The following is a 144179-nucleotide window of genomic DNA, read 5'->3' on the forward strand; positions in this document are numbered from 1 at the left end:
TGAACTATCAAAGTTGAAACGAGTCCAAATTTCACTGTTTTCTATCCATTTTATCACTCTGTCGTCTGCCTGTCTCTTTAATGTTTAACCCCCCCCCCCTCCGTCCCTCATTGCTGTGTTCTTGACCAATCACGTGGCTTTAACCGACGACTGGGGCCGGGGAATAGAGGACAAAAAAAAAAAGGCGGCTGCCATTTCCTTGTGAGGAGAACGGGCTCGTTCGCAAACGACATCACTCGTTGTGGCGCTCCGTGTGTCTCCCGAAAAATAGTTTGTATGCCGAGGTAAAATTTTCAGAAATGTAACTTTTGCAAACCGAAAAGTTCGTAAGCCAAGGGGTTCGTAAACCGAGGTATCACTGTAGCTAATCCCCCCCGACGGAGCTCGGTAGCAACGTTAACATTTTCCCTGTTTGTTTTTCACTTTCCTCCTGGTTGAGCGGCTTGTGCTACATCCAGTACCATGAATTCATTTGGGTAGTTCAGAGGGGGGGGGGGTTGGAAGGGCAGCATTAAACGATTTGAGCTGCCTGAGAGGATCAGATAAATCCCCGTGTTCAATAAAGCAAAGCGCCTTTCCTGAACGCAATCATTCTTAACGGTCGCGCAAGCGCGCCTCCTAAGCCACGCCGAAAGCTCCGAACTGGAAAGCAAACCGGGCGGGGTCCGTTTGACAAAAGACTTATTTATAATAATAATACATTCAATTTACAAGTGCCTTTCGAAACTCTCAAGGACACTTTACAGTCCCAGGATAGGAACAAACATGTTTTCAGCGGGTGAGCAGCGGCAGCCAAACGCGTCAGCGTTCACTCAACCTGGAATTAACGCACACACTTTTAACTCAGAATTCCGACTTAACTCAGATTTCCGACTTTACTCAAAATTCCGACGTAACTTGAAATTATGACATTCAACTCGAAATTCCGACCTTTAACCCAAAATTACGACTTTTAATTCAGATTTCTGACTTCAGACTCAGAACTCCGACTTTTAACTCAGAACTCCGACCTTTAACTCAGAATTCTGACTTTTAACTCAGAATTCTGACTTAACTCTGAATTCTGACTTAACTCGGAATTCTGACTTAACTCGAAATTCCGACATTTAACTCGAAATTCCGACCTTTAACTCAAAATTCCGACCTTTAACCCAAAATTCAGACTTTTAACTCAGAACTCCGACCTTTAACTCAGAACTCTGACCTTTAACTCAGAATTCCAATTTTTTACTCAGAATTCCGACTTTTAACTCGTAATTCTGACTTAACTCAAAATTCCGACTTAACTCGAAATTCCAACATTTAACTCGAAATTCCAACATTTAACTCGAAATTCCGACCTTTAACCCGAAATTCTGACTTTTAACTCAGAATTCCGACCTTTAACTCAGAATTCCGACTTTTAACTCAGAATTCTGACTTTTAACTCGGAATTCTGACTTAACTCGAAATTCCGACATTTAACTCGAAATTCCAACCTTTAACCCAAAATTCTGACTTTAACTCAGAACTCCGACCTCTAACCCAGAATTCCGACCTCTAACCCAGAATTCCGACTTAACTCTGAATTCCGAATTTTAACTCTTTGGGTTATTGTAAAAAGCCACATTTGTTCAGTCCATTGGAGAGGCCAATTCTGATTGCAAACCAAAATCCAATTGATGAACAATGTTGGCTATAGGTTGGCTAGCTAGATCGCTTTCTTTCTTTTTGAGTTACTTCCGGGTTGAGTGAACGCTGGCGCGTGTGGCTGCCGCTGCTCACCCGCAGAAAAACCTATCCTGTGACTGTAAAGTGACCTTGAAAGTTTTGAAAGGCGCTTATAAATCAAATGTATTATTATTATACTGTCAAACCTGTGTTTTTGACCATAATATGTTCCACAAAGCTGTTTGAAAGCCGAAATCATACTTGTCATTATAATCAATGTAAAAATTGTTCATCCGTTCCGTCTGCTTTTTTCTTTTTTAATCGATATTGATCAATACAAACATGTCGACTCACAACGAGACAATACACCAGGAAGTGACGTATAAGGAAGTGGAGGGGAGTCGAGTGGTGCATTCAGGTGTAGTCAGTTTGGTCCAGAACCTATTTTTCGTGAATAAACCCAGACATAAAAAAACATTTTTGGTTGAAAACCGAATTGGTCGAGAACTGAGAAGTTCAAAAACCAAAACAACATTTCTCATTACAATCAATGCAACAATTGGTAATCTGTTCTGACTTCTTTGTTTTTTTTAATCGATCGAGGCATAAAAAAAACAACATTTTTGGTCGAAAGCCGAATTCGACAAGAACTGAGAAGTTCAAAAACCGAAACAACATTTCTCATTATAATCAATTTAAAAATTGGTAATCTGTCCCGACTGCTTTTTTAAAAAATCGATCGAGGATAAAAAAAATTAAATTTTTGGTCGATAAACCGAATTGGTTGAGAACTGAGATGTTCAAAAGCCAAAACAACATCTCTTATTATAATCAATGCAAAAATTGTTAATCCGTTCCATCTGCATTTTTTTTCCTTCTTTTAATCGATATTGAACAATCCAAACAACTTGACTCACAATGGAATGCGACACGGGGCTGACGTATAAGGAAGCGGAAGGGAGTCCAGTGGTGCATTCAGGTGCGCTCAGTTTCATCCAAAATCCATTTTCACTTGCAAACATCGCCACCGCCCCGCCCGCCCGGTCCATTTGATCGAGGGACAATAAGTGCGCCTGCTAAATGTCCAAAAGAGCATCGTTTCATCACTCCTCCCTCCCCCGCAGGCCCTTTGAAGGCCCTTTGCCATGATGAAAGGCGAGTACATCAATTTGATGCACCGCCATTGGGACGTAATCAGATTTGCGCTTTGCCGCTGTGTCGCTTTGCTATCGCCGCGCCGCCTGTCCTTCGCTTGGCTTTTCTTTTAATAATAATACATTTCATTTGTAAGCGATTTTCAAAACTCTTAAGGTCACTTTACAGTCACAGGATAAGTTTTTCTGTGGGTGAGCAGCGGCAGCCACACGCGCCGGCGCACACTCAACCCGGAATAATTCAAATAGACAGCTAGCCAGTAAGCTAATAGATAACCAGCTCGTTAGCTAGCTAATAGATCGCAAGCTAGATAGCAAGCTAGTGAGCAGCGGCAGCCACACGCGCCGGCGTACACTCAACCCGGAATAATTCAAATAGACAGCTAGCCAGTAAGCTAATAGATAACCAGCTCGTTAGCTAGCTAATAGATCGCAAGCTAGATAGCAAGCTAGTGAGCAGCGGCAGCCACACGCGCCGGCGTACACTCAACCCGGAATAACTCAAATAGATAGTAAGCTAGCCAGCTAGCTAATAGATAACCAGCTGGCTAGCTAATAGATAGCGAGCTATATAGCAAGCTAGCCAGCCAGATAGCAAATAGATAGGTAGCCAGCCAGATAGCTAGATAGCTAATAGACAGCAAATAGATAGCAAATAAATAGCTAGCTAGGTAGCCAGCCAGGTAACCAGCTAGACATCCAGCTGGATAGCCAGCAAGATAGCTAGATAGCTAAGAGACAGCAAATAGATAGCTAGCTAGGTATCCAGCTCGATAGCTAATAGATAGTGAGGTAGATAGCAAGCTAGCTAGCCAGCTAGCTAATAGATAACCAGCTAGCTAGCTCGCTAATAGATAGCGAGCTAGATAGCAAGCAAGCCAGCCAGATAGCAAATAGATTTGTAGCCAGCCAGAGAGCTAGATAGCTAATAGATAGCAAATAAATAGCTAGCTAGGTAACCAGCCAGGTAACCAGCTAGACAGCCGGCTGGATAGCCAGCAAGATAGCTAGATAGCTAAGAGACAGCAAATGGATAGCTATCTAGGTATCCAGATAGATAGCTAATAGATAGTGAGGTATATAGCAAGATAGATAGCCAGATAGCTAATAGATAGCTAGCTAGATAGCCAGCCAGCTACCTAATAGATAGCAAATCGATAGCTGGCTAGGTAGCCAGCTAGGTAACCAGCTATACAGCTAATAAGTAGCTAACTAGCTAGCCAGCCAAATAGCTAATAGATAGCTAATAGCTAGCAATTAGATGACACCGTTTGGCTCTTTTGCTTCAAATCGACAGGAGCCCCCCATGACAAGAAAGGAGCGTCCATGCATATGTAAACCTGCCGCGGCTTGGAATTGAAGCGGATTGACGTAGGATAGGAGATGTGATACAATCTCTTTTGGTCAATGGATGCTAACAGTTTGGTGTTTGTTTTAAACATTTAACTTGGAGCAGACGTGCATATTTCACCATGACGTCTCTGATCCACTGGTGAAAAGGACGTTTTGATCCTCTCCTCTTTCATCTAAAACTGCTTCATGCAGCAACGCAGGTTGCAGAAAGTACTTAAGATTGAGATTCACATTATTTGTTAATTTGTTTTTGTGGCTTTCCAGCAGCTCCTGTATTTTGTTTTTCTACTTCTTCCTTTCCTTTCCGATTCCTTTCCGTGAAATGTCAATTTCTCCACTGCGAGACAAATAAAGGCACATCCAATCCAATGTGCGACTATCGTGAGAAAGACTGGCTTCATTAATTATGTTTTTCTACTTCTTCCATCTTCAGATGTCTCCAATTATTTGATGTAGTGTGTATCCCAAACATTCATTTACCATAGGAAACCATTAAAATGAGAATAATCCGTTCCCAGGTCGCCATAAAACATCATTTTCTACTTTCTATTTTTATAAGCCTTAAAACTACACAAAATATACCTTATTTTATGTATAATAAATGTGCTATGGTATTATAATGAAAGAAATAAACTGTACTGTATAATAAAGTCGTTTTATTGACCTTTTATTGCATTAAATTTTATTGCATTTGACCATTTATTGCATTAAAAAAATGGCCATCCCACTTGGTTGCTGAGCTTCATCATCTTGACAGCAACTGACATCAAGCCGCCATCTTGACAGAACCCTCCCTGGGTGCGCAATTATATCAGAAGAACCGACCGGCGTTGTGTCATTCTGTTCGCTTCCTTGTCTGACCCCCCACCCCTTTTTTTCCAATTTGGTGGTGGGGGGGGGGGGGGGCAATGGCACCCTGAGTGTGTTATTTTAATTGGCTGAGTCTTCCAAGAAAAGGAGTTCTTGGTTTTTTTTGTTCCCTTCGTTGCTTTCTGTTTCCTTTTAGCGGATTCGCTGGCATTTGTCACGCCTTGAATTGAGGCGCTTAATGTATTTCAAAAAATACATTAGGCATATAATACATTATTATACGCCGGTTGGCGCGCCTTATATAATAATAATAATAATAATTATAATAATAATATTTAATTTCTAAGCACCTTTCAAAACTCTCAAGGTCACTTTACAGTCACAGGATCAGTATTTCTGCGGGTGAGCTAGGTAGCAGCTAGCTAGTTAGATAGCGAATGGATAGCAAATAGATAGCTAGCTAGGTAGCCAGCTAGCTAGTTAGATAGCAAATAGATAGAAAATAGATAGCTAGCTAGGTAGATCGGGAATAGATAGCTTGCTAGTTAGATAGGGAATAGATAGCTATCTAGGTATAATAATAGCTTGGTAGCCAGCCAGCGAGTTAGAGAGCGAATAGATATTTTAACAGCTTCTTCCCCCTTCGCCATGAACTCTCGAAACAGTAACCCAAATAGAACTGTATAGTGCCTCCATTTTTTTTGATGATACTAGTGCAGCATGTTCTAGCGGAGACAAATTCCTTGTGTTGTCTACATACTTGGCAATAAAGATGATTGTGATTCTGATTGGACGACTCCTAAAATTGAGCCAGAAGAGGTGGCTCGGGCATCTGTTTAGGATGCCTCCCTGGTCCCTCACTTTGATTGTCTCATAAAAAGCCGACGGCGCCGTTGTTGCCGGGATCTTTCTCAACGCCAGTTGCCTAGTAAAGGAGTCCATAAAACGCTCACGCACGTTTCCTCAAGGATCATTCCCCGTTCCCGCCGCCTTTTAACCCTGACGGGAAAAAAAAATGTCGGAAAGGAAATGATGCTGACGAAGCGGGAAGAGAAAAAAGAAAAAAAGCCGACTCCTCTCTTATTGCGTAGGCGACGATGCGCGCAATCAACGAGTGCTTTCCTTCCTCGAAGCGGCTGGGGTAGGGGGTAAAGGGGGGGGGGGGGGGCTTTCAGCTCCACTTCAACAATGTGGAAATCATTCAATGGAAAAGGTGAAATGCTTCACAAATCTGGACTGAAACGTATGAAGTGCTTCATTGGTTCGCCAAAGCACTTTTAATGGCCGTCGGAGAAAACGACACTTTTTTTCTTAAAATCCGAGTACAGAGACACCTCAGTTTACGCTTTAGCTCCCGAACTGTTCACCTTATGAACATTAAATTCGCGAGAATATAATCTTGGCTGACGAACTAGTTTTTGGCGGACGAACCAAAGCGCACGACGCCACGGTGACTGGCGGACTAGTTTTTCTTTGAGTGCAGATGTGGTTTATTCTCAAGTGGAGTACTTTTGCTATTATGGGACTGAAAAAGACCCCACCACAGGCTATTATTTAACCAAAGAAGACACAAAAGAAAATGACGGTCGAGCAGAAGAAGGAGATCATCGAAAAATACAAAAGAGGTGTGCGTTTGTGTGACTTACCGTCCCAGTACCACTATGCTAAGTCGACCATTGCTACGTGTGGCTAAGGGTGTTTCTGTGTTGTCTCAGCAACGGTCTCAGGCAAGAGGTTGAAAAACTTCAGTTGATTTGGATTAATGAAAAGCAGCTCGCAGGGGACAGTGTGTGTGAGGGTATTATCGCCGAGAAAGCACGGCAACTTCACTCGGATATCATCAAGAGGCAACTACTACATCAAGGACCATCACAAAGGTCAATAAAACAACTTAATCATCCAGCACAGTTTATTTCCTTCTTACAATACAATAACACATTTATTATACATGAAATATGGTATATTTTGTGTAGTTTTAAGGCTTATTTGGGAGAAAATTATGTTTTATGGGGAACTGGGAATGGATTATTCTCATTTTAATGGTTTCCTATGGGAAATTAATGTTTGGAATACACACTTTTCGCCTTACACACGCTTTCTGGGAACCAATTAAGTTTGTAAACTGAGGTATCACTGTACAACTGAACTCCTTCATTGCCAGACAATATGAAAAAAATGTGTCCACTCCAGTTTCAGGGGTTTTTATTATATAGTACAGTTTATTTCATTTATTACAATAGTATAGCACATTTATTACACATAAAATAAGATCTATTTTGTGTAGTTTTAGGGCTTATGTAGGATAAAATTATGTTTTATGGGGACCTGGGAACGGATTATCCTCCTTTGAATGGTTTGTTATGGGAAATAAATGTTTGGCAGACGATCCATTGTTTATTTCTTTCATTACAATCCAATAGCACATTTATTATACATAAAATAAGGTCTATTTTGTGTAGTTTTAAGGCTCATTTAGTAGAAAATGATGTTTTATGGGGACCTGGGAACTGATTATTCTCCTGTTAATGGTTTCTTATGGGAAATAAATGTTTGGAATATACACTTTTCGCCCGTACGCACACTTTCTGGCAACTAATTAAGATTCACTCTGGACGGAGGCCGCAAATAACGGGGTGAGGGGGGGAGGGGGTTACAGGCGTCTTGAATGATCTTGCGCAATGGCGAGCTTCTCCGCATGTGCCCAAAGCGGCCATCAAAATGATTCAAAGGCCACACCGAAATCCAGCCAATAGGATGGCAAGGCGAGAGCGGCCATTTTATCGTCAGCGTTCATCGCCCGTCGTTTCTTTTAGCGTCCCGTCGAGAAAGAGCACTTAAGCCGAAATGGCGGAAGTCGGCCCGTCGGGGCTCAGCTGATGGATGGAGCAGATGCTTTCGTTCTGCCGCTCCGCCTCGCCATCCTCCGCCGTCGCTAATGCTAATGCGCCGCACATTTTCCACTTCTGTGGCTGCAAATGGAGCTCGCAGCATCTGCTTCAAAATGGATGCGCCTTTTTTTGCCCCGGATGGGCGGCGGTCTTCAACCCTTCTCGGGACAATCCGTCGTCTCTTGGCTTCCAACGGCCTAAATCATTTGCTAGCTATTTGCTATCTCTTCGCTATCTGGCTGGCTAGCTAGCTATCTATTCACTATCTAGCTGGCTGGCTATCGAGCTGACTGGCTATCTAGCTAGGTATCTGTTGGCTAACGATTGGCTAGCTAGCTAGCTTTCTATCTATTTGAGTTACTTCCGGGTTGAGTGAACGCTGGCGCGTGTGGCTGCCGCTGCTCACCCACAGTAAAAAACTTATCCTGTGACTGTAAAGTGACCTTGAGATTTTTGAAAGGTGCTTATAAATGAAAGGTGTCTTCCTTTTCTCCGACCTGCTGACATCTGTGAACCATTTTAAAGTGATTGATTAGTCACTATATTTGTATCAGGACGGGAGAGATGATTGGATGGGATTGACCTTGATACGTCTGGCAGTTGAGGAATGGACATTTCACAGTAGCAAAGTGATGAAAGGGTGAGGAAAGGAAAGAAAGAAGTAGAAAAACAACATACAGGAGCTGCTGGAACGGCAACCACTCTTGTGGCGCCATCTTGAAGTAAAAAGAACAAACCAATATGTATGTATTGCATTGTATTTGGTACAGCCGCCCCCATTTCAAGCTCATATAACTCCAGACGCATATCATTTAGGAATGAAGCATTACCCTCTTTTCCATGTTAGCGCTTTGTTGCAGCTTTAGTTGTTGTTAAAGAGCTATATAAATCATATATGTATTGTATTTTGTACTTTGGACAGCCGGCCCCATTTCAAGCTCAGATAACTCCAGACGCATATCATTTAGGAATGAAGCATTTCCCTGTTTTCCATGTTAGCGCTTTGTTACTTAGCTATATATTCGCTCTCTATTTAGCTAGCTTTCTATCTGATTTACTTCCGGGTAGAGTGAAGGCCTAGCTAGCTCTCTGTTAGCTATCTATCAGGTAGCTAGCTTTCTATCCAACCCTTGGTCGAAACAAAGTGATGACAAAAAAAGGTAGCAAGCGGCAAATGGCCGCCATGCCACCATCTTGTCACTTTGGTTGAAATGTTTTGAAAGGAAGAAAGACGGAAGGTGGATGTCTTGTTTTACTCTACCGAGGTGGGGAAGGGGCCTAGCTTGCGAACGAGCAAAAACGGCACACGCGTGACGTCAGCGATTCGTTGCCATAACGACGGAAGGAGCACAGGCGGCACTGCTGCTGATCTCCGGATGCGTTAGCGGCCAGATGCAAACACAGGACGAGCGCTAGCTACTTTTATGGCCCCGCTGCCATTTTGTTTGCCCGTTGTGCTTTCCGTTGCTTGCATGACGACGGTCACTTTTGCGCCGGCGAAGGCTTCCGCCGCTTTTGTTGCGTCCTCTGTTAACTCGTTGACTGCCAGATGTTGTGCAAAAAATGTGTCCATTCCAGTGCCAGGGTTTTTGTCATTGTCACTCCAATTCCAGGACCCACAGAATATTGACTTTTAGTATGACATCAACATTCAATTTTGCATTAGAAACCTTGGGCACTCCTCTTAACATCAGAAAAAAATAGTTAATTCCCAAGTTATGTGGGTCTGGAGTTATCTGAGCTTGAAATGGGCGCAACTGTACAAAGTACAAAGCAATACAAAACGAGACCCTCGGCACCCTGCCCACCACCTTTCATATACAGTAAAGTCTCGTTATATCGATATTCAAGGGAGTCCGAAAAAATATCGATATAACCGGGACTATCGATATATCCGATATCGATATAACGAGACTTTACTGTATGAATAATAATAATAATAATAAAACAATAACCAAAAACAAAAACAATCGCAAAAACAAAAAAACACAAACAAAAAAAAAAAAAAGACAAAAAAAACAAACAAAAAACACAAAAAAACGAACAATAATTCATTTTATTTATAAGCGCCTTTCAAAACTCTCAAGGTCACTTTACAGTCACAGGATACGTATTTCTGTGGGTGAGCAGTGGCAGCCACACGCGCCAGTATTCACTCAACCCGGAAGTAACTCAAATAGATAGAGAGCTAGCCAGCTAGCTAATAGACAGCTACCCAGACAACTAGCGAACAACCAGCTAACTAGATAGTTAGCCAGCCAGATAGCTACTAAATAGCTACCTAGATAGCCAGCTAATAGATAGCTGATCATCTGTGAGTAATTTGCCTAGCTTCTTTGATGACCTCTCTCACAACCAACATGCCAATTGTTAGGTTAAAACGTTGTGCAATAAGGTCAATATTTAATTCCGTTCATAGTTACAATTTAAAAATTAACTGTTAATACTAATATAGCTTGTAATACAGTGATACCTTGGCTTACCAATTTAATTGCTTCCCAGACAGTGTGTCAGGCGAAAAGTGTGTATCCCAAAAATTAATTTCCCATAGGAAACCATTAAAATGAGAATAAACCGTTCCCAGGTCCCCATCAAACATTATTTTCTACTTTCTAATTTTCTAAACATTAAAACTACATGAAATATACCAGTTTGATTTGCCCTTGCTGGCCGAATAGAAGTGTGTGGCGGGCCTGATTTGGCCCCCGGGCCTTGACTTTGACACCTATGTTGTATGGGAAAATACGTTTGCGCCTGTCACGTCCGCTCGAGGAGTGGTGACAGTACTCGAGGGACGAGGGCAAGTAGTAAGCGTCGGATCCGAAATACACGGTGGAGACAGGGATTCAATAAGAGTCTTTACTGAGACACAAAAGGCAAAACAGAAATGATGCAATGGAGGCGAGCAAATGAGACAGACCTGCGTGCGGCTGGGTGACGGGGGACATCAGGAAATACACTGGCACAAACCAAAAGGTATGGGTGGCTTTTATAGCTAGAAGGCACAATTAGCGGAATGAGAAACAGGTGAGTGAGTCTGCAGAGTAGGGAGGGGAGGGGCCCACTCCAGGCACAGAGGAGGATGAGACAGGAGGGTAGTGGCACGCTCCTGGAGCAGACGAGGATGTGACAGTGCCCCCCCCCCCCTCAATGGACGCCTCCTGGCGGCCCACCCGGTTTGGATGGGTGAGCCAAATGGAATGAGAGATGAGAGATAGGTCGAGGATCCAGGAACGGGGAACCCACTGGCGTTCTTCGGGACCGTAGCCTTCCCAATCGACCAGCTACTGCACTCTCCCTGCCCATGCATCCACTTTCTCCCGCACGGTGTCGCCGGGACCGCCATCCACCATCCGGGGGGGGGGGGGTCGGGGGGCACGTGTCGGAGCCAGGGGGCTGGTCTCCACAGGCTTGAGGAGGGAGACGTGGAAGACCGGGTGGATACTCATCGAGGGTGGCAGCCGCAGCCTCACCGAGACCGGGCTCAGGATGGCCTCGATGGGAAAGGGACTAGCGAACCGTGGACCCAGTTTGGCCAAAGTCCCAGCCATCCGGAGGTCCCTCGTGGACAGCCATACCTCGTGTCCGACCTAGTAAGTGGGAGTCTGGCGGCAATATGTTGGCTCCGGGATGCTGTGCGCGACAGGGCGGCTCTGGTCTCCTTCCACACTCTATTGGCCCGTCTCAGGTGGTGTTCGATGGACGGGACCTCCACCTGGCCCTCCTGGGTGGGGAACAGAGGCGGCTGATAACCACAGGCGGACATGAAAGGAGACCGACCAGTGGCTGTGGAGACCAGGATGTTGTGGGCGTACTCCACCCATGGCAAGTGGAGGGACCACGACGCGGGACTGTGATACACCGGAGAGCCGCCTCCAGGTCCTGGTTCTTTCTCTCCGTCTGGCCGTTGGTCTGGGGATGGTAGCCAGACGACAGGCTCGCCGACGCCCCTAGGGACCGACAGAAACGTTTCCATACCTTGGACACGTACTGCGGCCCCCGGCCCGACACGATGCCCGCCGGAATCCCGTGAAGACGGACGACGTGGTTGACCAGGAGTTGAGCCGTCTCGATGGCGGACGGCAACCTGGTTAACGGGATGAAGTGGGCCGACTTGGAGAAGCGGTCTACGACGGTGAGGACGACCGTCTTGCCACGGGAAGGGGGGAGGCCTGTAATAAAGTTGACGGAGATATGGGACCAAGGTCGGGAGGGAATAGGTAGCGGCTGGGGAAGTCCCGCCGGCGGTTGGTGGGAGACCTTCCCACGAGCACAGGCGGGGCATGCCTTCACGAATTCCGTGACGTCTTTTCTGTACTTTGGCCACCAGAACCGTTGGCCGATGAGCTGGATCGTCCTGTTGACCCCCGGGTGAGAGGCTACCCTGGAAGTGTGTCCCCAGAGTAGCACTTCAGTGCGTAGAGTGGTGGTGACGAACAGACGATCCACTGGGCAATCCTTGGGGATGGGGTTACCCCCCTGGGCCTCCTGAACTCTCCTCTCAACTTCCCACTGCAGGGCGCCCACGATGTGTTGGCCGGCAGGATGTTGGCGACGACTTCCTCCCTTTCTGCCGGCTCGTGGATGCGAGATAGCGTGTCAGGCTTTGTGTTCTGCAACCCTGGGCATTAGGTGAGAGTGAAGTTAAACCGTGTGAGGAACAGTGACCAACTGGCCTGCCGCGAGTTGAGTCTCTTGGCGGACCGAATGGCGGCCAGGTTCTTGTGGTCCGTGTATACAGTGAAGGGGTGTTTGGCCCCCTCAAGCCAGTGTCTCCATTCCTGCAGCGCCAGAATGACCGCCAGCAGTTCCCGGTTCCCCACGTCATAGTTGACTTCCGCGGGGCTGAGCCGGCGGGAGAAGAAGGCGCATGGGTGGAGCTTCTGGTCGACCGGGGTGCGCTGGGATAGGACCGCCCCCACCCCGGACTCCGATGCGTCAACCTCGACCGCAAACGCGAGGTCCGGGTCGGGGTGACGTAAGACCGGAGGGTTGGAGAAGGCGTGGCGGAGACGGTTAAACGCCCCCTCTGCTTCGGGTGTCCACCTGAAGGGGACCTTGGTGGATGTGAGATTAGTAAGGGGGAGTGCCTTCTCACTATAACCGCGGATAAAGCGGCGGTAAAAATTGGCAAACCCCAAAAATCGCTGGAGTTGTTTGCGCGTCTTCGGGGTTGACCATTCTACCACCGCTTTGGTTTTGGCGGGATCGGCCCGGAGCTGCCCCTGCTCCACGACGAATCCCAGAAAAGACAGAGAGCGGACATGGAACTCACACTTCTCTGCCTTCACGTAGAGCCGGTTTTGCAGGAGCCGCGCCAGGACCCGTCGGACATGCTGCCGGTGTTCTTCTGTGGATTTAGGAAAAATTAGGATGTCGTCTAAATACACGAATACAAAAACGTTGAGAAAGTCCCTGAGCACATCGTTGATGAGGTTTTGGAATACGGCGGGAGCGTTGGTGAGTCTGAACGGCATCACCAGGTATTCAAAATGCCCCAAGGGCGTTTTGAACACGGTCTTCCACCCTTCCCCCTCTCTGATGCGAACCAGGTGGTATGCGCTACGCAAATCCAGTTTTGTGAAGATGGTAGCCGATTGGAGAGGCGCGAGGGCCGAGTCCATGAGGGGGAGAGGGTTATTGCGGTTGGTGATGTCGTTCAGACCCCTATAGTCGACACACGGGCGCAGGGATCTATCTTTCTTTTCGATAAAGAAGAACCCTGGGCCGAGCGGGGAACGTGAGGGTCGGATAAGTCCCGCCGCGAGGGAAGAGTCAATGTAAGTGCTCAGGGCTTCTTGTTCCGGGTGTGAGATGTGGTAAAGTCTGGAGTCCAGTAGTGGAGCCCCCGGCTGCAGTTCGATGGCGCAGTCATACGGTCGGTGGGGCGGCAGGGACTGCACGTTGTCCTTGCTGAACGCCTCCTGCAGATCATGATAACAACGCGGCACGCCCTCGAGACTGATGTCTTTGGGCGCGCCGCCGCGGGAGGGTTCCCGCCCTGCCGTGGCCGACCGCAGGCAGTTGGCATAGCAGTAGGGGCTCCAACCCTGTATGGTGGGACCCTCCCAAGAGATGGAAGGGTCATGGGTGCTGAGCCAAGGGAGGCCCAGCACAAGTGGCACCTTGCGGGAGGGCATAATGAGGGATTGGCGATGTTCAACATGGTTACCCGATAACCTGAGTTTAAGCGGTGCGGTGATGCGGGTCACCTTAGCCAGCAGTCGACCGTCGAGGTCAAGAATCTCTTTGGGAGTCTTGAGATTCTCTATGTCGCAGCCCAATGCTTCTACCAGTTGGTGATCGATGAAGCACCCGTCTGCCCCCGAATCCACTAGGGCCCGTATAGTCTGGGAGTTGGACGGGCCTTGTGGATATCTTCAATAGCAGCCATAACTTATAATAAGGTCAGGGTGTGGTTCCGTCGGTGATTTTCAAAATACAGCGATGCCTTGGCTTACGAACTTAATTAGTTCCCAGACAGAGTGTGTAAGGTGAAAAGTGTGTATCCCAAAAATTAATTTACCATAGGAAACCATTAAAATGAGAATAATCCGTTCCCAGGTCCCAGGTGTAATTTTCTACTAAATAAGCCTTAAAACTACACAAAATACACCTTATTTTTTGTATAATAAATGTGCTATGGTATTATAATTAAAGAAATAAACTGTACTATATAATGAAGTCGCTTTATTGACCTTTGTGATGGTCTTTGATGGCTTGATGGAATAGAGGGGCCGCTTTCATCAGCATTAAACACTTGGTGAGGAACATAGCCTTTTTCTTTCACCATTTTGAGGAATGATCCCTTGTAGGTGGTTTCTCTGCCATAATTTCACCTTGTTCCTCATCAACTGTATTTTATTTAGCTGGGTTGGTAGCTTTTTGCATCAAGTGTACAGATGGCTTGTGCGGGTTATTTGTAGAGCCTGATTGATGGGATATTTTAACCTTGCAGTCTACACTCTGCCTTTGAACTATCAAAGTTGAAACTCTCACTGTCGTCTGCCTGTCTCTTTAATGTTTAAACCACCCCTACTCACTGCTGCATTCTTGACCAATCACGCGTCTTAAACCGAAGACTGGGGGCGGGTAATAGAGGACAAAAACAGTCGGCTGCCATTTTGTTGTTAGAAGAACAGGCTCATTCGCAAACGATACATCATTGAGGCAGCTCCGTGTACGAAAAACGTTCGTATGCCAAGATAAAATGTTCATAAATGTAACGTTCGTAAACCGAAACGTTCGTAAGCTAAGGTGTTTGTAAACCGAGGTATCACTGTTAAGTCTTGATTTCAGAAATTTGACAAGATGAGGAAGTCGCCTTGGCGAGCGGATGTCACATGATATGAATGTCTCGGCGAGCTGCGTCCAAACTGGCAGCCGCCAACTAACAATCACTCGCCCCGACAGTCCTTTGGTGTGACAAATATCTTCTCGCTGGCTAGACGTGGCGATCTCACCCCCACTTCCAAAGTCTACTTGCCAAAGAGACACTCTAGTAAGCTAGCCAGATAGCTAATAGACAGCCAATAGCTAGCTGGCTAGATAGCTAAGTCTCCCTGTCGAAGAGACACACTAGTAAGCTAGCCAGGTAGCTAATAGACAGCCAATAGCTAGCTGGCTAGATAGCTAAGTCTACCTGTCAAAGAGACACACTCGGCATTAATTATTCAGTCCCGTACGCTACCGTGATACCTGCCACTTTTCTCTGCGCTGCTGCATTATAGACGGACGATGTCTATAATGACGGAATTATAGACGGAATTTTGCCAAACGAGACCCTCCGCACCCTGCCCACCACCTTTTATAAATAATAATAATAATAATAATAATAATAATGATACCACTACTACCACCACTACTACCACCACTACCACCACTCCCACCACTACTAATACATTCCATTTCTTAGCGCCTTTCAAAACTCTTAAGGTCACTTTACAGTCACAGAATACATTTTTTTCTGTGGAGGAGCAGCGGCAGCCACACGCGGCAGCGTTCACTCAACCCGGAAGTAACTCAAATAGATAGCAAGCTAGCTAATAGCGAGCAAATAGATAGATAGCTAATAGCTAGCGAATAGATAGCAAGCTAGCTAATGGATACCTAATAGCTAGCGAATAGATAGCTATTAGCTAGCGAATAGATAGCGAATTGATAGGTAATGCCTCGCGAATAGATAGCTAATACCTAATAATAATAATACATTTCACTTATAAGCGCCTTTCAAAACTCTCAAGGTCACTTTACAGTCACAGGTTAAGTTTTTCTGTGGGTGAGCAGCGGCAGCCACACGCGCCAGCATTGACTCAACCCGGAATTATCTCAAATAGACAGAAAGCTAGCTATCAAAGAGAATAATAATAATAATAGATACTAGTGCAGCGTGTTCTTCTTCTTTTCCTTTCGGCTTTTCCCCTCAGGGGTCGCCACAGCGAATCAATGTCCTCCATCTATCCCGGTTTTGTGCATCCTCTTCTCTCACACCAGCTACCTTCATGTCCTCTTTGACCACATCCATAAACCTCCTCTTCGGTCTTCCTCTCGGTCTCCTGCCTGGCAGTTCAAGGCTCAGCATCCTTTTCCCGATATAGTCGCTCTCTCTTCTCTGGACATGTCCAAACCATCTCCGTCTGACTTTCTCTCCAAAGCCTCTAATATGAGTTGTCCCTCTAATGTACTCATTCCTGATCCTATCCAACCTGGTCACTCCCAAAGAGAACCTCAACATCTTCAGCTCTGCTTCCTGTCTTTTCTTCAGTGGCACCGTCTCCAGTCTAAACATCATGGCTGGTCTCACCGCGGTTTTATACACTTTTCCTTTCATCCTAGCTGAAACCCTTCTATCGCACATCACACCTGACATTTTTCTCCAGCCGCTCCAGCCTGCCTGGACACGCTTCTTCACCTCTTTTCCACACTCTCCATTGCTCTGGACAGTTGACCCCAAGTACTTAAAATCCTCCACCTTCTTTATCTCTTCTCCCTGTAGCATCACTCTTGCACTTGGATCCCTCTCATTCACACACATATATTCCGTCTTGCTGCGACTGATCTTCATTCCTCTCCTTTCCAGGGCATATCTCTACATCTCTAGTTTCTCCGCCACCTGTTCCCAGTTCTCGCTACAGATCACAATACCATCTTCAAACATCATGGTCCAAGGAGATTCTTGTCTAACATCGTCTGTCAGCCTGTTCATCACCATAGCAAACAAGAAGGGGCTCAGAGCTGAGTCCCACCTCCACCTTGAATTCCTCAGTCATACCGACAGCGCACCTCACAACTGTCCTACAGTCGTGATACATGTCTTGCACCGCTCTGACATACTTTTCGTCACTCCAGACTTCCTCATGCAATGCCACAGCTCTTCTCTGGGCACCCTGTCGTACGCTTTCTCCAGATCTACAAAGACACAATGCAATTCCTTCTGACACTTCTCTATCAGCATTCTTAAAGCAAACACTGCATCTGTCGTGCACTTTTTTTGGCATGAAGCCATACTGCTGCTCACAAATGTTCACTTCTGCTCTTAGTCGAGCTTCAACTACTCTTTCCCAGAGTTTCATTGTATGGCTCATCAACTTTATTCCTCTGTAATTAGTACAACTCTGCACATCTCCTTTGTTCTTAAAAATGGCCACGAGTACACTTGGTCTCCATTCTTCAGGCATCTGTTCACCATCTAAGATCTTGTTGAATAACCCAGTCAGGAACACCACCGCCACCTCTCCAAGACACTTCCATACCTCGATTGGTAAATCATCAGGCCCGAGTGCCTTTCCCCCCTTCATCCTCTTCAGCGCCCTCCTCACTTCCTCCTTGCTAATGCTTGCTACGTCTTGGTCCACAACAGTCACGTCTTCTACTCTTTGTTCCTTCTCATTTTCCTCATTCATCAATTCTTCAAAGTACTCTTTCCATATTGCCATCACACTACTGGCACCTGTTAATACATTGCCATCTCTATCCTTAATCACCAGAACCTGCTGCAGGTCCTTACCGTCTTTGTCTCTCTGTATCGCCAGCCTGTAAAGATCAGTCTCACCTTCCTTGCTGTCCAGCCGAGCATACAATTCATCATATGCCTCTTGTTTGGCCTTTACCACCTTTACTTTAACCGTGCGCTGCATCTCCTTGTCTACTCTCGTCCGTCCTCTCAGTGTCCCACGTCTTCTATGCTAACCTCTTTCTCTGTATACACTCCTGCACCTCCCCATTCCACCACCAAGTCTCCTTACCTACCTTTCTTCCACTCGATACACCAAGTACTTTCCGACCCGTGTCTCTGATTATGTTCGCTGTAGTTTGCCAGTCATCTGGAAGGACCTCTTGCCCACCCAGTGCTTGTCTTTCATAGGTTTGATTCGCATATTTGTTTTGGCAAAAAATTTTACGTCGGATGCCCTTCCTGACACAACCCTCTGTATTTATCCGGGCTTGGGACCGGCACAATAAGACACTGGCTTGTGCCCCCTTGTGGCTACATTACTAGTGCAGCGTGTTCTACCGGAGACAAATGTCTTGTGTGTTCTATATACTTGGCAATAAAGATGATTCTGATTCTGAGAGCGCGTGGGCATTAGCTAAGTTAGCATTTAGCGCGCTCATCGCGAGCATTGTTTATTTGCTCCGCCTTTTAATTGTTCAGTATGGAACAAAGGCATTTGTCTGTTTATTTTAGCAAACAATTACTGGCCACCGTGTTTTCACAGAGTTAATTCCTCTTTTCTTTCAATACCATGACGGGGGAGTGAGGGGAAAAGAAACGAGCAGGAAGGCAGAAAGAGGAAGAAGAAATGACACATTTACTGGATGTGGAAAAAGAAGTTGTTGTGAATGCAAGTTGGGGCGCGAGGGGAATAAACTTTCAAAATTGTATTTCCACTGTCAATATGGAAATGCAGTGATACCTCAGCTTACGAACTTAATTAGTTCCCAGAAAGTGTGTGTAAGGTGAAAAGTTCGTATTTATTTCCCAAAAGAAACCATTAAAATGACAATAATCCGTTCCCAAGTCCCTATACAGCATCATTTTCTACTAAATAAGCCTCAAAACTACTCAAAATATGCCTTATTTTATGTACAGTGATGCTTGCAAACTTAATTGGTTCCCAGAAAGTATGTGTAAGGTGAAAAGTGTGTCTTCCAAACATTTATTTCTCATAAGAAACCATTAAAATGAGAATAATCAGTTCCCAGGTGCCCATAAAACAGTTTTTCTATGAAATAAGCCTTAAAACTACACAAAATATAACTTATTTTATGTATAATAAATGTTCTATTCGAATGTAATTAAAGTAATAAACTGTATTGTATATTAAAGTCGTTTTATTGACCTTTGTGATGGTTGTTGATGTCGTTGCCTCTTGATGATATCTGAGTGAAGTTGCCTTGCTTTCTGGGCGATAATACCCTCACTCACACTGTCCCCTGCTAGCTGCTTTTCGTTCATCCAAATCAACAGACCGTTGCTTAGACAACACAGAAACACCCTTAGCCACACGTAGCAATGGTCGACTATAGCATACTGGTACTAGGATACTAAGTCACACAAATGCACACCTCGTTGGTGTTTTTCGATGATCTCCTTCTTCTGCTTGAGCGTAATTTTCTTTTGTGTCCTCTTTGGCTTAACATTAGCCTGTAGTGGGGTCTTTTTCGCTCCATAATAGCAAAAGTACTACACTCGATAACAAACCACGTCTGCACTCAAAGAAAATAATAATAATCATAATGTGCTTCCATTCGAAACAGAGGACTCCGGTTCTTTGTACAGATGGTTAATTCTTTAATGTGATTTCACTTGCCTTCACCAGCATCACCACCACCATCGTAGAACTACAAACAAGTATAAAAATATAGCTGTTGTTTACACACAAACATTTGGACGCCACATCAATGAAATAAAACATATGCAACAAAAATCGGACAAACAAACAGTTGGTGACGAGTCCGTACATGACGTCACTAAAGGAACGCCCCTGACCGAAAAAAAAAGATGCATTGTAGCGTCCTTCCATCACGTCAATGCATTTTGCTGTACTTTGGTCTGAAAATGTCATGTAGGACCAAAAAGAAGCAGAAGAGGGCGACAAAGCTCCATGAAAGGAATTTATCAGCCTGTGGAAATGGAGGTGGCCACAAGAGGTCGCCATTTTGTGCCTCTTTTCTGGGACGCTACATTGCAGTCCAGATGCCTCAAAATGACATGGATAAATTCTTCAATCGATTGCAAACATGTATGCTTTCCTCTTCAGAACTATTTGAATCATATTCATAATTTTTTTCTCCTTCTCCGAATCTGAAGCCATAGTTTTGATTCTCCAGCAACGCAAGACGTCTTGGCGTGACATCATGAACTGGGGGCGGGACTTTCTGAAAATGCCCAATTCACAGGTCATTTTTTTGCTGATTTTGGACACTTTAAGTCATTTCTATTGGTGTTTTGCATTTGATTAAAAATATTAGCCTGCGTGTTTTGGGTATTTTAGATGCTACAAAAGTTTGCTTTCAGATCTTTCAACTTGTCGTCTACAAGTGCCTGTCCCTTTTCAGTTCGTGTGCGTTCACTTCTCCTAGGCTGTGTGGAATCTGCTTTAGGCAAATGTGGTGTTACATTTACTGTTGTTTCAACTTGCTCTTCTGTGACATATGGTTCCTCTATTTCACCTTCACGTGACAAGTTGACTGTGTAGCAAAATGTAGTTGAAATGTAAATACAGTAAAGTCTCGTTATATCGATATTCAAGGGAGTCCGAAAAAATATCGATATAACCGGGACTATCGATATATCCGACCCTGTTTGCATGTAATTTTCTCCGTGCGTGCATAGAAATAGTATCGATATAACCGGGACTATCGATATATCCGATATCGATATAACGAGACTTTACTGTAAATTCTCCCTTTTGTGTAAATATACCTTTAAAGGACAACCGACGTCACTTTTTTGTTTCTTAACTGACATCAGAAAAATGTTTTATAGCACCTAAAATACCCAAAACATGCACTATGATATTTTTAGTCAAATGCAAAACACCAATAAAAATGACTTAAAGTGTCCAAAATCTGCAACAAAATTGAGCTGCGAATTGGGCATTTTCAGAAAGTCCCGCCCCCAGTTCGTGACATCATGCCAAGACGTCTTGCATTGCTGGAGAATAAAAACAATGGCTTCAGATTCAGAGAATATGCTTTCTTGTTCCACATCCAGTTATGAATATGATTCAAATAGTTCTGAAGAGGAAAGCATACATGTTTGCAATCGATTAAAGAATTATATGTGCCATTTTGTGGCAACATTGGGGGAAAATCTCTCACCCAAAAAAAGAGGCACAAAATGGCGACCTCCAGTGGCCCCCTCCGCTTCCACAGGCTGATAAATTCCTTATACGGCGATTGGACGCCCTCTTCTGGCCTTCTGGCGGCTTTTGGGTGCAACACGAGGTCCCCAGACCAAACAAGTACAGCAAAATACATTGACGTGATGGAAGGACCGCTACAATGCGTCTTTTTTTTACGGTAGAGGGCGGTCCTTTAGTGACGTCACGTACGGACTCGTCACCAACTCAAAAACAAGACTTCCTGAATATTCAGCGCGAGTCTTAAAACGTAAAATATAGCTATATGCGGTGGAATCTTTGTAAAATGTGCTCAGTAGAAGTCATTTGAAGCCATTTTACAAATTATGGACACAACTTGTCCGGAGACGTCGTTTGTCCTTTAACCTTCGCCTTTTAGCTTTAAATGTACAGTAGTTACACATAATAATAATAATAATAATAATAATAATAATAATAATAATAATAATAATAATAATAATAATAATGCATTTCATTCATAAGCGCTTATCAAAACTCTCAAGTTCACTTTACAGTCACAGGATAAGTTCTTCTGTGGGTGAGCAGCGGCAGCCACACGCGCCGGGACATGAAATGTGAGACAATTTCTTTGTGTCAATTGATGCTACAGCTTTGTGTTTGTTTTCAACATTTAGCTTATAGCACATGTGCATCTTTCCCTACATTACATCACAAAAGGTTGAGTGAAGGCCTAGCTAGCTATCTGTTAGCTATCTATTTGCCAGCTAGATTTCTATCCGTGTTACTTAGCTATTAGCTGTCTATTAGCTAGTTAGCTTTCTATCTGAGTTACTTCCGGGTTGAGTGAAGGCCTAGCTAGCTATCTGTTAGCTATCTATTAGCCATCACCGTGGCGCTGTTCGACCGTGTGGTTTGGTTCGTCCGCTGAAAAATGAAAAGTTTGTGAACTAAAGCGTTTGTAAGCTGAGGTATCACTGTACGACTCAATAATAAGATTCATGGCCAAGTCACGTGGCCCCAACCACTCCCAGTCTCGGAAATGATCATACTGGCCAATTATGATTGACATCTGATTCAAAATATCGACCTTTATTCGTCAAGGACGTTAGCCACAAATTCTTCCGACATTTTTGTTGTCGTGTAATTCTGGAGGCGAGTGAACAAAACAGTTCCTGGTACTTCCCAATGTACTCGACATCTCTGGGACGCTTTTTATGAAAATGCTCTTACGGAATATACATTTGTAGTTGTTATTATTATTTATTAATATTTGTATGTGTCAGATGATTTTTGGAGTTGACGTTGTCAAATGTAACGGCTGTTTTTGACATTTTTACGTTGAACATTTTCCACGTTTGTGCTACTGTGTGAGTTGATGAGATTTTTTTTTATTGGTGTTTCAATGGTGTTAGCTATCTATTAGCTAGCTAATTAGCTGGTTATATATTGGCTATCTATTAGTTAAGTGGCTGGCTGGATATCTATTAGCTATCTATCCTGATAGCTAGTTATCTATTAGCTAGCTTGTTATCTATTATTATTATTTTATTTATTTATTTATTTATTTAATTTGTGACATTCAGTGTATTAGCTAACTAGATAGCTATCTATTACCTATGTAGCTATCTAAGTGGCTAGCTATCGAGCTAGCTATCTGTTGGCTATTTATTGGCTATCTACTAGCTGGCTAGCTAGCTTTCTACCTGTGTATTTAATAGTGACATTCAGTGTATTAGCTAACTAACTATCTCGCTAGCTAGCTATTTGTCACATCTCGTCGCCGTCCGGGGCGCGCCCCGCCCCTCCTGTCACCTCCTCCGCTGCTCCCTGGAGACGGCCCCTCCCATCATCACGCACCTGGGTTCCCACAGCTGTTTGTCATTCCCTTGATTATGCCTTCTGACTATATTTGCCGATCGCACTACACCGTCTCCGTCGGAGTATTCTGAAAGCCACCCTTGCTACTTCCGTGCCGTCAGGTCTATCGTCACCGTCTCTCTCACTCACCTCATCCTGCTGTCATTTTTTCATGCGTGTCTCAGTAAAGACTTTTGTTCACGAGTATCTGTCTCGCCGTGTGTTTTGGATCACACCTCCCCGCTTTCCTTTCGTCACTCGAGCCCTGCCCTCAAGCCTCAAGTAACGTGACATAATACTCCGACCACCCATGGATCCCGCCGGCGAAGACAGATTCCTCGCCGCCCTGACCGTGCAAGCGGAGCGTTCGAGCCGGCTGGCCCGAGCCATCGCGGAAGTCTGCCAAATTACCACCACGCTGGCTCAACCCATGATCATAGGGAGAGGGAACGACCGCACTATCCCCGGGGCTCGTCGCACCCAAGGCCCCCAGCCTAAGACCTCAGGTCCACGCAAGTCCCTGTCGAAACGACGACCACGGCGACCTCTGGAGGTCAAATCCACGACCCCCGTTACGCGGTTGGAGCTGGACAGCGAATTAATCAGCCCGTCCAGCTCCCAAACCGTGCGGGCCCTAGTGGACTCGGGGGCCCACGGGTGCATAATTGACCCCCAGCTGGCGGACTCGTTGGGCACCCAGCTGATCGATCTCCTTCCCCCTAAGGAGATCGTCGACCTGGACGGCAGACTGTTAGCCCGAGTCACCCACCTCACTGCCCCACTTAAACTCCGGGTAGCGGGAAACCACGTCGAGCACCGCCAATTCTTAGTTATGCCCTCCCGGAATGCGCCGTTGGTATTGGGTCTCCCCTGGCTCAATACCCACGACCCGTCCATCTCCTGGGAGGGTCCCACCATTCAGGGCTGGAGCCCCTACTGCTACGCCAACTGCCTGCGGTCGGCTACGGCAGGGCGAGACCCCTCCCGCGGTGGCCCGCCCGAGTCCATCTGCCTCAAGGGCGTGCCACAGTGCTACCACGACCTGCGGGAGGTGTTCAGCAAAGACAACGCCCAATCCTTGCCGCCCCACCGACCGTATGACTGTGCTATTGACTTGCAGCCAGGGGCTCCATTACCGGACTCCAGACTTTTCCACATCTCACAACCAGAACGAGAAGCCCTAAGCACTTACATAGACTCCTCCCTTGTGGCGGGACTCATCCGGCCGTCACGGTCTCCGCTGGGCACAGGGTTCTTCTTTATTGACAAGAAGGACGGAACCCTGCGTCCGTGTGTCGACTACCGGAGTCTGAACGACATCACCATCCGTAACAAATACCCCCTCCCCCTCATGGACTCAGCCTTCACGCCCCTTCAATCAGCAACCATTTTTTCCAAATTTGACCTCCGCAGTGCATACCATTTGGTCCGCATCCGGGAGGGGGATGAATGGAAAACCGCATTTAAAACACGTTAGGGCATTCTGAGTATCTGGTGATGCCGTTCGGACTCACGAACGCGCCCGCCGTCTTCCAGAATTTGATCAATGATGTGCTCAGGGACTTCCTCAATGTTTTTGTTTTCGGTTATCTGGATGACATTCTCATTTTTTCTTGTTCTGCAGAGGAGCACCGGCAACACGTCCGAGATACACACACCTCCAAGATAGCCTGTCAACCGGGGGTCAACAGGACGATCCAACTCATCGCCCAACGGTTCTGGTGGCCGGGGTTCAAGAGGGACATCACCCTCTTCGTGCAGGACTCCTCCAGCCTCTACCGGTGCCGTCCAGACCCTGGTCCCAAATCTCCGTCGACTTCGTGACAGGCCTCCCCCCCCTCCCGTGGCAAGACGGTCGTCCTCACCGTAGTGGACCGATTCTCCAAGTCGGCCCACTTCGTCCCGTTAACCAGGTTGCCGTCCGCCAGTGAGACGGCTCAACTCCTGGTTAACTACGTCGTCCGTCTCCACGGGATTCCGACGGACATCGTGTCGGACCGGGGACCGCAGTTCGTGTCCAAGGTATGGAAACGTTTCTGTCGGTCCCTTGGGGCGTCGGCGAGCCTGTCGTCGGGATACCATCCCCAGATCAACGGACAGACGGAGAGGAAGAACCAGGACCTGGAGGCGGCCCTCCGGTGCGTGTGCCTCCACAACCCGGCGTCGTGGGCCCTACACCTACCCTGGGTGGAGTACGCCCACAACTCCCTGGTCTCCGCAGCCACAGGTCGGTCCCCATTCATGTCCGCCTGTGGCTATCAGCCGCCCTTGTTTCCCACCCAGGAGGGCCAAGTGGAGGTCCCGTCTATTGAACATCACCTCAGACGGGCCCACCGAGTCTGGAAGGAGACCAGGAATGCCCTGACACGCACCGCATCCCGGAACCAGCGGATGGCGGACCGTCATCGGCGACAGGCACCCAGCTACCAGGTCGGGCAGGAAGTGTGGCTGTCCACGAGGGACCTTCGGCTGGCAGGGTTTGCAGCCAAGCTGGGCTCACGCTTCACGGGTCCCTTCCCCATCGAGGCCATCCTCAGCCCGGTCTCTGTGAGGCTCCGGCTGCCACCCACCATGAGGATCCACCCCGTATTCCACGTTTCCCTCCTCAAGCCAGTAGAAACCAGCTCCTTAGCCCCCACGCCAACCCCCCCCCCGGATGTTGGCCGACGGACCGGTCTACACCGTGCGGGAGATACTGGACTCCAGGCGCATGGGCAGAGGAGTGCAGTACCTGGTCGTCTGGGAGGGCTATGGACCGGAGGAACGTCAGTGGGTCCCACGTGCCTGGATCCTCGACCCGTCTCTCATCCGGGTGTTCCATGCGGCTCACCCTTCCAAACCTGGTGGGCCGCCAAGAGGCGTCCGTTGAGGGGGGGGGGGGTACTGTCACATCTCGTCGCCGAACCGGGGCACGCCCCGCCCCTCCTGTCACCTCCTCCGCTGCTCCCAGGAGACGGCCCCTCCCATCATCACTCACCTGGGTTCCCACAGCTGTTTGTCATTCCCTTGATTGTGCCTTCTGACTATATTTGCCGATCGCACTACACCGTCTCCGTCGGAGTATTCTGAAAGCCACCCTTGCTACTTCCGTGCCGTCAGGTCTGCCGTCATCGATCTCTCTCACTCACCTCATCCTGCTGTCATTTTTTCATGCGTGTCTCAGTAAAGACTTTTGTTGACGAGTATCTGTCTCGCCGTGTATTTTGGATCCAACCTCCCCGCTTTCCTTTCGTCACTCGAGCCCTGCCCTCAAGCCTCAAGTAACGTGACACTATTAGCTATATACGTCTGTGTAAGCTCTCAGTCATACAGGAGTGGTCCATCGATGAAAAGATTTCTTCAGCCGTCATCTGTACTACTAACAACTAAATCCTTCATTAAACCGGTTTGTGTGTGTCACATCTCGTCGCCGTTCTGGGCGCGCCCCGCCCCTCCTGTCACCTCCGCTGCTCCCTGGAGACGGCCCCTCCCATCATCACTCACCTGGATTCCCACAGCTGTTTGTCATTCCTTTGATTGTGCCTTCTGACTATATTTGCCAATCGCACACTACCGTCTCCGTTGGAATATTCTGGAAGTTACCCACGCCATTACCTTGCCGTCAGGTCTGTCATTATTTTGTCTTCACTCGCCATCCCGTTTGTTATTTTTTTATCACATGTCTCAGTAAAGACTCTTGCTCCTCAACACCTTTCTCGCCGTGTATTTCGGATCCTACCTTCTCACCTTCCCCCCCATCACTCGAGTCCTGCCTTTAGCCTCGAGCGACGTGATAGGTGGGGTGAGGTTCAATTTGGATCGGTCATTCAATAGCCTGCTTAGGCAACATAGGATTAGCAATACTGATGAGGTAATAACGGTCGAAGTGGGGCAAACAGGCCAGTCGTCAGAACGATAGGAACTATCGGTGGAGCAGCTGCAGGGGGTAGTCTTCTGCTCCCACCAACAGCAGGGACCTATCATAGCACAGTCCGGCACCGCCATGTCTGGACAGTAGGGATATATATAGGCCCTAAACTACCAGTAAGACTTTAGTTTGCTGACAAAGTTTCTTGGATAAGAAGAGAAACGTCCGACACCTTCAAAGAAGTACATATGACGGCTGAAGAAACCTTTTCATCGATTAGCTATATAGCTATCTAGGTGACTAGCTGTCTAGCTAGCTATCTATTAGCTATATATTAGCTGGCCAGTTAGCTTTCTATCTCTTAACTTCTGGGTTGAGTTGAACGCTGGTGCATGTGGCTGCCACTGCTCACCCACAGAAAAACTTATCATATGACTGTAAAGTGACCTTGAGAGTTTTGATAGGCGCTTATAAATGAAATGGATTGTTATTATTATTATTATTATATTTTTCTACTTGACCATCTTAAGCGACTTTAATTTGTCCCACTCTCCCTGAACACAGCACGAGCAGGACGGCGTGGTCACGTGGCTGTGAGATGCCGACCCTCAAAAACGCGGTGACGCGTTCGCGTTCCATCACCGCGACGTCCAGCTTCGTTGCGACCTACCGCGGTCGCTCGCCGTGAAAGGGACGCGGCGCTTGTTTGGCTTTTCCCGCATATACGCAACCGGGATGAGACTTGTTGGCTTCCATTGTTAGCGGGACCGTTGCTGCACACCCCCGCTCCCCCATTTCTTACGTCTCTCCCCCTGCGTGCGGCTGCCGGGCGGGGGGGCGGGGGGAACCTTCACGTCGCTCATTCCGCGAATTGCGTCTCCCTTCTTCGTTTCGGTGGGAGCAACTCGGACAAGAGCGGGAAACAAGGGGGCGAGCATCCCACAGGCTCGCTACGGGTGGCGACGGTTTTTTTGCCCGGAGACCACAAGAGGGGAGGCGTCCGGCAGGGGAGGATTTTTGGGTCCTGAGGAGGGGGGGGGGCTTGAAAACCTCCGCGGGGATGACCGCGAGCGACGAGCCGCCGCGACGTTGCGGCTAGCGGACGAAAGAACGCCTATTTCCACCCCCCTCCCTCGTCCCCACGCGATGTGGTCGAGTCCAAAATCGCTGCCAGGACGATTGCAACAGAAGCGGCGGCGACCCGACGAACGATAGGTACGTCGTCCGTCCGGGTCCCCTCCACCTCCCCGTCCTTTATTTTAATTAATAATTTATTAATCATAATAATTTAATAATAATAATCATAATGTTTATTTAAGGCGCTTAAAATGAAATGCATTATTATTATTATTTCATTCCCCCCCCTTCCCGCGGCCGTCCCCACCCACTTTCTCTTCCCTCTGGCTGTCACGCTCATTCATGGCTGCCTGCCTGTTGGCTTGCTTGCTTGCTCATCTGTTTAAAAATCATATTTGCACTTGAGATGAATCTGCTCTTCTATGATTTAGAATGTTAGCTTTAGCGCTTTATTGTTCTTGTGTTTATTGTTCCGTTGTTGTTTGTGACTGGAAAGTGTCCTTGAGAGTTTTCAAAAAGGCGCTTATTAATGAGAATCAGATTCAGAAAGTTTTTTAATAGTTCCACAATGGGGAAATTTGCAATCTACAGCAGCAACATTGAAAAGGGATGGTGTGTGTGTGTGTGTGTGGGGGGGGGGGGGGTCAAAAGATAAAACAAAGTACAGTGAGACCTCAACTTACGAACTTAATTGGTTCCCAGACAGAGTGTGTAAGGTGAAAAGTGTGTATCTCGAAAAAAAAAATGTCCATAGGAAACCATTAAAATGGGAATAATCCGTTCCCGGGTTTCCATAAAATATACTTTTCAACTAAATAAGCTTTAAAACTACACACAACTTATCCCACGCATAATAAATGTGCTATGGTATTGTAATTAAAGAAATACACTGCATTGTATCATAAAGTCACTTTATTTCCATTTGTGATGGTCATTGATGACTTGACGGAATGGCGTTGGAGGTCGAAGGTCAGAGGGACTTGCTGTTTGGAAAGAGAGGGGCATTACATGAGGACTGTAATTAAAGAAATAAACTGTGCTGTAAAATAAAGTTTTATTTACCTTTTTGATGGTCATTGATGGCTTATGGAAGGAGAGTCACCTTCGCCGGATAGCTGCTTTTCGTTAATCCAAATTAACATAAATTTTTCAACTTCTTCGATTGCCCGAGACCGTCGCTTTAAGAGCACGGTAACACCTTTTGCAACAGACGCACCTTTGATAGCTTCTTTGTTGCGAAGGATGGTAGCGATGGTGGACTTAGCATATTATTATTGGATTGGATTGGATTGGATATTGGATTGGATTGGATATGCCTTTATTAGTCTCACAGTGGAGAAATTTACATTTCACAGCAGCAAAGTGATGAAAGGAATGAAAGTAGAAAAACGAAATACATGAGCTGCTGGAAAGGCAGCCACTCTCGCGGCGCCGTCTTGAAGTCAAAAGAACAAAAAAAAACTAAATAACAATAAGGCAGCCACTCTCGAATTATTATTGTTGTTATTATTATTATTATTATTATTAGTAGTAGTAGTAGTAGTAGTAGTAGTATTGTTATTGTCATTGTTATTGTTATTGTTATTGTTATTATTATTATTATTGTTGTTGTTATTGTTATTATTGTTGTTATTATTATTATTATTATTAACTATTTTTTCATGAACAACCTTTTTATAATAATAGTATTATTATTATTATTATTATTATTATTATTATTATTATTATTATTATTATTATTGTTATTATTGCCCACGTAGGCGGTCCAGCTGTCAACTCGTTTGCCGTTTTTTTGTTGTGCGTCCTGACAGACAGAGAACGTTGACTGTTTGCAAATTGCGAAGCGGACAGGTGTTGAAAGCAGGTGAGCGCAGCGGCCATCTTTGTCTCGGTGCGTAACGCACCAGACAAAAACGCGCAATTGTTTGAATTCAAGCCGACTGGGAAGCGACTAGGAAGTGTATTCTCTTTTCATTTGCAAATGATCAAGTTAAAAACAAAAACAAATAAAAACAAGGCTTGCCCGTTGCCAAAAGGGAAGGAAGGCCAGGGAGTTTCTGATGCTCTCCAAGGCATTTGGCAACCAATTGGCGAATGGCTGCCAACAGCCCAGTTAGACGATAAAAATTCATTACAAACCGACTTGAATGGATTCGACACACCAAAAAAAACCCACACACAGCAGTCATTTTTTCACAATGCCAAAAAAAATCTGTGGGCTGATTACCGAGCCGTTTATAATCTTCTTCTTTCTTCTTTTCCTTTCGGCTTTTCCCCTCAGGGGTCGCCACAGCGAATCAATGTCCTCCATCTCTTTTGGTTGGACTTTGATGAAGTCATACACAACATCCCGAGAAGTGAGAGGGTTGTTGGTGGAATTGATGGAGACTTCAATGGACATGTTGGCGCAGGAAACAAAGATGATGAGGAGGTGATTGGCAGGTTTGGACTCCAAATGAGGAACGCTGAAGGACAGATGGTGGTTGACTTTGCTAAGAGAATGCAAATGGCTATTGTGAATACTTTCTTTCAGAAGAGACGGGAACATAGGGTGACCTATAAGAGTGGAGTTAGAAGTACACAGGGAGACTACATTTTGTGTCAACGGCGCCATCTAAAGGAAATCAGTGACTGCAAAGTAGTGGTTGGTGAGAGTGTAGCCAGACAGCATAGGTTGGTGGTGTGTAGGATGACGCTGGCAGTGAGGAAGATGAAGAAACGAAAGACTGAAGTGAGGACAAAATGGTGGAAGTTGAAAAAGGAAGAGTGTTGCATGACATTTAGGAAGGAGGTAAGACAAGCACTGGGTGGGCAAGAGGTCCTTCCAGATGACTGGCAAACTACAGCGAACATAATCAGAGACATGGGTCGGAAAGTACTTGGTGTATCGAGTGGAAGAAAGGCAGATAAGGATACTTGGTGGTGGAATGGGGAGGTGCAGGAGTGTATACAGAGAAAGAGGTTAGCAAAGAAGAAGTGGGACACTGAGAGGACGGACGAGAGTAGACAGCAGTACAAGGAGATGCAGCGCACGGTTAAAGTGAAGGTGGCAAAGGCCAAACAAGAGGCCTATGATGACTTGTATGCTCGGCTGGACAGCAAGGAAGATGAGACTGATCTTTACAGGCTGGCGAGACAGAGAGACAAAGATGGTAAGGACCTGCAGCAGGTTCGGGTGATTAAGGATAGAGATGGCAATGTATTAACAGGTGCCAGTAGTGTGATGGCAATATGGAGAGAGTACTTTGAAGAATTGCTGAATGAGGAAAATGAGAAGGAATAAAGAGTAGAAGACGTGACTGTTGTGGACCAAGACGTAGCAAGCATTAGCAAGGATGAAGTGAGGAGGGCACTGAAGACCATGGATGAAGGGGGAAAGGCACTCGGGCCTGATGATTTACCAATCGAGGTATGGAAGTGTCTTGGAGAGGTGGTGGTGGTGTTCCTGACCGGGTTATTCAACAAGATCTTAGATGGTGAACAGATGCCTGAAGAATGGAGACGAAGTGTACTCGTGCCCATTTTTAAGAACAAAGGAGATGTGCAGAGTTGTACTAATTACAGAGGAATAAAGTTGATGAGCCATACAATGAAACTCTGGGAAAGAGTAGTTGAAGCTCGACTAAGAGCAGAAGTGAACATTTGTGAGCAGCAGTATGGCTTCATGCCAAAAAAAAAAGAGTACGACAGATGCAGTGTTTGCTTTAAGAATGCTGATAGAGAAGTGTCAGAAGGAATTGCATTGTGTCTTTGTAGATCTGGAGAAAGCGTATGACAGGGTGCCCAGAGAAGAGCTGTGGCATTGCATGAGGAAGTCTGGAGTGACGGAAAAGTATGTCAGAGCGGTGCAAGACATGTATCATGACTGTAAGACAGTTGTGAGGTGTTCTGTCGGTATGACTGAGGAATTCAAGGTGGAGGTGGGACTCCACCAGGGGTCAGCTCTGAGCCCCTTCTTGTTTGCTATGGTGATGGACAGGCTGACAGACGATGTTAGACAAGAATCTCCTTGGACCATGATGTTTGCAGACGACATGGTGATCTGTAGCGAGAACAGGGAACAAAGAGGTGGCGGAGAAACTAGAGATGTGGAGATATGCCCTGGAAAGGAGAGGAATGAAGATCAGTTGCAGCAAGACGGAATATATGTGTGTGAATGAGAGGGATCCAAGTGCAAGAGTGATGCTACAAGGGGAAGAGCTAAAGAAGGTGGAGGATTTTAAGTACTTGGGGTCAACTGTCCGAGCAATGGAGAGTGTGGAAAAGAGGTGAAGAAGCGTGTTCAGGCAGGCTGGAGCGGCTGGAGAAAAATGTCAGGTGTGATGTGTGATAGAAGGGTTTCAGCTAGGATGAAAGGAAAAGTGTATAAAACCGTGGTCAGACCAGCCATGATGTTTGGACTGGAGACAGTGCCGCTGAAGAAAAGACAGGAAGCAGAGCTGGAGGGAGCAGAGCTGAAGATGTTGAGGTTTTAGGTTTTAAGTTCGTATTAGAGGCTTTGGAGAGAAAGTCAGAGAGGCCAGACTGAGATGGTTTGGTCATGTCCAGAGGAGAGAGAGCGACTATATCGGGAGAAGGATGCTGAGCCTTGAACTGCCAGGCAGGAGACCGAGAGGAAGACCGAAGAGGAGGTTTATGGATGTGGTCAAAGAGGACATGAAGGTAGCTGGTGTGAGAGAAGAGGATGCACAAAACCGGGATAGATGGAGGACATTGATTCGCTGTGGCGCCGAAAGGAAAAGGAGAGAAGATTATTTGTATCGTGATTTAACAACGTGAAGCTGGAACAAAGCGCTAACATGGGGAAAAAAGGAAATGCTTCCCCCTTGTGGAAGGGAAAAAAAACATGGCCAGAGGTCTGGTCAGCGCTTTATCGACACCCAAGCATGAAAAACAACAAAACCTGAATAAATTCATTGTCATTGCCATAAATTCTATGTCATTTTTTCAATTTCCGAATGAATTTGTGAACGGCAGTTAATGAGTAAAAAAAAATATTAATATATATATATATATAAAATCCGCGTCTCACCCACCATGGGTGGTGTCTGTCCCCCATTTTAGCTCGGGTCCTCTACCAGAGGCCAGGAAGCTTGAGGGTTCTGCGCAGTATCCTTGCTGTTCCCAGCACTGCGCTTTTCTGGACCGAGATATCCGATGTTGTTCCCGGGATCTGTTGCAACCACTCGTCGAGTTTGGGGGTCACAGCCCCGAGTGCTCCGACCACCACAGGCACGACTGTCACCTTTACCCTCCAGGCTCTCTCCAGCTCCTCTCTGAGCCCTTGGTATTTCTCGATTTTCTCATGTTCCTTCTTTCTGATGTTTCCATCACTCGGGACCGCTACATCCACGACAACGGCTTTCTTTTCCCCTTTATCTATGAGCACGATATCTGGTTGGTTGGCCATTACCATCTTGTCGGTCTGTATCTGGAAGTCCCACAGGATCTTTGCTCGGTCATTCTCCACCACCTTGGGAGGTGTTTCCCATTTTGACCTTGGGGTTTCCAGTCCATACTCCGCACAGATGTTTCGGTAGACTATGCCAGCCACCTGGTTATGGCGCTCCATGTAGGCTTTCCCTGCCAGCATCTTACACCCTGCAGTTTTGTGTTGGATTGTCTCAGGTGCCTCTTTGCACAACCTACACCGTGGGTCTTGTCTGGTGTGGTATATACCTGCCTCTATGGCTCTGGTGTTCAGGGCCTGCTCTTGGGCAGCCAGGATGAGTGCCTCTGTGCTGTCCTTTAGGCCAGCCCTCTCTAGCCACTGATAGGACTTCTTGAGATCAGCCACTTCTGCTATGGTTCGGTGGTACATCCCGTGTAGGGGCTTTTCCTCCCATGATTGTCCCTCTTCCAGCACCTCATCCTCTGTTCCCCATTGTCTGAGACATTCTCTGAGTACATCAGCCGTTGGAGCCTTCTCTTTGATATATTCATGGAGCTTGGATGTTTCATCCTGGACAGTGGCTCTCACGCTCACTAGTCCCCGACCTCCTTCCTTACGGCTTGTGTACAGTCTCAGGGTGCTGGACTTGGGATGGAACCCTCCGTGCATGGTGAGGAGTTTTCGTGTCTTAACATCCGTGGTCTGAATCTCTTCCTTTGGCCACCGTATTATTCCTGCAGGGTATCTGATCACTGGCAGGGCATAGCTGTTTATTGCCCGGGTCTTGTTCTTGCCATTGAGCTGGCTTCCGAGGACTTGCCTCACTCGCTGGAGGTATTTGGTCGTAGCCGCTTTCCTTGTTGCTAGTTCGAGGTTGCCATTGGCCTGTGGTATACCGAGGTACTTGTAGCTGTTTTCAATGTCTGCTATTGTTCCTTCGGGGAGTGAGACCCCTTCAATGTGGACTACCTTGCCCCTCTTAGTCACCATCCGACTACATTTCTCCAGCCCGAATGACATCCCGATGTCACTGCTGTAGATCCTGGTTGTGTGGATCAGGGAGTCTATGTCCCTTTCGCTTCGCCAATGTATTGATCCATGTGTCCACTGATCTTAGCCGCAATGATGCCTGACATGAGCTTCCATGTTGTGGAGAGACAGGTTATTGGCCGATAGTTGGAAGGAACTGCACCCTTTGAGGAATCCTTCATGATCAGGATTGTTCGCCCTTCGGTTAGCCATCCTGGGTGAGTCCCATCCATCAGCAACTGGTTCATTTGTGCTGCTAGGCGCTCGTGGAGAGCTGTGAGTTTCTTTAGCCAGTAAGTGTGGACCATATCCGGGCCTGGTGCCGTCCAGTTTTTCATACATGAGACTCTTCCTTGTATATCTGCCGCTGTGATGGTAACTGGGTTCTGTTCAGGGAGGTTGCTGTGCTCCTCTTTTAGAGTCACCAGCCATTGTGCACTGCTATGCGCGACCTCCTTCTCCCATATGCCTTTCCAGTATCTTTCAGTTTCCAGCCTTGGAGGGTCTGCTCTGCTGTTAGAACCCTGCCACTGAGCGTACACTTTCGCAGGTTGTGTTGCGAACAGCCTGTTTATTCTTCTGGCCTCATTCTCTTTCGTGTACCTCTTTAGGCGACTGGACAAGACCTGGAGCCTTTGTTTGGCAGTTTCGAGTATGGTTATCTGCATGTACCTCTTGGGTATTGGCCTTTTATTCACACCTCTCTGGATCTTCGTCAATTGACTCACATCTTTCCGAGCCGCCTTGATCTTGGCCTCCAACCGTCTTTTCCATGGTGGGTAATGAATCTCGTGGCTCTCATGGTTGCTCTTTTAGCCGAGCATTTCTAGGATCACTGATGCTGAGGTGTATATCAGCTCATTGGTTTCCGTGATCGTTCCGGTCGGGATCGTTCTCAGTGCTGCATTCACAGTTTCCATGAGACTTTCAGGTGGTACAGTAAAGTCTCGTTATATCGATATCGGATATATCGATAGTCCCGGTTATATCGATACTATTTCTATGCACGCACGGAGAAAATTACATGCAAACAGGGTCAGATATATCGATAGTCCCGGTTATATCGATATTTTTTCGGACTCCCTTGAATATCGATATAACGAGACTTTACTGTACTTCACATAGCCGTTGTAATCGGTTTCTTAGTTGCCCAGTTTTCATTCTTGCCATGATCTTATCTCTCAGGTCAGTTGCTGCCTCGCTCAGCATTTCATTCATTGGGGCTGGCTTCCCAATCTCATCATTCATTGGGGCTTGCCTCCCAATCTCTGGTTGAACCTCTTCCTCTGATGTGGCAGCCTGGGGCCCTTCACCTCAGAATTTGTGTTGTACCTCATCAATCTCAAGTTGTGATAGCAATTGCCGTGTCGTGCGGCGATACAGCAAGCAGGTGGAAAGTGGATAAAAGTTCACTCAGCCAGATACAGGAAGGGTATTGTGAGTTTTCTTTATTTGAAGTTGATATCAGTTTTCGGCAGGCCCCAGGTAACACTGCTCTCCAGGTTGTCCTTTGTCCCTCTTCTTCCTCCTCGAAGTGACTGGCTCAGTCTAGTTTTAAAGGTGCTTCACCTGAGCTTCGGGCCAATCAGATCCCAGCGGCAATTGGCCATTCCCAGGTGGTTGCAATCACCTTCTCAATCAGTCTCAATCAATTAGTGGTCGCCCAACTCTGTTTTGGATGGGGAGAAATGCGCACCTTTCTCCCATCCAAAATCCAGAACACACAAAATTATTTAACATTTCTTTTGGCATCATGACATGCCGTTTGTGGATATTGGAACACTGAGCTACTAGTTGTTTCGTGGTCAACCGTGACTGTGGGTTTCGAAGTAACCATTCAGCCCCCATTCTCCGCATGTAACCCCTCTGACTAGGGTTGCTTGAGTAGTAGCATTCCAACAGAGCCATGTTATCGCATCTCGTCCATCTCCGCTTTGTTCCAGTAGCCCATTTTTCATCAGGGTGCTCTGGTTCCCCAGCACCTGACGCAGACCTTGTTTGGCCGGGCGACGTCTGAGCCGGCATGTCATTTCATTTATTGTCTCTCATCATTTTTATGAGGTAGGCATTAGCATGAAGGCTCTTGCCCAAGGACCCACACTGGATGATGTTTTTGTGCTCATTTTCTCTGCCACAAGTGGGATTTGAACCCTCATCTCCCATATGCCAAACTGATGCCTTATCAACTGAGGTATCCAGCCGCTCTATTTATATATATATATATATATATATATATATATATATATAACATATTTTTGAAGCTCCCGAAAATGGCAGGTTACTAAAGGCTCTTGCAATGTCGGATGTTATCGTCTCCTTTGCAAAAGCGGGCGCCGAGCACTTCGCTTTTCCAAGTATTGATCGGGAAACGGTGCCAGCGGCATCAATTGTCTGCACTCCGCCCTGACGTAAGGCCAACTGCACAGTCCGTCACCTTCTACAAATTATCCAGGAGACTTGCACCCCTCGTTTTTTTTTCTTTTTCTTGGCATGATAACGGCCATGGCGAGCCATGCATTTGACAACGAGGCCTTTGGTAGTCGTGCTACGTCTGATTCAATCCAATCCTTAAAGGACAACCGACACCATTTTTTGTTTCCTAACTCACATCAGAAAAATCTTTTGTCGCATCTAAAATAGCCAAAACACACAGGCTGATATTCTTAGTCAAATGCAAAACACCAATAAAAACGACTTAAACTGCCCCAAAACTGCCACAAAATGAGGTTGATTCAGAAAGTCCCACCCCCTTGTTCGTGATGTCACGCCAGCATACTCCTTCACAAACTGCCTTGCTCCAGAATCAAAACAATGGCTTCAGATTCGGAGAAGATGCTTCCTTGTTACTCATCCTTGTTCTTCCTTGTTGCTCGGAGCCATTCGACTGCCATCGCTGGACACCAAAGGGGCCATTGTGCTTTTTGCGCCTGTAATGGGCAGCATCTTCACAGGCCCGCTTTGTTTAGCGGAAAGGTCAGTGTCGTTGGACGGTCTGCGGCTGGATGGACGCATGGCTTGAGGAACCCGCAATAAGAAGAAAGGAGCGTCAGCGCAGAGCGCCGATGCGTATGTGGAATTGTTGCGGCTTGGAATTGAAGCAGATTTATGTGGAACAGGAGATGTGAGACAATCTCTTTTCGTCAATGGATGCTACAGCTGCGTGTTTGCTTTCAACATTTAGCTTGTAGTTGACATGCACATTCCACCATGATGTCCCTGATCCACTGGTGGAAAGACGCTTTGATCCTCTCCTCTTTCATCTAGAACTGCTTCATGTCATCACAAAGAGGGTACAGCAAGTCCTGAAGAATGAATGTCTCTCTGTGTCTTTGTTTTGTCATATTGTCTCTATGCTGTCATATTATTTGTTATTGAGTTTTTTTTTTGTTCTTTTGACTTCAAGACGGCGCCGCGAGAGTGGCTGCCTTTCCAGCAGCTCATGTATTTCATTTTTCTACTTTCATTCCTTTCATCACTTTGCTGCTGTGAAATGTAAATTTCTCCACTGTGAGACTAATAAAGGCATATCCAATCCAATCCAATCCAATCCAATCCAGTTATGAATAGGATTCAAATAGTTCTGAAGAGGAAAGCAGAAATGTTTGCACTCGATTAAAAAAGTCCTTCCGTATCGGAGTTTTCGAGTTGATGACGGTGCCCTAAGTGACATCATGGAGGGAACGCCCCTGACCGAGAAAGCAACGCACAGTGCATTTTGGGTACTTTTTTTCATCTGAAAACACCGTGGTGATAGCAAAATTAGAAGGAAAACTACATCAATAACGCAATGGTGAATCGTTGTATGTTGCAGCCAATTGCGGTAACACGCATAAAGGTGTAAGTTGACACAAATTCCCAACGGACAAATCAGCCCATTTCCAACGAACCTTTTGCGCCATGTTGTGCATTTTCTGGGTAGGTAACATTTGACTTACGACCGGCTCGACTTACGACCACACATACTTACGACCTCCAGACCCTATTTTTAACATTTTAAGAGGCTCCCCCTCTTACGAGTCATTTAGCCTCCGAGTCTCTATTCAACATTTTGAATGGATTTTGACTTACGACCATTTTGACTTACAACCGTTTGGTTGGAACGGAAGTCGGTCGCAAGTCGGATGTTATCTGTATTTGAATCTTCTCCGAAACTGAACTCTCTGAAGCCATTGTTTTGATTCTGGAGCAAGGCAGTTTGTGAAGGAGTATCCTGGCATGATGTCACGAACAAGGGGGCGGGACTTTCTGAATCTGCCCAGTTCCGAGCTCATTTTGTGGCAGTTTTGGGATACTTTATGTCATTTTTATTTAGTGTTTTGCATTTGACAAAAAATATCAGACTGCGTGTTTTGGCTATTTTAGATGCTATCGAACATTTTTCTGATGTCAGTTAGGCAACAAAAAATGCTGTCGGTTGTCATTTAAGGTTTGAATTGATTCAGACATAGCACTACTGAAGGCCTAGCTATGAAATGCGCAGCTAACCACTGTGGTTACGCCTGCCTTTCCTGTCGCTGTCCGTGTTTGTGCGTGTGGCGGCTAGTCATGTTTATACATGATCGTACTTCTCCGCGGAGGAAGCCGATGCACCATTTTTTTTGCCGTTCCGTCTTGTATTTTCTTGACCTTTGTCATTTTTTATGCACAGAACACTCACAGGAATTTTGTAAAAGTGTGATTGGCTTTCCGCTCGTGAGCAACGATAGCATCTTAGACGTCTCTCCGGTCGCTATCGGTGCATCTGTTGTGTGGGTTTTCTAGCGTCGATGATATATTAGCGCCCGCGCTCGCAGCCTGGGCGGTGATCTGATTTGGACACATCGATAAGCTTTCAGGTGACCGCCGGGAAAAGATGGCCATGGCCGCCGGTCGCCATTCGCTTTAACGCCGTTGCCTTGCCGGATCTAGAAAACATCAATGCGATTTCCGCTGTAAATGTCGCGACCCGACGGGAGGCGGCGGGGGAGGGGCTGAGCGCTATGGCCTGCGTTACGTCCTCGGTCCAGATGGTTTTGATATCTTTTCAGTGTCATTTTGTGTCATTCAGTGTCATAGTGCCACTTAGCAGTTTTTTTTGACGACGATACTGGTGCAGCGTGTTCTACCGGAAACAAATTCCTTGTGTGTTCTACATACTAGTAAACTACTAATACTAATAAAGGCATATCCAATCCAATCCAATCCAATACTTGGCAATAAAGATGATTCTGATTCTGATTTTACAAATTTGTTCATGTGCTTTTTTCGAGTTCTTTTTTCTGATTTGCAAGAATCCAAACAAGGGTGTGGAAAATCCGACTGGACCCTCCGCACCCTGCCCACCACCTTTTTCAGAAACTCCCCTCAGGCAGGCGCTACTTGCACCAAATCCGGCAGACATTTACCCGTTGGTCGCCAACCAGATCATGACACAAATAGAACTGTATAGTGCCTCAACCCGGAAGTTAATAGGTAGAAAGCTAACTAGCCAGCTAGTAGATAGCTAATAGATATCCAACAGATAGCTAGCCAGCTAGCCACCTAGATAGCTGTATAGCTAGCTAGCTAGATAGTTAGTTAGCTAATACACCGAATGTTACTATTAAATACACAGATACAAAGCTAGCTAGCCAGCGAGTAGATAACCAATAGATAGCTATCTAGATAGCTAGCCACTTAGATACCTACATAGCTAATAGATAGCTAGTGTCAGCGACGGGAAAATCGAATCGGGAAATCGGGAGAAGGAGGAAGGAACGCTCGCTCCTTCCTCCCGCCCTATTTTGATTTTGTCCACGTAGATCGGCCCTCCCGGTAACGGGCGTTCGAGGGAAGGGTGGGAAGGAAGTCCCCGCGGGCGAGCGGGAGCGCGAGAGGGAGAATAGTGCGAGTGAAACGAGGTTCTCCGCCACTCTGCCCTACTCGGCCGCCCCGACTGCAAGTTCCTCCTTTCCGACTTCCCTTTTTTACGCGAGCCGATCGCTGAGAGAAATTCGTCCAGGTTCTCACTGCCCCGAGCTAAATTATAAATATAGCTACTTTTGCGTAGTCTAAAGAGTTCGATGGTTCTCTTTATTTGCAAGTAGGTTCGTTGTCAGATCTCCCCAGGCAGATGATGCGCAGAGCTTGATCGTAGCGTGGAGTCGAGCAAGTCGTGCCGTGATGTCCGTCCAACGCCCGGTGTGAGCCGGGCGCCTGAGCGGGTCTTTGCAAGTCTCTTTGAGTCTGTGAGTCCGAGATGAATCTGAGATGATTCTGCCCCGTGGACCGCCCAATCTCTCTGTCCCGCGACAGCTCCTTTTATACCATTTTCAAGCGTGTGCTATGCGTCAGGGTGAGACGCACATCAAGGAGATCAAGGAATTGAAAGACATGAAAGGGTTGAAAGGCGCACTTCAAAATCATACACACGTGTGACGCCACAAGTCCACCCGGTCTTCCTCCGTTCCTTCTTCTCCTCCGACGAGTAACCGCGAAAGAAGCGGACTCCGGGCTTCCCAAGGCCAACGGCTTGCATTCTTTTTTCAGAATCGGAGATTCAGGAAACGTACACTGCGCTTTTAAGGCAGCTTCCTCTCATATTTTTTACGCTGGTGCAATTGGTATAAGACCTGGATAAAGTTTAATCATCGTTGTTATGATCATTCGGGTTTGTTTTTGGGGGTTTTTCTACCTACGAGCCGGAATAATAAAGCTTCGAACCTTTACTTTGTCGACGGATTAACAAAAAGAGGAAACCGCCGCGACGGACGGCACCTCTCGCCGTTTCACACTTGTATTCATTTTTAGGAGGTTGTAACGGATAGGATCACTTGATATCTTTTCAGAGGCGACAATGACTCGCACTTATGTAATGAACGGGTTTATTTCCTTTCTTGCACGATGCGGAAACGGTATTTCACAACTGCGATCCCGGAATTTTCCCCTTTAATGCAGATTACATTTTTTATTGTCGATTCTCCCAAGATAAAAAGGATACATGAATAAAACAAAAATTAATAAAAATTGAATAAAATAAAATAAGTAAATAATACAAATTATAATAAAATCATCTTTTCTATGCGGTTATGCTTTTGTCTATCATCGGGTGACTTTTTACAGATTTCTCCCGAGTCAACTTGTCTAATTCTTTAATGGTTAATTTTTATCGATTGGTGGAACTTGATTTCTTACCACTCCGGAACGAACTCGAGCCCGCTCTTGTGAGGCAATCTCTTGTAATTCCATCAATCAAAAATTTTCAAAGTAAATCCAATTCAAAATTCAAAAATCCACAATTTCGGCTAAACTAAAATTACACTTTTTTTCTAAGAAGCCCTCGAAAAAGAAAATGGACCAAGAAGAGCCTCTGAGCCTGTGCCGTTGGACACATCTCGCCCACGAGCTCTCGAATCCCCAGAATCTCTATAGTTCCTGGCCATTTCCCCGGAGATTCAGGTCTGTGTTGATGCCGTCGGGCCGGTCCATGCCCGACGGATTTCAGAGCCTGAATACATCCGCGGTCCCATCTCACTCGGGCCCCTCTAAGTCTAAGGGAGAAGGGTTGCCGTCCTCCTGGTCACGGAGCCCGAAGGCTCGCTGAAAGCACCCGTTCTCTTTCTCCCGTTTTCTCCCCTGCTTCTCCCTCGATTTTGCAATTGTTCCTTTTTTATACCATTCGTCACATGATTGATGGGCGGTCTTCTCCGGAGGGAAGGGTCATGCTTGCTCAGTCCTCCTCTGGCTTGAACTGGTTTGATCCAGCTGGACCTCGCGTCTCATGTGAGGCTGACTCATATCCTGTATGCGATTTTGGCCTTCCGATGATAGACAATTTCTCTTTTAAGCGTTTTGCAGCTGGTTATAATATACAGTAAAGTCTCGTTATATCGATATCGGTTATATCGATAGTATTGCTTATTACGATACTATTTCTACGAACGCAAGGAGAAAATTTACATGCCGCAGGATCGGATATATCGATAGTCCGGTTATATCGATATTTTTTCCGACTCCCGAGAATATCGATATAACGAGACCTTACTGTATATGCATTTGCGTATTGCTAGCGTTTCACTACCGTTTAAATTCTTTCTTTTGTTACACATCATATGACATCTCTGGGAGGTTTGCGATGATCACAACGCAATATTCTTCACTCAAAGCGGTTACAAAGCATTGCATAAGCATTTGATTAATAACTCTGTTCCTCTATTTGTTGTCTCGCAACGACTGGTTAAATAAAGAGGAAGAATGTATGAAGAAAAGGAACACTTTTTTTTATAAAATCACTTCTTTTACACTTGGTCAATTTCTTGTGAGTTGTCAAATTCTATAATCATCTTTGAATGGCTTTTTATAAGGCTTTGGAATGCTCATTTTAGTACAGTGAGACCTCAACTTACAAACATCTTATCTTACAATCTTTTCGTCTTACAAACGTCAAATTTATGAAAATTAAACCTTATAATAAGCACTATTTTCGTAATACACAGCCACCACGGCTGGCGGAGTGATCTTCGGCGGAAGCACACGACCGAACAGCACCAGAGGTTAAGTTACCAACAGTCCTTGTGGAAGGTGACTCTTCCATAAGCCATCAACGACCACCAAAAAGGTAAATAAAACGTTATTTTACAGCACAGTTTATTTCTTTAATTACAGTCCTCATGTAATGCCCCTCTCTTTCCAAACAGCAATTCCCTTTGACCTTCGACCTCCAACGCCATTCCATCAAGCCATAAATGACCATCACAAATGTAAACACAGTGACTTTATGATACAATGCAGTGTATTTCTTTCATTACAATACAATACCAAATTTATTATACATAGAATAAGGTATGTTGTGTGTAGTTTTAAGGCTTATTTAGTTGAAAAGTATATTTTATGGAAACCCGGGAACGGATTATTCCCATTTTAATGGTTTCCTATGGGAATTTTTTTTTTGAGATACACACTTTTCGCCTTACACACTCTGTCTGGGAACCAATTAAGTTCGTAAGTTGAGGTCTCACTGTAGTTGCATTTTTACCATATTATGACTGGTTTATACTGATATGGCCTGAGGCTGAGCTAGGATCCGTCTGTCCCCATCTAGTGGTCGAATTGGGAATTTGCAGCAGGACTTAAACCATCCAATTTCATTTCCCTAATTTTTGGGCCTCTTCTCCTGCCTGACAAGGCGCGTTACCTTGACACTAGCTCAGGGGTCGGCGACCTTTACGACTCAAAGAGCCATTTGGACCCATTTCCCACAGAAAAGAAAACACTGGGAGCCACAAAATCCTTTTGACATTTAAAATGAAGACAACACTACTGCACTGCATCATCATCGTTTTTTTTACCTTTATATATGCATAAACAAACTATAGTGTGTTGCATTTGAATCAATGAACTGTTACAGAGAAGAGAAATTACATTTCTGCGCGCAGCAAAAACATTTTAAACTCCGAAAAAAAGTCGTTGGGTTGAAGATTACTTTCAAATATAATACTCAATGTGTATTTGAAAAAAAATATTTGCAAAATGGCAAATACAATATTTATCACCTGGTTAATGTGATTTCTGCTCCTGCACCTCAGCGCACATCCTCTGCACATCAGGGCTGTATGACGTTACCTTCATCTTCACACAGGACTGTAAGCTGTCGTCTGTCAGGCGTGAGCGATGTCTGTTTTTAATGAGAGGGGCATGTCCCTGATTTTCTGCACAATTTCACTCTTGTTTTTAAAGTCTGTGAATAGATGTTCTGACATCTTAATGAATGATTCTTTTATATATTCTCCGTCTGTGAACGGCTTCCCGTGCCTGACTATTTCCTGAGCGGCCACAAAACGAGCATATGTAGCTGAATTTGTAGATTTCATCCACTTCGTAAAATGATTTTTGCTCTGATCAGCCTTCCGCATCAGTTCCGAAACGGCTCTTTTTCTCTCATCTCCATCCGGATATTTTTGAGCAAAAGCTGCGTGTTTGTTCTGGAAATGTCTTGCGACATTTGACTTTTTGTTGTTTGCTAACTTCTCATGACATATTAAGCATACCGGTAAACCCGTCTCGAACGAATCTGCCCACCTATCATTAAACGTTCTGTTTTCTTCAGACACTTTTCTTTTTTTAGATTTATCCATAGTTGGCCTACCTGGGGATCGAAAAATTCAAGAAATCGTGCGCAATTTGGCGGTTGTGACCGGATATACGTCCACTGTCGATGACGTATATTATGAGCGACAAAAAAAAAACTTAATACGTTTTATTTTGTATTTTTTATAATCACCATAATCTTCAAATTTAAAATTACATTTTAAAAGTCAAAGTCAGCTTTATTGTCAAATATGCTAATATGTATGACATACAGCACAGATGAAAACGAACGAACTAAAATAATATACATTAAATTAAATACTCATTATTTATTTTCTAAAGACGCAGGGAGCCTCAGCAGGGGAGTGAAAGAGCCACATGCGGCTCCGGAGCCGCGGGTTGCCGATGTCTGCACTAGCTACTTAGCTAATACACTCAATGTCACAAATTAAATCTGATCTCATTTTCCGTAGCGCTTATTCCTCATTAGGGTCGCGGGGGTTGCTGGAGCCTATCTCAGCTGTCTTCGGGCACAAGGCGGGGGACACCCTGAATTGGTTGCCAGCCAATCGCAGGGCACACAAAGACATACAACAGTCACTCTCACACTCACACCTAGGGACAATTTGGAGTGGTCAATCTGCCTGCCATGCATGTTTTTGGAGTGTGGGAGGAAACCGGAGGACCCGGAGAAAACCCACGCGGGTCCGGGGAGAACATGCAAACTCCACACAGGGAGGCCGGACCGGGATGCGAACCGGCGACCTCTGCACTGTGAAGCCGGTGGGCTAACCACTCGACTACCGGGCCGCCCACAAATTAAATGAATAAATAAATAATAATAATAATAATAATAATTTGGTGCGCATCGATTGGTAGTGCCAGCCTCAGGGGAGTCGTTGTAAAAGGTGGTGGGCAGGGTGCAGAGGATCCCGAGAGCAGAATTGGACAATTTTACAGGCAACTTGACGCCGGTGAAAAGTATAATAATAATAATCCATTTCATTTCTAAGCGCCTTTCAAAACTCTCAAGGTCACTTTACAGTCACAGGATCAGTTTTTCTGTGGGTGAGCAGCGGCAGCCACATGCGCCAGCGTTCACTCAACATGAAATAACTCAAATAGATCAAGTTAGCTAGTTAGCTGATAGACAACTAATAGCTAGCTAGCTAACTAGTTAGTTAGACAGCTAATAGATAGCAAATGGATAGCTAGCTAGGTAGCCAGCAACGGTGACCCAGTTCAACCGGGAATAACTCAAATAGATCAAGTTAGCTAGCTAGCTAGTTAGACAGCTAATAGATAGCAAATAGATAGCTGGCTAGGTAGCCAGCAACGGTGACCTCGTTCAACCGGGAATAACTCAAACGGTTTGTCATTTCAGATTTCAGACGAGAAGAATTGAAGACGCACGCAACATGACCTTTGACCCTCCAGTTCCAAAGAGAAATCCGCAAGGGAACTTTTAGCCTGCTCGACGCTACCCCGAGCGGACGCGGCGCTTGATGACTTTTGGGCCACCACATGTTTGAGGCCACCCTGCGTCAGTGTCGCCGCCCGTTGTGGCCCACACGTGGCCCGCCCGCACTATGCACTTGCGCCGGCGCCACCGCTGCCCGCTCAAGATGACGTGGAGCGCTAAGCGCTCGCTATTCCGCAGCCAGGTAGCGGGCCTCCTGTCGCTAGCGCTGCTCTTCACCCTTTTTTCCTTTCTGGGCCGGCAGGACTGGCTACCGGGCCGCGGCGGGCCGCGCGAAATCCCGCTAGCCTACACGGCGCGGGGTTTGCGGGCTCCCAGGGGGGACGCTAACCGCAGTAGCTCCCTGCGGGGCCTTTTGCGGGAGGCGGCGCCCAAGTCCTCGCTGGACCTCAACTCCCGGTTGGTTGCGGAGGCGCCGGGCGGCGGAGCCAATAAGACTTTGCAGAAGGAGATGGACGTGGGGGCCGGCGAGCTAACCGGCGAGCCCTACCGCTACATCCTGAACCAGCCGTCCAAGTGCAGCCAAGCTCCGCCCTTCCTGGTCCTGCTCATCGCCGCCGAACCGGGCCAGGCCGACGCCCGCCGCGCCATCCGCCAGACGTGGGCCAACGACAGCGTGGCGCCGGGTCTGGGTTTGGTTCGCCTCTTCGTGCTGGGTCTCTCCGACGGTTCCGACGTTCTCCTCCAGAACGCCATCATGGAGGAAAGTCGCCAGTACCGGGACATCATCCAGCAGGACTACCTGGACACCTACTACAACCTGACGCTGAAGACCTTGATGGCCATGAACTGGGTGGCCACGTACTGCCCGGACGCCTCCTACGTGATGAAGACGGACAGCGACATGTTTGTCAACACGGAGTACCTGATCCAGAAGCTCTTGAAACCGGAGTTGCCGCCCAGGCGCCACTACTTTACGGGCTACCTGATGAGAGGCTACGCGCCCAACCGCAACAAGGACAGCAAGTGGTACATGCCCCCAGACCTCTACCCGAGTGAGCGCTACCCGACTTTCTGCTCGGGGACGGGGTACGTCTTCTCGGGGGACATGGCCCGACTTATCTACCAGGCTTCGCTGGGGATCCGGAGACTCCACCTGGAGGACGTTTACGTGGGGATCTGCCTAGCTAAGCTAAGGATCGAACCCACGCCGCCCCCCAATGAATTCCTTTTTAACCACTGGCGGGTTTCGTACTCCAGCTGCAAGTACAGCCACCTCATCACCTCGCACCAGTTCCACCCCAACGAACTGCTAAAGTACTGGAACCACCTGCAGAGCAACAAGCGCAACGCCTGCGTCAACGCCGCGAAGGAGAAGAACGGCAGGTACCGCCAGCGCAGGTTCCACGCCGAGCGGCCTCCCTGATCTGAAGTCGCCGGTTTTCATTTGGAGAGGGACGCAGAGTCTCGGACTTCCCTGTCCCCGATGGTGCTGGCTGAACCGGGACAGTATTTCCACACGGAGGCATCCCAACAAGAAAAACTAGCTTGAAATAACACTGACGACAGCAACGCATTCTCAAGAAACGAGCTATTACACTACCTATTTGCTATCTATTATTACTGACTAGCTAGTTAGCAATCTAGCTAGCTATCTATTAGCTACATGGCTAGCTAGCTAATTGAGTCAAGAAATATATTAGCAATCTAACTAGCTATTGGCTGTTGGCTATCTGTTAGCTGGCTAGCTATCCTTTTTCTACCTAGCTAGCTATCTATTTGCTATCTAACTAGCTAGCTAGCTATATAGCTAGCTAACTTTCTATCTGAGTTATGCCACTGCTCACTCACAGAAAAACTTCATCCCGTGACTGTAAACGAAAGTGACCTTGAGAGGTTTGAAAGGCGCTTAGAAATGAAATGGATTATTATTATTATTATTATTGTTATTATTATTATTATTATTATTATTATTACTATTATTTATTATTATTATTATTATTATTATTATTATTATTATTATTATTATTAGCGGTCTGGCTGGCTAGCTATCTATTAGCTGTCTAGCTAGCTAGCTATTAATAATAATAATACATTTCATTTATAAGTGCCTTTCAAAACTGTCAAGGTCACTCTACGGTCACAGGATCAGTTTTTCTGTGGGTGAGCAGCGGCAGCCACAAGCGCCAGTGTTCGCTCAACCCGGAAGTAACTCAAATAGATAGAAAGCTAGCTAGCTAGCCAATCGATAGCTAACAGATACCTAGCTAATAGCCAGCCAGCAAGATACCTAATTGATAGCTAACTAGCTACCTAGCAAGCCAGATAGCTAATAGATAGCAAATAGCTAGCAAATGATATTTTCTCCACCGTTGAATTAATAATAATGGTACATTTAATTTACAAGCGCAAATTAGTCGATCGTTATCACCCAACACCTCCATAGAGGCATCAAGACCTGAACGGGGTTATAGCTAGCGAGATATTTAATAGCTAGGTAGATACCTAATAGATAGCTAGCAAGAAATTTAATAGATAGCTAGCTAGATAGATAGTTAATCGATAGCTAGCTAGCCAGATAGATAGCTAATAGACAGCAAATAGATAGCAAGCTAGGTAGCCACCTAGATAGCCAGCTCGCCAAATAGCTAATTGATAGCCAGCTAGGTATCCAGCTAGCCAGATAGATAGCTAATAGACAGCAAATAGATAGCAAGCTAGGTAGCCGGCTAGATAGCCAGATAGCTGATAGTTAGCTAGCTATATAGCCAACTAGCCAGATAGATAGCTAATAGATGGCAAGCTAGGTATCCAGCTAGATAGCCAGATAGCTAATAGATATCTAGCTTGATAGCGAGCTAGCCAGATAGATAGATAATAGACAGCAAATAGATAGCAAGCTAGGTAGCCACCTAGATAGCCAGCTTACCAGATAGCTAATTGATAGCTAGCTGGATAGCCAGATAGATAGCTAATAGATAGCAAGCTAGGTAGCCAGCTAGATAGCCAGCTAGCCATATATCTGGCTAATAGACAACTAATAGATCAACTCCTCGAAACTGTCTAGTTGGCCCGATACTATCTAGCTACCTATCTATTAGCTAGCTAGCTAGCTTTCTATCTATTTGAGTGAACGCTGGCAGGTGTGGCTGCCACTGCTCACCCACAGAAAAACTTATCTTGTGACTGTAAATTGATCTTGAGTTTTGAAAGGCGCTTATAAATGAAATGTATTATTATTATTATGATTATTATTATTAATATCATTATTATAAAAATTTGCGTTGATGTGTTTACACAGACAAAGGGAAATGTAATGGCTATTTTTTGTTGAACGTTTGAATATGAATGAAAACCAACTTTTTTGAGTGTTTCCGTCACTTTACGTTCCAGTTCCGAGTCCCAAAAGCTTTATCCGCCATATCCTGTATTTTATCAAAAAATAAATAAATAAACGTCAAAGCACACAACTAAAGATGTTTGCGTTAGCATCTCTGCTTTTTGATAGATCGCAGTGATGGACAACTGGCGAAACCCCCCACCACCCAACCCCGCAGCGCAGAGGTGAGTTGAGAATCTCCTATAACCTTTGCATACAAACAAGTTTTTCGCAAACAAGATAATCCACACGGCGCCACGGTGGCTGCTGGACTAGTTTTTGTCACCCCCTTTCTTTGAGTGCAGACGTGGTTTGTTATCAAGTGGAATACTTTTGTTTATTATGGGACCGAAAAAGACCCCAACAGAGGCTAGTGTTAAACCGAAGAGGACACACAAGAAAATTACAGTTGAGCAGAAGAAGGAGCTCATCAGAAAACACCAACAAGGTGTGCGGTTGTCTGGCTTAGCGTCCCAGTACCAGTGTGCTAAGTCGACCATTGCTACGTGTGGCTAAGGGTGTTTCTGTGTTGTCTAAGCAACGGTCTCAGGCAATAGAAGAGTTTGAAAAACGTAGCAGGGGACAGTGTGAGTGAGGGCATTATCGCCGAGAAAGCACAGCAACTTCACTAGGATATATTCAAGAGGCAACCTGGAAGGAACATTGACAACGACCATCACAAAGGTCAATAAAATGACTTTTTACACAGTACCGTTTATTTCTTGAATTACATTACAATAGCACATTTTTTAATACGTAAAATAAGGTATATTTTGTGTAGTTTGAAGGCTTATTTAGAAGAAAATGATGCTTTATGGGGACCTGGGAACGGATTATTTCCATTTTAATGGTTTCTTAAGGGAAATAAATGTTTGGAAGACAAACTTTTCACCTTGCACACATTTTCTAGGAACCAATTGGGTTCGTGAGCTGAGGTATCACTGTACAGTTTATTTCTTTCATTACAATCCAATAGCACATTCATTATACATAAAATAAGGTCTATTTTGTGTAGTTCGAAGGCTTAATTAGTAGAAAATGATGTTTTACGGGCACCTGGGAACGGATTATTCTCTTTTTAATGGTTTCTTATGGGAAATAAATATTTGGAAGATGAACTTTTTGGCTTACACACACTTTCCGGGAACCAACTAAGTTCGTAAGCCGAGGTATCACTGTACAACTGAACTCCTTCACTGCCAGACGATATGCAAAAATGTGTCTACTCCAGTTTCAGGGTTTTTGATGATACAGTTCAGTTTATTTCTTGAATTATAATCCAATAGCACATTTATAATACATAAAATAAGGGCTATTTTGTGTAGTTTTAAGGCTTATTTCGTAGAAAATGATGTTTTATGGGACCCGGGAACGGATTATTCTCAATTCTAATGGATTCTTATGCGAAATACATGTTTGGAAGACAAACTTTTCACCTTCCACGCACTTTCTGGGAACCAATTAAATTGGGGATCTTAGCTATCACTGTCATTTCATTCCTTGATCACGTTGCGTGAGCTTTATTTGAACGCTTCGGAAAAAGTCCAAGCCAGATAAAACATCTTATCAAGTCTTTGAAGAGTAACATCAAAGGCTTTCTTCTTTTATTCCAGCCATCAGAATATTGGCCAACTTTGAGGGGCGCGTGTAAATGAAATTTATTATTATTATTATTATTATTATTATTATTATTATTATTATTATTATTATTATTATTATTATAAAGAATTAGAAAGGAAAGAAAGAAGTAGAAACATTTTTAGCTATCTAGGTGGCTAGCTAGATATCTATCTATTTGCAATCTATTTTCTGTCTATCAGCTATCTAGCTAGCTGGCTATCTATTAGCAAGCTGGACATTTCACAGCAGCAAAGTTATGAAAGGAAAGAAAGAAGTAGAAAATGTTCTAGCTGTCTAGCTGGCTACTTAGATAGCTATCTATTTTCTGTCTATTAGCTAGCTATCTGGCTGTCTATCTATTAGCTAACTATCTGGCTGGCTATCTGTTAGCTAGCTGGACATTTCACAGCAGCAAAGTTATGAAAGAATGAAGAAAGAAAAGAAAGAAGTAGAAGAAAATCTAGCTGGCTATCTGCCTGGCTACCTAGATAGCTATCTATTTGTTATCTATTTTCTGCCTATTAGTTGTCTATCTAGCTGGCTGGCTATCTATTAGTTAGCTGGCTAGCTTTCTATCTACTTGAGTTATTCTGGGTTGAATGAACGCTGGCGCATGTGGCAGCCGCTGCCCACCCACAGAAAAACCTATCCTCTGACTCTCAAGTGACCTTTAGAGTTTTGAAAGGCGCTTAGAAATCAAATGGATTATTATTATCATCATCGTTTGCTAGCCATTTACTATCTATTAGCTATCTGGCTAGCTGGGTGGCTATCTGGCTAGCTATCCATTAGCTGTCTGGCTATCTAGCTAGTGTCTGGCTAGCTATTAGCTATGTATTAGCTAGCTAGCTTTCTATCTATTTGGATTATTCCAGGTTAAGTGAACACTGGCATGTGTGGCTGCTCGATCGCTCGCTAGCTTGATCACTCGGTAGCTCGATCGCACACTAGCTCGCTCACATGCTCGATCGCTTGCTAGCTTGGTAGATGAGCATGAAATATCACAAGTTTGATTTGCTTGCCGAATAAAATGATATGGAGGCCCAGATTTGGTCCCCGGGTCTTGACTTTGACACCTGTTATGTAAAGGATTAGCCTGCTAGCTGAATTGAAAGAAAGCTAGCAAGCTCGTTCGCTAGCTCCATCGCTCGCTAGCTCCATCACTCGCTAGCTACATCACTCGCTAGCTCCATCGCTCGCTAGCTCAATCAATCGTTAGCTCAATCGTTTGCTAGCTCAATCGCTTGCTAGCTCAATCGCTAGCTAGCTTGGTAGATGCTGAATTGCAAGAAAGCTAGCAAGATCCCTCTCTCGCGAGCTCGATTGCGCGCTAGCTCAATCATCGCTAGCTCCATCGCTTGCTCGCTCAATCGCTCGCAAGCTAGCATAAATAGGATTGCAATTCTAATTCAGATGTCATTTCCAAATCTAGCCACCATTTTCCAAAACAAAATGGAAGCCGATGCGATCCATTCCAGCCACTTTTTTTGCGGGTTTGTGTTTTTGTTGCCAAAGTCTCCTCTTGACAGCCTTTCATCCTTTAATTGGGACTCCAAAATGCTGTTTTGAAAGCAGAATGTCAGAAAGGCCTCAGAGGAACGACCTTCATGCTTAATTCATTGCCTTGAGTTTTTAATCCCAGCCGACATTTTGTATTCGAGAACCGGACTGGAATATTTGCTTCTTGTATTAATCAGATCACATATGACCTTTTTTTTAGCATTATTTAAAATTTAAAAGTTTGCAAAAGAAAATCATGTGTAAAATTCCATGCTCATCTATAGAGCTAGCCAGCGAGCGATTGAGCTAGCAATCGAGCTCGCGAGTGAGTTTACGAACCACCGAGCGAGTTTACGAACTAGCGAGCAAGTTTACGACCTAGTGAGCGAGTTTACGCGCTAGCGAGCGAGCTTACGAGCTAGTGAGCGAGCTTACGAACTAGCGAGCGACTGAGCTAGTGAGCGATTGAGCTAGCGAGTGACTGAGCTAGCGAGCGACTGAGCTAACGAGCGATGGAGCTAGCGAGCGATGGAGCTAGCGAACGAGCTTGCTAGCTTTCTTTCAATTCAGCTGGCAAGCTAATCCCTTTCATAACAGGTGTCAAAGTCAAGGCTCAGGGGCAAAATCTGGGCCGCCACATCATTTTATTTGGCCCATGAAAGCACATCAAACTTGTGAAATGTCATGCTCATCTACCGAGCTAGCTAGCGATTGAGCTAGTGAGCGATTGAGCTAGTGAGCGATTGAGCTAATGAGCGATTGAGCTAGCAAGCAATGGAGCTAGCGAGCGATGGAGCTAGTGAGCAATAGAGCTAGTGAGCGATGAAGCTAGCAAGCGATGAAGCTAGCGAGCGATGGAGCTAGCGAACGAGCTAGCTTTCTTTCAATTCAGAGCGAGGTGTCAAAGTCAAGGCCCATGGGCCAAATCGGGGCCGAGCATGAAAGCACATCAAACTTGTGAAATGTCAGCTCATCTACCGAGCTAGCTAGCGATTGAGCTAGTGAGCGATTGAGCTAGTGAGCGATTGAGCTAATGAGCGATTGAGCTAGCAAGCAATGGAGCTAGCGAGCGATGGAGCTAGTGAGCAATAGAGCTAGCGATGAAGCTAGCAAGCGATGAAGCTAGCGAGCGATGGAGCTAGCGAACGAGCTTGCTAGCTTTCTTTCAATTCAGCTAGCGGGCTCATCCCTTACATATCAGGTGTCAAAGTCAAGGCCCATGGGCCAAATCGGGGCCGCCACATCATTTTATTTGGCCCATCAAAGCACATCAAACTTGTGAAATGTCATGCTCATCTACCGAGCTAGCTAGCGATTGAGCTAGTGAGCGATTGAGCTAGTGAGCGATTGAGCTAGCAAGCAATGGAGCTAGCAAGCGATGGAGCTCGTGAGTAATAGAGCTAGTGAGCGATGAAGCTAGCAAGCGATGAAGCTAGCGAGCGATGGAGCTAGCGAACGAGCTTGCTAGCTTTCTTTCAATTCAGCGAGCAGGCTAATCACTTACATAACAGGTGTCAAAGTCACGGCCCATGGGCCAAATCTGGGCCCCCACATCATTTCATCTACCAAGCTAGCAAGCGACCGACCTAGCGAGCGATTGAGCCAGCGAGCAATTGAGCTAGCGAGCAATTGAAGTAGTGAGCGATTAAGCTAGCGAGCGATTGAGCTATCGAGCGATCGAATGAGCTAGCTAGCTGGCTCTCTTTGTATTGCTAGCAAGCGATTGAGCTTGCTATCTAGCTAGTTCTCTTTCTATTTAGCTAGCTGGCTAATCCCTTACGTCACAGGTGTGAAAGTCAAGGCCCGAGCTAGCTAGCGAGCGAAGGAGCTAGCGCGTTATTGAGCTTGCTAGCGTTCTTTCAATTCAGCTAGCAGTTCGTTACCGAGTGTCGTAGCCTTTCTAACTTTGTGGGAAAGGACCATAACGCAAATTCTTTGGCTTTTATTTCGCCGTTTGCGACGTTGCTGCTGGTGCGCCGCGTCCGCTCATATCCTGCGAATCTCCAACGGGGGATTCGCCTCCGCCCCTGTCAAAAGTCGCAGTGAATAGATTTGCAGCCTTTTTTTCCAGCATGTGAAGCGCCATAGCAACGCCCGTTACCAGTACCTGCATGGCTGATTTCGTTTCCATGGCAACCGGGGGATTGATCCCTTGAGTTATGCAGCGACGGAAACAATATTAATGACTTGGGGTCTGCATAAAGGGGGGGAAAAAATGGCGAGGAAGGAAACACGATTAAAGACAATTTTTAGATTGTATCGGCTCATCATTCAGTTCAAATATTATGGGATGCTCTGATAAAATCTATGCTTGTTTGTGACTGTAAACTGTCCTTAAGAGCACTTTAGTTGCGAGCTATTTGCTATCTATTAGCTGTGTATCTGGCTCGCTAGCTCTCTAGAGAGCTATCTATTAGATATCTGGCTGGCTAGCAAGCTCGCTATTAGGTATCTAGCTACATCTATTCACTATCTGGCTGGTTGGCTATCTAACTATGTATTTGTTGGCTAAAGGTTGGCTAGCTAGCTAGCTTTCTATCTATTTGAGTTACTTCTGGGTTGCGTGAGCGCTGGCGCGTGTTGCTACCGCCGCTCACCCAGAGAAAAAAATGATCCTGTGACTGTAAAGTGACCTTGAGAGTTTAGAAAGGCGCTTAGAAATGAAATGGATTATTATTATTAGCTGGCTAGTTAGCTTTCTATGAGTGGGTTGAGTGAACGTTTGCGCGTGTGGCTGCCGCTGCTCACCCACAGAAAAACTTATCCTGTGACTGTAAAGTGACCTTGAGAGTTTTGAAAGGCGCTTATAGATGACATGTATTATTCTTATTATTATTACTGGAGTATGGGTTCTTGCTGTACAGCGATACCTTTAGCTTACGAACTTTTCGCCCTACGAACATTAAATTCGCCAGAATATAATATTGGTTGACAAACTAGTTTTCTGCAAACGAACCAAGTCACACGGAGCACCATGGTGGCTGGTGGACTAGTTTTCGTCACCCCCTTTCTTTGAGTGCAGACGTGGTTTGTTATCGACTGGAGTAATTTTGCTATTATGGGAGCGAAAAACACACAAAAGAAAATGACGGTCGAGAGAAGAAGGAGATCATCGAAAAACACCAACGAGGTCTGCGTTTGTAGATACCCACATATCTAATAAATAGCCAGCTACATAGCTACATGTGCTAATAGATAGCTAGCTAGGTAGCTATCTAATAGATATTCTTTATGAACCTAATAGTATTGACCAACGTGCTTTTTTACCTTTTCCCCCTTTAATAAACGGATTCAGCTGGACATACAAAAGAAAGATTAGTATAATGTATCGACTTTTACCACTGCAGACTGTTTTTAGAAATGATCTTCTGATACGCTGTGGCTGCATCGTCATCGGGACAAAGCACGACGATGCGATCGCGCCCTCTGGTGGATAAAAGTAGGTACGCTAAAATTCGCTATATTCCACCGCCATTGTTTCTTTCCAGTGAAGCGAGCGCACTCTGTACTCGCAGTCGTATATCATTGCATTTTGGTGAAGTACGTCATGGTTTTTGGTGGGATTTTCTAAACTATTCAGTTCACGATGACGTATTACACACGTTTCCCAACATGCTGGTTCTTGAAATTTCGAGAAACGGGGGAAAAAAAATTATTGAAATTGACGCTCTTTTTTCTTTCCTAGTATTCAGTGACAGCCATTTTGGATTTCTGACGAAAATCTGCCTGCATTCGATCGTTGATATTTGCTCATTTATATTTTGAATCTTTTCTTGTGTGTTCCTGTTTAGAATTTCAAAAGCTTTCCAATGGTACCTTACTCGTTCTGCCAAAAAAGATCTGCCAAAAAATAAGAAAGTTATGATAGTTTAAACTGCAATAAAGAACTCGGTCACAGATTTTCATTGATTTAACTGTGTAATTTCAGGCAGAAAATCCCCTGCTATTTCCGTATTAGTTGTCATTGAACAATAAGCTATACACCATTTGAAAGTTATTTAAATGCACTTTAATATGGTATTAGACAATGGAAAAAATCAAGTCATCAACGAAGGTGGATGTCGGACTAATATTTTCGTGATTTCCATGGCAACTGGTCGCCTGTGTTTCTAACAAGAACGCATTGACATCATACTCTCCAATAATCTTGGGGGGAAAAAAGCTAGATTTGTTGCTAATCACTAGAGGGGTCGGGAAACTCGCTAAATATCGCGAGAATGTAAAACACTCATTACAACTACCCATATAAATCAAAAACTCATTGAAAACGCAAACATTTGGGTGAGTGATTATGGCATTTTCAGAATAAAAGACCCATAACATTTCACGGTAAGATCAGAGCATTGTCATCAAATGGTGAGTAGTTTTACTTTATTTGAATGTTATTGTGCCGATGACCATTTTGTGTTTGAGTTACTTCCGGGTTGAGTGAACGCCGGCTTACTTCCGGGTTGAGTGAATGCTGGCGCCGATGCCTGTCGCTGCTCACCTGCAAAAAAAAATGTATTCTATGACTGTAAAGTATCCTTAAGAGTTTTGAAAGCCGCTTATAAATGAAATGTATTATTATTATTGCTCTTAATATTGTCATTCCCCCACTTCGTCACGTGGGCCTTGTGACGTAAATTAGGTGCGTCAAGAGGTAGACGTTCGGTCACGACTTCCGGGGTTGGTGAAAGGTAGGCTGAAGTGAACGTAAACAAACACGTGACGACATGCACTAGTGTTATACAATTGGAGGCATCTTTTTAAAACTAACTGCATGTTTCACTCGGTAAAGTTTGAAAACTTTTTTTGGCCTTGTTAATTTTTTTTTCGTCGATGTTTTCTCGAGCCGGATGGTGTTTTCGAGCAGCATGGACCGGCTGTCGCAGGTCATTCTTTGCCAGATTCACATATTTACTGTATGCCACATGACACACGTAACATGTCTCCCCGTTCCAAACTGCCGGGATTGAATTAAACGTCGCCTAACATTCAATTTTGAGCAGATTAGCTCATTTGCGTGGCCCGTTTCCAATGAAAGGCTGCGTGAGGTGCTACTCAAAATGTGAAGATTACGTCACTCACTTTGTTTTCTAATCCTGGATTAAGCACATGCCTTTCACGCGTGTGGAAAGTGTTTGTTCACGACATGGAAACGAATGAAACAAGGCGTCAACTCCATGACAGCTCGCCATGGACCCGTGGAAGTTACGATCAACATCTCTGTGCTTGTATTTCCTACTAACTTTCAGTTATTCTTATGACCTCGTGCCATTTTCAAGGTTATAAAACGCGCTTTCTATGCAAGTCGCGATAGTCAGTATTGTGGATCATTTTGTTTCACGTTGTTTCGTATGGTCTTGTTTCAGAATGGGCAATTTTGCATCTTCCACAACAGGAGGATCCACCAGTACAGCATGTGTAAAGCTTGTTCATGTAAGTAATAATAATAATAACAATAAATTTCATTTACAAGCGCCTTTTAAAACTCTCAAGGTCACTTTACAGTCACAGGAGATGTGTTTCTGTGGGTGAGCAGCGGCAGCCACGCGCGCCAGGGTTCACTCAACCCGAAAGTAACTCGAATAGATACAAAGCTAGGTAGCTAGCAAATTGATAGCAAACATATCCCCAGCTAGATAGCCAGCCAGCTAGATTGTGAATAGATATCTAGCTAGCTAGTTAGCCAGCCACATAGCTAATAGATAGCAAATAGCTAGCAAATTGTAATAATAATAATACATTTCATTTCTAACTGCCTTTCAAAGCTCTCAAGGTCACTACAATCACAGGAGAAGTTTTTCTATGGGTGAGCAGCGGCAGCCAAATGCGCCAGCGTTCACTCAACCCGGAAGTAACTCAAATAGATAGAAACCTAGTTAGCTAATAGCTAGTTAATTGATAGCTCGCTTGATAGCTAGCTTGATATATTCCCTTTAGAATTGTTTAAATAATAATAATAATACATTTCATTTATTTCTTTCGAAATTTTCAAGGTCACTTTACAGTCACAGGATAATTTTTTTTCTGCGGGTGAGCAGCGGCAGCGTTCACTCAACCCAGAAGTAACTCAAATAGATAGAAAGCTAGCTAGCCAGTCGATAGCCAACAGATACCTAGCTAGATAGCTAGCCAGCTAGATAGTGAATAGCTAGCTAGCTAGCAAGCCAGATAGCAAATAGCTAGCAAATGGTAATAATAAGAATAATAAGAATAATACATTTCATTTTAAGTGCCTTTCAAAACTCTCAAGGTCACTTTACAGTCACAGGATAAGTTTTTTTGCGGGTGAGCAGCGGCAGCCACACGCGCCAGCGTTCACTCAACCCAGAAGAAACTCAAATAGATAGAAAGCTAGCTAGCTGATAGATAGCTAAAATATAGCAAACAGCTAGCTAATAGACAGCCAATAGCTAGCTAGATAGCTGTGGCGGACCTGCGAAGACGCTAAAGTTGCTAGTGCCTATCTCAAATAGATAGAAAGCTATCTTTACACAGTGCCAAACATACCTGATCAACAAATTTACAAATTTAAGCTAACGTGAGTATACTGTCTTACCTTAATGCTATCTTGAAATACAACCCAACCACGAGAGTTACTCTCAATTTCAAATTAGTGTCATAAACATAATAGACTTGCTACCTTGCCTTACACGTGTACATGCTACATTCAAACTTTTACAGTGACTTTTATGTGACCGAGTTTTCAGTGTTTTCATACTTTTTGCACAATTTGCTGTTTTCTAACAAGCCGCACGGCAGCAAAATTCCCGACAGGCGTTTCATCCGATGCTCAGGGCCACGTGACGAGTGATTGACACTTTTGGTTGCGGTTGCGGTCTACCCACCATTGTTGTTAATCGTTTCTTTCAGTTCACATTTGAGATGAAGAAATCACCGGTGCATATTTGTACATAAATGTTTCACTTTCCACATGTGATATCATTGTGGCGTGAAGTTTTTTTTCTGTAAATTTCAGCCAAATACAGTGATACCTTGGTTTACAAACTTAATTGGTTCCCAGACAGGGTGTAAAGTGAAAAGTGTGTATCCTAAAAATTAATTTTCCATTGGAAATCATTAAAATGAGAATAATCCATTCCCAGGTCCCCATAAAACATCATTTTCTAATTTTCTAAGCCTTAAAACTACACAAAATATACCTTATTTTATGTATAATAAATGTGCTACGGTATTATAATTAAAGAAATAAACTGTACTGGATAATAAAGTGGTTTTATTGACCTTTGTGATGGTCGTTGATGGCTTGATGGAATGGTGTGGCCGCTTTCATCAGCATTAAACACTTGATGAGGAACATAACCTTCTTCTTTCACCATCTTGAGGAATGATCCCTTGTAGGCATAGAAATAGATAGGTTTAGAAGTGCCCAAAGGAGGCAATAGCATTGCGCCCCGCGGTCACCAGTTCGTGACGTCACTGATGACGTCACGAGTTGTAGCCTCTGACACAGTTCCGTACCATATGAATAATTTTTGCTCGTTTTTCGTCGATTTTCTTCCGGTATTTGACGAAATTCTAATACTTTGTGGCTAAATATGTTTTAGAAGACAACGACTTCACTCTCACGTCGTCTTTCGGCGCTATGTGAAGTCGGACAAGTCCAAAAACCTCAACTTTCAAGATCAGATATGCTTTGGATTATAATTTTTTTATAATCCAAAACATACAATTGCAATTAAATACACCACTATTGATGTATATTCATTCAGAGTCTAAAAATTTTAAAATAATAAAAATGACAGCTCTTTAAGATTGAAAATTCAAATACATAGTATAATTATCTTTGATTGTAACCAATCTTCAAACGTGAAAAAAATAACATTCATAAAGAATGATCATACTTAATTGGTGATCGGAATTGGACTAAATCAGAAATTGTAGAGGATTAGGTAACACTGTGTATAGTCCAACACTTTTATATTAATAATTATTTTTCAATAATAATGCCAAATTTAAATTGTCCTCATCACTCTCATCATTTAAAATTTCCTTTTTTGGGGGCGTTGTTAAACTAATTTTTCAGTTAATATACAACCACAGAAATTTGAACAAGATAATCCACTACTTTTACAGCAACATTGAGTGTGCAATTGTCACAGCCAGTAAAACAATGAAAGCTGATTAATTAGTCAACCATATGATGACTTGAATGAGATGAAATTTTCTGAAACTTCTAAGCTCATTGACCTGCAAAAATTACACTGCGATTCAGTTTTGATCGAAGAAAACTCTTCATCAAGTCATCATTCTGTAGGCGAGTGATATGGTGTAAACGGACAGATAGGAAGATATTAGTGATGGTTCTGATGAGGTCTATGGTATGGTTCTCAATACCATCTCGGGTTATGATCTCGTGTTCCAAATCGAAAAGGGCTAGATGGCCAACTGCAGCAACAACACGAGTGACAATCTTGAAGAACATGGTACATATAATTCTTTAATGAAGAACAGCTAGAACGTACTTATACACGGTCGAAGATCGAAAATTAGTCGCTAAAACATCGCAAAATGAATTTTTTTTTTTTTTTCTTTTTATAGAAATTTCATTTTCACTCACTTGAAGAACGAAATTCCTTTGTTTCTCAGCTTGGATGCTCAGTTGAAGCATCCGTAAGCGAAACATTGCGGCCCCCAACTGTTATAGTTCGTATGCCAAGGTAAAATTTTCATAAATGTAACATTCGTAAACCAAAACGTTTGTAAGCCAAGGGGTTCGTAAACTGAGGTATCACTGTATCACAAACGTGTGTGTGTGTGTGTGTGTGTGTGTGTGTGTGTGTGTGTGTGTGTGTGTGTGTGTGTGTGTGTGTGTGTGTGTGTGTGTGTGTGTGTGTGTGTAATATTTTTCCTCAACCCTTTCAGGAATTGGTGTCACAGAATTGCGTGGTGATATTTTCCAAGACGACATGTCCGTACTGCAAAATGGCCAAAAACGTATTCAATGAAATAGGCGCCGCGTACAAGGTGATCGAACTCGATGAACACAACGACGGGAGGAGATTACAGGAGGCCTTAGCTCAGATGACCGGTGCCAGAACGGTAAGAACTTCATCATGCTTCTGTGGATGCTTTTGTTTTGAGGATGGACAGTGATACCTCAGCTCACGAACTTAATTGGTTCCCTAAAAGGGTGTGTAAGGCGAAACATTAATTCCAATTAACATTCCAAACATTAATTTCCCATAGGAAACCATTAAAATGAGAATAATCCGTTCCCAGATCCCCATGAAACATAATTTTCTACTAAATAAGGCTTAAAACGACACCAAATATGCATTATTTTATGTATAATAAATGTCCTATTGGATTGTAATTGTATTATTATTATTAATATTATTATTATTACAATTATTATTATTATTATTATTATTAAAGAAATAAACTGTACAGTGATACCTTGGCTTACGAACTTAATTGGTTCCCTAAAAGGGTGTGTAAGGCGAAACATTAATTCCAATTAACATTCCAAACCTTAATTTCCCATAGGAAACCATTAAAATGAGAATAATACGTTCCCAGATCCCCATGAAACATAATTTTCTACTAAATAAGGCTTAAAACGACACCAAATATGCATTATTTTATGTATAATAAATGTCCTATTGGATTGTAATTGTATTATTATTATTAACATTATTATTATTATTATTATTATTATTATTATTATTATTATTATTATTATTATTATTAAAGAAATAAACTGTACAGTGATACCTTGGCTTACGAACTTAATTGGTTCCCATAAAGGGTGTGTAAGGCGAAACGTTAATTCCAATTAACATTCCAAACATTAATTTCACATAGGAAACCATTAAAATGAGAATAATCCGTTCCCAGATCCCCATGAAACATAATTTTCTACTAAATAAGGCTTAAAATGACACAAAATCTGCATTATTTTATGTATAATAAATGTCCTATTGGATTGTAATTGTATTATTATTATTAATATTATTATTACAATTATTATTATTATTAAAGAAATAAACTGTACAGTGATACCTTGGCTTACGAACTTAATTGGTTCCCATAAAGAGTGTGTAAGGTGAAAAGTGTGTATTCCAAACATTAATTTCGTATAGGAAACCATTAAAATGAGATGAAAAGGTTTCTTCAGCCGTCATCTGTACTATTTTGAAGGTGTCGGACGTTTCGCTTCTTATCCAAGAGGCTTCGACAGCGAACTAAAATCTAAATCATCAAAACTAAAAGCATTTGACCACAATTAGGTTAAAATCTTAGTGAAAGAAAATGGATTTTTTTGAAAAGGGTGTAAAATAAGCTATTTTCATAAAACAACAAAATCCTTCACTAAATCGCCATGGTAGGGTGAGGTTTAATTTGGGTCATTCGTACGACAGACTTCTTAGGCAACATAGGCTTAGTTATGCTGATGAAGTGATACCAGAGCAAATGGGGCAATCAGGCCAGTCGTAGACCTCATCTCAGTCAGGACAATAGAAGTAATCAATGTAGCCGCAGGGAGTAGTCCTCTGCTCCCCCCAAACTGAAAGCAGGGACCAATCATAGCAGAGTATGTCACCGCCACACCTGGACAGTAGGGATATATATCGGGCTGAAACTACCAGCAAAAGATTTTACTTTGCTGACGAAGCGTCTTGGGTAAGAAGCGAAACGCCCGACACCTTCAAAGAAGTACACATGACGGCTGAAGAAACCTTTTCATCGATGGACCTCTCCTGTACGACTGAGAGCTTACACAGACGAGTAGAAAATGAGAATAATCCGTTCCCAGGTCCCCATAAAACATCATTTTATACTAAATAAGCCTTAAAACTACACAAAATATACCTTAGTTACGTATAACAAAGGTGCGATTGGATTGTATAATAAAATAAAGTGGTTTTATTGACCTTTGTGGTGGTCGTTGATGTAGTTGCCTCTTGATGATATCCCCCCGAGTGAAGTTGCTGTGCTAGTTCTTCATCAATTTATTGTGCACTCACAGGATGAAACATTGGAATGGTTTCCCCAAATTCATAACTTGAGCGATTGATTAGCTGAGATTTGGAATTTTTACAAGGCCGTATGTTGTTTCCACCGTGTCGTCCAGGAAGGTCTCCTTCCTGGTGAGAGCGAGGCCATGACTGACGAAATTATTGATCTCAATCCCTTGACGATATTCATAGCACAAAAACCTGGCGCAAATGAGGCCCGTGCTGCAAAGTTGGCCGAGATTCCGATGGCGCAATTAAAAAGGAAGCCTTTGATGTTACTCTTCAAAGACTTGATGAGGTTTTATCTGGCTTGGATTTTTCGGAAGCGTTCAAATAAAGCTCGTGAAACGTGATCGAGGAATGAAATTACAGTCATAGCTCAGCTGCCGAACTTAATTGGTTCCCAGAAAGTGTGTGTAAGGTGAAAAGTTTGTCTTCCAAACATTTATTTCCCATAAGAAACCATTAAAACTAGAATAATCCGTTCCCAGGTTCCCATAAAACATCATTTTCTACTAAATAAGCCCTAAAGGACAACGGACAAGTCCATAATTTGTAAAATGGCTTCAAATGACTTCTACTGAGCGTATTTTATTTTATTTGACTCGCGCTGAATATTCAGGAAGTCTTGTTTTTGAGTTGGTGACGAGTCCGTACGTGACGTCACTAAAGGACCCCCCTCTACCATAAAAAAGACACATTGTAGCGGTCCTTCCATCACGTCAATGTATTTTGCTGTACTTGTTTGGTCTGGGGACCTCGTGTTGCACCCAAAAGCCGCCAGAAGCCTAGAAGAGGGCGTCCAATCGCCGTATAAGGAATTTATCAGCCTGTGGAAGCGGCGGTGGCCACGGGATGTCGCCATTTTGTGCCTCTTTTTTTTGGGTGAGATTTTCCCCCAATGTTGCCTCAAAATGGCGCAAATAAATTCTTTAATCGATTGCAGACATGTATGCTTTCCTCTTCAGAACTATTTGAATCATATTCATAACGATGTGGAACAAGAAAGCATATTCTCCCAATCTGAAGCCATTGTTTTGATTCTCCAGCAATGCAAGACGTCTTGGCGTGACGTCACGAACTGGGGGCGGGACTTTCTGAAAATGCCCAATTCGCAGCTCAATTTTTTGCAGATTTTGGACACTTTAAGTCATTTTTATTGGTGTTTTGCATTTGAATAAAAATATCATACTGCGTGTTTTGGGTATTTTAGATGCTATCAAACGTTTTTCTGATGTCAGTTAAGAATCAAAAAAGTGACGTCGGTTGTCCTTTAAAACTACACAAACTAGATCTTATTTTAGGTATAATAAACATGCTATTGGATTATAATTCAAGAAATAAACTACTATATAATAAAGTCGTTTTATTGCCCTTTAATAATAATAATACATTTAATTTCTAAGCACCCTTCAAAACTCTCAAGGTCACTGTACAGTCAATGGATAGGTTTTTCTGTGGGTGAGCAGCGGCAGCTACACGCGCCAGCGTTCACTCAACCCGGAAGTAACTCGAATAGATAGAAAGCTAGCCAATAGATAGTCAATATAGCTATTATATCGCTAGGTAGATCGCTAATAGATAGCGAGCTAGATAGCTAGACAGCCAGTCGATAGCATTAGATTGCTATTAGATAGCTAGCCAAAAAGCTAGCTAGATAGCTAATAGATAGATAGATAGCCAGATATACAGCTAGAATGTTAATAGCTTAGATTCCATCATTCCTTTGTGATGGTCGTCTATGTAGTTGCCTCTTGGTGATATCCGAGTGAAGTCGCTGTGCTTTCTCGGCGATAACACCCTCACTCACACTGTCCACTGCTAGCTGCTTTTCGTTCATCCAAATCAACAGAAGTTTTTCAACCTTTTCTCGTGCCTGAGACCCGTTCTTAGACAACACAGAAACACCCTTAGCCACACGTAGCAATGGTCGACTTAGCATTCTGGTACTTGGACACTAAGTCACACAAACGCACACCTCGTTGGTGTTTTTTGATGATCTCCCTCTGCTCAGTTGTAATTTTCTTTAATGTCCTCTTCGGCTGAACGCTAGCCTGTGTTGGGATCTTTTTTGCTCCCATAATAGCAAAAGTACTCCACTCGATAACAAATCACATCTGCACTCAAAGAAAGTGGGTGTGGAAAAGTAGTCCGCCAGCCACCGTGGCGCCGTGTGCTTCGATTTGTCCGCCGAAAACCAGTTCGTATGCCAAGATTATATCCTCGCGAATTTAATGTTCGTAAGGCGAAAAGTTCGTTAGCTAAAGCGTTCGTAAGCTGAGGTATCACTGTATTTCCTTAAAGTCATAATAACCCATTCGTCTCCTTAAATTTTTTTTTGGGGTGGTCAACCTAACGCGTGTGCATACAAAATGTGTGTGTTCAGGTTCCAAGAGTCTTCATTAACGGAAACTGTATCGGGGGCGGCTCCGATACCAAACAGCTCCATCAACAGGGCAAATTAGTGCCGCTGATCAATCAGTGCGCTCCCTGCTGCAATGCCGACTCGGAAGGCTCCGGAAGCGGACGCCTCGGACCTGCTAAATGACTGACCGTTCCTTTCGTGGCTTTCAATGGTCTATTTATATATGCTATCTAAATCTTGCGCTTGAAAGCTGTATGTTATTGTCGTCTTATTTATCCAAGTACAGAGATACCTTGAACTTAATTGGTTCCCAGACTGAGTGTGTAAGGTTGAAAAGTGTGTATCCCAAACATTAATTTCCCATAGGAAACCATTAAAAAGGCTCTCTCCAGCTCCTCTCTGAGCCCTTGGTATTTCTCCATTTTCTCATGTTCCTTCTTTCTGATGTTTCCATCACTCGGGACCGCTACATCCACGACAACGGCTTTCCTTTGCCCTTTATCTATGACCACAATATCTGGTTGGTTGGCCATATATATATACAGTATAGTCTCGTTATATCGATATTCAAGGGAGTCCGAAAAAATATCGATATAACCGGGACTATCGATATATCCGACCCTGTTTGCATGTAATTTTCTCAGTGCGTGCATAGAAATAGTCTCGATATAACCGGGACTATCGATATATCCGATATCGATATAACGAGACTTTACTGTGTGTGTGTGTGTGTGTGTGTGTGTGTGTGTATATATATATATATATATGTGCGTGCGTGCGTGCGTGCGTGTGTGTGTGTGACAGGTAAAGGTCGAGAGCTGGTTGACATGATGCAGAGAAGAAAGGTAGTCATACTGTGTGTCCAGGAGACCAGGTGGAAAGGGAGCAAGGCTAGAAGTTTAGGGTCAGGGTTGAAGTTGTTCTATCATGGTGAAGACAGAAAGAGAAATGGAGTTGGGCTTATCTTAAAAGAGGAGTTTGTTAGGAATGTCTTCGAAGTAAAAAGAGTATCAGATAGAATGATGAGTCTGAAGCTAGAAATTGAAGGCGTGATGTTCAATGTTGTTTGTGGGTATGCCCCAAGAGTAGGATGTGAGCTGGCGGAGAAGGAGAATTTTGGTTGGACTTTGATGAAGTCATACAGAACATCCCGAAAAGTGAGAGGGTTGTCATTGGTGGAGACTTCAATGGACATGTTGGCGCAGGAAACAAAGATGATGAGGAGGTGATGGGCAAGTTTGGACTCCAGATGAGGAACGCTGAAGGACAGATGGTGGTTGACTTTGCTAAGAGAATGGAAATGGCCCTTCTTGTTTGCTATGGTGATGGACAGGCTGACAGACGATGTTAGACAAGAATCTCCTTGGACCATGATGTTTGCAGATGGCATTGTGATCTGTCGCAAGACAGGGGAACAGGTGGCGGAGAAACTAGAGATGTGGAGATATGCGCTCGAAAAGGAGAGGAATGAAGATCAGCAGCAAGACGGAATATATGTGTGTGAATGAGAGGGATCCAAGTGCAAGAGTGGAGAAGAGATAAAGAAGGTGGAGGATTTTAGGTACTTGGGGTCAACTGTCCAGAGCAATGGAGAGTGTGGAAAAGAGGTGAAGAAGCGTGTCCAGGCAGGCTGGAGCGGCTGGAGAAAAATGTCAGGTGTGATGTGTGATAGAAGGGTTTCAGCTAGGATGAAAGGAAAAGTGTATAAAACCGCGGTGAGACCAGCCATGATGTTTGACTGGAGACAGTGCCACTGAAGAAAAGACAGGAAGCAGAGCTGGAGGGAGCAGAGCTGAAGATGTTGAGGTTCTCTTTGGGAGTGACCAGGTTGGATAGGATCAGGAATGAGTACATTAGAGGGACAACTCATATTAGAGGCTTTGGAGAGAAAGTCAGAGAGGCCAGACTGAGATGGTTTGGACATGTCCAGAGGAGAGAGAGTGACTATATCGGGAAAAGGATGCTGAGCCTTGAACTGCCAGGCAGGAGACCGAGAGGAAGACCGAAGAGGAGGTTTATAGATGTGGTCAAAGAGGACATGAAGGTAGCTGGTGTGAGAGAAGAGGATGCACAAAACCGGGATAGATGGAGGACATTGATTCGCTGTGGAAAAGCCGAAAGGAAAAGAAGAAGAGACTGTGAATTACAGGTAACATCCGATCACCGACCGAGTTCCGTTCCGGTCGTAAGTCGAAATGGTCATAAGTCGAATTCCATTCAAAATGTTGAAGTGGTCGTAAGTCAGATGTTACCTGTGTATTTTGCCCATGAATTCTTATTAAATAATTCCAAATTGTATTTCGGCTTCCTTTTCCCCTGTTTTGCTGCTTCCAGACGTGTGTTTTCGTATTTTAGCATTTAACCAATCGCATTTCAGCCATCATTTGTTACCAGGGTCAGAAATCGACCTGGACGCCTTCGCCATCAGTTCTGCAGGGCCTGGAGCATCAAATGCGTCGATCAAACTGTTGCTTCAACCAATCAGTGTTCGAGTTGGCAACCCAAGGCCTGCTCAAAGGCGCTGGCAACATGAGTTTTCGCAAACTATGATTGGCTCGTCACATGAATGGCTAGTCACTAGCCAATCATAGTATCATAAGATAAGAGCATACAGGCCAGAGCTAGCACACTATTGGTAGTGAGTTGCATAAGCAAATATATTGTTGTGTCCATTTATTAATAAGAATACATTCCATTTCTAAGCGCCTTTCAAAACTCTCAGACACTTGACAGTCACAGGATAAGAGCAGAAATGTCTTTCTGCGGGTGAGCAGCGGTAGCCAGAGGCGCCAGCGTTCACTCAACCCGAAATTAACACACACATTTGACTCAGAATTCCGACTTTTAACTCAGAATTCTGATTTTTAACTCAGAATTCCAATTTTTAACTAGAAATTCCGATTTTTAACTCATAATTCTGACTTTCAACTCATAATTCCGATTTTTAACTCAGAGCTCCGACTTTTAACAGAGTTGTGACTTTCAACTCAGTATTCTGACTTTCAACTCAAAATTCTGACTTTTCACTCAAAATTCTGACTTTTAACTCAGAATTCTGACTTTTAACTCACAATTCCAACGTTTAACTCATAATTCCGACTTTCAACTCATAATTCCGATTTTTAACTCAGAGTTCTGACTTAACTCATAATTCCGATTTTTAACTCAGAGTTCCGAATTTTGACTCAGAATTCCGACTTTAATCTCAGAACTGACTTTAATCGCAGAATTTCGATTTAACTCAGGATTCCGACTTTAACCCTACAATTCTGGATATGTACTCAGAATTCCGACTTTAATATCAGAATTCTGATTTTTAACTCAGAATTCCAACTTTTAGCTGATAATTCCGATTTAATAGCGGTTTTGTCAATCGACAAATAATAATAATAATTTATTTGATTTCTAAGTGCCTTCTAAAACTCTCAAGGTCACTTTACAGTCACATGATTTTTTTTTTCCTGTGGGTGAGCAGCGGCAGCCACACACGCCAGCGTTCACTCAACCCTGAACTTGGATTGGATTGGATTTGCCTTTAATAGTCTCGCAGTGGAGAAATTTACATTTCACAGCAGCAAAGTTATGAAAGAAGAACTTAAATAGATAGAAAGCTAGCTCGCTAATGGATAGCAAATAAATAGCTAATAGATAGCCAACGGCTAGGAGGCTGAAGGAGAACAAATTGATTTGGTTGCAGATATACTGTTCAAGCCATTTTCAAGAATAGGTGTACATCATTCAGGTTGGAAGCTCCGAAGCTAGCAAAAATATTTTACTGGAAATTGTCTCTGCACGATATGCGTGTGATACATTTGTTCATTACATTACTTTTTTTGTGACACGAAAAGAAAATCCCGTTTTGCGAAACCTCGCGAATGGGAAGACGAGTGAAGCGCCGTTGGAATTGGCCACCCCATCCCGTCAGTGTATGTCGTGTTACAAAACGAGCGCGCTCGCTCCTCTGTGTACGCCGCGTACTAAAACGAGCGCGCCCCCCCTGAACGTACAGTGTAGTGATGGGAATTCCGGCTCTTTTCAGAGAGCCGGTTCTTTTGGTTCGGCTCACTAAAATGATTCGGTGCATTTGGGTCCCAAATGGCTCCTCGGTTTATTTTTGTTGTTGTTGTTTAAATTAATTCACTACCAAAACTCATGTATACTTATGTGAAAAACGAATTACTAATGTAAAAAATACAATATGTTAAATATTTCTGTGTATATGAATTTACTTCAGAGATCCGGCTTTAAGAACCAGCTTGTTCACGAACGACACTTCACCAGTACAGTGGCGGTCTCCATCCTGCTGAGCAACCCAACCCGGGCGACGTTAGCTTGACTGCGTCCAGTTAGCTTAGCATCCGGTCCATGTGCCCCGTACCTTGAAGGAACAAAAACGCCGCTAACCATGGCCGCCAGTGCGGGCGAGTGGTGCCTCATGGAAAGCGACCCAGGGGTATTCACGGAGCTGATCAAGGGTTTCGGTGAGTCATTTCAGCCCGAGCCGCGAGTTCGACGCGGCTAGCGGCAAGCCGCCCCCGGAGCCCACCGCGCTCCAGCGACGGCCGGCCGCCCGCCCGGCTCGATATGCCGTCGCGACTTGGCAAATGGAACCGAGGCCCTCTCCGAAGCGGCGGCATGTCGCATTGTACGACGACCGTGAAGCGACAAGCTAATTTGTTAGCATTGCTAAGTGTTCAAATCTACGGCGCGTGGAATGCAAAGCAAACCCCGGTCGCCTTGTCGAATGTACCGAGCCGCAGGGATGTGAATTTTCAATAATAATTCATCACACATTTTCTCATCCCATATTAATGTGCATTTAAATACCTTTCAAATGATGTATACACTATTGTTCTATGACAAATAATGAAATAATGGATTTTTTTAATTTTCGAAATATGAGGTGATTTTCTGCCAGTATTTACACAGTTAAAACAATGAAAATCTATGACCGAGTTCTTTATTTCCGTTTAAACTATCATAACTTTTTTTTTATTTTTGGCAGATTTTAACGAGTAAGGTACCATTGGAAAGATTTTGAAATTCTAAACAAGAACTGAAAACACAAGAAAAGATTCAAAATATAAATGGCATGCAGATTTTGGTCAGAAATCCAAAATGGCTGTTGCTGAATACTATTTTTTTTTTATTGCAAGCTCTAGCAATATAGATGCTAATCCTTCTTTTTGCTTGAAACTTGGCACTTATGGAGACAAATATCTATTCTACCACTTCTATGAGCTATAAAAATACAACTTACTCACTTTTATGAACTGTAGTGTTAGTAAAAAGAGCGTCAACTTCAATCCATTTTTGAGGGAATTTTCTGCCTGTAATTACAGTTAAAACAATGAAAATCTGTGATTGAGTAAACACGGTCACTATTTCCATTATTTAAGTTATTAATTGGAATGATTTAGCGATCATTTAGTTGAATTTATATTAAATCATCTATATTCTAAAGTATTTGATGTCGAAAGCGAAATATAAGCGCCAGATTAGCAAATATCAACGATCGAATGCAGGCAGATTTTCGTGAGAAATCCAAAATGGCTGTCACTGAATGCTAGGAAAGAAAATTGCGAGCTTTAGAAATATAGATGCTAATGCTTCCTTTTGCTTGAAACTTGGCAGTTGGCAAAAATATATATTTCACCACTTCGATGAGTTATAGAAATACAATTTACTCACCTTTATAAACTGTAGTGTTAGCAAAAAGAGTGTCAACTTCATTCCATTTTTTCCCCGGTTCTCGTTGTCGTATTCAACTAACTAACTAATTAGCTATCGAGCTATCTAACATGCTGGCTACCTAGCTATTAGCTGTCTGGCTCGCTAGCTGGCTTTCTAGTTGGCTATCTAGACAGCTAACTATTGGATAGCTGGCTATTAAGCTATCTATTAGCTATGTATTAGCTAGCTGGCTAGCTTTCTATCTATTTCAGTTATTCTGGGTTGAATGAACGCTGGCGCGTGTGGCTGCCGCTGCTCACCCACAGAAAAATGTATTCCGTGACTGTCAAGTGACTTTGAGAATTTTGAATGGCGCTTATAAATGAAATGTATTATTATTATTACAGTAAAGTCTCGTTATATCGATATTCAAGGGAGTCTGAAAAAATATCGATATAACCGGGACTATCGATATATCCGATATCGATATAACGAGACTTTACTGTATTTGGAAATTTGAAGTACCAGCATGGAGGGAAACGTGTAATACGTCATCATAAACTGCATAGCTTGTAAAATCCCACCAAAAACCATGACATACTTCACAAAAAGGCAATAATATACGACTGCGAGTACAGAGTGTGCTCGCTTCACTAGACATAAACAATCGCGGTGGAATATATTATTTACATTTATTATACATAAAATAAGGTATATTTTGTGTAGTCTTAAGGCTTCGAAAATTAGAAAGTAGAAAATTATGTTATACGGGGACCTGGGAACGGATTATTCTCATTTTAATTGTTTCGTATGGGAAATTAATTTTTGGGATACACCCTTTTTGCCTTATGCACTCTCTCTGGGAACCAATTAAGTTCGTAAGCCAAGGTGTCACTATAGCGTACCTATGAGACGAGATTTTGGAATGGCTCGTCCTTTTTGTGTCGCTCTAGGCTGCAAAGGTGCACAGGTGGAAGAGATCTGGAGCATGGACCCGGAGAACTTTGACAACTTGAAGTATGGATCAGCCGGTGGCACCGATTGAGCTCCATCCTTTGCCAAACGCGTTCGTTTTTGGTTCATTTCCACATTCTTCACGCAGGCCCGTCCACGGATTGATCTTCCTGTTTAAATGGCAAGCGGGCGAAGAGCCGGCGGGATCCATCGTACAGGATTCAAGACTCGACCACATCTTCTTTGCCAAACAGGTACACCCATCCAATCAAACGTCTCTGTTCTCGACCAATTCGTTTTTTGACCAAAAATGTCGGGTTTTTAACACCTGGCTTTACAACTGAAAATGGGTTCTTGAGTGAACTGAGCGCACCTGAATGCAACACTGTTGTGCTTCCATTCGAAACAGAGGAGTCCGGTTCCTTGTACCGATGGTTAATTCTTTAATGGGATTTCACACCACCAACACCACCGTAGAACTACAAACAAGTATAAAAATATAGCTATTATTGACACACAAACATTTGGACCCCACATCAATTAAATAAAACGTATGCAATAAAATCGTACAAACCACTTTGCCCGCTTTCCGTCCAGAATGGAAGTTTTGATCTACGTTCTTTTTATCTTTTCCTTGCTAAACAGTACAGCGATAAAGCAATGTCCATTCTCGCCGTTTTCTCAGTGAAAAATGAAAGTTAAAGTAGTGCGGAAAGTAAAACCTGTACCGGAAGTGACAACAACCCAACGTAATGTCAAGAAAAATAACGCACAGCCATCTGCTGGTCAACTATGGGATAGCAGTTATAGACAAAGGTATCAACAGCATTTACAACTGGACTCCACTTCCTCATATGTCACTTCCTGGTGTCACGTCTCATTGTGACCGACACATTTGTGTTGTCGAATAAAGTTTTTATAGTCAAACCTTGGTTTTTAAACATCTCGGTTCTCGACCAATTCGCTTTTCGACACCAATTTTTTTGTGCCTGGGTTTACAACTGATAATGGGTTCTCAAGCTAACTGCGTATGCCTGAATGCACCATTGGGCTCCCCTCCACTTCCTTATACGTCACTTCCTGGTGTCGTGTCTCATTGTGACAGACACATTTGTCTTGTTGAATAAAGTTTTTGCAGTCAAACCTGGGTGTTCGAACATCTCAGTTCTCAACCAATTCAGTTTTCGATCAAAATGTTCTTTTTTTTAATACCCAAAATTAGGTTCTCGATTAAACTGAGCGCATCTGAATGCAACACCTGCGGTTCCCTATACATCACTTCCTGGTGTCGCATCTCGTGACCGACGCATTTGTGTTGTTGAATAAAGTTTTTATTAATAATCACAGTTATTGTTTAATCATGATTATTAAAAAAGCAGACATTGAATACATTGATTAGAATGTTAAATGTTTCGGTTTTTGACCAAATACATTTTCAAATAGCTTCCTGGAACGGATTATGGTGGAAAACCCAGCTTTGACTGTACAGTGATACCTCAGTTAAAAACTTAATTGGTTCCCAGAAAGTGTGTGTATTCCAAACATTTATTTCCCATAAGGAACCATTAAAATGATAATAATCCGTTCCCAGGTCCCTATAAAACATCATTTTCTACTAAATAAGCCTTACAACTACACAAAATATACCGTATTTAATGTATAATAAATGTGCTATTGTATTGTAATTAAATAATAATACTTGTTCTGTAGCCACAAAGGGACATAAGTCTTCTTATGCCGGTCCCAAGCCCGGATAAATACAGAGGGTTGTGTCAGGAAGGGCATCCGACATAAAAGCTTGGCCAAAACAAACATGCGTATCATACCTCTGAAGATGGAGGTTACTGATTCGCTGTGGCGACCCCTTGAAGGGAAAAGCCGAAAGAAAAAGAAGACATTTCATTTATAAGCGCCTTTCAAAACTCTCAATGTGACTTTAGAGTCACATGATACGTTTTTCTGTGGGTGAGCAGCGGCAGCCACACTCGCCAGCGTTCACTCAACCCGGAAGTAACTCAAATAGAATAGTAAGACAAATGGATAGAAAGCTAGCGAGCAAGCCAGTAGATAGCTAATATCTAGCCAGCTAGATAGGTATTGCACGGTAATAATAATAATACATTGAATTTCTAAGCACCTTTCAAACTGTACTGTATAATAAGGTCGTATTATTTACCTTAACGATTGGCCTATTACACCCACTCCCCCCGGTATCACCTCATATCAGCATTGCGAAAGTTGCCTAACCTGTTTTGCCTGCAAAAAGGTAAGATTTTAACCTCATAGCTTTTAAACATTCTTACTGAATAAACTACATTACTTTGTTTTTCATTTGGTAGATGCACTAATTTTTATACAGAATCTTGAGAATTATTGGTTTCGTTCGCTAACAGGTTAATTTCAAAAAAAGACTTTATCAACATCGCAGGGATAATTTCATTACAATACAATACATTACAGCACATTAATAGCACAAATAAGGTTTATTCTGTGTAGTTTTTTAGGCTTATTTCATAGAAAATGATGTTTTATGGGGACCTGGGCACGGATCGTTCTCATTTTAATGGTTTCCGAGGGGAAATTTATGTTTGGAAGACACACTTTTCGCCTTATACACTTTCTGGGAACACATTGAGTTTGTAAGCTGAGGTATCACTGTATTTCATTTGTTTTTGATAGTTCACAAATCTTCTTTATCTTTCGGCTTTTCCCTTCAGGGGTCGCCACAGCGAATCAATGTCAAAGTCAAATCAAAGTCAGCTTTATTGTCAAATATGCTAATATGCATGACATACAGCACAGATGAAATTACTGTCCTCCATCTATCCTGGTTTTGTGCATCCTCTTCTCTCACACCAGCTACCTTCATGTCCTCTTTGACCACATCCATAAACCTCCTCTTCGGTCTTCCTCTCGGTCTCCTGCCTGGCAGTTCAAGGCTCAGCATTCTTCTCCCGATATAGTCACTGTCTCTCCTCTGGACATGTCCAAACCATCTCAGTCTGACTTTCTCTCCAAAGCCTCTAATATGAGTTGTCCCTCTAATGGAGTCATTCCTGATCCTATCCAACCTGGTCACTCCCAAAGAAAACCTCAACATCTTCAGCTCTGCTCCCTCCAGCTCTGCTTCCTGTCTTTTCTTCAGTGGCACCGTCTCCAGTCCAAACATCATGGCTGGTCTCACCACGGTTTTATACACTTTTCCTTTCATCCTAGCTGAAACCCTTCTATCACACATCACACCTGACATTTTTCGACCGCCGCTCCAGCCTGCCTGGACACGCTTCTTCACCTCTTTTCCACACTCTCCATTGCTCTGGACAGTCGACCCCAAGTACTTAAAATCCTCCACCTTCTTTATCTCTTCCCCCTGTAGCATCACTCTTGCACTTGGATCCCTCTCATTCACACACATATATTCCGTCTTGCTGCGACTGATCTTCATTCCTCTCCTTTCCAGGGCATATCTCCACATCTCTAGTTTATCCGCCACCTGTTGCCCGTTCTCGCTACAGATCACAATGCCATCTTCAAACATCATGGTCCAAGGAGATTCTTGTCTAACATCGTCTGTCAGCCTGTCCATCACCATAGCAAACAAGAAGGGGCTCAGAGCTGACCCCTGGTGGAGTCCCACCTCCACCTTGAATTCCTCCGTCACACCGACAGCATACCTCACAACTGTCTTCCAGTCATGATACATGTCTTGCTCCGCTCTGACATACTTTTCCGTCACTCCAGACTTCCTCATGCAATTGAATTTGAGAGTTCACAAATGTTTATTGAAAATGGTAAAAGCCTCAACGACGAATCCAGTCTGACTTTTGCTGTGATTTCAGGTGATCAACAACGCTTGCGCCACGCAGGCCATCGTCAGCGTCCTCCTCAACTGCTCCCACCCCGACATGCTGCTCGGAGAGACGCTCACCGAGTTCAGAGAGTTTTCGCAGAGCTTTGACGCTGCCGTAGGTTCATTAGTTTTCTATCTGTTTGCATCTTATCTAAGTGGCTATCTATCTGTTGGCTATCTACTAGCTGGCTGGCTAGCTAGCTTTCTCTCTTTGTATTTAATAGTAACATTCAGTGTATTAGCTAACTAGCTATTAGCTATGGAGCTAGCTAGGTGGCTAGCTATCTAGCAAGTTATCTGTTGGCTATCTATTAGTTATCTACTTGCTGGCTAGCTAGCTTTCTATTAACTTCAGGGTTGAGTGAACGCTGGCGCGTGTGGCCAGCGCTGCTCACCCACAGAAAAACTTATCCTATGACTGTAAAGTGACCTTGAGAGTTTTGAAAGGCGCTTAGAAATCAAATGTATTATTATTATTGTCATCATTAGCTATATAGGTATCTAAGTGGCTAGTTATCTATCTGTTGGCTATCTACTAGCTGGCTAGCTATCTTTCTATCTGTGTATTTAATAGTGACCTTCATTGTATTAGCTAACTAGCTATTAGGTATGGAGCTATCTCGGTGGCTAACTATCTAGCGAGCTATCTGTTGGCTATCTATTAGCTATCTACTCGCTGGCTAGCTAGCTTTCTATCTGTGTATTTAATAGTGACATTCAGTGTATTAGCTAACTAACTATCTAGTAGCTATTAGCTATGAAAGATGCTTATAAATGATTTGCGTCTATTTTGTATTTTATTTTTGGGTTTGTTCCTCCGCAGATGAAAGGGTTGGCTCTGAGCAACTCGGAAGTCATCAGACAAGTTCACAACGGCTTTGCAAGGTAACGTCGTCGCTTACGTTTTGTCGCATTCTTTTGGGATCGATTTAAAAAAAAAAAAGATGGCCACCGCCTTGATTGGAATCGTCGTCAGCCATCTTTGTCGTGATTTTTCAGGCAGCAAATGTTTGAGTTTGACGCCAAATCATCGGCCAAGGACAAGGACGCCTTTCACTTTGTGAGCTACGTTCCCGTCAACGGTCGACTTTACGAGTTGGACGGACTTCGAGAAGGACCAATTGACCTCGGTAAGCGAACAAAAGGAAAAACAAGCAAAGTTTGGTAGCGCTATACCCCAAAGTCCTCCACCAAGTGTCTGCAGTTGGTCCCGAATGCCGCTACTAGCCTCTTGATGGCAACTCAAACAAAGAAAAATAGCCTCACTTTGACATTTTTGAGTTTTTATAATATTTGTTTTATATATTTTCAATTTTTGTAATAATAATACATTTGAATTCTAAGCGCCTTTCAAAACTCTCAAGGTCACTTTACAGTCACAGGAGAAGTTTTTCTGTGGGTGAGCAGCGGCAGCCACACGCGCCAGCGTTCACTCAACCTGGAATTAAAGCTAGCTAGCGATGAAATGGTTTCTTCAGCCGTCATCTGTACTTCTTTGAAGGTGTCGGACGTTTCGCTTCTTATCCAAGAAACTTCGTCAGCAAACTGAGCTAGCTTGCTAGCCAATAGATAGCCAGCTGGACAGCTAGCTATATAACTAATAGATAGCCAGCCACATAGCTAGCTAGCTGGCCAGTTAGCTAATAGGTAGCAAATGGATAGCTAATGGAAAGCTAATAGATAGCCAATACATAGCCAACTAGACAACTAGCTATCAACTAATAGATCGCCAGTTATAAAATTAATAATAATAATAAATTTCATTTCTAAGCGCCTTTCATAAGTCTCATGGACATTTTACAGTCACAGGAGAAGTTTTTCTGGGGGTGAGCAGCAGCAGCCACAAGCGCCAGCGTTTACTCAACCCGGAAGTAAAGATTGAAAGCTAGCTAGTAGATAGCTAATATATAGACAGCAGCTATATAAGTAATAGATAGCCAGCCATATAGCTATCTAGCCGGCCAGTTCGCTAATAGGTAGCAAATAGATAAATACGTAGCTAATAGATAGCCAGCTAGACAACTAGCTATATAACTAATAGCCAGTTTTGATGATCCTGTGATTCGTTTTGAAATCTTAAAATGGCGTCTCATCACCTGACCTCTCTGCCCCCCCCCCCCCCCTCCATGTTTTTCTACCAGGTACCTGCAACCAGGACGACTGGATCAGTGCTGTCCGTCCAGTCATCGAAAAAAGGATACAAAAGTGAGTTTCTCCACCACCTGCACGCAAAGTACTCCAAAGGTTCATATTAGTTTTTTGCCTTTCTGGTCTTAACGTACAAGTGTCAAAGGCGAGCGATCGAACTGGCGAGCTAGCGATTGAACTGGCAAGCGATCGAGCTGGCGATCGAACCAGCTAGCGATCGACCTAGCGATCGAACTAGCGAGTGAGTTAGCGATCGAACTAGTGAGCGAGCTATTGGTCGAACTAGCAAGCGAGCTAGCGTTCGAACTAGCGAGCTAGAGATCAAACTAGCGAGATAGAGATCGAACTGGCGAGCGAGCTAGTGATTGAGCTAGCGATCGACCGGGGTAGCGATGGTGCTAGTGAGCTAGCTAGATCTCTTTCTATTCAGTTAGCTGGCTAATCCCTTAGATCACAGGTGTGAAAGTCAAGGCCCGGGGCACAAATCTGGCTCGCCACATCATTTTATTCGGTCCTTGAAAGCAACTCAAACTTGTGAAATTTCATGCTAATCTACCAAGGTAGCGAGTGATTGAGCTAGTGAGCAATTGAACGAGATAGCTAGCTCTCTTTCTATTCAGCTAACTAAATAAACCTTTACATCACAGGTGTCCAAGTCAAGGCCCGAGGGCCAAATCTGGTCCGCCACGACATTTCATTCGACCCGCGAAAGCAAACCAACTTGTGAAATTCCATGCTCATCTATCGAGGTAGCCAGCGTGTGAGCTAGCTAACTCGCTTTCTATTCAGATAGATGACTAATTCCTTACATCACAGGTGTTAAAGTCAAGGTCCCGGGGGCCTAATGTGGCCCGCCACATCATTTTATTCGTCCCGCAAAAGCAAATCAAACTTGTGAAATTCCATCCTCATCTGTCGAGCTAGCGAGCGATTGAGCTAGCATGCGGGCAATTGAGCGATCGAGTGGGCAAGCTAGCGAGCGAACGAGCTAGGTAGCTTTCTTTCTTTTCAGCAAGCTGGATAATCCCTTATGACCGACACGACAATGTGGCCCGCCCGCGGCAAAAAAAAAACCTGACATTGACGCCCTTGTGTTAACGCGACTCGATTGCTTTGGTCTCAGGTACAGCGAAGGCGAAATTCGTTTCAACCTGATGGCCATCGTGTCCGATCGGAAGATGATCTATGAGAGGAAGATTGGCGAGCTTCAGATTCAGCTGACCGAGGTGAGGAAAAGATTGGGCAATTTGTGGCGCTGCCAGTCGCACACATGCAAAGTCATTGTGACAACAAAATGGCCGACATGAGAAGAAATTAGCGTCAGATGCGCATGTGGAACGGTCGCGGCTTGCAATTGAAGCGAATCGAGGCAGGACAATCTCTGTTCGCCAATGGATGCGACAGCTTCGTGTTTGCTTTCAACTTTTAGCTTGTAGCAGACGTGCACATTCCACCATGATGGCCATGATAAGAATAAGAATATAAAAAATAAATACATTAATAAGGATATGAAAAATAAGTAATATAATAATATAAATAATAGTAATAATAATGATAAGTAGTAATAATAATAATAGTAATAATACTAATAATAATAATAATAAATAACAAATTAAAATAAATAATAATAACAATATACACAATAAATAATAATACATAATAATAAATAACATAAAAATAAATAATAATAATTCCTCAGGAACCTCTTAACTGTGCACTTTACTACCCTACAGTCCAACTGATACGTTTCACGTTTTGAATGATTTCATAGAAAAATAACATGACAATAATCCATTCTTGGTTAATAACAAATCACTCCACACTTTTTCAAACAGCCACGGTGATTTCAAAAAAATATAAAAACCAATTTCTTATCAAAAGGGTGTGGATTATGTTGTATTAAATAGGCGTTTTTGTGTTTATTATGTTTGTCCAAGTCATTGTAAGTGCCTTGCACGCGGGGTCCGAGAGGACAGTAATTTAATCTGTGCTGTATGTCATGCACATATTTGTCATATTTGACAATAAAGCTGACTTAGATGATTTTGTTCAATATTCGTCGTCTGCCCTCTTACATTATCGAGATCTAACGTTGCATTTGTTTCGGTGGGTAGAAGATATCTCAAGCTTTACAGTGACCGCCGGAATCTGCCGAAAGAGATAATGTAATCGAATGTTCATTTACCTGTGGTGCATTGCCGTAGTTACATCGCACATGGCAGGTTTTTGCAATACTTGTACAGCAGGGGTGTCAAAGTCAAATGGATGGAGGGCCAAATAAAAAATGTAGCTACAAGCCGAGGGCCGGACTGATTAAATGTTCATTGAAAATGTTTTAAATGACCCATATGGTCTAGTGAACCTAATTGACCCTACTGAAAACCTCACAAATATTCTAATATGATCAGATAAATAAAGCAATATTTTCTCATGGCTCTGTCAGAAATCTTTAATTTTCAACAGACACAAAAGACAAATTCCCTTTATATAAAAATCCCCATAACATGAACATTAAATGAAAGAAACCTGTATTATTTAAGGCACCATCAGTAGACTATATTTTCTATTTTAGCAAAAATGGGCTACATTTACTTCAAAGAAGAAAAAAAAGCAATTTTCTATCATCCACTCAACTGAAATATTTTTAAAATATAATTGGATTGAAATACAATAAAATAAAGTGCAAAAATCTATTAATCAAAAACAACACTTTCTTCAAGGAGAAGTAACATGCAATGAAAACAAATATTAAACGTTAACTTTTAAACTTAAACTGAGTAAATATGTGATTGCACAGTAATGTTCACTCTGTTGAGGTTGATACTTGGTGGTGTCCCATCATTGTGCGGGGTCAGCCTCCGAGCTGAGGAAATCCTCAGAATTGAGTGTCAGCAGTAAGTCGACTTCTGTGTGACGTTTTGTTCAGGTTCACACAGGTATGCGCTGCCAAACATAGACAACGTTTGAGCAGCCTGGATGCGCAGCTGGGGCATTGTGTCGGGAAGGAAACTCCGCAGCAGCCACTGCCGCGTGTTTTGCCCTCAGTGCATCATTGCATTGGAGGTCAATCAACTCCATTTGGAGGTTTGGTGGTGAGCTTTCCACGTCAACGGCAAATGGATTACCGAGCAGTTCAAACCTGCTTTTTTGTGCTTCAAAGTCAGCAAATCGGCGTCGGAAGTCAGCGGCAAGAATACCTCGTAGAGAGCTTCTCTTTCATGGTCTGGCAGCTGGGAAAGTGGCTCAAATTTTCTTTTCGCATCCGCATCTCCCACAGAGTCAGTTTGGTTTTAAATGCCTTCCCTGTACTGTACATATCAGAGATGACTCGATCCCGAGCCTGCAGCTGCAAGTTCATTGCATTCAGATGACTCGTAATGTCACAAAGAAAAGCCATTTCGCACAGAAACCTTTCGTCTCTGAGTTGGGCTGCGTCTTTCCGTTTGGTTTCCAAGAACAGACAAATCTCCTCACGAAGCTCGAAACATCTTTGCGGCACCTTTCCCTGGCTTAGCCATCGCACCTCTGTGTGATAAGGCAAATCACTATGCTCTGTTTCCAACTCCGTCAGAAATGCCTTGAACTGGCGGTGATTTAAACCTTTGGCTCTGATAAAGTTAACTGCGCGCGTGATGATGCTCATTACCAGTTCCATTTTCAAGGCTTTACCGCACAACCATTCCTGGTGTATTATACAATGATAAGCTGTCAGCTCACCTGTCGCGTTTTCCTTTTGCATCTTTTCGCCACCAGTCCGCTCCTGTGTCCACACATCGCAGGTGCTCCGTCAGTTGTCAAACCAATGAGTTTATCCCAAGGCAGCTCCATCTCATTGACACATCTTGACACCTCTTCATACAAATCATGCCCCGTAGTTGTGCCATGCATAGGACGTAACGCCAAAAACTCCCCTGTCACGCTTAGGCTGGAGTCCACTCCGCGGATGAAAATTGACAACTGGGCAAAATGTCAGAAATGTCGGTGCTCTCATCCACAGCCAAGGAATATGCGACGAAATCCTTTGCCTTTTTCACAAGCTGCTCTTTTAGATTGATGGACAACTGGTCTACTCGCTCGGCAATTGTGTCTCTGCTCAGACTCACATTTAAAAAGAGTTGCCTTTTTTTCTGGGCAAACTTCGTCACAAACTTTAACCGTACAGTTTTTGATGAAACCCCCCTCCGTAAATGGCCGTGCTGATTTAGCGATCTCTTCTGCCAAAATAAAACTGGCCTTGACAGCGGCCAAGCCTTGTGATTTGACTTTTTTGATTTGAGGCTTCGTTTCAATTCCTCGGCTTTCTGTAGCCTTTGTTCCATGTCCATATTCTTGTTTTTGTCCGCGTGTTTAATTTCATGATGTCGTCTCAGATTATATTCTTTCATTACCGCCGCACTTTCTCCACACAGAAGACACGCAGGTTTTCCAGCTACCTCCGTGAACATATACTCCGACTCCCACCTTGTTTGAAACCCCCGGTTCTCAGTGTCCACCTTCCGTTTCGCCATTTTTGATGGGTATCTGAAAGTTAATGCTACTATTATGCTAAAGACTGCTGTTGCCAATAAATATTGAAATGAAGCGGCCTACTGCTCGGCGCGTCACCGTTGCATTGTGGGAAATGTAGCATTGGTGCGTGTAAAAGATTTGCGGGCTGCCGGCTTGCTGAGGTGTGCGGGCCGGTTCTAATAATAAATCAATATCATCCCAGGGGCCGTAAAAAAAACTTCTCGCGGGCCACATCCGGCCTTGACTCTGACATATGTGCTGTACAGTATATGTAGCATAGTCATCAAATGGTGAGTATAGTTTTTGCTTTTTGGAATGTTGCTGTGCCGATGACCATCTTGTGTTTACTGAGCGAGTTGCTTGTTCTGAAGCCACAAAGGGACATATGTCGTCTTGTGCCGGTCCCAAGCCCGGATAAATACAGAGGGTTGTGGCAGGAAGGGCATCCGACGTAAAAGCTTGGCCAAAACAAACATGCGGATCAAACCTCTCAAGATGGAGGACACTGATTTGCTGTGGCGACCCCTTGAAGGGAAAAGCCCAAAGGAAAAGAATAATAATATAAATAATAAATAAATAATAATAATAATAATAATAATAATAATAAATAATACATTTCATTTCTAAGCGCCTTTCAAAAATCTCAAGGTCATTTTACAGTCTCTGGATACATTTTTATGTGGGTGAGCAGCGCAGCCACACACGCCTGCATTCACTCAACCCGGAATAACTCAAATAGATAGAAAGTTAGCGAGCTAGCTAATAGATAAATAATAGATAGCTATCTAGCTGGATAGCTAATAGATAGCAAATAGATAGGTAGCCAGCTAGATAGCAATATAATAATAATAATGATAATAGTTGGCAAACGGTGATCCACTGGTGAAAAGGACGCTTTGATCCTCTCATTCATCGAGAACCGCTTCATGCAACAAAGCGGGTGCAGAAAGTGCTAAAGATTAAAGTTTTTCTGTCTTTTGTGTTTTGTCACATTTTTCGTTTTTAGTTTTTTTTTTTTTTTTGTGTTTGTTTACAGCAGCTCCTGTATTTTGTTTTTTTTTCTACTTCCTTTCTTCTTCCTTTCATCCCGGCTGCTGTGAAATAATAATACATGTCATTTCTCAGCGCCTTTCACAACTCTCAAGGTCACTTTACAGTCACGGGATACGTTTTTCTGTGAGTGAGCAGCGAACGCCACACCCGCCAACGTTCACTCAAACCCGGAATAACTCAAATAAATACAAAGCTTAACTAGTTAGCTAATAGCTAGCCAATAGATAGCTAGGTTGCCAGAAAGCTAATAGACAGCAAATAGATAGCTATCTGGGTAGCCAACTAGGTAGCCAGCTAGATTACTAGCTAAATAGCTAATAGGCAGCAAACAGATAGCCAGTCAGATAGCTGACAGCAAATAGATAGGAAATGCAAGCGACTTCTCAATGAACGTACAAAATGCCAATGTCCATTTCTCCACTGCCAGACTAATCAAGGTTTATCCAATCGAATCTAACACCCGCGGGGTCAAAGGTCGAAGCACCCGAATATCATCAGAACCAGTTTTGGTGTCGTTTCCATATTTTTTGTTTCAATGGAAACAAAGCGGACGCCGCTGCCGCCGATGAAAATAGCAAAATGTCCGCTGTCATTTTTTTTTCTATGGGATAGCATGGGATGCTAATTGCGGCTAACTGCGCTATACGTGTGTTTTATTTTTCCAGGATGAGCCGATGGACACGGACCAGAGCAGCACGTTTCTCAGCTCCATCCAGTCCGAAATTGCCAAGTACCACCTCCTGATCGAGGAAGAGAACCAGAAACTGAAAAGATACAAGGTCGGTCCCGCAAATGTCACCTACAGTTTATTTCTTTAATTACAATACCATGGCACAATTATACATAAAATTAGGTATATTTTGTGTCGTTTTAAGGCTTAATTCGTAGTAAATTATGCTTTATGGGGACCTGTGAATCGATTATTCACATTTTAATTATTTCTTATGGGAAATACATGTTTGGAAGACGAACTTTTCACCTTACACACACTTTCTGGGAACCAATTATGTTGGTGAGCTGAGGTATCGCTGTATTTCGTGTTTTTTTATGTGGAACGGTCGCAGCTTGCAATTGAAGCAGATTTTGACGTTGGACAGGAGATTAATAATAATAATCCATGTCATATCAGAATCATCTTTATTGCCAAGTATGTAGAACACACAAGGAATTTGTTTCCGGTAGAACACGCTGCACTAGTATCGTCGTCAAAAAAAACTGCTAAGTGGCACTATACAGTTCCATTTTGGCTACTGTTGGAGAGTTCAAAGAGTTAATGGCTTGGGGGAAGAAGCTGTTTAAATGTCTGCTGGATTTGGTGCGCATGGATCGGTAGCGCCTGCCTGAGGGGAGTAGCTGGAAAAGGTGGTGGGCAGGGTGCGGAGGGTCCAGTAGGATTTTCCGAGCCCTAGTTTGGATTATTGCAGTGTGCAAGTCCTCGAGAGTGGGTACGGCGGTGCCAATGATTTTTTCCGCCGTCCTAACTTTCCGTTGAAGTCGGATTTTGTCCATTTTTGTGACGGCCCCGAACCAAACGGTGATGGAAGAACACAGGATGGATTCGATGACAGCCGTGTAGAAATGTTGCAGCACCTCCTGTGGCAGGCCATGCTTCTTTAGCAGCCTCAGGAAGTACATTCTCTGTTGGGCCTTTTTCAGGATAGAGTTGGTGTTGACCTCCCACTTCATGTCCTGGGAGACTGTGATTCCCAGAAACTTGAAGGTCTCAACGGTTGACACAAGGCAGTTGGATAGTGTGAGGGGTAGCTGTGGTGATGGATGTTTCCTGAAGTCCACCATCATCTCAACTGTCTTGAGCGTGTTCAACTCCAGGTTGTGACGGCTGCACCAGAGCTCCAGCTGTTCCACTTGTTGTCGGTACGCAGACTCGTCGCCGTCTTTGATGAGACCGATGACCGTGGTGTCGTCTGCGAACTTTATGAATTTGACAGCTGGGTGCGTTGAGGTGCAGTCGTTCGTGTAGAGAGAGAAGAGCAATGGAGAGAGGACGCATCCCTGTGGGGCTCCAGTGCTGGTGGTTCGTGTTGTGGATGATATATTTCCCAGTCTGACCTGTTGTGTCCGTCCTGTCAGGAAGCTGAGGGTCCACTGGCAGATCGTGGGGGACACACCAAGCTGGAGAAGTTTGGGGATGAGGAGTTCTGGGATGATGGTATTGAACGCAGAGCTGTAGTCCACAAACAGGATCCTTGCGTAGGTTCCTGTGTTGTCAAGGTGGTCGAGGATGTGGTGCAGTCCGATGTTGACTGCATCCTCCACAGACCTGTTTTACCGGTAGGCAAACTGAAGAGGATCTAGCAGAGGTCCGGTGATGTTCTTTAGGTGGTTCAGCACGAGGCGTTCAAAGGACTTCATGACCACAGACGTCAGAGCGACAGGTCTATAGTCGTTCAATCCCGAGGGTGCTGGATTCTTTGGAACTGGGACGATAGTAGACTGTTTGAAGCAGGATGGGACTTCACACTGCTCCAGGGATCTGTTAAAGATTTGTGTGAAGACCGAAGCCAGCTGGTCAGCGCAGACTCTCAGGCAGGAGGGGGACACTCTGTCAGGTCCTGAAGCTTTCTTGATCTTCTGCTGCTTGAAGAGCCGTCTAACGTCCAGTTCGTGGATCTGTAGGGCAGAGGGCGGAGATACGGTAGTTTCTGGTAATGGTGGGCAGACCGGGGAAATGGGGGTGTCCTTTTCAAATCGGCAAAAGTATGTATTTAACTCATCAGCCATACCATTGTTGTACACTGCTTGGGGGGAAGATAAACGATAATTTGTTATTGCTTTCAGGCCATTCCACACCGATGCAGAGTCGTTAGCGGAGAACTGTTTGTTAAGCCTCTCCGCATAACTTTTCTTTGCGATGTTAATTTCTAAGCGCCTTTCAAAACTGTCAAGGTCACTTTACAGTCACAGGATTGGTTTTTCTGCGGGCGAGCAGCGGCGCCCACATGCGCCAGCGTTCACTCAACCCGGAAGTAACTCAAATAGATAAAAAGCTAGCTAGCTAACTAACTCATAGATAGCTAATAGATAGCCAGCTAGCTAATAGATAGCTAATAGATGGTAAGATCGATAGCTAATACTATATTAGCTATCTGCATAGATAGCTAATAGATAGCCAGCTAGCTAGATAGCTAACAGATAGCCACTAGATAGCCAGATAACAACTAGCTAATAGACATGTAATAGATAACCAGCTAGCTGGATAGATAGCTAATAGATAGCCAACCAGTTAACTAATAGATAGCCAATAGATATCCAGCTAACTAGCTAGCTAGCTAATAGATAGCTAACACCATTAAAACAACAATTAAAAAATCTCATCAACTAGATTAGTAGTAGATGGCTCTGAGAAGGTCATCATGAGCCAGACACGCTGCCGCCTTGTGGTCAGGTAGGACGCGGGCGGCTTGAGCTCCTACAAAATAAAAGAATCACAATCATCAGAATGATCTTTTATTGGCTAAGTATGTAGAACACGCTCCGGTAGAAAACGCTTCACTAGTACTTCAAGATGGCGCTGCCTTTCCAGCAGCTCCTGTGCAGCTCCTGTGTATTGTTTTTCTACTTTCGTTCCTTTCCTCTTCCTTTCACAACTTTGTTGCTGTGAAATCTAAATTTCTCCACTGCGAGACAAATAAAGTTACATCCAATAGACAGATAGATAGATAGCTAATAAATAGCTAATAGCTTCATGTTACTTCCGGTTTGAGTGAACGCTGGCGCGTGTGGCTGCCACTGCTCACCCACAGTTTTCTGTGACTTTAAAGTGACTTTGAGAATTTTGAAATATAAATTAAATGTATTATTATGATGATGATGATTATTATTATAGTAGATTTGGTAGAAAATTATGTTTTATGGGGACCTGGGTACGCATTCTTCTCATTTTAATGGTTTCTTATGGGAAATAAATGTTTGTCAGACAAACCTTTTGCCTTACACACACTTTCTGGGAACCAATTAAATTTGTGAGCTGATGTATTACTGTACTGTGACTCTAAAGTGTCCTTGAGAGCTCTGAAAGGCGCTTAAAATAAAATGTCTCATTATTATTATTACTCATAATCAAGGCCGGCTGATGATTTCAAAATAAAATGTTGGTCTTCCTGTGAGGCTATCTTGAGTCCCGTCTTTTGTTGTTTTTTTGTTCCAGGTTGAAAACATTCGACGGAAGCACAACTACCTTCCCTTCATTATGGAGTTATTGAAGACTTTGGCCGAGCACCAGCAGTTGATCCCATTGGTGGAGAAGGTGACTTTTTTTTTTTTTTTTTTTACTTTTGTTGTTCCAAAAAGTCAGATTGTTTTGGTTGACACCCGAATGAACCCGATATCCGTCATTGTGTCTTTTTTCACCAGGCAAAAGAGAAACAGGGTATCAAAAAAGCCCAGGAGGCCAAGTCGTCGTAATCGTCGCCATCAAGTATCTTCCACACCTCCATTCAGAACTTTTTTTTGTTTGTAATTTTGCCTGCGAGCCACCCAAAAATTCCCCGCAACCACCGTATTTACCTCCACGCCGTTGGATGTCCCCGTAGCATGTTTTTCTTCCTGGTGTTTGTCGGCATCCATACTTGAGGTGAAATGCTCAAAATTATTATTATTTTCATAATAAAAAATGTCAACCAGTTTGTAAACTAGCGTCATCACGTCACGGCGGTTTTTTCGCTCGCGCTCTCGAAATTACAGTGATACCTCAGTTTACCAACGCTTTAGTTTACGAACATTAAATTTGCCAGAATATAATCTTGGCATACAAACTAGTTTTCGGCGGACGAACCTAAACACACGGCGCCACGGTGGCTGGCGGACTAGTTTTCCTCACCCACTCCCTTTGAGTGCAGACGTGGTTTGTTATCGAGTGGAGTACTTTTAATAATAATAAGAATAAGACATTTGATTTTTTAAGCGCCTTTCAAAACTCTCAAGGTCACTTTACAGTCACAGGATAAGTTTTTCTGCGGGTGAGAAGCGGCAGCCACACACGCCGACGTTCACTCAACCCGGAAGTAACTTAAATAGATAGAAAGCGAGCTAGCTAGCCAATTGATAACCAAAAGATGGACCGAGAAAGACCCCACCACAAGCTAGTCGAAGAGTATACAAAAGAAAATGACGGTCAAGCAGATGGAAATCATCAAAAAACACCAACGAGGTGTGCGTTTGTGTGACTTAGCGTCCCAGTAGCAGTATGCTAATTTGACCATTGCTACGTGTTGCTATGGGTGTTTCCGTGTTGTCTAAGTAACGATCTCAGGCAATAGAAGAGGTTGAAAAACATCTGTTGATTTGGATTAATGAAAAGCAGCTATCAGGGGACAGTGTGAGTGAGGGTATTATCGCCCAGAAAGCACGACAACTTCACTCGGACATCAATGACCATCACAAAGGTCAATAAAGTGACTTTATTATACAGTACAGTTTATTTCTTTCATTACAATACAATAGCACAATTATATATAAAATAAGGTATATTGTGTGTAGTTTGAAGGCTTATTGAGCGTGTGGCTGCCACTGCTCACCCTCGGAAAAAATATCCTTTGACTGTAAAGTGTCCTTGAGAGTTTTGAAAGGCGCTTATAAATGAAATGTATTATTATTATTTAGTAGAAAGTTATGTTTTATGAGGACCTGGGAACGGATTATTCTCATTTTAATGCTTTCTTATGGGAAATAAATATTTGGTAGACGAACTTTTCACCTCACACACACTTTCTGGTAACCTCTTCACTTCACTACCTTGCTGAGGTATCACAATTTGGTTTTGTTTACGAGTTAGGTAAGTCATTAAAAGTCCACTGTTATTGGTAGCTGAACACCACCTTCTGGTCAATGAGGGGAATTACAACAAACAATGCCTAGTTGCGTATTGCCAAGAGGTCCTTCACTCATTGAGTGGCAGATGATGTGCAAATAGGTGTCCACTGCAATGCCGGGGTTTTTGTCATTTTCACTCCAATTGCAGGACCCGCAGAATATTGACTTTTAGGACCACATCAACGTTAAATGCAGCGTTAGAAACCTTAGACTCTTATTTCATCAGAAAAAAATAGTTAATTCCTAAATTATGTGGGTCTGGAGTTATCTGAGCTTGAAATGGGGGCAGATGTACAAAATACAATGCGATCCATACATCTTGGTTTATATAGCGCTTGAACAACAGTTGAGTTAATTCCTAAGTTATATGGGTCTGGAGTTATCTGAGTTTGAAATGGGGGCAGATGTACAAAATACAATGCAATTTTAATTGATATAGCGCTTTAACAATAGCTGAAGCTGAAACAAAGTGCTAACATGGACAAATGGCAAATGCTGCCCCCTTGTGGAATGGAAAAATTATTGCCAGAGGTCTGACCAGCGCTTTATCGGCACCCCAGCAAGAAAAATCAAAACCTCAACAAATTCAGGAATGGCGCTCTATGTCATATATACTGAATAAATTCCAGAATGGCAGTGAATCAGTTAATTGTCATTTCTGGCATCTGGAACTTGATTCTCGCTACTTTATTCGCTATATAGCTATCTTGCCAGCTATCTAGCTGGCTAGCTATCTATTTGCTATCAATTAGCTATCTAGCTAGCTATCTATTTGCTTTCTATGTGCTATCAATTAGCTATCTTGCTGACTGGCTAGCTATCTTGCTAGCTGTCTATTAGCTAACTATCTGGCTAGCTATCTGTAACTATTGCTTTCTATTTTCTATCAATTAGCTATCTAGCTGACTGGCTAACTATCTTGCAAGCTATCTATTCGCTATCTAGCTGGCTCTCTAGCTATCTATTTGCTTTCTATTTGCCATCAATTAGCTATCTAGCTTACTGACTAGCTATTAGCTATCTAGCTGGCTATCTATCTAGCTAGCTATTTGCTATCAATTAGCTGTCCAACTGACTGGCTTGCTATCTTGCTAGCTATCTATCAGCTATCGAGCTGGCTAGCTATCTATTTGCTTACTATTTGCTATCAATTAGCTCTCTAGCTGACTGGCTTGCTATCTTGCTATCTATCTATCAGCTGTATAGCTATCTAGCTAGCTATCTATTAACTAGGTAGCTTGCTTTCTATTGATTTGAGTTAGCTATCTATTAGGTGTCTATTCGCTAGCTAGCTTTCTATCTGAGTTACTTCCGGGTTGAGTGAAGGCCTAGCTAGCTATCTGTTAGCTATCTATTAGCTGTCCATTAGCTAGCTTTGTATCTGAGTTACTTCTGGTTTGAGTGAAAGCCTAGCTAGCTATCTGTTAGCTATCTATTAGCTGTCTATTAGCTAGCTTTGTATCTGAGTTACTTCCGGGTTGAGTGAAGGCCTAGCTAGCTATCTGTTAGCTATCTATTAGCTGTCTATTAGCTAGCTTTGTATCTGAGTTACTTCTGGGTTGCGGCCTAGCTAGCTATCTGTTAGTTATCTATTAGCTAGCTTTCTATCTGAGTTCTGGTTTGAGAGAACGCTGGCGCCTTTGGCTGCCGCTGCTCACCCACAGAATAACATATCCTGTGACTGTAAAGTGACCTTGGGAATTTTGAAAGGCGCTTGTAAATCAAATGTATTATTAATATTATTACTTCGCCATAAGTGGAGATCAACCCTGAATGCCGTGAAGAACTTGACCTTTTTTAACCTGTTGCGAAATCGTCAGGCTGCGTCGATGTGACTCCCACAACGGCGCAAAACGTCCCTTTTGGATCGCCGCCTATTTATTAAAATAGCAAGACAAATATTATTATTATTATTATTATTGTATTTCGTTTTTCTACTTTCATTCCTTTCATCACTTTGCTGCTGTGAAATGTAAATTTCTCCACTGTGAGACTAATAAAGGCATATCCAATCCAATCCAATCCAAATTAAAGCGCACGGCCGCAAAGTAGAAAGTCTTTGCAGGCTATTTTTGGTGGCCTGTTTTTCCGTCGCTGCACGTGCACCATAACACCCCCCTCCCCTTTGGAAACGCCCAAAAATGAAAACGTGCAGGTTTGTATGACAACTTTGTTCCATTGTCAGATTTGCCGTCAGTCACGTTGACGGCAAAAATCAAGCAGTCATGGTGACTCTTTCACCACTCGGCAGATTTTATTTTTAAATTATTATTGATTTATTTTTAGCACAGGTGTTGTGCTTTTATTGTGAAAGGAGTAGCATATCCCAAAAAGACTTTCCAATGATTTACACTTTCTGCCTTGGAACTTTGAGTCTTATTCCACAATGGATTGATATTCAAAAGAGAGATTGAACACATTTTTCCACTCTGATAAAAGCCAGCGGGCAGGTCACCGGCGACGCCCTGGATAAGATTAATTTAAGAGTATTTAAAAGGTGATACTTATAATAAATCTGTCTGAGCAGAGGTCTGTGTGTGTGAGGGATGGGGCGATGGAGTGTTCATGTGTGCCTATGTTTATCAAAGTCAGCTTTATTGTCAAATATGACAAATATGTGCATGACATACAGCACAGATGATATTACTGTCCTCTCGGACCCCGCGTGCAAGGAAGGCACTTATCATGACTTTGACAAACATAAAAAAAACACAAAAACGCCAATTTTCCGGGAGGGAGACGGGAGCTGCTGCGTGTTCACGCGCCGCCATCTTGATGTGGCTCTTTGCAGTAACAGTAAAAAATGTGGCTCTTAGTCTCTGACTGGTTGGCCACCCCTGCTATACATGGTCTTTTTTTTTCGGGCTAAAAACGCCTTACTGCACATGGTCTTTTTTTCGGGCTAAAAACGCCTTACTATACATGGTCTTTTTTCCAGCTAAAAAAGCCTTACTATACATGGTCTTTTTTTCGGGCTAAAAACGCCTTACTATACATGGTCTTTTTTCAGCTAAAAACACCTTACTATCCATGGTCTTTTTTGGGCTAAAACGCCTTACTATACATGGTCTTTTTTCGGGCTAAAAACGCCTTACTACACATGGTCTTTTTTTTTTCGGGTTAAAAACGCCTTACTCGCCATGGTCTTTTTTTCGGCTAAAAAAAACGCCTTAATATCCTTGGTCTTTTTTCGGGCTAAAATCGCCTTACTATACATGGTCTTTTTTTCCGGGCTAAAAACGGCTTACTATACATGGTCTTTTTTTTATGGCTAAAAACGCCTTACTATACTTGGTCTTTTTTTCCAGCTAAAAACTCCTTACTATACATGGTCTTTTTTTCGGCTAAAAACGGCTTACTATACATGGTCTTTTTTCCAGCTAAAAAAGCCTTACTATCCTTGGTCTTTTTTCGGGCTAAAAACGCCTTACTATACATGGTCTTTTTTTCGGCTAAAAACGGCTTACTATACATGGTCTTTTTTCCAGCTAAAAAAGCCTTACTATCCTTGGTCTTTTTTCGGGCTAAAAACGCCTTACTATACATGGTCTTTTTTTCGGCTAAAAACGGCTTACTATACATGGTCTTTTTTTCGGCTAAACACGCCTTACTATACTTGGTCTTTTTTTCCAGCTAAAAACTCCTTACTCTACGTGGTCTTTTTTTCCAGCTAAAAACGCCTTACTATACATGGTCTTTTTTTCGGCTGAAAACGCCTTACTATACATGGTCTTTTTTTTTCGGCTAAAAACGCCTTACTATACATGGTCTTTTTTCCAGCTAAAAACGCCTTACTATACATGGTCTTTTTTTCGGGCTAAAAACGCCTTACTATACATGGTCTTTTTTTCGGGCTAAAAACGCCTTACTATACATGGTCTTTTTTCCAGCTAAAAACTCCTTACTATACATGGTCTTTTTTTCGGCTAAAAACGCCTTACTATACATGGTCTTTTTTTTTTTCGGGCTGAAAACGCCTTACTATACTTGGTCTTTTTTCCAGCTAAAAACTCCTTACTATACATGGTCTTTTTTCCAGCTAAAAAAGCCTTACTCTCCATGGTCTATTTTCGGGCTAAAAACGCCTTACTATACTTGGTCTTTTTTTCCCCAGCTAAAAACTCCTTACTATACATGGTCTTTTTTTCTGCTAAAAACGCCTTACTCTCCATGGTGTTTTTTCGGGCTAAAAACGCCTTACTATACTTGGTCTTTTTTTTCCAGCTAAAAACTTCTTAGTATACATGGTCTTTTTTTCGGCTAAAAACGCCTTACTATACTTGGTCTTTTTTTTCCAGCTAAAAACTTCTTAGTATACATGGTCTTTTTTTCGGCTAAAAACGCCTTACTATACATGGTCTTTTTTTCCGGGCTAAAAACGCCTTACTATACATGGTCTTTTTTTTCGGGCTAAAAACGCCTTACTATACATGGTCTTTTTTCGGCTAAAAACGCCTTACTATACATGGTCTTTTTTTCCAGCTAAAAAAGCCTTACTCTCCATGGTCTTTTTTCGGGCTAAAAACGCCTTACTATACTTGGTCTTTTTATCCAGCTAAAAACTCCTTACTATACATGGTCTTTTTTTCGGCTAAAAACGCCTTACTATACATGGTCTTTTTTTCGGCTAAAAACGCCTTACTATACATGGTCTTTTTTTTCGGGCTGAAAACGTCTTACTATACTTATTCTTTTTTCAGCTAAAAACACCTTACTATCCATGGTCTTTTTTTGGGCTAAAACGGCTTACTATACATGGTCTTTTTTTCCAGCTAAAAAAGCCTTACTCTCCATGGTCTTTTTTCGCGCTAAAAACGCCTTACTATACTTGGTCTTTTTTTTCCAGCTAAAAACTTCTTACTATACATGGTCTTTTTTTCGGCTAAAAACGCCTTACTGTACATGGTCTTTTTTTTTCGTGCTAAAAACGCCTTACTGTACATGGCCTTTTTTTCCGGGCTAAAAACGCCTTACTATACATGGTCTTTTTTCGGCTAAAAACGCCTTACTATACATGGTCCTTTTTCGGCTAAAAACGCCTTACTATACATGGTTTTTTTTTCCAGCTAATAAAGCCTTACTATCCATGAACTTTTTTCGGGCTAAAAACTCCTTACGATACTTGGTATTTTTTTTCAGCTAAAAACGCCTTACTATACATGGTCTTTTTTTCCAGCTAATAAAGCCTTACTATCCATGGTCTTTTTTCGGGCTAAAAACGCCTTACGATACTTGGTATTTTTTTTCAGCTAAAAACGCCTTACTATACATGGTCTTTTTTTCGGCTAAAAACGCCTTACTAAACATGGTCTTTTTTTCGGCTAAAAACGCCTTACTATACAGGGTCTTTTTTCCAGCTAAAAAAGCCTTACTATCCTTGGTCTTTTTTCGGGACAAAAACGCCTTACTATACATGGTCTTTTTTTTCGGTCCAAAAACGCCTTACTATACATGGTCTTTTTTTCCGGCGAAAAGTGCCTTACTATACAAGGTCTTTTTTTCAGCTAAAAACGCCTTACTATACATGGTCTTTTTTTCGGCTAAAAACGCCTTACTATACATGGTCTTTTTTTTTTTCGGGCTAAAAACGCCTTACTATACATGGTGTTTTTTTCCAGCTAATAAAGCCTTACTCTCCATGGTCTTTTTTCCATCTAAAAACGCCTTCCTATACATGGTCTTTTTTCCGGCGAAAAGCGCCTTACTACACATGGTCTTTTTTTCAGCTAAAAACGCCTTACTATACATGGTCTTTTTTTCGGGCTAAAAACGCCTTACTATACATGGTCTTTTTTTTTGGGCTAAAAACGCCTTACTATACATGGTCTTTCTTTCGGCTAAAAACGCCTTACTTTACATGGTCTTTTTTTCCGGGCTGAAAACGCCTTACTATACTTGGTCTTTTTTTCCAGCTAAAAACTCCTTACTATACATGGTCTTTTTTTTTGGGCTAAAAACGCCTTACTATACATGGTCTTTCTTTCGGCTAAAAACGCCTTACTCTCCATGGTCTTTTTTCGGGCTAAAAACGCCTTACTATACTTGGTCTTTTTTTCCAGCTAAAAACTTCTTACTATACATGGTCTTTTTTTCGGCTAAAAACGCCTTACTATACATGGTCTTTTTTTTTCGGGCTAAAAACGCCTTACTATACATGGTCTTTTTTTCGGGCTAAAAACGCCTTACTATACATGGTCTTTTTTCGGCTAAAAACGCCTTACTATACATGGTCCTTTTTCGGGTAAAAACGCCTTACTATACATGGTCTTTTTTTTCGCGCTAAAAACGCCTTACTATTCATGGTCTTTTTTCCAGCTAAAAAAGCCTTACTCTCCATGGTCTATTTTCGGCTAAAAACGGCTGACTATACATGGTCTTTTTTTTTTCGGGCTGAAAACGCCTTACTATACTTGGTCTTTTTTCCAGCTAAAAACTCCTTACTATACATGGTCTTTTTTCCAGCTAAAAAAGCCTTACTCTCCATGGTCTATTTTCGGCTAAAAACGGCTGACTATACATGGTCTTTTTTTCGGCTAAAAACGCCTTACTATACATGGTCTTTTTTTTTCGGGCTAAAAACGCCTTACTATACATGGTCTTTTTTTTTCGGGCTAAAAACGCCTTACTATACATGGTCTTTTTTCCAGCTAATAAAGCCTTACTCTCCATGGTCTTTTTTCGGGCTAAAAAAACGCATTACTAAACATGGTCTTTTTTTCAGCTAAAAACGCCTTACTATACATGATCTTTTTTTCGGCTAAAAACGCCTTACTATACATGGTCTTTTTTCCGGCGAAAAGCGCCTTAATATACATGGTCTTTTTTTCAGCTAAAAACGCCTTACTATACATGGTCTTTTTTTCGGCTAAAAACGCCTTACTATACATGGTCTTTTTTTTTCGGGCTAAAAACGCCTTACTATACATGGTCTTTTTTCCAGCTAATAAAGCCTTACTATCCATGGTCTTTTTTCGAGCTAAAAACGCCTGACGATACTTGGTCTTTTTTTTCAGCTAAAAACGCCTTACTATACATGGTCTTTTTTTCGGCTAAAAACGCCTTACTAAACATGGTCTTTTTTTCGGTTAAAAACGCCTTACTATACATGGTCTTTTTTTTCGGGCCAAAAACGCCTTACTATACATGGTCTTTTTTTCGGCTAAAAACGCCTTACTATACAGGGTCTTTTTTCCAGCTAAAAAAGCCTTAGTATCCTTGGTCTTTTTTCGGGACAAAAACGCCTTACTATACATGGTCTTTTTTTTCGGGCTGAAAACACCTTACTATCCATGGTCTTTTTTCGGGCTAAAAACGCCTTACTATACATGGTCTTTTTTCCAGCTAAAAAGCCTTACTATCCATGGTCTTTTTTCGGGCTAAAAACGCCTTACTATACATGGTCTTTTTTTCAGCTAAAAACGCCTTACTATACATGGTCTTTTTTTCGGCTAAAAACGCCTTACTATACATGGTCTTTTTTTTTCGGGCTAAAAACGCCTTACTATACATGGTCTTTTTTCCAGCTAATAAAGCCTTACTATCCATGGTCTTTTTTCGAGCTAAAAACGCCTGACGATACTTGGTCTTTTTTTTCAGCTAAAAACGCCTTACTATACATGGTCTTTTTTTCGGCTAAAAACGCCTTACTAAACATGGTCTTTTTTTCGGTTAAAAACGCCTTACTATACATGGTCTTTTTTTTCGGGCCAAAAACGCCTTACTATACATGGTCTTTTTTTCGGCTAAAAACGCCTTACTATACAGGGTCTTTTTTCCAGCTAAAAAAGCCTTAGTATCCTTGGTCTTTTTTCGGGACAAAAACGCCTTACTATACATGGTCTTTTTTTTCGGGCTGAAAACGCCTTACTATCCATGGTCTTTTTTCGGGCTAAAAACGCCTTACTATACATGGTCTTTTTTCCAGCTAAAAAGCCTTACTATCCATGGTCTTTTTTCGGGCTAAAAACGCCTTACTATACATGGTCTTTTTTCCAGCTAAAAAAGCCTTACTATACATGATCTTTTTTTCGGCTAAAAACGCCTTACTATACATGGTCTTTTTTCGGGCTAAAAACGCCTTACTATACATGGTCTTTTTTCAGCTAAAAACACCTTACTATCCATGGTCTTTTTTGGGCTAAAACGCCTTACTATACATGGTCTTTTTTCGGGCTAAAAACGCCTTACTACACATGGTCTTTTTTTTTTCGGGTTAAAAACGCCTTACTCTCCATGGTCTTTTTTTCGGCTAAAAAAACGCCTTAATATCCTTGGTCTTTTTTCGGGCTAAAATCGCCTTACTATACATGGTCTTTTTTTCCGGGCTAAAAACGCCTGACTCTCCATGGTCTTTTTTCGGGCTAAAAACGCCTTACTATACATGGTCTTTTTTTCGGCTAAAAACGGCTTACTATACATGGTCTTTTTTTTCGGGCTAAAAACGCCTTACTATACATGGTCTTTTTTTCCAGCTAAAAAAGCTTTACTATCCTTGGTCTTTTTTCGGGCGAAAAACGCCTTACTATACATGGTCTTTTTTTTCGGGCTAAAAACGCCTTACTCTCCATGGTCTTTTTTCGGGCTAAAAACGCCTTACTATACTTGGTCTTTTTTTTCCAGCTAAAAACTTCTTAGTATACATGGTCTTTTTTCCGGCTAAAAACGGCTTACTATACATGGTCTTTTTTATGGCTAAAAACGCCTTACTATACTTGGTCTTTTTTTCCAGCTAAAAACTCCTTACTATACATGGTCTTTTTTTCGGCTAAAAACGGCTTACTATACATGGTCTTTTTTCCAGCTAAAAAAGCCTTACTATCCTTGGTCTTTTTTCGGGCTAAAAACGCCTTACTATACATGGTCTTTTTTTCGGCTAAAAACGCCTTACTATACATGGTCTTTTTTTTTCGGGCTAAAAACGCCTTACTATACTTGGTCTTTTTTTCGAGCTAAAAACGCCTTACTATACATGGTCTTTTTTTCGGCTAACAACGCCTTACTATACATGGTCTTTATTTTTCGGGCTAAAAATGCCTTACTATACATGATCTTTTTTTCCAGCTAAAAAAGCCTTACTCTCCGTGGTCTTTTTTTCGGGCTAAAGACGCCTTACTATACTTGGTCTTTTTTCCCAGCTAAAAACTCCTTACTATACATGGTCTTTTTTTCGGCTAAAAACGGCTTACTATACATGGTCTTTTTTTCGGCTAAAAACGCCTTACTATACTTGGTCTTTTCTTCCAGCTAAAAACTCCTTACTCTACGTGGTCTTTTTTTCCAGCTAAAAACGCCTTACTATACATGGTCTTTTTTTCGGCTGAAAACGCCTTACTATACATGGTCTTTTTTTTTTCGGCTAAAAACGCCTTACTATACATGGTCTTTTTTCCAGCTAAAAACGCCTTACTATACATGGTCTTTTTTTCGGGCTAAAAACGCCTTACTATACATGGTCTTTTTTTCGGGCTAAAAACGCCTTACTATACATGGTCTTTTTTCCAGCTAAAAACTCCTTACTATACATGGTCTTTTTTTCGGCTAAAAACGGCTTACTCTCCATGGTCTTTTTTCGGGCTAAAAACGCCTTACTATACTTGGTCTTTTCTTCCAGCTAAAAACTCCTTACTCTACGTGGTCTTTTTTTCCAGCTAAAAACGCCTTACTATACATGGTCTTTTTTTTCGGGCTGAAAACGCCTTACTATCCATGGTCTTTTTTCGGGCTAAAAACGCCTTACTATACATGGTCTTTTTTCCAGCTAAAAAGCCTTACTATCCATGGTCTTTTTTCGGGCTAAAAACGCCTTACTATACATGGTCTTTTTTCCAGCTAAAAAAGCCTTACTATACATGATCTTTTTTTCGGCTAAAAACGCCTTACTATACATGGTCTTTTTTTCGGGCTAAAAACGCCTTACTATACATGGTCTTTTTTCAGCTAAAAACACCTTACTATCCATGGTCTTTTTTGGGCTAAAACGCCTTACTATACATGGTCTTTTTTCGGGTTAAAAACGCCTTACTCTCCATGGTCTTTTTTTCGGCTAAAAAAACGCCTTAATATCCTTGGTCTTTTTTCGGGCTAAAATCGCCTTACTATACATGGTCTTTTTTTCCGGACTAAAAACGCCTGACTCTCCATGGTCTTTTTTCGGGCTAAAAACGCCTTACTATACATGGTCTTTTTTTCGGCTAAAAACGCCTTACTATACATGGTCTTTTTTTTCGGGCTAAAAACGCCTTACTATACATGGTCTTTTTTTCCAGCTAAAAAAGCTTTACTATCCTTGGTCTTTTTTCGGGCGAAAAACGCCTTACTATACATGGTCTTTTTTTTCGGGCTAATAACGCCTTACTCTCCATGGTCTTTTTTCTGGCTAAAAACGCCTTACTATACTTGGTCTTTTTTTTCCAGCTAAAAACTTCTTAGTATACATGGTCTTTTTTCCGGCTAAAAACGGCTTACTATACATGGTCTTTTTTATGGCTAAAAACGCCTTACTATACTTGGTCTTTTTTTCCAGCTAAAAACTCCTTACTATACATGGTCTTTTTTTCGGCTAAAAACGGCTTACTATACATGGTCTTTTTTCCAGCTAAAAAAGCCTTACTATCCTTGGTCTTTTTTCGGGCTAAAAACGCCTTACTATACATGGTCTTTTTTTCGGCTAAAAACGCCTTACTATACATGGTCTTTTTTTTTCGGGCTAAAAACGCCTTACTATACTTGGTCTTTTTTTCGAGCTAAAAACGCCTTACTATACATGGTCTTTTTTTCGGCTAACAACGCCTTACTATACATGGTCTTTATTTTTCGGGCTAAAAATGCCTTACTATACATGATCTTTTTTTCCAGCTAAAAAAGCCTTACTCTCCGTGGTCTTTTTTTCGGGCTAAAGACGCCTTACTATACTTGGTCTTTTTTTTCCAGCTAAAAACTTCTTAGTATACATGGTCTTTTTTCCGGCTAAAAACGGCTTACTATACATGGTCTTTTTTATGGCTAAAAACGCCTTACTATACTTGGTCTTTTTTTCCAGCTAAAAACGCCTTACTATACATGGTCTTTTTTTCGGCTGAAAACGCCTTACTATACATGGTCTTTTTTTTTCGGCTAAAAACGCCTTACTATACATGGTCTTTTTTCCAGCTAAAAACGCCTTACTATACATGGTCTTTTTTTCGGGCTAAAAACGCCTTACTATACATGGTCTTTTTTTCGGGCTAAAAACGCCTTACTATACATGGTCTTTTTTCCAGCTAAAAACTCCTTACTATACATGGTCTTTTTTTCGGCTAAAAACGGCTTACTCTCCATGGTCTTTTTTCGGGCTAAAAACGCCTTACTATACTTGGTCTTTTCTTCCAGCTAAAAACTCCTTACTCTACGTGGCACACACTGAAAACGCCTTACTATACATGGTCTTTTTTTCGGCTGAAAACGCCTTACTATACATGGTCTTTTTTTTTTCGGCTAAAAACGCCTTACTATACATGGTCTTTTTTCCAGCTAAAAACGCCTTACTATACATGGTCTTTTTTTCGGGCTAAAAACGCCTTACTATACATGGTCTTTTTTTCGGGCTAAAAACGCCTTACTATACATGGTCTTTTTTCCAGCTAAAAACTCCTTACTATACATGGTCTTTTTTTCGGCTAAAAACGCCTTACTATACATGGTCTTTTTTTTTTTCGGGCTGAAAACGCCTTACTATACTTGGTCTTTTTTCCAGCTAAAAACTCCTTACTATACATGGTCTTTTTTCCAGCTAAAAAAGCCTTACTCTCCATGGTCTATTTTCGGGCTAAAAACGCCTTACTATACTTGGTCTTTTTTTCCCCAGCTAAAAACTCCTTACTATACATGGTCTTTTTTTCTGCTAAAAACGCCTTACTCTCCATGGTGTTTTTTCGGGCTAAAAACGCCTTACTATACTTGGTCTTTTTTTTCCAGCTAAAAACTTCTTAGTATACATGGTCTTTTTTTCGGCTAAAAACGCCTTACTATACTTGGTCTTTTTTTTCCAGCTAAAAACTTCTTAGTATACATGGTCTTTTTTTCGGCTAAAAACGCCTTACTATACATGGTCTTTTTTTCCGGGCTAAAAACGCCTTACTATACATGGTCTTTTTTTTCGGGCTAAAAACGCCTTACTATACATGGTCTTTTTTCGGCTAAAAACGCCTTACTATACATGGTCTTTTTTTCCAGCTAAAAAAGCCTTACTCTCCATGGTCTTTTTTCGGGCTAAAAACGCCTTACTATACTTGGTCTTTTTATCCAGCTAAAAACTCCTTACTATACATGGTCTTTTTTTCGGCTAAAAACGCCTTACTATACATGGTCTTTTTTTCGGCTAAAGACGCCTTACTATACATGGTCTTTTTTTTCGGGCTGAAAACGTCTTACTATACTTATTCTTTTTTCAGCTAAAAACACCTTACTATCCATGGTCTTTTTTTGGGCTAAAACGCCTTACTGTACATGGTCTTTTTTTCCAGCTAAAAAAGCCTTACTCTCCATGGTCTTTTTTCGCGCTAAAAACGCCTTACTATACTTGGTCTTTTTTTTCCAGCTAAAAACTTCTTACTATACATGGTCTTTTTTTCGGCTAAAAACGCCTTACTATACATGGTCTTTTTTTCGGCTAAAAACGCCTTACTATACATGGTCTTTTTTCCGGCGAAAAGTGCCTTACTATACATGGTCTTTTTTTCGGCTAAAAACGCCTTACTATACATGGTCTTTTTTTCGGCTAAAAACGCCTTACTATACATGGTCTTTTTTTTCGGGCTGAAAACGTCTTACTATACTTATTCTTTTTTCAGCTAAAAACACCTTACTATCCATGGTCTTTTTTTGGGCTAAAACGGCTTACTATACATGGTCTTTTTTTCCAGCTAAAAAAGCCTTACTCTCCATGGTCTTTTTTCGCGCTAAAAACGCCTTACTATACTTGGTCTTTTTTTTCCAGCTAAAAACTTCTTACTATACATGGTCTTTTTTTCGGCTAAAAACGCCTTACTGTACATGGTCTTTTTTTTTCGTGCTAAAAACGCCTTACTGTACATGGCCTTTTTTTCCGGGCTAAAAACGCCTTACTATACATGGTCTTTTTTCGGCTAAAAACGCCTTACTATACATGGTCCTTTTTCGGCTAAAAACGCCTTACTATACATGGTTTTTTTTTCCAGCTAATAAAGCCTTACTATCCATGAACTTTTTTCGGGCTAAAAACTCCTTACGATACTTGGTATTTTTTTTCAGCTAAAAACGCCTTACTATACATGGTCTTTTTTTCCAGCTAATAAAGCCTTACTATCCATGGTCTTTTTTCGGGCTAAAAACGCCTTACGATACTTGGTATTTTTTTTCAGCTAAAAACGCCTTACTATACATGGTCTTTTTTTCGGCTAAAAACGCCTTACTAAACATGGTCTTTTTTTCGGCTAAAAACGCCTTACTATACAGGGTCTTTTTTCCAGCTAAAAAAGCCTTACTATCCTTGGTCTTTTTTCGGGACAAAAACGCCTTACTATACATGGTCTTTTTTTTCGGTCCAAAAACGCCTTACTATACATGGTCTTTTTTTCCGGCGAAAAGTGCCTTACTATACAAGGTCTTTTTTTCAGCTAAAAACGCCTTACTATACATGGTCTTTTTTTCGGCTAAAAACGCCTTACTATACATGGTCTTTTTTTTTTTCGGGCTAAAAACGCCTTACTATACATGGTGTTTTTTTCCAGCTAATAAAGCCTTACTCTCCATGGTCTTTTTTCCATCTAAAAACGCCTTCCTATACATGGTCTTTTTTCCGGCGAAAAGCGCCTTACTACACATGGTCTTTTTTTCAGCTAAAAACGCCTTACTATACATGGTCTTTTTTTCGGGCTAAAAACGCCTTACTATACATGGTCTTTTTTTTTGGGCTAAAAACGCCTTACTATACATGGTCTTTCTTTCGGCTAAAAACGCCTTACTTTACATGGTCTTTTTTTCCGGGCTGAAAACGCCTTACTATACTTGGTCTTTTTTTCCAGCTAAAAACTCCTTACTATACATGGTCTTTTTTTTTGGGCTAAAAACGCCTTACTATACATGGTCTTTCTTTCGGCTAAAAACGCCTTACTCTCCATGGTCTTTTTTCGGGCTAAAAACGCCTTACTATACTTGGTCTTTTTTTCCAGCTAAAAACTTCTTACTATACATGGTCTTTTTTTCGGCTAAAAACGCCTTACTATACATGGTCTTTTTTTTTCGGGCTAAAAACGCCTTACTATACATGGTCTTTTTTTCGGGCTAAAAACGCCTTACTATACATGGTCTTTTTTCGGCTAAAAACGCCTTACTATACATGGTCCTTTTTCGGGTAAAAACGCCTTACTATACATGGTCTTTTTTTTCGCGCTAAAAACGCCTTACTATTCATGGTCTTTTTTTCCAGCTAATAAAGCCTTACTATCCATGGTCTTTTTTCGGGCTAAAAACGCCTTACGATACTTGGTATTTTTTTTCAGCTAAAAACGCCTTACTATACATGGTCTTTTTTCCAGCTAAAAAAGCCTTACTCTCCATGGTCTATTTTCGGCTAAAAACGGCTGACTATACATGGTCTTTTTTTTTTCGGGCTGAAAACGCCTTACTATACTTGGTCTTTTTTCCAGCTAAAAACTCCTTACTATACATGGTCTTTTTTCCAGCTAAAAAAGCCTTACTCTCCATGGTCTATTTTCGGCTAAAAACGGCTGACTATACATGGTCTTTTTTTCGGCTAAAAACGCCTTACTATACATGGTCTTTTTTTTTCGGGCTAAAAACGCCTTACTATACATGGTCTTTTTTTTTCGGGCTAAAAACGCCTTACTATACATGGTCTTTTTTCCAGCTAATAAAGCCTTACTCTCCATGGTCTTTTTTCGGGCTAAAAAAACGCATTACTAAACATGGTCTTTTTTTCAGCTAAAAACGCCTTACTATACATGATCTTTTTTTCGGCTAAAAACGCCTTACTATACATGGTCTTTTTTCCGGCGAAAAGCGCCTTAATATACATGGTCTTTTTTTCAGCTAAAAACGCCTTACTATACATGGTCTTTTTTTCGGCTAAAAACGCCTTACTATACATGGTCTTTTTTTTTCGGGCTAAAAACGCCTTACTATACATGGTCTTTTTTCCAGCTAATAAAGCCTTACTATCCATGGTCTTTTTTCGAGCTAAAAACGCCTGACGATACTTGGTCTTTTTTTTCAGCTAAAAACGCCTTACTATACATGGTCTTTTTTTCGGCTAAAAACGCCTTACTAAACATGGTCTTTTTTTCGGTTAAAAACGCCTTACTATACATGGTCTTTTTTTTCGGGCCAAAAACGCCTTACTATACATGGTCTTTTTTTCGGCTAAAAACGCCTTACTATACAGGGTCTTTTTTCCAGCTAAAAAAGCCTTAGTATCCTTGGTCTTTTTTCGGGACAAAAACGCCTTACTATACATGGTCTTTTTTTTCGGGCTGAAAACGCCTTACTATCCATGGTCTTTTTTCGGGCTAAAAACGCCTTACTATACATGGTCTTTTTTCCAGCTAAAAAGCCTTACTATCCATGGTCTTTTTTCGGGCTAAAAATGCCTTACTATACATGGTCTTTTTTTCAGCTAAAAACGCCTTACTATACATGGTCTTTTTTTCGGCTAAAAACGCCTTACTATACATGGTCTTTTTTTTTCGGGCTAAAAACGCCTTACTATACATGGTCTTTTTTCCAGCTAATAAAGCCTTACTATCCATGGTCTTTTTTCGAGCTAAAAACGCCTGACGATACTTGGTCTTTTTTTTCAGCTAAAAACGCCTTACTATACATGGTCTTTTTTTCGGCTAAAAACGCCTTACTAAACATGGTCTTTTTTTCGGTTAAAAACGCCTTACTATACATGGTCTTTTTTTTCGGGCCAAAAACGCCTTACTATACATGGTCTTTTTTTCGGCTAAAAACGCCTTACTATACAGGGTCTTTTTTCCAGCTAAAAAAGCCTTAGTATCCTTGGTCTTTTTTCGGGACAAAAACGCCTTACTATACATGGTCTTTTTTTTCGGGCTGAAAACGCCTTACTATCCATGGTCTTTTTTCGGGCTAAAAACGCCTTACTATACATGGTCTTTTTTCCAGCTAAAAAGCCTTACTATCCATGGTCTTTTTTCGGGCTAAAAACGCCTTACTATACATGGTCTTTTTTCCAGCTAAAAAAGCCTTACTATACATGATCTTTTTTTCGGCTAAAAACGCCTTACTATACATGGTCTTTTTTCGGGCTAAAAACGCCTTACTATACATGGTCTTTTTTCAGCTAAAAACACCTTACTATCCATGGTCTTTTTTGGGCTAAAACGCCTTACTATACATGGTCTTTTTTCGGGCTAAAAACGCCTTACTACACATGGTCTTTTTTTTTTCGGGTTAAAAACGCCTTACTCTCCATGGTCTTTTTTTCGGCTAAAAAAACGCCTTAATATCCTTGGTCTTTTTTCGGGCTAAAATCGCCTTACTATACATGGTCTTTTTTTCCGGGCTAAAAACGCCTGACTCTCCATGGTCTTTTTTCGGGCTAAAAACGCCTTACTATACATGGTCTTTTTTTCGGCTAAAAACGGCTTACTATACATGGTCTTTTTTTTCGGGCTAAAAACGCCTTACTATACATGGTCTTTTTTTCCAGCTAAAAAAGCTTTACTATCCTTGGTCTTTTTTCGGGCGAAAAACGCCTTACTATACATGGTCTTTTTTTTCGGGCTAAAAACGCCTTACTCTCCATGGTCTTTTTTCGGGCTAAAAACGCCTTACTATACTTGGTCTTTTTTTTCCAGCTAAAAACTTCTTAGTATACATGGTCTTTTTTCCGGCTAAAAACGGCTTACTATACATGGTCTTTTTTATGGCTAAAAACGCCTTACTATACTTGGTCTTTTTTTCCAGCTAAAAACTCCTTACTATACATGGTCTTTTTTTCGGCTAAAAACGGCTTACTATACATGGTCTTTTTTCCAGCTAAAAAAGCCTTACTATCCTTGGTCTTTTTTCGGGCTAAAAACGCCTTACTATACATGGTCTTTTTTTCGGCTAAAAACGCCTTACTATACATGGTCTTTTTTTTTCGGGCTAAAAACGCCTTACTATACTTGGTCTTTTTTTCGAGCTAAAAACGCCTTACTATACATGGTCTTTTTTTCGGCTAACAACGCCTTACTATACATGGTCTTTATTTTTCGGGCTAAAAATGCCTTACTATACATGATCTTTTTTTCCAGCTAAAAAAGCCTTACTCTCCGTGGTCTTTTTTTCGGGCTAAAGACGCCTTACTATACTTGGTCTTTTTTCCCAGCTAAAAACTCCTTACTATACATGGTCTTTTTTTCGGCTAAAAACGGCTTACTATACATGGTCTTTTTTTCGGCTAAAAACGCCTTACTATACTTGGTCTTTTCTTCCAGCTAAAAACTCCTTACTCTACGTGGTCTTTTTTTCCAGCTAAAAACGCCTTACTATACATGGTCTTTTTTTCGGCTGAAAACGCCTTACTATACATGGTCTTTTTTTTTTCGGCTAAAAACGCCTTACTATACATGGTCTTTTTTCCAGCTAAAAACGCCTTACTATACATGGTCTTTTTTTCGGGCTAAAAACGCCTTACTATACATGGTCTTTTTTTCGGGCTAAAAACGCCTTACTATACATGGTCTTTTTTCCAGCTAAAAACTCCTTACTATACATGGTCTTTTTTTCGGCTAAAAACGGCTTACTCTCCATGGTCTTTTTTCGGGCTAAAAACGCCTTACTATACTTGGTCTTTTCTTCCAGCTAAAAACTCCTTACTCTACGTGGTCTTTTTTTCCAGCTAAAAACGCCTTACTATACATGGTCTTTTTTTTCGGGCTGAAAACGCCTTACTATCCATGGTCTTTTTTCGGGCTAAAAACGCCTTACTATACATGGTCTTTTTTCCAGCTAAAAAGCCTTACTATCCATGGTCTTTTTTCGGGCTAAAAACGCCTTACTATACATGGTCTTTTTTCCAGCTAAAAAAGCCTTACTATACATGATCTTTTTTTCGGCTAAAAACGCCTTACTATACATGGTCTTTTTTTCGGGCTAAAAACGCCTTACTATACATGGTCTTTTTTCAGCTAAAAACACCTTACTATCCATGGTCTTTTTTGGGCTAAAACGCCTTACTATACATGGTCTTTTTTCGGGTTAAAAACGCCTTACTCTCCATGGTCTTTTTTTCGGCTAAAAAAACGCCTTAATATCCTTGGTCTTTTTTCGGGCTAAAATCGCCTTACTATACATGGTCTTTTTTTCCGGGCTAAAAACGCCTGACTCTCCATGGTCTTTTTTCGGGCTAAAAACGCCTTACTATACATGGTCTTTTTTTCGGCTAAAAACGCCTTACTATACATGGTCTTTTTTTTCGGGCTAAAAACGCCTTACTATACATGGTCTTTTTTTCCAGCTAAAAAAGCTTTACTATCCTTGGTCTTTTTTCGGGCGAAAAACGCCTTACTATACATGGTCTTTTTTTTCGGGCTAATAACGCCTTACTCTCCATGGTCTTTTTTCTGGCTAAAAACGCCTTACTATACTTGGTCTTTTTTTTCCAGCTAAAAACTTCTTAGTATACATGGTCTTTTTTCCGGCTAAAAACGGCTTACTATACATGGTCTTTTTTATGGCTAAAAACGCCTTACTATACTTGGTCTTTTTTTCCAGCTAAAAACTCCTTACTATACATGGTCTTTTTTTCGGCTAAAAACGGCTTACTATACATGGTCTTTTTTCCAGCTAAAAAAGCCTTACTATCCTTGGTCTTTTTTCGGGCTAAAAACGCCTTACTATACATGGTCTTTTTTTCGGCTAAAAACGCCTTACTATACATGGTCTTTTTTTTTCGGGCTAAAAACGCCTTACTATACTTGGTCTTTTTTTCGAGCTAAAAACGCCTTACTATACATGGTCTTTTTTTCGGCTAACAACGCCTTACTATACATGGTCTTTATTTTTCGGGCTAAAAATGCCTTACTATACATGATCTTTTTTTCCAGCTAAAAAAGCCTTACTCTCCGTGGTCTTTTTTTCGGGCTAAAGACGCCTTACTATACTTGGTCTTTTTTTTCCAGCTAAAAACTTCTTAGTATACATGGTCTTTTTTCCGGCTAAAAACGGCTTACTATACATGGTCTTTTTTATGGCTAAAAACGCCTTACTATACTTGGTCTTTTTTTCCAGCTAAAAACGCCTTACTATACATGGTCTTTTTTTCGGCTGAAAACGCCTTACTATACATGGTCTTTTTTTTTCGGCTAAAAACGCCTTACTATACATGGTCTTTTTTCCAGCTAAAAACGCCTTACTATACATGGTCTTTTTTTCGGGCTAAAAACGCCTTACTATACATGGTCTTTTTTTCGGGCTAAAAACGCCTTACTATACATGGTCTTTTTTCCAGCTAAAAACTCCTTACTATACATGGTCTTTTTTTCGGCTAAAAACGGCTTACTCTCCATGGTCTTTTTTCGGGCTAAAAACGCCTTACTATACTTGGTCTTTTCTTCCAGCTAAAAACTCCTTACTCTACGTGGCACACACTGAAAACGCCTTACTATACATGGTCTTTTTTTCGGCTAAAAACGCCTTACTATACATGGTCTTTTTTTTTTCGGCTAAAAACGCCTTACTATACATGGTCTTTTTTCCAGCTAAAAACGCCTTACTATACATGGTCTTTTTTTCGGGCTAAAAACGCCTTACTATACATGGTCTTTTTTTCGGGCTAAAAACGCCTTACTATACATGGTCTTTTTTTTCGGGCTAAAAACGCCTTACTATACATGGTCTTTTTTTCGGCTAAAAACGCCTTACTATACATGGTCTTTTTTTTTCGGGCTGAAAACGCCTTACTATACTTGGTCTTTTTTCCAGCTAAAAAAGCCTTACTCTCCATGGTCTATTTTCGGGCTAAAAACGCCTTACTATACTTGGTCTTTTTTTCCCAGCTAAAAACTCCTTACTATACATGGTCTTTTTTTCGGCTAAAAACGCCTTACTCTCCATGGTCTTTTTTCGGGCTAAAAACGCCTTACTATACTTGGTCTTTTTTTTCCAGCTAAAAACTTCTTAGTATACATAGTCTTTTTTTCGGCTAAAAACGCCTTACTATACTTGTTCTTTTTTTTCCAGCTAAAAACTTCTTAGTATAGATGGTCTTTTTTTCGGCTAAAAACGCCTTACTATACATGGTCTTTTTTTCCGGGCTAAAAACGCCTTACTATACATGGTCTTTTTTTCCGGGCTAAAAACGCCTTACTATACATGGTCTTTTTTCGGCTAAAAACGCCTTACTATACATGGTCTTTTTTTCCAGCTAAAAAAGCCTTACTCTCCATGGTCTTTTTTCGGGCTAAAAACGCCTTACTATACTTGGTCTTTTTATCCAGCTAAAAACTCCTTACTATACATGGTCTTTTTTTCGGCTAAAAACGCCTTACTATACATGGTCTTTTTTTCGGCTAAAAACGCCTTACTATACATGGTCTTTTTTTTCGGGCTGAAAACGTCTTACTATACTTATTCTTTTTTCAGCTAAAAACACCTTACTATCCATGGTCTTTTTTTGGGCTAAAACGCCTTACTGTACATGGTCTTTTTTTCCAGCTAAAAAAGCCTTACTCTCCATGGTCTTTTTTCGCGCTAAAAACGCCTTACTATACTTGGTCTTTTTTTTCCAGCTAAAAACTTCTTACTATACATGGTCTTTTTTTCGGCTAAAAACGCCTTACTATACATGGTCTTTTTTTCGGCTAAAAACGCCTTACTATACATGGTCTTTTTTCCGGCGAAAAGTGCCTTACTATACATGGTCTTTTTTTCGGCTAAAAACGCCTTACTATACATGGTCTTTTTTTCGGCTAAAAACGCCTTACTATACATGGTCTTTTTTTTCGGGCTGAAAACGTCTTACTATACTTATTCTTTTTTCAGCTAAAAACACCTTACTATCCATGGTCTTTTTTTGGGCTAAAACGGCTTACTATACATGGTCTTTTTTTCCAGCTAAAAAAGCCTTACTCTCCATGGTCTTTTTTCGCGCTAAAAACGCCTTACTATACTTGGTCTTTTTTTTCCAGCTAAAAACTTCTTACTATACATGGTCTTTTTTTCGGCTAAAAACGCCTTACTGTACATGGTCTTTTTTTTTCGTGCTAAAAACGCCTTACTGTACATGGCCTTTTTTTCCGGGCTAAAAACGCCTTACTATACATGGTCTTTTTTCGGCTAAAAACGCCTTACTATACATGGTCCTTTTTCGGCTAAAAACGCCTTACTATACATGGTTTTTTTTTTCCAGCTAATAAAGCCTTACTATCCATGAACTTTTTTCGGGCTAAAAACTCCTTACGATACTTGGTATTTTTTTTCAGCTAAAAACGCCTTACTATACATGGTCTTTTTTTCCAGCTAATAAAGCCTTACTATCCATGGTCTTTTTTCGGGCTAAAAACGCCTTACGATACTTGGTATTTTTTTTCAGCTAAAAACGCCTTACTATACATGGTCTTTTTTTCGGCTAAAAACGCCTTACTAAACATGGTCTTTTTTTCGGCTAAAAACGCCTTACTATACAGGGTCTTTTTTCCAGCTAAAAAAGCCTTACTATCCTTGGTCTTTTTTCGGGACAAAAACGCCTTACTATACATGGTCTTTTTTTTCGGTCCAAAAACGCCTTACTATACATGGTCTTTTTTTCCGGCGAAAAGTGCCTTACTATACAAGGTCTTTTTTTCAGCTAAAAACGCCTTACTATACATGGTCTTTTTTTCGGCTAAAAACGCCTTACTATACATGGTCTTTTTTTTTTTCGGGCTAAAAACGCCTTACTATACATGGTGTTTTTTTCCAGCTAATAAAGCCTTACTCTCCATGGTCTTTTTTCCATCTAAAAAAGCCTTCCTATACATGGTCTTTTTTCCGGCGAAAAGCGCCTTACTACACATGGTCTTTTTTTCAGCTAAAAACGCCTTACTATACATGGTCTTTTTTTCGGGCTAAAAACGCCTTACTATACATGGTCTTTCTTTCGGCTAAAAACGCCTTACTATACATGGTCTTTTTTTCCGGGCTGAAAACTGTCATGATCTGGTTGGCGACCAACGGGGGGCGCTGTCGGCCCCGCCTGCACCTGCACAGGTGCTGGTCGTCCCGATCAGATTGGCGACCAGCGGGTAGCGACGTCAGCCCTGCCGGCAGCCTCGCAGGTGCTGGTCGTTATAATCAATGACACTTAAAAAGACACCTGGCACGATCATCCGGTGCCGATTCATTGTTTGTTTGCTGCTTGGTTGCAGCATGCATCGTGTACGTGTTTGTTTAACCTTGGCGAGCTTTTACTTTTGGTCTTCTTTTGCTACTTTGTATTTTTTCCATTCAGATCATTTTGATGTTTTACATTTTGTTCCTGCTGACTTTATTTTAATACAATTTGTCAAACAACCTCCTGCTCCCTCCTGCCTGCTTTTTGGGATCCGAACCCGCCATCACCACCTCGCAAACCGTGACAAAAACGCCTTACTATACTTGGTCTTTTTTTCCAGCTAAAAACTCCTTACTATACATGGTCTTTTTTTCGGCTAAAAACGGCTTACTCTCCATGGTCTTTTTTCGGGCTAAAAACGCCTTACTATACTTGGTCTTTTTTTCCAGCTAAAAACTTCTTACTATACATGGTCTTTTTTTCGGCTAAAAACGCCTTACTATACATGGTCTTTTTTTTTCGGGCTAAAAACGCCTTACTGTACATGGCCTTTTTTTCCGGGCTAAAAACGCCTTACTATACATGGTCTTTTTTTCGGGCTAAAAACGCCTTACTATACATGGTCTTTTTTCGGCTAAAAACGCCTTACTATACATGGTCCTTTTTCGGCTAAAAACGCCTTACTATACATGGTCTTTTTTTTCGCGCTAAAAACGCCTTACTATTCATGGTCTTTTTTTCCAGCTAATAAAGCCTTACTATCCATGGTCTTTTTTCGGGCTAAAAACGCCTTACGATACTTGGTATTTTTTTTCAGCTAAAAACGCCTTACTATACATGGTCTTTTTTCCAGCTAAAAAAGCCTTACTCTCCATGGTCTATTTTCGGCTAAAAACGGCTGACTATACATGGTCTTTTTTTTTTCGGGCTGAAAACGCCTTACTATACTTGGTCTTTTTTCCAGCTAAAAACTCCTTACTATACATGGTCTTTTTTCCAGCTAAAAAAGCCTTACTCTCCATGGTGTATTTTCGGCTAAAAACGGCTGACTATACATGGTCTTTTTTTCGGCTAAAAACGCCTTACTATACATGGTCTTTTTTTTTTCGGGCTAAAAACGCCTTACTATACATGGTCTTTTTTTTTCGGGCTAAAAACGCCTTACTATACATGGTCTTTTTTTCCAGCTAATAAAGCCTTACTCTCCATGGTCTTTTTTCGGGCTAAAAAAACGCATTACTAAACATGGTCTTTTTTTCAGCTAAAAACGCCTTACTATACATGATCTTTTTTTCGGCTAAAAACGCCTTACTATACATGGTCTTTTTTCCGGCGAAAAGCGCCTTAATATACATGGTCTTTTTTTCAGCTAAAAACGCCTTACTATACATGGTCTTTTTTTCGGCTAAAAACGCCTTACTATACATGGTCTTTTTTTTTCGGGCTAAAAACGCCTTACTATACATGGTCTTTTTTCCAGCTAATAAAGCCTTACTATCCATGGTCTTTTTTCGAGCTAAAAACGCCTGACGATACTTGGTCTTTTTTTCAGCTAAAAACGCCTTACTATACATGGTCTTTTTTTCGGCTAAAAACGCCTTACTAAACATGGTCTTTTTTTCGGTTAAAAACGCCTTACTATACATGGTCTTTTTTTTCGGGCCAAAAACGCCTTACTATACATGGTCTTTTTTTCGGCTAAAAACGCCTTACTATACAGGGTCTTTTTTTCCAGCTAAAAAAGCCTTAGTATCCTTGGTCTTTTTTCGGGACAAAAACGCCTTACTATACATGGTCTTTTTTTTCGGGCTGAAAACGCCTTACTATCCATGGTCTTTTTTCGGGCTAAAAACGCCTTACTATACATGGTCTTTTTTCAGCTAAAAAGCCTTACTATCCATGGTCTTTTTTCGGGCTAAAAACGCCTTACTATACATGGTCTTTTTTCCAGCTAAAAAAGCCTTACTATACATGATCTTTTTTTCGGCTAAAAACGCCTTACTATACATGGTCTTTTTTCTGGCGAAAAGTGCCTTACTATACATGGTCTTTTTTTCAGCTAAAAACACCTTACTATCCATGGTCTTTTTTTTCGGGCTAAAAACGCCTTACTATACTTGGTCTTTTTTTCCAGCTAAAAACTCCTTACTATACATGGTCTATTTTTCGGGCTAAAAACGCCTTACTATACATGGTCTTTTTCGGGCGAAAAACGCCTTACTATACATGGTCTTTTTTTCCAGCTAAAAAAGCTTCACTCTCCATGGTCTTTTTTCGGGCTAAAAACGCCTTACTATACATGGTCTTTTTTCGGCTAAAAAACGCCTTACTATACATGGTCTTTTTTTCGGCTAAAAAAGGCTTACTATACATTGTCTTTTTTTTTTCGGGCTAAAAACGCCTTACTATACATGGTCTTTTTTCCAGCTAAAAAAGCCTTACTATCCTTGGTCTTTTTTCGGGCTAAAAACGCCTTACTATACATGGTCTTTTTTTTTCGGGCTAAAAACGCCTTACTATACATGGTCTTTTTTTCGGCTAAAAACGCCTTACTATACATGGTCTTTTTTTTCGGCTAAAAAGCCTTACTATACATGGTCTTTTTTCCGGGCTAAAAAAGCCTTACTATCCATGGTCTTTTTTCGGGCTAAAAACGCCTTACTATACATGGTCTTTTTTCCAGCTAAAAAGCCTTACTATCCATAGTCTTTTTTCGGGCTAAAAACGCCTTACTATACATGGTCTTTTTTCTGGCGAAAAGTGCCTTACTATACATGATCTTTTTTTCGGCTAAAAACGCCTTACTATCCATGGTCTTTTTTTTCGGGCTAAAAACGCCTTACTATACATGGTCTTTTTTTCGGCTAAAAACGCCTTACTATACATGGTCTATTTTTCGGGCTAAAAACGCCTTACTATACATGGTCTTTTTCGGGCGAAAAACGCCTTACTATTCATGGTCTTTTTTTCCAGCTAAAAAAGCCTTACTCTCCATGGTCTATTTTCGGCTAAAAACGGCTGACTATACATGGTCTTTTTTTCGGCTAAAAACGCCTTACTATACATGGTCTTTTTTTTCGGGCTAAAAACGCCTTACTATACATGGTCTTTTTTTTTCGGGCTAAAAACGCCTTACTATACATGGTCTTTTTTTCCAGCTAATAAAGCCTTACTCTCCATGGTCTTTTTTCGGGCTAAAAAAACGCATTACTAAACATGGTCTTTTTTTCAGCTAAAAACGCCTTACTATACATGATCTTTTATTCGGCTAAAAACGCCTTACTATACATGGTCTTTTTTCCGGCGAAAAGCGCCTTAATATACATGGTCTTTTTTTCAGCTAAAAACGCCTTACTATACATGGTCTTTTTTTCGGCTAAAAACGCCTTACTATACATGGTCTTTTTTTTCGGGCTAAAAACGCCTTACTATACATGGTCTTTTTTCCAGCTAATAAAGCCTTACTATCCATGATCTTTTTTCGAGCTAAAAACGCCTGACGATACTTGGTCTTTTTTTCAGCTAAAAACGCCTTACTATACATGGTCTTTTTTTCGGCTAAAAACGCCTTACTGAACATGGTCTTTTTTTCGGTTAAAAACGCCTTACTATACATGGTCTTTTTTTTCGGGCCAAAAACGCCTTACTATACATGGTCTTTTTTTCGGCTAAAAACGCCTTAGTATCCTTGGTCTTTTTTCGGGACAAAAACGCCTTACTATACATGGTCTTTTTTTTCGGGCTGAAAACGCCTTACTATCCATGGTCTTTTTTCGGGCTAAAAACGCCTTACTATACATGGTCTTTTTTCCAGCTAAAATGCCTTACTATACATGATCTTTTTTTCGGCTAAAAACGCGTTACTATACATGGTCTTTTTTTCGGCTAAAAACGCCTTACTATACATGGTCTTTTTTTTTTTCGGGCTAAAAACGCCTTACTATACATGGTGTTTTTTTCCAGCTAATAAAGCCTTACTCTCCATGGTCTTTTTTCCATCTAAAAATGCCTTCCTATACATGGTCTTTTTTCCGGCGAAAAGCGCCTTACTACACATGGTCTTTTTTTCAGCTAAAAACGCCTTACTATACATGGTCTTTTTTTTCGGGCTAAAAACGCCTTACTATACATGGACTTTTTTTTCGGGCTAAAAACGCCTTACTATACATGGTCTTTCTTTCGGCTAAAAACGCCTTACTATACATGGTCTTTTTTTCCGGGCTGAAAACGCCTTACTATACTTGGTCTTTTTTTCCAGCTAAAAACTCCTTACTATACATGGTCTTTTTTTCGGCTAAAAACGGCTTACTCTCCATGGTCTTTTTTCGGCTAAAAACGCCTTACTATACATGGTCTTTTTTTTTCGGGCTAAAAACGCCTTACTGTACATGGCCTTTTTTTCCGGGCTAAAAACGCCTTACTATACATGGTCTTTTTTTCGGGCTAAAAACGCCTTACTATACATGGTCTTTTTTCGGCTAAAACGCCTTACTATACATGGTCCTTTTTCGGCTAAAAACGCCTTACTATACATGGTCTTTTTTTTCGCGCTAAAAACGCCTTACTATTCATGGTCTTTTTTTCCAGCTAATAAAGCCTTACTATCCATGGTCTTTTTTCGGGCTAAAAACGCCTTACGATACTTGGTATTTTTTTTCAGCTAAAAACGCCTTACTATACATGGTCTTTTTTTTTTCGGGCTGAAAACGCCTTACTATACTTGGTCTTTTTTCCAGCTAAAAACTCCTTACTATACATGGTCTTTTTTCCAGCTAAAAAAGCCTTACTCTCCATGGTCTATTTTCGGCTAAAAACGGCTGACTATACATGGTCTTTTTTTTTCCAGCTAAAAACTCCTTACTATACATGGTCTTTTTTCCAGCTAAAAAAGCCTTACTCTCCATGGTCTATTTTCGGCTAAAAACGGCTGACTATACATGGTCTTTTTTTCGGCTAAAAACGCCTTACTATACATGGTCTTTTTTTTTCGGGCTAAAAACGCCTTACTATACATGGTCTTTTTTTTTCGGGCTAAAAACGCCTTACTATACATGGTCTTTTTTTCCAGCTAATAAAGCCTTACTCTCTATGGTCTTTTTTCGGGCTAAAAAAACGCATTACTAAACATGGTCTTTTTTTCAGCTAAAAACGCCTTACTATACATGATCTTTTTTTCGGCTAAAAACGCCTTACTATACATGGTCTTTTTTCCGGCGAAAAGCGCCTTAATATACATGGTCTTTTTTTCAGCTAAAAACGCCTTACTATACATGGTCTTTTTTTCGGCTAAAAACGCCTTACTATACATGGTCTTTTTTTTTCGGGCTAAAAACGCCTTACTATACATGGTCTTTTTTCCAGCTAATAAAGCCTTACTATCCATGGTCTTTTTTCGAGCTAAAAACGCCTGACGATACTTGGTCTTTTTTCCAGCTAAAAACGCCTTACTATACATGGTCTTTTTTTCGGCTAAAAACGCCTTACTAAACATGGTCTTTTTTTCGGTTAAAAACGCCTTACTATACATGGTCTTTTTTTTCGGGCCAAAAACGCCTTACTATACATGGTCTTTTTTTTCGGGCCAAAAACGCCTTACTATACATGGTCTTTTTTTCGGCTAAAAACGCCTTAGTATCCTTGGTCTTTTTTCGGGACAAAAACGCCTTACTATACATGGTCTTTTTTTTCGGGCTGAAAACGCCTTACTATCCATGGTCTTTTTTCGGGCTAAAAACGCCTTACTATACATGGTCTTTTTTCCAGCTAAAAAGCCTTACTATCCATGGTCTTTTTTCGGGCTAAAAACGCCTTACTATACATGGTCTTTTTTCCAGCTAAAAAAGCCTTACTATACATGATCTTTTTTTCGGCTAAAAACGCCTTACTATACATGGTCTTTTTTCTGGCGAAAAGTGCCTTACTATACATGGTCTTTTTTTCAGCTAAAAACACATTACTATCCATGGTCTTTTTTTTCGGGCTAAAAACGCCTTACTATACTTGGTCTTTTTTTCCAGCTAAAAACTTTCTATACATGGTCTTTTTTTCGGCTAAAAACGCCTTACTATACTTGGTCTTTTTTTCCAGCTAAAAACTCCTTACTATACATGGTCTATTTTTCGGGCTAAAAACGCCTTACTATACATGGTCTTTTTCGGGCGAAAAACGCCTTACTATACATGGTCTTTTTTTCCAGCTAAAAAAGCTTCACTCTCCATGGTCTTTTTTCGGGCTAAAAACGCCTTACTATACATGGTCTTTTTTCGGCTAAAAAACGCCTTACTATACATGGTCTTTTTTTCGGCTAAAAACGGCTTACTATACATGGTCTTTTTTTTTTCGGGCTAAAAACGCCTTACTATACATGGTCTTTTTTCCAGCTAAAAAAGCCTTACTATCCTTGGTCTTTTTTCGGGCTAAAAACGCCTTACTATACATGGTCTTTTTTTTTCGGGCTAAAAACGCCTTACCATACATGGTCTTTTTTTCGGCTAAAAAGCCTTACTATACATGGTCTTTTTTCCGGGCTAAAAAAGCCTTACTATCCATGGTCTTTTTTCGGGCTAAAAACGCCTTACTATACATGGTCTTTTTTCCAGCTAAAAAGCCTTACTATCCATAGTCTTTTTTCGGGCTAAAAACGCCTTACTATACATGGTCTTTTTTCTGGCGAAAAGTGCCTTACTATACATGATCTTTTTTTCGGCTAAAAACGCCTTACTATCCATGGTCTTTTTTTTCGGGCTAAAAACGCCTTACTATACATGGTCTTTTTTTCGGCTAAAAACGCCTTACTATACATGGTCTTTTTTTTCGGGCTAAAAACGCCTTACTATACATGGTCTTTTTTTTTCGGGCGAAAAACGCCTTACTATTCATGGTCTTTTTTCCAGCTAAAAAAGCCTTACTCTCCATGGTCTATTTTCGGCTAAAAACGGCTGACTATACATGGTCTTTTTTTCGGCTAAAAACGCCTTACTATACATGGTCTTTTTTTTCGGGCTAAAAACGCCTTACTATACATGGTCTTTTTTTTTCGGGCTAAAAACGCCTTACTATACATGGTCTTTTTTTCCAGCTAATAAAGCCTTACTCTCCATGGTCTTTTTTCGGGCTAAAAAAACGCATTACTAAACATGGTCTTTTTTTCAGCTAAAAACGCCTTACTATACATGATCTTTTTTTCGGCTAAAAACGCCTTACTATACATGGTCTTTTTTCCGGCGAAAAGCGCCTTAATATACATGGTCTTTTTTTCAGCTAAAAACGCCTTACTATACATGGTCTTTTTTTCGGCTAAAAACGCCTTACTATACATGGTCTTTTTTTTCGGGCTAAAAACGCCTTACTATACATGGTCTTTTTTCCAGCTAATAAAGCCTTACTATCCATGGTCTTTTTTCGAGCTAAAAACGCCTGACGATACTTGGTCTTTTTTTCAGCTAAAAACGCCTTACTATACATGGTCTTTTTTTCGGCTAAAAACGCCTTACTGAACATGGTCTTTTTTTCGGTTAAAAACGCCTTACTATACATGGTCTTTTTTTTCGGGCTAAAAACGCCTTAGTATACATGGTCTTTTTTTCGGGCTAAAAACGCCTTACTATACATGTTTTTTTTTTTGGGCTAAAAACGCCTTACTATACATGGTCTTTTTTTCGGCTAAAAACGCCTTACTATACATGGTCTTTTTTTCCAGCTAAAAAAAGCCTTATTATACATGGTCTTTTTTTTCGGCTAAAAACGCCTGACTATACTTGGTCTTTTTTTCCAGCTAAAAAAGCCTTACTATCCATGGTCTTTTTTCGGGCTAAAAACGCCTTACTATACATGGTCTTTTTTTCGGCTAAAAACGGCTTACTATACATGGTCTTTTTTTTCGGGCTAAAAACGCCTTACTATACATGGTCTTTTTTTTTTTTCGGGCTAAAAACGCCTTACTATAGATGGTCTTTTTTTTCAGCTGTCACGGTCTGCGAGGTGGTGATGGCGGGTTCGAATCCCAAGAAGCAGGCAGGAGGGAGCAGGAGGTTGTTTGACAAATTGTATTAAAATAAAGTCAGCAGGAACAAAATGTAAAACATCAAAACGATCTGAATGGAAAAAATACAAAGTAGCAAAAGAAGACCAAAAGTAAAAGTCCGCCAAGGTTAAACAAACACGTACACGATGCATGCTGCAACCAAGCAGCAAACAAACAATGAATCGGCACGGGATGGTTGTGCCAGGTGTCCTTTTAAGTGTTATTGATTATAACGACCAGCACCTGCGAGGCTGCCGGCAGGGCTGACGTCTCTACCCGCTGGTCGCCAATCTGATCGGGACGACCAGCACCTGTGCAGGTGCAGGCGGGGCCGACAGCGCCCCCCGTTGGTCGCCAACCAGATCATGACACCAGCTAAAAAAGCTTTACTCTCCATGATCTTTTTTTCGGGCTAAAAACGCCTTACTATACATGGTCTTTTTTTCGGCTAAAAACGCCTTACTATACATGGTCTTTTTTTCGGCTAAAAACGCCTTACTATACATGGTCTTTTTTCAGGCGAAAAGTGCCTTACTATCCATGGTCTTTTTTTCAGCTAAAAACACCTTACTATCCATGGTCTTTTTTTTCGGGGTAAAAAAGCCTTACTATACATGTTTTTTTTTTTCCAGCTAAAAACGCCTTACTATACATGGTCTTTTTTCGAGCTAAAAAAGCCTTACTATCCATGGTCTTTTTTCGGGCTAAAAACGCCTTACTATACATAGTCTTTTTTTTCGGCTAAAAACGGCTTACTATACATGGTCTTTTTTTCGGGCTAAAAACGCCTTACTATACATGGTCTTTTTTTCGGCTAAAAACGCCTTACTATATATGGTCTTTTTTTTTCGGGCTAAAAACGCCTTACTATACATGGTCTTTTTTTTCCAGCTAATAACGCCTTACTATACATGGTCTTTTTTCGGCTAAAACGCCCTACTATCCGTGGTCTTTTTTTCGACTAAAAACGGCTTAAAATACATGGTCTTTTTTCGGGCTAAAAACGCCTTACTATACATGCTCTTTTTTTGGGCTAAAAATGCCTTACTACAAATCTTCTTTTTTTTCCGGCTAAAAACGCCTTATATTACATGCTCTTTTTTTCGGCTAAAAACGCCTTACTATACATGGTCTTTTTTTTCGGGCTAAAAATGCCTTACTAAACATGGTCTTTTTTTCGGCTAAAAACGCCTTACTATACATGGTCTTTTTTTCCAGCTAAAAACGCCTTACTATACATGGTCTGTTTTTCGGCTAAAAAGCCTTACTATACATGGTCTTTTTTTTGGGCTAAAAATGCCTTACTATACATGGTCGTTTTTTCAGCTAAAAACACCTTACTATCCATGGTCTTTTTTTCCCGGCTAAAAATGCCTTATTATACATGGTCTTTTTTTGGGCTAAAAATGCCTTACTATACATGGTCATTTTATTCGGCTAAAAATGCCTTACTACAAATGTTCTTTTTTTTTCCGCTAAAAACACCTTACTATACATGGTCTTTTTTTCCGGCTAAAAACGCCTTACTATACATGGTCTTTTTTTTGGGCTAAAAATGCCCTGCTATACATGGTCTTTTTCCCGCTAAAAATGCCTTACTATACATGGTCTTTTTTTTCGGCTAAAAATGCCTGACCTACATGGTCTTTTTTCTGGCTAAAAACGCCTTACTATACGTGGTATTTTTTTGGGGCTAAAAACACCTTACTCTACATGGTCTTTTTTTTCGGGCTGAAAATGCCTTACTATACATGGTCTTTTTTTAGGCTAAAAACGCAGCACTATACATGGTCTCTTTTTCGCCTAAAAATGCCTTACAATAGCCTATATATATATATATATATATATATATATATATATATATATATATATATATATATATATATATACACTTTTTTAATTGTATGTTGTTTTTTGAATTGCCGTTGTGCGCCTCCCTTTGAGCAGGAGGTGTTTGTGAGGACACACCCACTGCTGATGATCACATGACATGGCTTGTCCAATCTGTGATGAGGAAATGTAATTCACTCAGTCCTCAAGTCCAAAAAACTCAATTGGAAAAATAGATTTTAGTACTCGAGTGCTTTGACAAATGTTTTTAATCTGTCAAGTATCAAAATACATCACATCCAACTAACGGTGGAAGTAGAAATACAGGTAACATCCGACTTGCGACCGAGTTCCATTCTGACCAAAGGGTCGTAAGTCAAAAATGGTTGTAAGTCGAAATCCATTCAAAATTTTAAATAGAGAATCGGAGGCTAAATGACTCACAAACTCCCCCCTCTGGTGCCATCACACAGTCGATTGCTGCGCGAGAATGACATGCTGGTTGGCTGGCCACAATTGTTGTACGCATTGCCGGCCTGCTAGCGTGTTGCGGTGTCAGGCGTAGAATTAAAATTTAAGAAAGAGGGTCTGGAGGTTGTGGTCGTATGTACGGGTGGTCGTAAGTCGAGCCGGTCGTAAGTTGGATGTTACCTGTTTACAAGTACTCCCTGTATCTGCATTGGTACTCACACACATACACACACACACACACACACACACACACACACACACACACACACACACACACACACACACACACACACACACACATACACACACACACACACACACAAACACACGCACACACACGCGCACACGCACGCGCGCACACACACACACACACACACACACACACACAAAATAAATTAAATCATAATACAAATCACATTGTATCTTGTCATGGTATCGTTGTTATGTGAAATGTACATACATTTTACCCGGTTGTAATATTTCGTGTCATTGTGCAAATGTCATTTGTTGATCAAAAAAACTCCTAAAAAATGAAGGGAAGCTTACCAAAAAGCCTTTAATTTTTTTTCTAAAGTTCCTGATTTATTTAATTTGCTATCTAGCTCCCTGGCCGGCTATCTAGCTAGCTATGTATTGGCTATATCTAGCTATCTGGCTGGCTATTTATCTAGATAGCCAGCTATTCGATATCAATTGGGTAGCTAGCTAACTTTTTATCTATTTGGATTGGATTGGATTGGATATGCCTTTATTAGTCTCACAGTGGAGAAATTTACATTTCACAGCAGCAAATTTGAGTTACTTCCGGGTTGAGTGAACGCTGGCGCGTGTGGCTGCCACTGCTCAGGCACGGAAAAACGTAATCCTGTGACTGTCAAGTGACCTTGAGAGTTTTGACAGACACTTATACATCAAATGTATTATAATTATTATTATTATTATTATTATTAATCAATTTCAGCCACATGCTCCAGCGTTCACTCAACCCGGAAGTAAATATAGTAAGCTAGGTAGCCATCCAGTATATAGCTAATAGATAGCCAACAGATAGCTACCTAGATAGCCAGCTACCCACATAGCTATATAGCTAATAGATAGGTAAATAGATAGAAAGCCAGCCAGCCAGCTAGTAGATAGGTAATAGATAGCAAACAGATATCTACATAGATAACCAGACACCCAGATAGGTATATAGCCAATAGAAAGCTAAATAGAGAGAAAGCTAGCTAGCCAGCTAATAGATAGCTAATAGATAGCCAACAGATATCTACATAGATAACCAGACACCCAGATAGCTATATAGCCAATAGAAAGCTAAATAGAGAGAAAGCTAGCTAGCCAGCTAGTAGATAGCTAATAGATAGCCAACAGATAGCTACCTAGATAGCCAAACAGCTTCAGTCGTGTTTTCCACTCTCGGGAATCAACTTTTGAGGTTCTTTTAGCGGCGCCGTCGGCGTCGCCGTTTGGCGGCCGCCAACATGTCGCCGTAAAGCTCCGAGTGGATAAACCTCGGGTACGAATTGTTCTCCATCAGGCTGTAAACTTTCCGCTGGGCCGCCAGAAATGCGCCCACGTTGGGCTCCTTCAGATTCTGGACGATTTTGTTCTTGATGAAAAAGTCCAGGTTGACCTGCGACACAAGAAGGAGTCATGTTAAAGTCCGGCCATTTTGGACAAACTCGTCCAAGAGGAAGCCATTTTGTTTACCTCTTTGGGAGCTTCGTTTTTAATGAACTCCTCGTAAATGCTGTTAGCTTTGGATGTGACTTCTTGGTGCGACGAAAGCGTCCTGAGGTCCTCGCAGGCGGTCCAGAACTCAATGTTTTCCTCACAGAACTCGGTTTTCAGGAAGAGGCAAAAGGCCATTTTTCCATCTGCGCATGTTCCACAAACAAGAAACACGTTAGCTTGACTTTGGTTTATGTCGACATTAGTAAGAAATATTGTGCTAAGTCAATTCTCTTTGTCTTTTCTGTAATACCGTACAATAGCTAGCTATCTGGCTGGCTGGCTAGCTATCTAGCTGGCTAGCTATTAGCTATCTATTGGCTTACTAGCTAGCTTTCTATCTATTTGTCTTACTATTCTAATAGCTATCTATTAGCTAGCTAGCTAGCTTTTTATCTATCTATTTGTCTTACTTAAATACAGCCAAATATTCCCTCCATTTGCATCGAAATGCGTCAACAGGCACTTGGCGAGAATGCGGGCATCCCCTTTTGTGGGCGTTGTTGAGTTTATTTGTCGGGCACTTGTTGAGACAGCTTTTTTTTTTTTAGAGGATGACCATGATGAGGACGCGGATGTTAATTGTTGATGTCAAAAGTGCTAGCTTTCTATCTGTACTTAATAGTAACATTCAGTGTATTAGCTCACTAACTGTCTTGCTATCTAGCTCGCTGGCTATTAGCTGTAGAGCTATGTAGGTGGCTAGCTACCTAGCTATCCATTGGCTATCTATTAGCTATCTACTAGCTGGCTAGCTAGCTTTCTATCTATTAACGTGTGTTGAGTGAACGCTAGCGGGTATGGCTGCCGCTGCTCACCCACAGAAAAACATATCCTGTGATTGTAACGTGCCCTTTAGAGTTTTGAAAGGAGCTTCTAAATGAAATGTATTATTATTATTATTATTATTATTATTATTATTATTATTATTGAAGTGACCAGCGCAAGCTAACTTTGAGACTGGCTTATTTGAGACGATTGCTTACATTTATGGCTGAGGAGTTTGTCAAGCGACTGCGCCCACAGCGTCACTTCTTCCACCGTTGGCCTAAGAGCAAACACAAGAGCTGTTTAGTCGACAGATAATAAGTCACAAAAATATATATATACTACAGTGATACCTCGGTTTACGAAGCCCTTGGCTTACGAACTTTTTGGTTTACGAACGTTAAATTGATGAAAATTTAACCTTGGCATGCAAACTATTTTTCGGGATACACACGGAGCGCCACAATGAGTGAAACACAAACGAGCTCGTTCTCCAAAAAGTAAGTGGCAGCCAACATTTTTTTGACCTCTAGTCCCCGCCCCCAGTCTTCGGTTATAGCCACGTGATTGGTCAAGAACGCAGCAGTTAGGGGGGGTTACAGAAACACACAGCTGCAAATAAAAATAGATAGGCAGACAACAGAGAGAGAGTGACAAAATGGATAAAAAACTGTGAAATTTGGACTCGTTTCAACTTTATTGATAGTTCAAAGGCAGAGTGTAGACTGCAAGGTTAAAATATCTCATCAATCAGGCTCCACCAATAACCCGCACAAGCCGTCTGTACACTTGATGCAAAAAGCTGTCAACCCAGCTAAACTGAACACAATTGATGAGGAACAAGGTAAAATTATGGCAGAGAAAGCACCTACAAGGGATCATTCCTCAAGATGGTGAAAGAAGAAGGCTACGTTCCTCATCAAATGTTTAACGGTAATGAAACCGGCCACTCCATTCTATCAAGCCATCAACGACCACCACAAAGGTCATTAAAACAACTTTATTATACAGAACAGTTTATTTCTTTAATTACAATACCGTATCACATTTATTATACATAAAATAATGTATATTTTGTGGAATCGTTGTACTAAGTTCCTCCTGTCTACTTGATATCTAATTTTAAGCAGATTCTTTACTTACAGACAGTGTAGGTGTTCAAATACCTGACATGTTTCGGCGACTACTTCCGAAACATGTCAGGTATTTGAATACCTACACTGTATGTAAGTAAAGAATCTGCTTAAAATTATATTTTGTGTAGTTTTAAGGCTTAGAAAATTAGAAAATTATGTTTTATGGGGACCTGGGAACGGATTATTCTCATTTTAATGGTTTCCTATAGGAAATTATTTTTTGGGATACACACTTTTCGCCCTACACACACACACACACACACACACACACACACACACACACACACACACACACACACATATATATACAGTAAAGTCTCGTTATATCGATATCGGATATATCGATAGTCCCGGTTATATCGATACTATTTCTATGCACGCACGGAGAAAATTACATGCAAACAGGGTCGGATATATCGATAGTCCCGGTTATATTGATATTTTTCCGGACTCCCTTGAATATCGATATAACGAGACTTTACTGTATATATATATACATATATATACATATACATATACATATACATATATATATATATATATATATATATATATATATATATATATATATATATATATATATATATATATATATATATATATATATATATATTTGCACATCTACAGAATACAGTTGACATTTTTATTTGACTATGCTTAGATTATCTTGTTTATTATTATCCTTTAACCCCGCCCCAAATGTCCCCATTAAAGGTTTTGTGATTATATATATATATAAAACCTTTAATGGGGACATCTTGAGGAATGATCCCTTGCAGGTGCTTTCTCTGCCATAATTTTACCTTGTTCATCATCAATTGTGTTCTGTTTAGCTGGGTTGATAGCTTTTTGCATCAAGTGTACACATGGCTTGTACAAAACCGAGTCATAAAAAAAACTGTAAATAGTGCATCTATATACATATGTATATGTATATATATCTGGAAAACGGGCTGGAAATACTTGGGTGTGCAGCCCTTCAAGGTGCAGACGTAGCGACCACACCCACAGCCCCCCCCCCCAAAAAAAAAAAAAGTTAAAAATGTATTTATCAAATACACAGTGGTTCTCCAATGTGTTGCATAAAGTGCCGATTGGAAGGAATAAATCTTTGACCTTTGCCATTTGGTCTTGATGAGGTTTGAGACGGAATGGGCCGAGTTCGTCTTCAAAAGTAGTCCCATTCGGTTTCTCCAGTTTTTCACCCTGGGGGGTAAAAAGAAACGTTTTGAGTTCTATGTCGGTGCAGGTGAGGAGTTTCAATGGCGGCTTTGACTTACTTGATGGGTTTTTCCTCTTTGGACTCCACCGAGGGCTCCTTGGATTCGCTGAAGGCCACGTTCCAGATGACCTTGTCCTCCCTCATGCTTCTTTTCTGTCGCTTTGCTTTGACTTGTCGCCTCCTGTTTGGTTTTATAGTTATACCCCGCCCCCCCGGGAGGAGGAGGCGGGGCCTAGTTCCATACATCTTGCAACACATGGAGATGAGCCAACGTTTCTAGGGAGGAACGCTAGCAAAATACCTCCAGTATTTATCGAATGGTGACCTGAAAAAGCACAAAAACAATGACTCAGGAGCGTAAAATATTTTCCTCTCCCCGTGAGTCATCGCTCGCAGACGTTCATTTGCATTGTGCCGCGAAAAACGTCGTCCGACAAACTGTTTTGGAGCTGTTTTGCAATGTTTTCTTTTGTGATGACGTTTATATCGCGATGTTTACATTGTGTGTTAAAAGTGCGACATTTATATTACAATGTATATTTATATTTACATGTTTACATTGCATTGTTTATTTTGCGTCGTTTAGACTGTGATGTTTATATTGCAATGTTTACATTGCGATGTTTATTTTGTGATGTTTAGACGACATTCATATTGCGACGTTTACATTGCGATGTTTACACTACATTGTTTACACTGCATTGTTTCCATTACGACGTTTCTATTGCGACAATTACATTGTGATGTTTATTTTGCGATGTTTAGACTACAGCATTTATATTGCGACGTTCACATCGCATTGTTGATTTTGCAACGTTCATTTTGCAACGTTTATTTTGCGATGTTTATTTTGCGACGTTTATTATGTGATGATGACATTGTGATGTTCATATCGCGACGTTTACATTGTGTTAAAATTGCGACATTTACATTGTGATGTTTATTGTGCGATGTTTATTGTGCGATGTTTACATTGCGAAATTTACACTGCGACAATTACACTGCGATGTTTACATGACGACATTTAGATTGCAACATTTAGATTGCTATATTTATATTGCAACATTTGTATTGCGATGTTTATTTCGCAACGTTTACATTGCGATGTTTATACTGCAACGTTTATTTTGCGACGTTTACATTACGACGTTTACATGGTGACGTTTACATTGTGATGTTTATGTTGCGATGTTTGCATTGCGACATTTACATGACAACATTTATATTGCGACGTTTACATTGCAATGTTTCCATTACAACAATTAGATTGCCATATTTATTTTGCAATGTTTATATTCCGAAATTTACAATGCCACGTTTATTTCGCAACGTTTGCATTACGATGTTCATACTGGAACATTTAGATTGCAACGTTTACATTACGAAGTTTATATTGCAAGTTATATAAAATATACAAATAAATGTATACAATATACAAATCTGCTTTTCCTTTCGGCTTATTCCTTATACATATATATAATATATATATATAGAAATTATATATTTATATCAAAATAAACAAAAGTAAATGTAAACATATATATAAACATATGAAAATAGGTAGCAATATTTATCTAAAGATGTATAAATATTTTTAAAATATATAAATACATATGTAGAAATATATAGAAAATTTCTTAATACAAACACGTGTATAAATGTACAAAAATAGATAGAAATAATTATAGAAATATATATAATATATTATATTATATTAAGACAATATATAGAAATATATAGCAACGTTCTTTATTTAAATAAAGATATAAATACAAATAATAAAATAAATACGCATGGAAAAATTTGTGTTGTTACTGGGATGATACTGCAACGTTCATATTGCAATGTTTACATTACATCATTTAGATTGCCATATTTATTTTTGCAACGTTTACACTATGATGTTTATACTGCAACGTTTATATTGCGACGTTTAAATTGCGATGTTTATATGCTCTACTTTCGCTGCGATCACCCGAACGCACCGTGACCCAAATGACAAACTCACCACGTTCGTCCAAAAGAGGCAAAGCCATTCTCAAAAGCAAACATCCTGCCCTTTTTTGGGGGGCATTTATTGATCTCATTTTGACGGAACCAACTGATGACGACTCGATTTATTGATTGATTGGTTTGTTCTGCAATATGAGTGACACACGCATATTGGTGAAAAGGAGGTTGGCGGCGTGCGTTTTGCTTGCCGTTATGTTGGTGCTGCGACGCAAAGTCGGCCCAAACGACGACGCGTGGGAAAGATTTTTGCAGCAGGCGACGCCCTTTCCTTGCGCACCACAAAAAGGTTCCAGACTTCACCTGCCGGGCTCAACAAATCTTACAAGTGGGTCGGAGGGGGGGGGGGGGTCGTCATCACAACACAACAGCCTTGATGCAGGAGTCCCCCCCCCCAGACAGACACACACACACACACACGCACACACACATGCAAAAACACACACACTCACAATATATAGACAAACACACAATCATATTATATAAACACACACACACACACACTCACAATATATAGACAAACACAATGATATTATACATACACACACATGCACACAACACACACTGACATGCACAAACACAAATTCACACACTCACTGTCATGATCTGGTTGGCGACGAACGGGGGGCGCTGTCGCCCCCGCCTGCGCCTCACAGGTGCTGGTCGTCCCGATCAGATTGGCGACCAGCGGGTGGCGACGTCGGCCCTGCCGGCAGCCTCGCAGGTGCTGGTCGTTGTAATCAATGACACTTAAAAGGACACCTGGCACGATCATCCGGTGCCGATTCATTGTTTGTTTGCTGCTTGGTTGCTGCATGCATCGTGTACGTGTTTGTTTAACCTTGGCGGACTTTTACACTTGGTTTTCTTTTGCTACTTCATATTTTTTCCATTCAGATCATTTTGATGTTTTACATTTTGTTACTGCTGACCTTTATTTTAATACAATTTGTCAAACAACCTCCTGCTCCCTCCTGCCTGCTTTTTGGGATCCGAACCCGCCATCACCACCTCGCAAATCGTGACACTCACATTATATAGACACACACACACACACAATCATATTATTTAGACACACATACACACATGCACTCACACACACACATTATATAGACAAACACACAATTACAGTAAAGTCTCGTTATATCGATATTCAAGGGAGTCCGAAGAAATATCGATATAACCGGGACTATCGATATATCAGACCCTGTTTGCATGTAATTTTCTCCGCGCGTGCATAGAAATAGTATCGATATAACCGGGACTATCGATATATCCGATATCGATATAACGAGACTTTACTGTATATTATATAAACACACACACACTTACACACACTCACAATATATAGACAAACACAATCATATTATATAAATATGCACACACATGCACAAAACACACACTGGCATGCACAAACACACATTCACACACTCACATTATATAGACACACACATACAATCATATTATTTAGACACACATACACACATGCACTCACACACACACACACACATGCAAAAACAGAGTTACACACAATCATATTATACAAACACACACAATGCAAAAACACACAGGCAGACACACACTCACATTATATAGACAAACACAATCGTATTATATAGACACACACACGCACACACACACACTCATTGTATAGACACACACTCATTATATAGACACACACATACACACTCACATTATATAGGCACTCACACACACACACACACACACACACACACACGCTACACACTCATTATACACTCATTATATAGGCACACATACATGCAAAAACACACATTATATATATACATACATACACACACCACACACATGCACTCACACACACACTTATTATATAGTCACACACACAAACACTCACATTATATAGACGCACACACACACACAAACTTGTGAGGACCGACCAAAAAGTATTCTTTTGTCAAAAATGTCCTCACTATGTATGGTGTAAAATCATGGTGGTCCTCACTAACGTACCCATACAAAGTCTCTCTCACTCTCATACACACACACACACACACACACACACACACACACACACACACACACACACACAAGAATGATCTCGACACACACACAAAGCGCACGAACGCATGCAGGCGCATGCAAATGAGAACCGCACCCGTTTGCAAGCATGTGGCAACTATTTTTGAAAGCGCCGGCAGTGCGACTGGTTTGTCGACCCGATGAAAAAAAGCCGTGGTCCAACCTCCCAAACCAACCTCACAACGTCCACAAGGTTATCGACGACCGTCACCAAAAACGATATGAACGAAGATACAGACACGCATGGCCGCTATCTGTTTGCTGTCTATTAGCTATCTGGGTATCTGGCTGCCTATCTAGCTTGCTATCTATTTGCTGTCTGGCTGTGTATTAGCTATCTAACTAACTAGCTGGCTGGCTATCTATTTGCCTTCTATTAGCTATCTAGCTGGCTTTCTATTTGCTGTCTATGAGCTACCTAACTAGGTGGCTATCTAGCTGGCTATCTACCTGCTATATAATTAACTAGCTGGCTAGCTAGCTATTTGCTGTCTATTAGCTATCTAACTAATTGGCTGGTGATCTAGCTAGCTATCTATTTGCCTTCTATTAGCTATCTAGTTAGCTATCTATTTGCTGTCTATTAGCTATCTAATTAACTAGCTGGCTAGCTAGCTAGCTATTTGCTGTCTATTAGCTATATGGCTAATTACTTGGTTATCTAGCTAGCTATCCGCTATCCGTCTAGCTAGCTGTCTAGATATTAAGTAGCTATTGGCTGGCTATCTATTTGTTATCTGACTAGCTGGCTAGCTAGCTATCTATTTGCTGTCTATTAGCTATCTGACTAAGTAGCTGGTTATCTAGCTAACTATCCGCTAGCTGTCTGGCTAGCTATCTAGATAGCTGGATATTAACTAGCTATTAGCTAGTTAGCTCCCGGGTTGAGTGAACGCTGGCGCGTGTGGCTGCCGCTGCTCACCCACAGAAAAACTGATCCTGTGACTTTAAAGTAACCTTGAGAGTTTTGAAAGGTACTTGTAAATGAACGGTATTATGATGATGATGATTATTATTATTATAACCTCACATTGCTTATTGATTATGACATTTTTGTTTTCCCTGATCAAACTTGATCATCATATCATTTGTGTTGGTGTCCATCAAACGGTTTGTTCCACAACGGCGGTTGTGATTCATGCGAAGCATTTGGCGTGAACGGCGATGGCTCATTGGAACGGCGTCTCCGTTCTTGCTTGGGCGGGGAGCGTCGTTGGCAACAACACACACATACACACAAACACGCACAACAGATACACAATAAAAGATTTGGCATGAGACACTTCATTCAGATGCTTTGAAATCATCGAATCCACTTGGTACTCATTAACACTTAAAGGACAACCGACACCATTTTTCTGTTTCCTAACTGACATCAGAAAAACGTTTTATAGCATCTAAAATAGCCAAAACACGCAGGCTGATATTTTTAGTCAAATGCAAAAAAAAACAATAAAAATGACTTAAAGTGTCCAAAATCTGCAAAAAGTTGAGCTGCGAATTGGCCAGTTTCAGAAGGTCCCGCCCTCTTGTTGGTGACGTCACGCCAGAATACTCCTTCACAAACTGCCTCGCTCCAGAATCAAAACAATGGTTTCAGAGAGTTCAGATTTGGAGAAAGATGCTTTCTTCATACTCATTCAGTTATGAATATGATTCAAATAGTTCTGAAGAGGAAAGCAGAAATGTTTGCCATCGATTAAAGAAGTCCTTCCAGATCAATTTGAGCCGTCAGGACTCCAATGCAGCTCCCCGAAAATGCACAAGATGGCGCCCAAGCTCCGTTGGAAATGGGCTGATTTGTCCGCTGGGAATTTTGGTCAACTAGTATCAAATCGTAGTCTTGGTGAAACACACAACGATTCACCATGGCGTTATTTATGTCGTTTTCCTTTGAAGGAAAACGACATAAATAACGCCACGGTGAATCGTTGTGTGTCGCAGCCAATCGCGGTAACACACATAAAGAATGTGCAAGTTGACACAAATTGCGAGCGGACAAATCAGGCCATTTCCAACGGAGCACAGCAGTCGAGCACCAGCGGAGGCGAACGAGGAAGCTAACCAGAGTTAGCATTTCGGTGCTAGCTAGCCGAAGTTTGATACATGTTTACTCATTTAGTCACACCGCATGCTAACTGTGAGCTCACCTGGTGAAAGAGAGCAATCACCATATTAGTGGAACAAACCGATCGGACAAACATCCACTTTCCACTGTGTCATTTGTTACTCTGGAGCGCTGTCGGAGCTTTCTCTCTCATCTCAACATCTGATGTTCATGTGCTTGTGGCGGTCTCCTTTGTGTGTGTGCGTAAAACACACCCCTCTGTCTTCTACCACGGATTTTAACCAATCACGGGCGGCTTTACGGCTCTGATAAGCGGCTTTATGGACGAAACACAACTTGTGCGCCATCTTGTGCATTTTCTGGGCGCTACATTGGAGTCCAGATGGCTCGAATTGATACGGAAGGACTTCTTGAATCGATTGCAAACATTTATGCTTTCCTCTTCAGAACTATGTGAATCATATTGATAACTGGATGAGTAACAAGAAAGCATCTTCTCCCAATCTGAAGCCATTGTTTTGATTCTGGAGCAAGGCAGTTTGTGAAGGAGTATCCTGGCGTGACGTCACGAACAAGGGGGCGGGACTTTCTGAATCTGCCCAGTTTCGAGCTCATTTTGTGGCAGTTTTGGGACACTTCACGTCATTTTTATTGGTGTACTCAACCTGCGTGGTTTTGGGTATTTTCGACGCTATCAAACATTTTTCTGATGTCAGTTAGGAAACAAAAGAATTATGTCGGTTGTCCTTTAACTCATTCGCTGCCATTCCCGAATTTATTCGGGAATTGAAAATATGACGTAGAGCGCCATTCCCCAATTTTTTTTGTTTTTCATGCTTGGGTGCCGATAAAGCGCTGGTCAGACCTCTGGCCATGTTTTTTCCTTCCACGCGGGAGCAACATTTGCCTTTTTGTCCATGTTAGCGCTTTGTTACAGCTTTAGCTGTTGTTAATACACTTTATAAATCAATATGGATGGATTGCATTAGATTTTGGACAGGCGCCCCCATTTCAAATTCAGATGACTCCAGACCCATATCACTTAGGAATGAAGAATTTTTCACTATTTTCCATGTTAGCGCTTTGTTCCAGCTTTAGCTGTTGTTAAAACACTTTATAAACCAATATGGATGAATTGCATAGGATTTTGGACAGCCGCCTTCATTTCAATCTCAGATAACTCCAGATCTATATAATTTAGGAATGAAGCCTTTTTCCCTCTTTTCCATGTTAGCGCTTTGTTCCAGCTTTAGCTGTTGTTAAAGCGCTACATCAACCAATCTGCATGTATTGCATTGTATTTTGGACAGCTGCCCCCATTTCAAGCTCATATAACTCCAGATTCTAATTTAGGAATTAACTCTTTTTTTCTGATAAAAGAAGAGAGTCTAAGGTTTCTTATGCTAAATTGAATGTTTATGTCATCCTAAAAGTCAATATTTTGTGGTTCTTGCAATTCCAGTGACGATGACAAAAACCCTGGCACTGCAGTGGACACATTTTTTTTGCACATCTGGCAGGCAGTGAAGGAGTTAACAAAAAAAACAGCAGTTCAACAACAGCAACGCGCTACGGTGAGGATTAAACAATAAATAATAACAACTTGGACTTGAAATGACCTTGTAGATCAAAATAAACGACATGCTTTGTAGCGTGAGTGGCGTGAAGATGAATCATGTGACACGTGACATGGCATCAAACGCTGACGTTTGCATGATTCAGAGAGGAACGGCAAATTTCTATTTTGGGCAGGAGGCAGCGTTTAAAAGAAAAATGCCATTTGAAAAACTAAACAAAAAGAAAATCAGTGTTTCAGTTACGGCAGTGCAACATTTCAATCGTTTTCTTCCATGATGTCAGGGATTAGCCAGCTAGCTGAATAGAAAGAGAGCTAGCTCAATCGCTAGCTATCTCAATCACTTGCTAGCTAGCTCAATCACGAGCAAGCTCAATAGGTGAGCATTGGATTTCACAAGTCTGAATTGCTTTTGTAGGCTGAATAAAATGATGTGGTGGACCAGATTTGGTCCCCGGGCCTTGACTTTAACACCCATGATGCAAGGGAGTAGTTAGCTAGCTAAATAGAAAAAGAGCAATCTAGCGAGCGAGATAGCTAGCTAACTCAATAGATTTCGTCCCCGGGCCTCGACTTTAACACCTGTGATGTAAAGGATTAACCAGATGGCTGAATAGAAAAAGCTAGCTCGCTAGCTAGCTAGCTCAATAGATTTGGTCCCTGGGCCTTGATTTTGGCACCTGTCAAAGGGATTATCCAGCTAATTGAATAGAAAGACAGCTCGCTAGCTCGCTAGATAGCTTGATTGATGAGCATGGGAAGTTTGATTTACTTTGCCGGCCCCAATAAAATTATGTGGCGGGCCAGATTTGGTCCACGGGCCTTGACTATGACACCCGTCATGTAAGGGATTAGCCAGATAGCCGAATAGAGAAAGAGACAGCTAGCGAGCTCAATCACTAGCTAGTGAGCTCACTAGCCAGCTCAATAGATTTAGACCCCGGGCCTTGACTTTGGCACGTGTTACCTGAATAGCTAGCTGGCTAGCAAGTTCTAGCTAGCTAGCTAGTTCAATAGACCTGTAGTTTAGATTAGCCAGATAACTGAATAGAACGAGAGATAGCCCCCTTGCTCACTAGCTAGCTAACTAGCTAGTTCAATAGACCTGTGGTTTAGATCATTTAGGGTCCACACCTGTCAAAGGCATTAGCCAGATAGCTGAATAGAATGAGAGCTAGCCATCTTGCTCGCTAGCTAGCTAGTTCAATAGACCTGTAGTTTAGGTCATTTATGGTCGACACCTGTCAAAGGGATTAGCCAGCTAACTGAATAGAATGAGAGCTAGCCATCTTGCTCGCTAGCTAGGTCAATCACTAGCTTGCTAGTTCAATAGACCTGTGGTTTAGCTCATTTATGGTCCACACCTGTCAAAGAGATTAGCCAGCTAACTAAATAGAATGAGAGCTAGCTGTCTTGCTCACTAGCTTGCTAGCTAGGTAGTTCAATAGACCTGCGGTTTAGATCATTTAGGGTCCACACCTGTCAAATGGATTAGCCAGATAACTGAATAGAATGAGAGATAGCCACCTTGCTAACTAGCTAGCTAACTAGCTAGTTCAATAGAGCCGTGGTTGAGATCATTTAAGGTCCACACCTGTCAAAGGGATTAGCTAGCCACCCACGGTGGTTGAGGTCCAAGCGGACCTTTTGGATTTTTGTTGCCCGAAGCGACGCTAACTTGTTTTGGTTGTCTTCTTTAGCATGAGGCCAGTGTAGCATCGTCGCTAACCTTGGCACAGGGAACATCGGGTTGACAGTCCGCTGAAGACCTTTCCCGCTTTTGTCTTTGAGGCGAGCGGTCGGACCCTCCAAAAAATCCAGTCACAATCCTTCCGTCCGTCCGTTCACAGTTTCTCATCCCTTGGTGGCATCGGCCGAAAGGTTTTCCAGGAGAGTTCTGTAAATGTCCGAGCGGAGAAAACGCGGGTACGAGTCCCTTTCCATCAGGGCGTAAACCATTTTCTGAGCCTCGTCGAAACAATGGACGCTGGGACTCTTGACGCTTCTTTTGATCTGCTCTCGAGTCTGGTAGTCGATGTTGATCTGGAATCAGGCGGATTGATTAGGGGGGGATGGGAAGACCGTGAGGTTTCCTACGCTAGCTAGCTAGCTCAATAGATTTGGTCCCCGGGCCTTGACTTTAACACCTATGATGTAAGGGATTGGCCAGATAGATGAACAGAAAAAGAGCTAGCTGGCGAGCGCGATTGCTAACTGGCGAGCTCGATCGCTAGCTAGCGAGCTCGATCGCTAGCTGGCGAGCTTAATCGCTAGCTGGCGAGCTCGAACGCTAACTGGCGAGCTCGATCGCTAGCTCAACAGATTTGGTCCCCGGGTCTTGACTTTTACACCTATGATGTAAGGGATTAGCCAGATAGCTGAACAGAAAAAGCGCTACATAGCAAAATGGCTTGCTCTCATTCTATTCAGTTAGCTGGCTAATCCTTTTAACAGGTGTGGACCATAAATGATCTAAACCACAGGTCTAATAAACTAGCTAGCTAGCAAGTGACCTAGCTAGCGAGCTCGACCGCTAGCTCGCGATTGAGCTGACTGTCCCCGGGCCTTAACTTTGGTACTTGTCAAAGGGATTAGCCAGATAGCTGAATAGAAAAAGAGCTCGCTAGCGAGCTCGTTCGCTAGCTGGCTCAAATCTAGCTAGCTAGCTCAATAGACCTGTAGTTTAGATCATTCCTGGTCCACACCTGTCAAAGTGATTAGCCAGCTAACTGAATAGAATGAGAGCCAGCCATTTTGCTCGCTAGCTAGGTCAATTGCTAGCTAGCTAGTTCATTAGACCTGTGGTTTCGATCATTTATGGTCCACACCTGTCAAAGGGATTAGCCAGCTAACTGAATAGAATGAGAGCCAGCCATTTTGCTCGCTAGCTAGGTCAATCGCTAGCTAGCTAATTCAATAGACCTGTGGTTCAGATCATTTAGGGTCCGCGGGGAAGCCAGCAAAAGACCGCGAGTTAGCGCCTCGACATTTCCCGGACTGGAAATCACGATCTTTGCTCACCTCTCTGGGAGATTCCGCTTTGACGAATTGTTCGTAGATTTTCTTGGCTTTGGACGCCATCCGGAAGGACGATTTGATCTTCTTGAAGTCCTCGCAGGTCAACCAAAACTCGATGTTCTCGTCGCTGTATTCGGATTTCAGAAAGTTGCGAAATGCCGCCAATCCGTCTGAGGACAATCACAACAAACTCAGAGGTCATCCAAGCAAAACGACGGTTTTAGATTTTGGCTCCGCCCTCCCCCCGCAAAAACGTACATTTTGAATCCAGCAGACGCTCCAAAGACTGCGACCATTCTTGGGTATCTTCTAAAGTCAGCCTGCCGAAAGACAACACAAATTATGTGATGTGAACCAATATTTTATGCGGGATTAGCCTTTTAAAAAATGCATATAGCGCAGTTAGCCGCAATTAGCATCCCGTGCTACCCCGTAAAAAAAAAAATGACAGAGCGGCCATTTTGCTAATTTCTTCGGCGGCAGCGACGTCTGCTTTGCCTCTATTGAAACAAAAAGTATGGAAACGACAACAAAATTGGTTCTGATGAAATTGTGCTTCGACCTTTGACCTTGCAAGTGTTAGATTCGATTGGATTAACTTTAATTAGTCTGGCAGTGGAGAAATTGACATTTCACAGCAGAAAAGTGAGAAAAACGAAGAAGAAAGAAAAGGAAGAAGTAGAAAAACAAAATACTAAATAACACATAATGTGACAACACAAAGACAGTAGTCCAATCTTTCATACTTTCTGCACCCTCTTTGTTGCATGAAGCAGTTCTCGATGAAAGAGGAGAGGATCAAAGCGTCTTTTTCACCAGTGGATCAGGAACGTCATGGTGGAATGTGCATATCTGGAGGAGAGGATCATTATCTGGCTAGCTATCTGGCTGGCTGGCTATCTAGCTCGCTACCTAGCGGGCTATCTATTTGCCATCTATCTAGCTATCTATTTGCGATCTATTAGCTGTCTTGTTGGCTATCTAACGAGCTATATATTAGCTATCTAGCTGGCTATTAACTATCTACCGGGCTAGCTATCTGGCTGGATAGCTATCTGGTTATCTAGCTAACTACCTAGCCGGCTATCTATTTACTACCCAGCTAGCTACCTAGTTAGCTAGCTATTTCCTATCTATTATCTGTCCCATTGGCTGTCTAGCTGGCTATTCACTATCTATGTGCTAGCTATCTAGCTGGCTAGCTATTAGCTATATGTTAGCAAGCTTTCTATCTATTTGAGTTCCTTCCATGTTGAGGGAACGCTGGCGCGTGTGGCTGCCACTGCTCACTCACAGAAAACCGGATCTTGTGACTGTAGAGTGACCTTGAGAGTTTTGAAAGGCACTTAGAAATCAAATGTATTATTATTATCATCAAAACATCCTTTACATCAGTGGATCAGGGACGTCATGGTGGAATGTGCATGTCTGCTACAAGCTAAATATTTGAAAGCAAACACCGATCTGTAGCATCCATTGACCAAAACAGACTGTCTCCCATCTCCGGTCCAATGTCAAAATTCACTTCAATTCCAAGCCACGGCCATTCCACATAAAAACACGTTAATGAAAAGAACTTGCGTGAAAGTTAGGCACAAGAAATAAGAATGGGACGAGCTGGCTACCTAGAAAGCTAGCTATTTACTATCTATTAGCTATCTGGCTGGTTAGCTATATACAGTCATACCTTGGCTTACGAACTTAATTGGTTCCCAGACAGAGTGGGTAAGGGAAAAGTGTGTATCCCAAAAAATAATTTCCCATAGGAAACCATTAAAATAAGAATAATCCGTTCCCAGGTCCCCATAAAAAAGAATTTTCCACAAAATAAGCCTTAAAACTACATAAAATGGACCTTATTATATGTATAATAAATGTGCTATTGGATTGAAATGAAAGAAATAAGCTGTACTATATAACAAAGTCGGTTCATTGACCTTGGTGATGGTCATTGATGTCGTTGCCTCTTGATATCCGAGTAAAGTTGGGGTGCTTTCTCCGTGATAATACCCTCACTCACACTGTCCCCTGCCAGCTGCTTTTGGTTCATCCAAAACAACATAACCTCTTCTATTGCCTGAGACCGTTGCTTAGACAACACAGAAACACCCTTAGCCACACGTAGCAATGGTCGACTTAGCGTACTGGTCGTGGGACGCTAAGTCACCCAAACACACATTTCGTTGGTGTTTTTTGATGATCTCCTTGTTTTGCTCGACCGTTATTTTCTTTTGTGTCTTCTTAGCCTTAAAACTAGCCTGTGGTGGGGTCTTTTTCGGTCCCATGATAGCAAAAGTACTCCACTCGATAACAAACCACGTCTGCACTCAAAGAAAGGGGGTGACGAAAACTAGTCCGCCAGCAACCGTGTCGCCGTGTGGTTTGGTTTGTTTGCCGAAAACTAATTCAGAAAGACTATATGGTCGCGAATTGAATGTTCGTAAGTTAAAGCGTTCGTAAGCTGAGGTATCACCGCATCAGCAAAACGAAGGTCCCGTCGGTTGTCCTTACCTCTCGGATGTGGATGAGTGCGAGAACATGCACTGGAGTCGGCATATGAAGTTCTTTCCGCTGCGGGGAACAAAAAGCATCAGTATCCACAAACGTGTTCGTCTTGCGGCGGATTTAACGGCCTTCAAAGTAATTTCGGGGTCAACCTGCGCAAGATTGTCGGCCATGTTATGATAATATAATAATAATAATAATAATAATCCATTTCATTTCTAAGCGCCTTTCAAAAGTCTCAAGGTCACTTTATAGTCACAGGATAATTTTTTTGTGGGTGAGCAGCGGCAGTCAAATGTGCCAGCTTTCACGCAACCCGGAAGTAATGCAAATAGAAAGCTTGCTAGCTAGCCAATAGATAGCTAATAGATAACTACAGTAAAGTCTCGTTATATCGATATCGGATATATCGATAGTCCCGGTTATATCGATATTTTTTCGGACTCCCTTGAATATCGATATAACGAGACTTTACTGTATATAGCAAATAGATAGCAAATAACTCACGAGCTTGCTAAATAATCAAGAAATATTCAGACTAAATGCTGTTTTTTTCCCCTTTAGTCATTCATTTACCATCAATTTTAAACAGCAGACGATAGCATAATTGGTAACGAGATTTGAGTGTTACTTTTGCCGCTAACGAGTAAAAAAAAAAACTCATAAATAAAATATTTACACTCAAAATTCTTTTCATTACTTTGGAAAGCAGGCCACAATAGCGTAAAAAGAAAAAAAGACAACAACATGGCAATCTGATGATGTCATCAGCTTCCAGTCAAAATGGCAGGAAGCTTTCCATCCAGCGCGCCAAAATTCTTAAAGGTCGGAATTCTGAGTTAAAGGTCGGAATTCTGATTTAAAAGTCAGAATCCTGAGTTAAAAGTCAAAATTCTGAGTTTAAAAGTCAGAATTCTGAGTTAAAAGTCAAAATTCTGAGTTTAAAAGTCAGAATTCTGAGTTAAAAAGTCGGAATTCTGAGTTAAAAGTCGGAAGTCTGAGTTAAAAGGTCGGAATTCTGAGTTAAAAAGTCGGAAATCTGAGTTAAAAGTCGAAATTCTGAGTTAAAAAGTCGGAAATCTGAGTTAAAAAGTCGAAATTCTGAGTTAAAAAGTCAGAAATCTGAGTTAAAAAGTCGGAAATCTGAGTTAAAAAGTCGAAATTCTGAGTTAAAAAGTCAGAAATCTGAGTTAAAAGGTCGGAATTCTGAGTTAAAAGGTCGGAATTCTGAGTTAAAAAGTCAGAATTCGGAGTTAAAAAGTCAGAATTCTGAGTTAAAAAGTCGGAATTCTGAGTTAAAAAGTCGGAAATCTGAGTTAAAAAGTCGAAATTCTGAGTTAAAAAGTCAGAAATCTGAGTTAAAAAGTCAGAAATCTGAGTTAAAAGGTCGGAATTCTGAGTTAAAAGGTCGGAATTCTGAGTTAAAAAGTCAGAATTCGGAGTTAAAAAGTCAGAATTCTGAGTTAAAAAGTCGGAATTGTGAGTTAAAAGTTGGAATTCTGAGTTAAAAGTCAGAATTCGGAGTTAAAAGTCAGAATTCTGAGGTGAATGTGTAGCGTTACTTCAGGTTTGAGTGAACGCTGGCGTGTCTGGCTGCCGCTGCTCACGTTTTTCTTGTCTTGACTGTAAAGTGAGTTTTGAAAGGCGCTTATAAATGACATGTATTATTATTATTAAAATATTTTACTTTGAAAGAAGTTCCGAATGCAAAGCGCAGACGGACGATTTCTATTTTTCAGGCGCTTTTTCGGGCTAGCTTGGAGAGTCCAAATTGCGGCTAGGCTACACATCAACGAACCCCCCCCTTTTAGGACTCACATGTTCTTGTTTCGCTTCCTGTCATCTCGGTCCATGATGAAGTGCGATGGGACCAGGAGCCGTCTTGGCATGGTTTCGCTAAGCGGGCGCTCGCCGTCTCCCGGTCGGGGTCATGCCGCGGCCGACAAAGGCTTTGGAAGCCCCCCCCCCGACCCCGACGGCTTTTTATACCCAGACGGGGCCGAGCGCTAGGGAGGCAGACTGAAGAGGAAGCAGCCTCCCAAATCCTCCTCCCATTTGTCTTTTCCTGCCACCTCACGGTTAGAAAGTAGGTTACTTAGCTATCTATTAGCTAGCTAGCTTTCTATCTGAGTTACTTCCGGGGTGAGTGAAGGCCTAACTAGCTATCTGTTAGTGATCTATTAACTAGCTTTCTATCAGAGTTACTTAGCTATCTATTAGCTGTCTGTTAGCTAGCTCGCTTTCTATCCGAGTTACTTAGCTATCTGTTAGCTGTCTATTAGCTAGATTTCTATCTGACATAATTCCGGGTTGCGTGAAAGCCTAGCTAGCTATCTGTTAGCTATCTATTAGCTAGCTCGCTTTCTATCCGAGTTACTTTCTATCTGAGTTATTTCCGGGTTGAGTGAAGGCCTAGCTAGCTATCTGTTTGCTATCTATTAGCTAGCTAGCTTTCTATCTGAGTTACTTTCCGAGTTACGTCCGGGTTGAGTGAAGGCCTAGCTAGCTATGTGTTAGCTATCTATTAGCTAGATAGCTTTCTATCCGAGTTACTTAGCTATCTATTAGCTGCCTATTAGCTAGCTAGCTTTCTATCTGAGTGACTTCCGGGTTGACTGAAGGCCTAGCTAGCTATCTGTTAGCTATCTATTAGCTAGATAGCTTTCTATCCGAGTTACTTAGTTATCCATTAGCTGCCTATTGGCTAGCTAGCTTTCTATCTGAGTAACTTCCGGGTTGAGTGAAGGCCTAGCTAGCCGTCTGTTAGCTATCTATTAGCTAGCTAGATTTCTATCCGAGTTACTTTCTGAGTTATTTCCGGGTTGAGTGAAGGCCTAGTTAGCTATCTGTTAGTTATCTATTAGCTAGCTAGCTTTCTATCTGAGTTACTTCCGGGTTGAGTGAAGGCCTGCCTAGCTATCTGTTAGCTATCGATTAGCTAGCTAGCTTTCTATCCGAGTTACTTCCGGGTTGAGTGAATGCTGGCGCGTGTGGCTGCCGCTGCTTACCCACAGAAAAACGTATCTTGTGACTGTAAAGTGACCTTGAGAGTTTTGAAAGGCACTTAGAAATCAAATTTATTATTATTCTTATTAGGCGACATTGGCGCTGCACGCTCTTACTTCCTTTTCTCGATGTCGGACTCCCCCGTTCAGGATGTCCTTTCACAGTGTCTTCTCCGACGAACCCATCATGTCATCGCCGCATTGCGATCTGTGCAGAACGGATGCCAACGATAGAATCAGTGACTGCCAGTGGTGGTGTTTCAAGGCCTTCTCTGCTGGCCTCAAAATATGGGAATCACAGACTGATGCGAATGATATTTTGTTCGTGGATTCTTCGGAAATCATTCCAAATTGTCCTTAAGTTCCCTTTAATTGCGTTTCTTTCCCCTGTTGTCCTGCTTCCAGGTGTGTATTTTCATATTTAAGCCTTGAACCAATCACATTTCAGCCATCACTTGTTACCAGGGTCAGAAATCTACCCGTAGGCCTTGACAATCAGTTCTGCAAGCCCTGTAGCATAAAAATCAATGTCGATGAAACTGTTGCTTTATTTAACCATTCCGATTTCTAGCTGGTGACACTAAGGCCTTCTAGCAGGCCTTATTTTCTGGCTCAGGCTAACCCCGAGAGGACTTGTAGTCAATCACACCACACTTCTTATATAAGTCACAGTCGCTGGAGCTGTAGTTAAGGTGTCATGAGATAAAATAGTTCTAAAGGGTTGGATTGATTCAGAAGTAGGACTACTGAAGGCTTAGC

General features: G+C 42.1%; 5 protein-coding genes across 17 annotated transcripts in view; 3 read left to right on the top strand and 2 right to left on the bottom strand.

The window, feature by feature from the left end:
- Positions 1 to 25451: 25451 nt before the first annotated feature.
- On the top strand, positions 25452 to 49953 carry b3galt2 (beta-1,3-galactosyltransferase 2). Of its 6 annotated transcripts, none has more exons than XM_089000495.1 (4): positions 26602 to 26645; positions 42839 to 42960; positions 43040 to 43102; positions 45814 to 49953. In XM_089000495.1, exon 4 carries the CDS (start codon positions 46019 to 46021, stop codon positions 47273 to 47275), a length of 1257 nt encoding a protein of 418 aa, XP_088856621.1. In that variant the 5' UTR covers positions 26602 to 26645; positions 42839 to 42960; positions 43040 to 43102; positions 45814 to 46018; the 3' UTR covers positions 47276 to 49953. The 6 variants fall into 6 exon arrangements, with proteins under 6 accessions (XP_088856622.1, XP_088856621.1, XP_088856618.1 ...); XM_089000492.1 differs by lacking the exon at positions 26602 to 26645 and adding an exon at positions 27479 to 28102; XM_089000494.1 differs by lacking the exons at positions 26602 to 26645; positions 42839 to 42960; positions 43040 to 43102 and adding exons at positions 27479 to 28102; positions 29776 to 29828.
- A 6987-nt stretch (positions 49954 to 56940) lies between these two features.
- On the top strand, positions 56941 to 66083 carry glrx2 (glutaredoxin 2). 3 transcript variants are annotated; one of them, XM_089000406.1, is made up of 4 exons: positions 56941 to 57027; positions 57703 to 57769; positions 61220 to 61396; positions 65702 to 66083. In XM_089000406.1, the coding sequence occupies exons 2-4, from the start codon at positions 57704 to 57706 to the stop codon at positions 65861 to 65863; spliced, it is 405 nt and encodes a 134-aa protein (XP_088856532.1). In that variant the 5' UTR covers positions 56941 to 57027; position 57703; the 3' UTR covers positions 65864 to 66083. The 3 variants fall into 3 exon arrangements, with proteins under 3 accessions (XP_088856532.1, XP_088856531.1, XP_088856530.1); XM_089000405.1 differs by lacking the exon at positions 56941 to 57027 and adding an exon at positions 57034 to 57222; XM_089000404.1 differs by lacking the exon at positions 56941 to 57027 and adding an exon at positions 57284 to 57615.
- Positions 66084 to 69936: 3853 nt separating this feature from the next.
- Positions 69937 to 88524, top strand: uchl5 (ubiquitin carboxyl-terminal hydrolase L5). Its single transcript, XM_089000408.1, has 11 exons — positions 69937 to 70161; positions 72307 to 72370; positions 72456 to 72561; positions 76147 to 76272; positions 76981 to 77042; positions 77157 to 77287; positions 78299 to 78362; positions 79429 to 79531; positions 84533 to 84646; positions 88036 to 88134; positions 88242 to 88524. The coding sequence occupies exons 1-11, from the start codon at positions 70086 to 70088 to the stop codon at positions 88290 to 88292; spliced, it is 996 nt and encodes a 331-aa protein (XP_088856534.1). The 5' UTR covers positions 69937 to 70085; the 3' UTR covers positions 88293 to 88524.
- A 34016-nt stretch (positions 88525 to 122540) lies between these two features.
- Positions 122541 to 127392, bottom strand: LOC148895278 (regulator of G protein signaling 2-like). The gene is made up of 5 exons (XM_089000822.1): positions 127236 to 127392; positions 127072 to 127161; positions 125038 to 125099; positions 124031 to 124197; positions 122541 to 123953 (listed from the first exon to the last, which is right to left on the bottom strand). Exons 1-5 carry the CDS (start codon positions 127319 to 127321, stop codon positions 123762 to 123764), a joined length of 597 nt encoding a protein of 198 aa, XP_088856948.1. The 5' UTR covers positions 127322 to 127392; the 3' UTR covers positions 122541 to 123761.
- A 6688-nt stretch (positions 127393 to 134080) lies between these two features.
- Positions 134081 to 144179, bottom strand: part of LOC148895279 (regulator of G protein signaling 8-like) — a 121510-nt gene continuing 111411 nt past the window's right edge. For 2 of the 6 annotated variants that reach the window (XM_089000827.1, XM_089000828.1), the window contains exons 2-6: positions 143538 to 143628; positions 140422 to 140481; positions 138169 to 138230; positions 137914 to 138080; positions 134081 to 136935 (exon numbers count right to left, since the gene is read on the bottom strand). In XM_089000827.1, the coding sequence (XP_088856953.1) occupies positions 136747 to 136935; positions 137914 to 138080; positions 138169 to 138230; positions 140422 to 140450 (447 nt within the window). In that variant the 5' untranslated portion in view covers positions 140451 to 140481; positions 143538 to 143628 and the 3' untranslated portion in view covers positions 134081 to 136746. Of the gene's footprint in view, positions 136936 to 137913; positions 138081 to 138168; positions 138231 to 140421; positions 140614 to 142233; positions 143629 to 144179 lie in introns of those variants that run through there. The other 4 variants (XM_089000825.1, XM_089000826.1, XM_089000824.1 and 1 more) reach the window with 4 other exon arrangements.

Source organism: Hippocampus bargibanti, linkage group LG07, assembly GCF_051943395.1.
Source record: "Hippocampus bargibanti isolate YZ-2025 linkage group LG07, ASM5194339v1, whole genome shotgun sequence".
In the NCBI taxonomy this organism is placed as follows: domain Eukaryota; kingdom Metazoa; phylum Chordata; class Actinopteri; order Syngnathiformes; family Syngnathidae; genus Hippocampus; species Hippocampus bargibanti.

Coding starts and splice junctions, on each gene's coding strand:
- b3galt2 (XM_089000496.1), top strand. CDS start 46,019: ATGCACTTGCGCCGGCGCCACCGCTGCCCGCTCAAGATGACGTGGAGC.
- glrx2 (XM_089000404.1), top strand. CDS start 57,527: ATGGACCCGTGGAAGTTACGATCAACATCTCTGTGCTTGTATTTCCTA. Junction 57,616..57,702: donor GACCTCGTGCCATTTTCAAG/GTTATAAAACGC, acceptor GTCTTGTTTCAG/AATGGGCAATTTTGCATCTT. Junction 61,397..65,701: donor AGATGACCGGTGCCAGAACG/GTAAGAACTTCA, acceptor GTGTGTGTTCAG/GTTCCAAGAGTCTTCATTAA.
- uchl5 (XM_089000408.1), top strand. CDS start 70,086: ATGGCCGCCAGTGCGGGCGAGTGGTGCCTCATGGAAAGCGACCCAGGG. Junction 77,043..77,156: donor GTTCACAACGGCTTTGCAAG/GTAACGTCGTCG, acceptor GTGATTTTTCAG/GCAGCAAATGTTTGAGTTTG. Junction 77,288..78,298: donor AGAAGGACCAATTGACCTCG/GTAAGCGAACAA, acceptor TTTTTCTACCAG/GTACCTGCAACCAGGACGAC.
- LOC148895278 (XM_089000822.1), bottom strand. CDS start 127,321: ATGAGGGAGGACAAGGTCATCTGGAACGTGGCCTTCAGCGAATCCAAG. Junction 124,198..125,037: donor CAAACTCCTCAGCCATAAAT/GTAAGCAATCGT, acceptor GAACATGCGCAG/ATGGAAAAATGGCCTTTTGC. Junction 123,954..124,030: donor AAAACGAAGCTCCCAAAGAG/GTAAACAAAATG, acceptor CTTGTGTCGCAG/GTCAACCTGGACTTTTTCAT.